Source organism: Emys orbicularis, chromosome 10 (genome assembly GCF_028017835.1).
Source record: "Emys orbicularis isolate rEmyOrb1 chromosome 10, rEmyOrb1.hap1, whole genome shotgun sequence".
NCBI classification, from domain to species: domain Eukaryota; kingdom Metazoa; phylum Chordata; order Testudines; family Emydidae; genus Emys; species Emys orbicularis.
In genome coordinates, this window is record NC_088692.1 from 12,440,698 (window position 1) to 12,581,282 (window position 140,585).

At 50.2% G+C, this 140,585-nt stretch overlaps 4 protein-coding genes across 5 annotated transcripts in view; 3 read left to right on the forward strand and 1 right to left on the reverse strand.

Moving 5' to 3' along the window:
* Positions 1 to 370: 370 nt before the first annotated feature.
* MAFK (MAF bZIP transcription factor K) lies at positions 371 to 13,195 on the reverse strand. 2 transcript variants are annotated; one of them, XM_065411733.1, is made up of 3 exons: positions 13,113 to 13,195; positions 2,127 to 2,206; positions 372 to 953 (listed from the first exon to the last, which is right to left on the reverse strand). In XM_065411733.1, exons 2-3 carry the CDS (start codon positions 2,160 to 2,162, stop codon positions 519 to 521), a joined length of 471 nt encoding a protein of 156 aa, XP_065267805.1. In that variant the 5' UTR covers positions 2,163 to 2,206; positions 13,113 to 13,195; the 3' UTR covers positions 372 to 518. The 2 variants fall into 2 exon arrangements, with proteins under 2 accessions (XP_065267803.1, XP_065267805.1); XM_065411731.1 differs by lacking the exon at positions 13,113 to 13,195 and having other exon boundaries at positions 371 to 953; positions 2,127 to 2,285.
* Positions 13,180 to 37,706, forward strand: LOC135884388 (lysosomal alpha-glucosidase-like). The gene is given in 21 exon segments (XM_065411730.1): positions 13,180 to 13,259; positions 13,261 to 13,395; positions 22,831 to 23,371; positions 23,688 to 23,833; positions 25,102 to 25,267; positions 26,693 to 26,789; positions 28,106 to 28,225; positions 28,524 to 28,642; positions 28,731 to 28,862; positions 30,017 to 30,127; positions 31,195 to 31,308; positions 31,847 to 31,931; positions 32,501 to 32,618; positions 32,968 to 33,101; positions 33,601 to 33,752; positions 34,011 to 34,159; positions 34,615 to 34,756; positions 35,669 to 35,767; positions 36,186 to 36,350; positions 36,788 to 36,934; positions 37,644 to 37,706. Coding segments are annotated over 21 exon segments (3,015 nt in total).
* Positions 37,707 to 39,976: 2,270 nt separating this feature from the next.
* Positions 39,977 to 76,632, forward strand: INTS1 (integrator complex subunit 1). Its single transcript, XM_065411894.1, has 48 exons — positions 39,977 to 40,018; positions 40,546 to 40,633; positions 41,067 to 41,357; positions 42,400 to 42,596; positions 44,146 to 44,283; positions 45,158 to 45,317; positions 45,812 to 45,917; positions 46,248 to 46,434; positions 46,582 to 46,727; positions 47,040 to 47,181; positions 47,589 to 47,765; positions 48,239 to 48,347; positions 49,018 to 49,138; positions 49,989 to 50,066; positions 50,622 to 50,776; positions 52,033 to 52,129; positions 52,838 to 52,929; positions 53,300 to 53,360; positions 53,783 to 53,980; positions 54,316 to 54,445; positions 54,759 to 54,938; positions 55,027 to 55,176; positions 56,109 to 56,288; positions 56,488 to 56,592; positions 57,670 to 57,837; positions 57,968 to 58,079; positions 60,016 to 60,174; positions 61,739 to 61,885; positions 62,287 to 62,385; positions 62,830 to 62,954; positions 63,605 to 63,859; positions 63,955 to 64,114; positions 64,910 to 65,050; positions 65,509 to 65,689; positions 65,769 to 65,892; positions 66,654 to 66,784; positions 66,919 to 67,006; positions 67,730 to 67,956; positions 68,969 to 69,092; positions 69,641 to 69,774; positions 70,267 to 70,459; positions 70,685 to 70,812; positions 71,578 to 71,690; positions 72,293 to 72,406; positions 73,541 to 73,611; positions 74,234 to 74,325; positions 74,487 to 74,596; positions 75,135 to 76,632. Exons 2-48 carry the CDS (start codon positions 40,576 to 40,578, stop codon positions 75,248 to 75,250), a joined length of 6,570 nt encoding a protein of 2,189 aa, XP_065267966.1. The 5' UTR covers positions 39,977 to 40,018; positions 40,546 to 40,575; the 3' UTR covers positions 75,251 to 76,632.
* A 34,892-nt stretch (positions 76,633 to 111,524) lies between these two features.
* Positions 111,525 to 140,585, forward strand: part of MICALL2 (MICAL like 2) — a 32,034-nt gene continuing 2,973 nt past the window's right edge. The window contains exons 1-13 of the mRNA XM_065412648.1: positions 111,525 to 111,667; positions 120,462 to 120,510; positions 125,690 to 125,831; positions 128,190 to 128,377; positions 129,496 to 129,617; positions 130,285 to 130,938; positions 131,167 to 131,393; positions 132,461 to 132,536; positions 132,891 to 133,006; positions 135,109 to 135,237; positions 139,316 to 139,380; positions 139,797 to 139,920; positions 140,568 to 140,585. The exon at positions 140,568 to 140,585 is cut by the window's right edge and continues 73 nt beyond it. Coding sequence (XP_065268720.1) covers positions 111,525 to 111,667; positions 120,462 to 120,510; positions 125,690 to 125,831; positions 128,190 to 128,377; positions 129,496 to 129,617; positions 130,285 to 130,938; positions 131,167 to 131,393; positions 132,461 to 132,536; positions 132,891 to 133,006; positions 135,109 to 135,237; positions 139,316 to 139,380; positions 139,797 to 139,920; positions 140,568 to 140,585 — 2,053 coding nt within the window. The remainder of the gene's footprint in view (positions 111,668 to 120,461; positions 120,511 to 125,689; positions 125,832 to 128,189; positions 128,378 to 129,495; positions 129,618 to 130,284; positions 130,939 to 131,166; positions 131,394 to 132,460; positions 132,537 to 132,890; positions 133,007 to 135,108; positions 135,238 to 139,315; positions 139,381 to 139,796; positions 139,921 to 140,567) is intronic.

Genomic DNA, 140,585 nt, shown 5'->3' on the forward strand with positions numbered 1-140,585 from the left:
CTCCCCACCAGTGCATGGCGGAATGGACTCTGCTTCAGAGTTTATTTCTCTGCCACTGCTATGACAGTGGAATGTGGTGGTGGGGTGAGGTAACTTCATAATGGGAGTTGGATGCCACTGAAGGAAACTTCTCTATACATTCATCTCACATGATTTCGACAGTCCATCTGTTACCTGGCTCTTGAACATTATTCACAAAGGCTCCTCCGGTATCTTCTCCCAATTGGGAAGCTGCCCACAGCCTAAAGGGGGTTGGGGAGGCAGGGGGAGGAGGAAGAGAAAGCTCATACTAGGTACAGAGCTCAAATCCCAGCCACAAGAGCTTCATGGAACCACTAAGTTCACAGAGGAGCAGCCAGTTACGTTCCCTTTGTAGATTTTTTTTTTTTTTTTTTGCACTTTTGAAAGAGAAGGAATTGTTAAAATGCCAATTCTTGAAGTGACCAAGGACTCTGGAACGGTGCATAAGAGCCCTTTCCCCATCCCTCCGAAAGGCTGTAGTTCCCCCATCTAGGGCACTAGGATGCTGCTGAAAATGGCACAGAACTGGATGAGATTTCAGCTGATTTCACAATGGTGATGACACTAGTGGTGGCGACTTTGGTTGGGGTAATAGGCCCCCGTGCAACGGTACGAGCAAAGGTCTGCAATGCCTCGTACTTGGAGCGCAGGGCGTCCAGCTCTAGCTTCATGCTGCTGTTTTCTCGGGCCAGCTTCTCCACCTCTTGCTGCAGCTCAACCCGCTGCCTCTCCAGCTCCTCCTTCTGTGTCACACGCTTGATGCGGCAGCTGGCAGCATAGCCCCGGTTCTTGAGCGTGCGCCTCCGCTGCTTCAGGCGGATGACCTCTTCTTTCGTGAGACCTCTCAGGTGCTGGTTCAGCTCCCGGACGGACATTGACACGAGTTCATCGTCACTCAGCACTGGGGCGTTCTCTCCTGACTCCTCCTTTACCTACAAGTATCAATGTCAGAGAGATAACAGTCAACAACAACAACGTGAACAGGTACTGAGTAGCCATCCTGGCTAAAGCAAGAAAGCAACTATGCTACCCTGCAGTAATGTAACTATATTCATATAGCGCCTCTCCGACAGAACGATTCCAAAGCACTTTACAGGCTATGCATGCCACAGAAATGCAGCCACCTCTGGGTGGTGCATGGCAGATATTTCGGCATAGTATCTTCAGGATACTACAAGGAGAATTTTAAGGAGACTGGAGTAAAATTGTTTGAGCTGAAACATGCCATGGGATCTTTATCGCAAGGGGTCAGGACCATAGCTTTTCATCTCATCTCCAGCAGCACAGTGCCTTGTGGGATTACGCTGAGGCATTGGTTCAGTACTGATCCAAAAGAAACACCACCACGTCCTGCATCTTGTGCATTTCTTTTCTGAAGGTCTCTCACCCATGTACTGTCCAAACCCAACACTACTTAGCTCATAAGACCACATCCTGAAGTGGTAAGGCTGCAGGCCCATTTATTGGGCCACAGTACAGGGAGGTTAGATGGGGCAGACAGAGGAACTCTCCCTCTCTCAACCTTTAAGAGGTTATTTGTTTGGTCTCTAGCCACAGTTATTTGCAGAACTTTGAAGGGGTAAAAAGAACATCTACAGAGAATGCAGGACACCTGGAGGAGAGACCCAAGACACTAGAAGGGATTTCTAACAGGCTCATCAGCAAAATGTGCCATCAAAGCCATGAGGCAAGGGTGTCTATGAAGAGTTCACTGCCTACACAGATCTATAGGTAAGACATCTGCAAATCTGTGTCTTCCTTATCTAAGTGCATATGCCCTTAGTAGCAGCAATCTCTCACACCCGCATATCTGTCAATACACCTCAACCCCCACCTGTTTAGAAGTGTCTCCTTAATACCAACAGGGATACTCTAATCTATGCACAATCCCAGAGACTCTGCTCTTCCCCCCCATTATGTCATCAGTGCCCCTCTATCCTTTCTTCACAAGTGCTTCCCAGCGGATACCAGAGAAGCATTCTGACACACTAATTTGCAAACAGAACCCCTCAGAGAATAAATGGCTTTTGGCACTACTGGTGCGGCTCCTTGACCCATCCCATTTACCCAGAATCAGATCAGTCAGGCTCCCACCACAGCCTTACCTTTAATGCCTTGTTCGGTTTGGGATTAGTCGTCATAACCTGGGCACAGTCTCCTGGACAGAACTGGTCAGAAATTGCAACTGGAAAAAACAACACAACAAGATTTTCAAAGGGAATGGGGAAGGAAACAGACCCAACATTCAAGACATAGTGACCCATTCTCTACAGCACCATGCGACGTTTTGGGGCTATGTAACCACTCACTAACAAAAACCATCAACCTTTAGGACCACCAAAAGGATTCAGAGAGGAGTGTCTTCCTTTAGCCACATATGGGAGGGTCTTTGTATTGCCAGCAAGTGCCACATGTAAATATAGCTTGTTTGGATTTTTTGAAGTTAAATGGGGCTTGTTTTAAATTCTTGATATTATTTTTGCTGAGAAAAAGTGCGAGGAAGTGGATCAATACTGGATTCCATCCTCAATTAGCAATTGTGCTGGCTACCATATACTACTGTGGCAATGTGCTATTTCACCTCTAAGGGCTAGAGGGGAGTTCAGTCTCCATGAGCCAGTCAGTTTTTCATCTGCCCTGTGGAGGATTTTGAGATATACAGATCCAGCCGGTAGGGACTGGACTAAGACTATCAACTCATTTCACAAAAGACACGGAAAAGCCACCAGACAGTAATGCTGCCGCCGCTCCCCTCCCATTTTGGTCATTACTGACCTGGACTGGCTTTGAACCAGCAGCCTGGGGAAGAAAGGTATTCCATTACTAACCCTTAGCCACAGACACCGTAAATATATCACTTTTGAAAAAGCAGGCAAAACCGATTATTAAGACACAGGGCGAGTTTCTGTGCCTCCCGGTAGATCAGGACTGTTGCTTCACGTCTCACCCTAAGGCTGCGAGAAGTCACCTGTCTGATATTCCTAGAGGAGTATCCATTGACATAAAGAATGTCCTCTGCTGGGAAGCTGCCCTTCACTCTCACCTTCGCTGCTAACTTCTCCCCTTCAATCAGCACTTTAGAGAATCCGTCCAGGGGGACCTTGTTCCAGAACCTTCACACCCACCAAGTTGGAGAGATGACATTGCCAGAGTGATTGTTCGTGATGTACCTACCACAGAAGAGGGCACTGCAGCTGTGACATCACAGCATCTGCCTATACTTTCCCCAGCATCTTGGCTACACAAGCTGGGGAGGGTGCGAGGGCTCCAGCTCTGACACAGAGTCTGTCCCTCCCAAGGAGCGGCTGTAGTGGATTTCAAAGGCTGCAGTGGTGCTGGGTGACAGAACACACAGACTGTCTGGCGGGAGTTCTGCCCCCCTCCCCATCCCATTTCCACGTCTGCATCGTGTCACACATTCTAATCATTCATGAAAAATACAGCCAAAGCATCCCAAGCATGATTCCCTTCTGATAGTTGCCATGGTGACCTTGGGAAAGTAGCCAACCCTGAGCCAGTAACCATGGAAACAGAGAAGCCCAAAAGCAATAATGACTTCAGGTCATGTCTGTGCAAAGACATCATGAGGTCGTCAGAGAGTAAACAAACTCATTCATATCTGCAAACAACCCTGGAGGTGGGAGGTCCAAGGGCATATGAAAGTGGGATGCAGGGGGTGACAGGGAGTTGTGTGGGTAAAGGAGGCTGGCTCAGTTCAGGCTGCTTTTACTTTAATTGTACCAGTCAAGATACTTCATCATGTGACATGCACACAATTGAGGTAGAGGAAAGACAAAGAACAGAATCACAAAGTAAAGGCATTTCCCTGGATTGCAGAATGTCCTCAATAATGCACCTCATCTCTTTGTCAGCCTGAGACAGAGATAGTAGCTTTCCATCTCTCCATCTGCATGTCTCGCCCCCACCCGACTGCTTCCTATCACGCAGTACACGAGCCAGACCAGCGAGAGATGCTTCATGATGAATGGGCCACTTAAAGCGACTGGTACGCAGTGTCTTTTGTGCGGCACCACACAGGGTGGTGCATTGTGTCGTATTACACCCCATCCTCACAGCAGTGCCAGCTACCCTCACCTCCTCCCCGGCAGCAGGAGCAGACTCAGCTAAGCCCACTAAAATGCCATGGACAAATGGTCATTATTCATCACAGTCTGAGTAGCACAAACCCACCTGGGAGGGCACCTCACCACTTACTGAGGGGGAAAAGGGATGGGTGTGGAGCTGGAGTCTGACCTCTCTTCTATGTGAAATACAAAACTTGCAGCACAACTAAGAAGCCTGAGACACACACAGACATCTGTCCAGACATCACTTCTCCCCCTTTGCAGTTCTCCTCTCCCTCACTTCCCAGTCACACTTGGTATTCACTAACTACGTCTAGGAGCATGCTCCTGCTCAAGTCAGAGGCACAAACACACATCATAAGCACAGACAGGAAGAAGAAAGGGCTCCTAGCCCTGGCCAAACGGTCCCAATGAGTACAAGGAGCAGCAAGTCGCCCGTGTATAAAGGAAACACACTGCACCCCCCTCCCTTCGTGTGCACACACATACACACACAGAGCCTCAGGCCTGGCAGTCAGTTGGTGCCATAGCTATGTAGTGAGTCACCAGCTGTTTACAGAGTTGGAGAGCTAGAGCTCAGATTCCCATAGACCCAGAAACCCTTCCTTCCTTCCCTCCGCATCCCCCCCATCCCCCCCCATCCCTGCAGGGAAAGGGGCACACCACAGTCCTGCTGTCGGCACCTGGCCCAGTGAAAACGGAAAAGGGAAGTCAAGAAAGGAAGGGGGGGTGGGAGGGAGAGAACATGACTCGGTCACACCCACCGATTACACAAAAAGGCTTTTGATCCTCACCCAGTGAGTCTTCAAAGCACTTTCTACACCAGTCGATGGAAAAACTGAACACTCCGCTGGCTGCTCAGAGAGGGGAAGAAATGTGGAATATTGTGGAAAGCAAGTGCTGAGGGTGGAGACTCCCTCGGGGGTTACTGTCGGGGGTAATCTGCCACCCAAAGTAACTCTGCTTATTTTTAAAAGCTTCCTGCGACTCTGTGTGATGAACCCCCCTTCTGGTCACCTGTTGCTTTGTGCTCTGATGTCTGCTGAAGGGATGTCTATTTACATTCCACACTGCTCAGAGGAAGGTCCTAGACTCCTCCATGTTTGGTACCAGACCAGGCACACAACAATTTAACAAGGGCCCAGGTTGTTACAAGTGTTATAGAAATTAGAGATGTAGGAGCTCTAACATGCCATCCTTCATAGTTGGGGGTCAGTATTAACACAGGATGCCTCCTGTTCATTAAATAAATGGCAGCTTGGCTTATAAATTGGTATATTCTAGAAGAAACCAGCATGTCCTCTGAAGTCTTTTAGGATCAGCTCCCATTATAGGGGTCCAGGCACAAAGACAGGCAGAACACCAGAGTCACTAGTGGGATTAAGATGAAGGGCTGGGGGTGGGGAGAACTCAATACACAGGTGGTGGTCACTAAATTAGCTGTAAATACTGAGCAAAATCAGCATCTGGAAGAAGACCCCATGCAGGAATTTGGTTGTTGCATAAGCATCAATTCTCAAATACTGGTTCACGCACAGACATTGGAGTCAAGGTCCACTGCTATTTGAGAACAGACTCCTACTCCAGAGTTTAATATAGTACTGTTAAAACCACCAAGATAAGATCACTCAAGTGACTGAATATCCCATGATAAATTTATTTTATGCCATGGATCATCATGTGGTGTGGTCTGAGCAAGACTTAGTACCATGAATTTGGTTGTAATCCTGACAGACAATTATGCACTCTTAGGCCTTGAGCAAGTTACTTAACTTCTGACTCAATTTCCCCATCTGTAAGGTGGGGATAAAAATACTTACACAGTTGGTGCTGTTTATGACTATCCATTTACCACCTACAAGTGGTTAAATATACTACAGTATGTGGCATTTCCTGTACACAGACTGCAAAAAAACAGAACCCCCCTAAGTAAAAAGGTACACAGTGCTGCATTCAATTTTTAATGGTGCCCAGTGCACATACCTTATAGGGGTGTCTGCAAGGCTCTATATAAATGTGTGATCTATAAACATTTTCTTTCCCTATTCCTTGTTAACTGCATTTGCAGCCTCATGTCTAAAGCTAGACTGCAAGCTTTTTGGAGCAGGGACTATGTTACTTTTATTCTGTAAGCCACATGGCACATTGCTGAGTGATAGATAAATATGTACTAAGTATTATTATGCCCCTGGTAAAGGAACAAGTGTTTCTATAAGGTTGTGTTTCCCATTTATATTTAAAACAAGTGTTTTTATTGGAAGGATACAAAGAACCCTAGTGCTAGTGTTTTTATAAGGTTATCCGACACCACTTCTGTCCAGGGCCGGATTTACACCTTACGTGCTCCTCGGCACAGCATCTTCAGCGCCCCCCGCCTACAGCTGACCTTTGTCTTGCACACAGTTTTAGAGAGGTAAGTTGCCTCCAGAATGCCTGTGCCCTTAGGCACGTGCCTACTGTGCCTAATTGGAAATCCGGCCCTGCTTCTGTCAACACCCTTGCAGTTGACCCCCAGATGGCTCCTATCTGACTTATAGCATCCTCATGAGAGCTTGAAGCACTCTGCTTATTCAGCCCAGGATCACAAGTTTGATGGTTTCAGTTTGGCAGATACAGCACTACCCACTATTTTTCTTTGGGGCTCTCCTCTTCCCCACCCACTCAGCCAAGACAACCCTTACTAGTGGGATGAGGTGGGGCAGCACTGCTGTGTGAGAAGAAAAGAGCACAGCAGAGGAGATCAGAATTTGGTTTTAGTAGCACTTTTCACACTCCAGTGCTCCCAAAGCACTTTACAGAGGACAGTGTTAGATACCAGCAGCCATGGATGCACTTGTTTGTAGTTCATACACAGCCTTGGATGTTAAAACTCATTTTACTACAAAAGGAAACATTGGCAAGGACATAAATTATCCAGTAGGAAGCACCACAGTTCTTTAGCTTCCATTCACACATGAAGCAGCATGTACAGTAACCTGAGACTATATGACCATCTCCCCAAGCAAGCCTGCAACAACTTTTCCCCTCCTAAGGAGGGGACAGAGGAGTGCAGTTTAAGCAGGAAGGAATTCTCAATTTTATCTGACTATTAATCATCAATAGTCTCAATTAAGCACAGAAGATTATGCTAGGAATACACCCTGTCCAGCCATACTAAAATCCAGCTAGATCATTTCCAATGAAATTGTTCTGTCACTTACCCAAACTTTCTGTTTATCCACAAGCTATTTTCAACTCTTGGTACCCTTTTTCCTGCTTCTGCCTGTAAGTTTCCTTTAAGATTTAAAAGGCTGGCTCCTTGAAGCTGCAGTGTGGCTGGTCACCATGAATGAGTAATCCATAGCCAACAGCCTACCCTTATGTCAGAGGCCAGACAGACTGCCCTGGCTGCTGCTGTGAGAAACGGAATAGCCACGCTATTCCTGGCCCCTGCAGAGCATTTCAATTTGACAACTGTTCTCATCCGGTGAGAAGCGCACACTTACTTACCCAATCCCTATCGTCACACCTCCACATGCCATACGTGAGACACCTGCAAGACGGTCAAGTCAGTTAACCATGCCTACAAAGCTGGCCACATGACACGTCCACCAAGGAGGACATCAGGTCTGACAGATGAGGGAACGGCAAATGCTTAAACCCTAAGCTCTGTGCCTCTGTCCCTTGGAGACACAGCATGGATTCCCAAGACACTGCAGTGTGGAATGCAGAGAATATCTTCCCTTCCATCATTCACAAGTCCTCCTCCTGCTCTAACAATCCTCACACACACTGAGAGGCAGACTGACACTTGTCATTCATCTGTAACAGAGAAGGGGGGAAGGATACCCCGATGATGTGAATCACACAGAGAGCAAGCATACGTGAGGCAATAACTTCTACGTGAATGGAGAGAAGACACAGAGGAGGGGTGAGTCACTGTGTGTACTGTTCTAGAGAGAAGCTATACACAGAACACTCACCCAGCTAGCCAGCTTTCCATTTCTCTTATGGATCAGAACCAGCATCCAGCAGCAAAGAACAGATTCAGAAACCTTCGGACTGAATCAGAATGCTGTCAGGACAGGACTCTGAGGCTCTCTCTGGGGAAGCCTGGACAGGGATCAGACAGTCTTCAGTGGTTTAGTAAACAACTGAGTCAGATGCTGCAGAGCCCTTGTGGTTACAGAGCAGAGGATTCAGGGGATCATGAGTGCATGCCTGTGTGTCACACTACAGAGACCTTGGAGTTTCAGGAAGGGGAGACTGGGAGCTACTGACGTACTGCAGACAGCTTCTGATATAAAGAGGGTACAGAGCTCTGATCTCATGTGCATTTATAAAATATAGTGATAAACAATGTTATACTAATATCAGTTAAATCTCACACCAGCTCCAGTGGCAAATAAAGATTCCATTTTACAGACACTGAAACTGAGGCCCTGCACAGTGAAGTGATTTGCGCACAGCCACACTGGGATTTAATGGCAGAACTGGGATTAGGATTTATGAATTCATAGCTCTTAGTCATCCTATGCTCCAACTATTATATCACATCTTTCTCAGCTTATATAGTTATAGTTATTAAGGAGGAAAGATAACAGTACTGTTATGCAGTGTCCCATATGTTGGGAGCCAGTGGAATTTGCCACAGATCTACCCCTTGCTTCAGAACCAAGCAGCAGGATCATTGCTTTCATTACGGAGAATTTCTAGGCTTTACAGTCACAAGAATATCGTCCAAACATGAACCAATGGAGTATTACCTGCCTGAGTCTTTAGACAGCCTGAAACAATAGCTTAGCAAAAAGTGTGAGAGGCTTGTTCATCTCAATAGGGTGCTGAGCTTGGGATTTCTTGAGAACGTAGAGAGTTAGCACTGTTCCAGTATTTCACAGCTAGATGCCTGCTAAAAGTACAGGTGTGTTTGTGGGATTAAAAACTGCACACCATGCCACCTCAGCAGCCAAAGCCCCAGGCGTCCCACCTTCAGTTCTCAAACCTCCAATATAGTTGCATGTTTTCAATAGAGCACCTGAACACTGACTGACAATGTATACTGAACCGGTCATTTACAGTTAATTCAATAAAGACATAGACATTACAAAATGTCTAAGACTTCCAATCTGTTTCAGAAACAATGGAGACTAAGGCACCGAATCTAGGGAAACTTGCAAAGTGCACGGCCTTCAGATACTAGAAACTGAGTTTGCGGATTTCTGCTTCCATATTTTTTAGACGCTGTACTTTTGCAGTGGGGTCTGAGTTAACCCTAATGTTTCAAAGAACATTTAACACAATTAAACTAAAGTGTGAGTGCAAAGCCCTGACAAATTTTGCCAAGTGTCCTGCTAATGGGATTCAGCACAGCCCCTGCACTCTGTAACCATATCCTCATCAATAATTATCCTCCACATTCTCTCTGAGAGTCTCTTAGGTACAAACAGGGTTAATTCTCCCTCCCCCTTGGTCCTGCCTATTCTATGCACTGTCATTGGATCATAAAAGTGTCCATCATGTTTAGGCAGAGACGAGAGGAGGCAGGCTTCTCTGCATTAGTTTACACACGGAAGGGGAGAGAAAGAGACCAGGCGACAAGCACGCTCCATCAGTGCGAAAGCAGCAAGGTAAATAAATTAAATACTAAACCATGGCAGCTGCATAACGGAACATACTGGCTGGGCTGGTGTTGGGAGCAGGACTGCACCTTTTCCAAAGACACAGGGCCCCAAATCCCACAAAATGGGATGCAGTTTTCCACTGTGTGGGACAGGAGCATTTGCTCACTACCTCTCTGTTCTTCTTCCCAGACCCAGCTTTGCTCTAGTGAGGAGCTACCCAGGGGGCAGACAGGTCAAGTCAGTTAATGGAGCCCTTTCCATTTTCTGCAAAGCCCCTTTGCCCAAAAGTGTTTGTTCACAATTTGAGATTTCATGGCCTGTATTCTGCTGGGATCCACAGAACAGGGCCCCTCCTCCACTGAGCAACACACAGGGGAATGGGTGTGTGTCTGGGGGGGTGGAAATAGAGAAACGGCCCTTTGCAGCAGCAACAGATCTCTCTAAAGTTGACTATGAAATGTTTTTTAAGGTTTAGAGACACCTCCATTCCCCCTCCTTTGTCTCCCCCAGCGGGGATGTTTCTCTAGCTTGTGCCATCTCCTTCCCTGTCTGAAGAAGATAGAGGAATAAGGTTTCCCCACCCTTATCTCGGTCTAAAAATCCAAAGTGATCAGTATCCTGCACAGTCACCAGGCAAATCTACCCGCAGAGCAGACGCTCTGAATGTTAAAGCCCCCTCCCCCCTCACTTTTCATCAAGGGTGTGGTCTCTGAACTGCTGGAGACCCATCTAACCATTTTCAGATGTTTCCCCCTTCCAGGTGTAGCCCCTCCTCACATGAGACTATGCACACCTCTATGTATCTAAAGAAGGATTGTGGGGTTTGTCAATAAACATCTCCTTCCCCTCAGAAGGGAAACATTTTGTCTCCTCAGAATTCCCATTCTCAGCCAGTCTAGGAAAAGAGTGGACCAGGAAACCAAACCTGCATTTCTCACATCAGCACAGAACGTTACTGTTAGTCCAGAAAAACTCTTTTCTAAGCAAACTAGTGTATTTTGTAGGGAGGATAAAGGCCACTGAGATGCAAACTGCCAGTAGTAGGGATGCCTGCTTATCAGTGTTTCCAGAACCTCAGTGCTCCACTCAGAACTGTGGACCCATACTGATTTTATCCAGAATTCTCAAGGCTCTCTTTACACTTCAAAGTCAGTCATATTTAGAACTGAGTCACAGGGCACAGGTTTGCTAGAACTGTTTTCAAGAACCATTCAAAACTAGACACAATCTGTATGCTTGTCCTATAGCACAAGCTAATGAGAACCACCACTACGATGTGGGTTCAGGGTCCCCTCCTCCACCATCTTAAGCTTTTGGCCTTCCCGGTGATAGAAAACATGCCAGTGTCTGTAGCAAGGACTGCTGGCCGTTCTGATTCAAAATGCAAGGCATCTTACGTTACCAAGACCATGTTTAAACCAGGAGGCTCTTTCAGTCTCATGGGTGGCCATGTGGAGCAGGTGATTAAGCAACATGTGCCTTACACAGGGTTTCAACACCCCAGGATGTCATATGAAGGTGTGTCCATTTGTCATGGCTAACACAATGCAAAGAATTACAAAAAAAAATCTAGGGATATGCAATTTCCTTTAATATCATAGTAGAAGGGTTTGCAGGAGCGTCTGAATTCTAGCAGTCGCCCTTCCTCAGGTACTTGCTGTGTGCCACCAACATGCATGCATACAGATTCCTCTGCATGTTATTCGAATGCTTGGTGATGGGGCTGCATGGATTCTTTAAGGGGACAGAATAAAATCATTCAGAGAGGAGCTATGCACAAATGCTAAATTCAGAAAAAGCATCACAACTTGGAGACATTACACCAGCAGCGCTATCTAAATTCAGAAGGATTTAACTGAAAAGTTGCTTTGCTGAATCATACAGCTTGCTACACTACACCTTGTTCTAGTGGATGCAATCCTTCCAGCCCAACCATTAACTCCCTTCAGGCTATCCATGTTCACTCAGGATATGTCTACACTGCGCACCTTACAATGGCGCGCTGTTGTAAGGTACACAGTGTAGCCGCTCTTTGTCGCCAGGAGAGAGCTCTCCGGAGGACAGGATAAAACCATCACCAACGAGGGGTGGTAGTGTGGTCGGCAGGCAGGAGACGTTCTCCCTCTGACAAAGCGTTTTCTCCACACTGGTGCTTTTCACACCCCTGAGCTACAAAAGTTTTAATGCCGAAAGTGCAGTGTAGACATAGCCTCACTCCCAACCACCATCCCTCTCTACTCTCCTTCATGCCTGCCCAGGCTCTCATTCCATACTGGAGAGGATAGGCAGAGGATTGGGGTCTCTGGCCTAGTTAATGCCCATACCTCCTCTCCACTCAAGCCTCCTGTCCCAATGCCCCTTTGGTAGGCACCCTCTCCTCAGTTAAAAGACCATTCCAGACTCCGCTATTCATCTTGCCTGAAACTCTGGTCCTAAGACCCTCCCAACCTTTCTGATCCATTGCATTTACCTCTCCTCTCTGCTCAGATTTCCTGCTCCAATGCACCATTGACAGAGTCCCACCAGGTGAGTGCTAATCCCATATACTTCTGCACTCTTCTCCCCAAGGGGGTTGGACTAGATGACCTCCTGAGGTCCCTTCCAACCCTGATATTCTATGATTCTAAGACCCTTATGCCATCTGCAGTGTAGGAGCCATTCCTGCCCCTCAGATCCCCAGTGCTCCTTGTACCTCTCCACGGTCACTCAGCTTAATCTCTGGCCTTCTCGTCTCACCGCCTATCCCCAAGAGATGTGGGCAGCATCCCCGACTCCTCACCAAGCCTCCTTATTAATGGCCCAGATCCCGCTTCTCTCCCTCATGCCACACTCCAGGCACCCAGCCCCTCTAGTTCCTGCTTCTCATCCCAATGCCAAGCCTGCCAGCTCCGCTTCTCGCACCCCGCCCTGAGCCCCACTGCCCTCTGATCAGAACCACCCCGGCTCCCGCCCCTCACAGCCTGCGCGCCCCATGGCAGTGCCCCACACCGCTCCCTGCCCCCGCGCGCGGGCCAGCCCCAGCGGCCCCCCCCGTCAGTCCCCTCCATCCCGAGCGGGTCCCCCGGATTTGCCATTCTCCGAGCCGCAGCGCCCCCCACCTGCTCCTCAGCCAGCCCAGCCGCCCGCCGGCGCCGAGCGCGTGGTGGGGCCCCCGTCCGGGGCAGCCACGTGTGTGAGCGCCGCCCCCCCCTCCCGGCGCGGAGCCGGCCGCGGCATCACCCCCCGGTCCGGTCCGGGAGGGGGTGGACACCACGTGTCCCACGCGATGGTGACTCAGCAAATTTCCAGCCCCTGCTACAAAGTGCCCGGCCCCTCCTTGCCCGGCTCGGGGGCTCCGCGCGGGCCGGACCCTGCCCCACCCCGCCGAGCAGGACCCAACTGCCGCACCCCGGGGGCTGCGTCTTACCTGGGCCTGTCAGGAGCGCGCGGGGGGGAGGTGGCGGTGGAGGCGGGGACGCGCGCGGCGCGGGGGAATGGTGGCGGGGACGCGCTTCTCAGCCTCCCTCCCTGTGTGTGCGAGTCCCGGGAACAACAACAAGCGCGGGCCCCCCCCGCCCCGGAGCCGACCAACCAGGGGCCGGGCCGCTTCCGGGATCGCGCATCACTCCACGCGTCACGTGGCCACGCCCTCTCGGCATAACGCGTCATCTGGTCACGCCCACCGTGTTCATTCATGGAGCGCAGACACGGTAGGGGGAGGAGGCGGGGGCGCACAGGGAAGGGGCCGGAGGATGGGGGAGGGGCCGAGGGGGCCGGGCAGGAGAATGGGGGAGTGGCCGGGGGGCCGGGCAAGAGGATGAGGGCGGGGCCGGGCAGGAGGAGGCGGAAGTGCAGTTGGTACAGGAGGGGCAGTGGAGACAGGAGAGTGGGGAGGGGCATCCATTCCTTCCCGTAGTAGTGTGGGGCATAATGAGTGTGCTGTTTGACTACCCAACATCTATCTTGTATTGCTCACCCCCATGAGCAACATCCCTGACCCTCTACACATCCCTCACTGCTGAGGTGCAGCCACCTCTGGGGTGGGGGGTAGCAGCTTTACAGGGTGGTCAGAGACAAGCAATTGCTTCAAACTCTGTCTTGTACAAAAAAAATGCCCTGGGCACCCTAACGTTCTGGCAGAACCCGGGTATACAAGGTCTTGCCTGAAAAGCCCCCACACAGTAAACTGCAGGGTGCCTGCTCTACCTAACTTCTTTCAGACTCCAGGGAGCTTGGGATATTTCAGATGCAACGTTTAGAGTGCTGATCATCATCCCCTTTGGCAGCCTAGAGGGGCTGTGTTCAAGATACCTACCTTGTCGTGCCCGTAAAGCTAAGTGGTGCCAAAGGGAGGCTACAATTTCAAGAATCTAGGATACAGCTGCACAGCAGTATTGGGCTTCTGTAAAATATTTAGGAGCACTGTTCATTTCTAAAGTAGTGGCTGATTGTCATATGTTGTGAAGCTGTTTTCACCATCTCGTTTTCCACAATACCAATAAGTGAGTTTACCTTCAGTATGGAGAAGGGGGTTCCCTTTAAATTATTCCCATCTGGGTTTTCCAATGCCTCTTGTCATCTATCTTTTAGACTGTAAGGTCCAGAAGGAACAGACTGTCTTTATTTTTGTGTTTTGTACAGCACCAAGCACCTAGTCAAATAATAATAATAATATCTTTCACCTCTTTTAGAATTAAGCAATTTTTCTTCCTTGCTTTTTAATAGAAGTTTCTCATATTATTTCTGATATCTTGTGATGTACATTATATTTATATTTTTGGCAGTGGAATAGAAAATGGCTTTCAGTTTCAATTTTTTCTCAGTCACGTGGATTTCAAAGTACTTCTTCCTTGAGTTTCAGTGTGACTTTAATGTAATGCTAAAGTCCACAAGAGGAGAATGCAAGTGTCCAATTACCATATAACACTATATTTAGGCTTGGAAGGATTATATTTTTTATCAGTTAGTGTTGGTAAACATCGATATCATGGTACAAACACTGACAAAAAAAAATTCCACAAGTAATTGAAATGTACAGATCGGCAAAGGAAGAAAAATGCTGCTTGAGAATTTAGAGTTTGATTTAAGGATATTTACTTCATATAGTTTGACATTTGATGTTGACAATTTGTGTTTTAATAGTTATAAAGCTTTAACTTTTTGAATGTCAGTGCTTACTGTCATTAGATAATTGTCTTACTCTGCCTGAATTTCTCACAACTGGGAAAATTTAAATTGATAACATTTGAAACAAAAAGCATGAAACCCACAATTTTGTGCTACTGTGAAAATTAAGCTAATAAAAAGATTTTAAAATGCTTAAAAATAAATATTGATATTATCAGTTGAAATTATATTAAAAACATTGAATTCTGTCAAGCCTAACTACGTATATATCAGAGTCTAGTCAGAGAAAATGAGATCTTAGTTTACATAGTTCTTAGAAAACTTTAAGTTCCCTCCTCTTATGAGCAACTACTGCAGCAGAGAGAGACAAGATACAATCTGGGACAGCAATAATAGAAAGGAGTGAAATTTTACAATCGATTGTTTTCTTTATTTGCTAGAGTCAAGAGACTCTGAAAAGCCGATGGTGGCCAGCAGGGTTAATCCAGTTATCCTGTAGCAATGTCATCAATATTGCCAATTCCTAGTGTTCAAAAAATTATAAATCAAGTCTCAAAAATCATGAGATTTTTAATATATAATAAATGTTGGGTTCTTTTGATTTGCCTTCTGCTTTTTGAACCGTTAGGATTCATGTTAAGTTTTTCTTTGTAACCATGAGGGCTAGAAACAGCTTTCATTTTAAAGAAGCGAGAGTCTCATGTAGTCAATGCCTTAAAGAACGAGGAATACTTGTGGCACCTTAGAGACTATTAAGCTTGAATAAAGACTGGGAGTGGATGAGTCATTACACAAACTAAAAACAGGTTTCAGAGTAGCAGCCGTGTTAGTCTGTATCCGCAAAAATAACAGGAGTACTTGTGGCACCTTAGAGACTAACAAATTTATTAGAGCATAAGCTTTCGTGGGCTACAACCCACTTCTTCGGATGCATATAGAGTGAACCATATATTGAGGAGATATATATACACACACATACAGAGAGCATGAACAGGTGGGAGTTGTCTTACCAACTCTGAGAGGCCAATTAAGTAAGAGAAAAAAAACTTTTGAAGTGATAATCAAGATGGTTCAGTACAGACAGTTTGATAAGAAGCAAGTGTGAAAATACTTACAAGGGGAGATAGATTCAATGTTTGTAATGGCTCAGCCATTTACAAAAACTAGACAAGCCATTTACAAGACAAACTTTGCCTCTCTACAAAGGAAAAAGGACACTAAACTATCTAAACTGCTACATGCCACAAGGAGCCACAACAGTAGTTCCCTTAACCCACCCAGCAATATTGTTAACCTTTCCAGCTATACTCTTAGCCCAGCAGAAGAGTCTGTCCTATCTCGGGGCCTCTCCTTTTGTCCCTCCAGACCCACGAACATGATACAGTTCTGCGGTGACCTAGAATCCTACTTTCGACGTCTCCGACTCAAAGAATATTTCCAACATACCTCTGAACAGCATACTAACCCACAGAATCCCCCCTACCAGCACTACAAACAAAAGGATTCTGCGTGGACTCCTCCGGACGGTCGAAACAACAGACTGGATTTCTACATAGATTGCTTCCGTCAACGTGCAAAGGCTGAAATTGTGGATAAGCAACATCACTTGCCCCATAACCTCAGCCATGCTGAACACAACGCCATCTACAGCCTCAGAAACAACCCTGACATCATTATCAAAAAGGCTGACAAAGGAGGTGCTGTCGTCATCATGAATAAATTGGAATATGACCAAGAGGCTGCTAGACAGCTCTCTAACACCACATTCTACAGGCCATTATCCTCTGATCCCACTGAGGATTACCTAAAGAAACTACACCATCTGCTAAAAAAACTCCCTGACAAAGCACAGGAACAAATCTGTACAGACACATGCCTAGAACCCCGACCAGGGACATTCTATTTGCTACCCAAGATCCATAAACCTGGAAATCCTGGACGCCCCATCATCTCAGGCATTGGCACCCTAACATCAGGCTTGTCTGGTTATGTGGACTCTCTCCTCAGACCCTACGCTACCAGCACTCCTAGCTATCTTCGAGATACTACTGACTTCCTGAGGAAACTAGAATCCATCGGTGATCTTCCAGAAAACACCATCCTGGCCACTATGGACGTAGAAGCCCTCTACACCAATATTCCACACACAGATGGACTACAAGCTATCAGGAACAGTATCCCCGATAATGTCACAGCTAACCTAGTGGCTGAACTCTGTGACTTTGTCCTCACCCACAACTATTTCACATTTGGGGACAATATATACCTTCAAGTCAGCGGCACTGCTATGGGTACCCGCATGGCCCCGCAGTATGCCAACATTTTTATGGCTGACTTAGAACAACGCTTCCTTAGCTCTCGTCCCCTAACGCCCCTACTCTACTTGCGCTACATTGATGACATCTTCATCATCTGGACCCATGGAAAAGAAGCCCTTGAGGAATTCCACCATGATTTCAATAATTTCCATCCCACCATCAACCTCAGCCTAGATCAATCCACACAAGCGGTCCATTTCCTGGACACTACTGTGCTAATAAGCGATGGTCACATAAATACCACCCTGTACCGGAAACCTACTGACCGCTACACTTACCTACATGCCTCCAGCTTCCATCCAGGACACACCACACGATCCATTGTCTACAGCCAAGCTCTAAGATATAACCGCATTTGCTCCAATCCCTCAGATAGAGACAAGCACCTACAAGATCTCTATCAAGCATTCTTAAAACTACAATACCCACCTGCTGAAGTGAAAAAACAGATTGACAGAGCCAGACGAGTACCCAGAAGTCACCTCCTACAAGACAGGGCCAACAAAGAAAATAACAGAACACCACTAGCTGTCACCTTCAGCCCCCAACTAAAACCTCTCCAGCGCATCATCAGAGATCTACAACCTATCCTGAAAGATGATCCTTTACTCTCACAGATCTTGGGAGACAGACCTGTCCTCGCTTACAGACAACCCCCCAACCTAAAGCAAATACTCACCAGCAACCACACATCACTGAACAAAAACACTGACCCAGGAACCTATCCTTGTAACAAAGCCCGATGCCAACTCTGTCCACATATCTATTCAAGTGACATCATCACAGGGCCTAATCACATCAGCTATACCATCAGTGGCTCGTTCACCTGCACATCTACCAATGTGATATATGCCATCATGTGCCAGCAATGCCCCTCTGCCATGTACATTGGCCAAACCGGACAGTCTCTACGCAAAAGAATTAATGGACACAAATCTGACATCAGGAATCATAATACTCAAAAACCAGTGGGAGAACACTTTAACCTGTCTGGCCATTCTTTGACAGACCTGCGGGTGGCTATCTTACAACAGAAAAACTTCAAAAACAGACTCCAACGAGAGACTGCTGAGCTGGAATTGAATGCAAACTAGACACAATCAACTCAGGGCTAAATAGGGATTGGGAATGGCTGAGCCATTACAAACATTGAATCTATCTCCCCTTGTAAGTATTTTCACACTTGCTTCTTATCAAACTGTCTGTACTGAACCATCTTGATTATCACTTCAAAAGTTTTTTTTCTCTTACTTAATTGGCCTCTCAGAGTTGGTAAGACAACTCCCACCTGTTCATGCTCTCTGTATGTGTGTGTATATATATCTCCTCAATATATGGTTCACTCTATATGCATCCGAAGAAGTGGGTTGTAGCCCACGAAAGCTTATGCTCTAATAAATTTGTTAGTCTCTAAGGTGCCACAAGTACTCCTGTTATTTTTACAAACTAAAAACGATTTCCGCATGCTAATTTTCCCCTACTGTTACTCACACCTTCTTGTCAACTGTTTGAAATGGGCCATCCTGATTATCACTACAAAAGTTTTTTTTCTCCTGCTGATAATAGCCCACCTTAATCGATTAGTTTCGTTAGAGTTGATAAGGCAACCCCCATTTTTTCATGTTCTCTCTCTCTCTCTCTCTCTCTCTCTCTGTGTGTGTGTGTGTGTGTGTGTGTGTGTGTGTATATATGTATTTTATATATATATAAAATCTTCCTACTGTATTTTCCACTGCATGCATCTGATGAAGTGGGCTTTAGCCCATGAAAGCTTATGCTCAAATAAACTTGTTAGTCTCTAAGGTGCCACAAGTACTCCTCCTTCTTTTTGCTGATACAGACTAACACGGCTACCACTCTGAAACCAGTCACCATGCAAGATCAATGACTTAAGAAGCTAGAGCTTTAAGGCTGCAGCTCAATAAAATCCTGAGATTTGGCAACACTGTGCCCTAACTGAACCTAATATCAACAATGTACTCAACCTTTGAGACCCCAATAGCAATACATCTACTTAGTTTTAGACCATGATGATGAAATACTATGGACTGTTAACTAGAACAGTGGTTCTCAACCAGGGATCTGGAGCCCCCTAGGGGGCCGCGAGCAGGTTTCAGGGGGTGCAACCAAGCAGGGCCAGAATTAGACTCACTGTGGCCCAGGGCAGAAAGCAGAAGCCCCACCACCTGGGGCTGAAGCCCAGGGCCCTCAGCCCCGTCACTCAGAGCTGAAGCCGAAGCTTGAGCGATGTAGTTTTGTGTGGGGCCCTGTGGCAAGGGGCCCCAGGCAACTGCCTTGCTTGCTATCCCTTAACACTGGCGCTGGCTTTTGAATGCAGAAAAGCAGTTGTTGTGGCACGGGTGGGCCATGGAGTTTTTATTGCATGTTGTGCGGGGCCTTAGAACAAAAAAGGCTGAGAACCCCTGAACTAGAACATAGGAAAGGCTGAGTGTTTTAAAACCAGACTTTAAATCTGTCTCTGCACTTGGTCTTGTAACTATGTTTAAAACTGTCTGTCTGTCTAAGCTAGTGATATTAATCCTTTTCAACCTGCAGGCCAAACATATTATTTCAAAAAAAGATCAAGGGGCTGCAATCAATATTTTAAGCCAGACTCTTTGCTTTGTGCCACTCCCTTTGCGCTACCCAGGCGGTGCAAAGGAGCACCTGCAAGTTTCCTGTTGGGGGATTCCTCTGGTGCAGAGCCAGCGTACCCAGCTCCTACATCTCCCCTCCTCACAGCCCTATTTTAGGGGACATATTGAGAGCAGGGTGGGGAAATGGCTGGACCACACAGTGCTCTGGCTATCCCCCTGCTAATATGTGGTCCCTATGGAACCATAGTCAGGAAGTACAAGTTACAGTATCCCTAGGCTACTCTAACCTTTGCTGAGGCAGAAAAATCAGGGAGCTGGTTCTCAGCTTCTCCTCTTCTCCTCTCCTGGGTATACCATGACTTTAAGAATCACATCCTTTTTGAACTGACTTAGCTAGGCTGGCTAAAGCTGCAGTACTACTAAAATAAAGCTACTGTCTAACAGGATCAGTGCTGCTTTCTGTCAAACCTCAGAAATTTACAAAGCGTGTTCAAAAACTGCAATAGACTAACTACCATGCTACGGACCATGGTCCAAGGGCACACATACAGCTAAAGAGGTCTAAAGAGCCAACATACAGCTCGAGATGAGGGTTCAAAGGCAGGTTTTTAGTCATCTTTGTGCTCCCACATCATGGGGCCATTGAGTGTTGGGTCATCCCCAGCCACAACATGGCCGATCTAAATTATGCTGACTTCCAGAGACCCGTGGGTAGGGTGACCAGATGTTCTGATTTTATAGGGACAGTCCTGATTTTTGGATCTTTTTCTTATATAGGTTCCTATTACCCTCCACCCCCGTCCCAATTTTTCACATTTGCTGTCTGGTCACCCTACTTGTGGGGCCATAATGACCAGCAAATTATGAGTTTTTAAATGAAACCTCACAAGGATGATTACAGTAGTGCGTGGGGTGTGGACACACACAGGTATATTCTGTCACAGTCTATATCTGTCTATCTTATTTATATAGGGGAGGCAGCAGGGTCCTATGGATAAGATGTTGGACTAGGAGTCAGGAAACCTGGATTCTATTCCTGGTATTGTCACTCACTATGTGGCCTTGGGCAAGCCACGACTTCTCTGTGAAATGCGGATAATAATTCCTAGCCATTTTTGTAATGGGCTTTGAAATCCTTTCTAGAAACTCCCACTGAACTCAGACAAGGGAAAAGCTCCTAATAAACGTTGGTATGACATAATTGATAAGAATATGGCTTTATTTCTACTGAATGCTTTTTGTTTATATTCAAAGTTCTAATAATCTAACTTTCTTAGGTACCCAAGGAATGTACAGGAAGTTAGGACTCTTGCGCTGCTAATAGACTGAAGTGGTAGAAACCATGTGCAGGGCTTATTTTAGGAGGTTTATGGTACAGCAGGCATGAAGTGCTGCAAGCTGGGAGACCTTACTGTCTTCCTGAAACCACAATGTCAAGAGGAGACAGGTGTATGTAAGCTTCTTAGCTCTCACCGGATCAGAGGCGGGGAGAGCAAAATAGCTAAGTATGTTCAGCAGAGATTTCCAGAGAGAGAAATGGTGGCCCAGTGCATTGGCAGGGGGGATTTTTAATACCAAATGTTCATAGTGATCCGTTCAAATAACAATTTGGGGTCCTGTGTTCCACCAGCCTCCACTGAGGTGGCAGGCAAAGTCTGTTTGCACCTGTGAACCCCTGCGCTTATACATGTCCAGGGGCATTTGGTGCATGGATCAGCTTACAGCATTTTAGCAACCTGTTTGTTCATGCAAATATCTGCACGTGCAGCTGCAGAGTTTTGCATTGGCATATGACTATTAACGGAGTCAATAGACAAGGTGGTCCTGAGTGTCTTGGGGAATATGCATTAAATAAAGCTGCTTAGCTTTATGGGGCAGGGACTGTCTTTTATTATACGGTTGTACAGCACCTAGCAAACTGGGGCCCGACTTGATTGAGGCATCTTGGTGCTACTGCAGTGTATATATTAAATAAAATATTTGATTGTACATCAAGAAAAGTAATTTCTCCATGCTTTTGTTTTGCCTGCAGAATGCAGATTTGGTGTGAAAAGCGTTTGAATTAGTATATATGCATATCTACGGTTTAGAGAAATAATGGCTGTAGTTTAAGGTGTTGGGAGATCTCTCCCTTTCCTGCAGTGGCAGTAGCAGCTCAGAAAAGCCCTTTGTTTGCAAGGAGGCCCCAGAGAAGATGTTTGTATGCGAGATTTCCAAAATAGTTCTTTAGTCATTTATAATGGGATGGAGCTAAGGCCCGTTCCCTGCCCCAAAGATTTTACAATGTAAAGGTCCAGTACTCCAGGTGGCTGGAGATCCTCAACGCCAATTGTTTTCAGTAAGAGCTGAGCATGCTTAGCACCTCACAAGGATCTCATGTGGCTCAGAAACCACAGCTGTGGTAGGGTGGGTGGAGCTGGGCTCAGCCCATATAACAGATCCTGGAAACATTATGGCTCCCTAAACTCAGAAATAGCCGGAATATCTCTGGAGAGCTCACATTGGAGTAACAGCTGCAACATCCTTAGAAAGGCTTGTGTGTGTGTGTGTGTGTGTGTGTGTGTATCTCCCGCCACTTCTCTGGCTTTGGTCTGTCAGCTTATGCAGGAGGCTAGCTACCTCTGCTGGTAGTGCTCAAGGTGCTCCGTGAGAATGCGGACTTAAACAGCAGCTGTTCCTTGTACAATGTGTACGGGAGAGCTCTTGGCAGATTCTCCCAACCCTGTGAACCTGTGCAGGGCCTGGCCCTATATTAGGCAGAGCACTGAGCAGCAGATCAAGTAGGGCAGGGTCCTGTTTTCCACCTTCAAACCCGTCTCCAGAGTCAAGAGTTATTCTGTATGTTCCGCACAATACAAGTATTACGGCAAAGGGACCAATGACCAGAGCTGCTGTGATTGTATGTTGCACTAACATTATTGTGAAAAACAGTGAGCAGGTAGCAAGACAAGGCAGGGAAATTCAACCTCAGGGCTATGGCATGGTCTGATATCGCTTATACTTCATGATGATTATTCTCCTGTGGAAGAATCTCCTCATCAGTAGGGTAGGATTTTCTTTGCCAGTTCCTTCATTTGGTGCTTTATTCCCTCCCTCATTTTAGCACATGGAAGATGAAGTCCTACCAAAAGCTGGCAACAGACATCCCACAGCCTACAGAATCCTATGCTGAAGAAGAGAGCATTGATGGGAAGCCGCCCTGCCTTCGGAAGTTGTCCACTTGGTGGCTGGGTGTTGGCCTGCTGATGATTGTAGCTGTCCTGCTGAGTGGAGTCACCATGTGGATGCTCAGACAGGTGTCTGGGAGCCAGCATGGACAGACGCCCCTGGAGAAATGCAGCGCTGTCCCTGAGCCTCTCCGCTTTGACTGCTACCCTGAGAGGAACGTGGTGGTGACAAAAGAGCTCTGTGAGAGCAGGGGGTGCTGCTTTATTGAACGTGACCAGCCTTTGGGGAGCAGGAGCGGAGAGCCCTGGTGCTTTTACCCCCCTGACTTCCCCAGCTACACTCTGGAGAGCCTGAACCAGACTGAGCTGGGAATGGTGGGTTTGCTGAGGAGGAAGGTGAAGGCCTATTATCCCAGAGACATTGAGAGGCTGCAGCTGAGCGTGGAGTTTGAAACAGACACTCGGTTACACATCAAGGTGAGCTGCCTTCTCTGGTCTGTGTCCCTTCCCGCCAAGGCCTCCATGCCTAGAAGGGTCCCAGGTAGGGCCTCTCAGTCCGGCTAACTAAATCCCCTGGTCTCTGCTGGCTGACACTAGCCCCTGACAAGCAGTAGAACCCATCTTATGTCTCAGTCTAGGGTCCCATCATGTCAAGCCAGACACGGCAGCCGTATCCCCCTGGCACTAGCTGTTGCTGAGCTTAGCTTGCTGTCAGGTCGCCCCTCTGAGGCAATTAAACACTCCTTTGCCTCCTGCTTTGCTGTTTTTAAGACATGTTTTCTTCCTTTTGTAGATCACAGATTCCACAAGCCCTCGATTTGAAGTCCCCCTGGAGGTTCCTCAGGCAATGAAGAAAGCAGAGAATCCCGTATACAGCCTGGAGTTCTCCAAGGAGCCTTTTGGTCTGCTGCTGAGGCGGAGAGCCTCTGGCGCTGTGCTGTAAGAGTTCACCCTCCTCTTCTCTCTCTCCAACTTCAGCAGCTGACCCCGCCCATTAGCTCCACCTGTGGGGGCACCACAGAGCTGAAGCTAGGAGGGAGGAGGGAACTGTCTCTCTCCTCTCCTAAGCCCAAGTCTCCCACCTGCTTGGTTTATTCACCTGGGTTTGGGCGGGAAGAGCATGAGCTTTGCTGTGTCAGCATGCCCTGTAGGCTGGGGGAGACAGCTGTTCTCCCTCTTCCTCCTTCCTCAAGAACTGAGGTTTCAGATACCGTGGGGATGGGCACTTCCTGGGCCTGGGTAGAAAGAATGCAGGGTTGACTCTGGGAACTTGGTCAATGTGGTCTTGATGTGGCTTGGCACAGAGAGGAGAAGAGTCTGTCCTTCTGCATTTACAATGTGCTTATTTGCGTAATGTGTTAATGACTTAGTGATTGTCTGGTGCCTTCCAAGTGCAAAGCATTGTGTAAGTGCTAAGTGGTATTGTTTTTACACTGCACACCAGATGGCATGTGGGGTGCAAGTTTGGACTGGGGCCAAATATTCTGGGGAAGAAATCAGTGTGAGGGCTGTAAATTTGGCTCTTTTCTCTCACACTCACACAGGATTTGCCGGGGGAAGGGCCAAATGCCGTCCCGGTGTAAGTATGTACAGATCCATTCAGTGGCATTGTGCCCACACCCTTAAGCATGTAGCCAGTTCTAGTAGGATGGGGTATGTAGAGAAGAGCTCAGATGCATCACCCTTTCCTTATTTTACTGTTGTTTAAAACTTTGTGCGTTTGCTAACCCGGTCCTCTTGGGAGTAGTTTGCTGGTGATTAGACAATCAGGAAATCTCACCCCTGTGTTGTTTCTGTTGCGTAGAGGGTTACATATAATCTCTGAGGAGACTTTTGTTGGCACCTTGACTTGAAACCTAACCTCTGGATCAGACTAAAGTCATGCTGACCTTTGGGCCAGGTTGTGCCCTGGCTCTGCATTTGGCTGGGATAGGAGAGTTCACTCAAATTGCTGAGCCATGGGATTTGTAACAGAATCTAGGAGTCTGTGCGCCAGGGGTGGGTGATCTCTAGTTTGTGCAGAAGTTTGAGATCCTGGAAGGAAGGTGCCGTGATTGCTATTAGCAGCAGCAGAGGAGCAGACTGACATTGTTTTAATGATATTTGTCCTCTCTTGCTCTGTCCTTCCCTTGCTCCTGCTCTGTCCCTCACCCTGCTTCTTGCCCACTTTTGTATCTTCTCTCACTCCCCTCCCGCCACCCGTCCAGGTTAAACACGACCGTGGCTCCCTTGATCTTCGCTGACCAGTTTCTCCAGATTTCGACCATCCTCCCTTCCAAATTCCTCTATGGCCTTGGGGAGCATCGGAGTAGCTTCCTGCACAGCCTGGACTGGAGCACCCTGACGCTGTGGGCCCGGGATGTCCCTCCCACGGTACCATTGTCCCCTCGGTGATGCGTGCAGGGCCAGAGTCTTGCTATTTCAACTCCACTGTTGCCCGTCAAAGGTTCCCCTTAGTGTAACAGGTCCAACCTGCACAGCTGCCTTACATACAAGAACTGCGTTTGCTTCCTTCCATAGCCCAGCTCAGAACCCGGCATCAGGTTACTTCTGAGCAGACACATGACCCCTCTGTGCTCTGGTGTAGCGAGTCCCCTCCTGTGCTGGTTTGGCAGCCCATCCTCTCCCCTCTAGAGCAGAGAATGCCCCTCTTCTGGGAATGGCTCTGTGCCACTCTGGTGCACAGAGGTTTTACCTCTTCCCAGTTCCCTTGGGAGTGTGATGGGTGGAGTCTGACTACTGGCAACTCCTTCAGCAGAGCTGGGTGAGTCTCGGAGGAAGACAGAGCTCTGATGAGTGTTTTAGACCCCGAGTAACTGAGATGTGGGCAGGCCAAGAATGTTATGGTGTCTGCTAAGTCTTTAACATGCAAAGGAAGCCCTCGGTACATGGGCTTCCCCCTGCCCCTCTCTGTGGTTAACATGAGGGGTTACAGGAAGGCCATGCTGGGATATGAAATCTTCTTTACCTTTGATCAGGTTCAAAGGCGACCTCTCCACTCAGCAGCAGAGGACTCTTGAATCCCCACAGGCTATTGAAACACCTCACCAGCTTAGTCTGGGGTCTGTGTTAACAGACACTCCCCATCTGAGCAGAGTTCCTTTCGGTGTGGGACACGGGCCGTTGGGGATGGAGCTGAGACCCAGCAAACTTGGGTTACATAGGAAGGAAACATCTCTTCCCTTTGGGTTTCTCTTGCCCTGTTTTACCTTTGTGTCCTTCACTCCCCTCTAGCTCTGTTTAAAGATGACTGTGTCCCATACATGGATTTATTTAATCTGTTGCATGGGCTCACATGGCAGCCATTTGTATCTTTGCCACTTTGAGAGAAGTATGGTAGTTGTGCCTGGCTGCCCTACTTATGCATAATTCCCTTGCTTTAAGATGCCTTCTAGAAGGCCCTTTGTAGCTCATCCTGTCCCACTCCATCACCGATCCCTTCTATTACAGTAGCTTCCGTTTTTTTTTTTTTTTTTTTTTTGCTCTTCTTTGCTGAGAATACGCCAAGCCCCTTTGGCCTTCAGATGCAAACTCTGCAATGATCCTGGCTGCCCATTGCCCCTCTCTCTCCAGGCTGATCACAACTGTCCTACATATTGGTGACCAGAACTGACATGCCTAGCCAAGATAGATCTAAATTACACTGAGCCAAGAGGGTCCAGAAGGCATCTGTCAACTGCTCCCCATGGCTCATAACTCTCCTTCCTTAGACACCTTCCTTGTTATCCATTCCGCTTTCCTTTGGGTGACCCTGACGTATTGAAAACAAGTCTCTTATCAGACAACTTCTGTTTGCAGGAGTCATACAACCTCTATGGAGCTCACCCATTTTACCTGCTGATGGAGGAAGAGGGAGCTGCTCATGGTGTTTTCCTCCTGAATAGCAATGCAATGGGTACGTGCTTTCTTATGCTACATTGGGGTGGAGCTGGTGTTCAGGGCCTGCCGAGGGAAGCCCCCTGCTTCACCAGCCTGCATGCCCTGACGGTGGCATCTCATAGATTTTGGTGCTATTCCTAATCACTAGAAAAGGGGCCTGCTGGCTTTGGGAGCTGGCCGGGTGTGGGGGACTGACCTGAAGTGGCAGTTCAGGAACTCGTGGCAAAGAGAAGCAGTAAAAGAGAAAGATGTGGTTTCGTGGCCCCTTTATTGAGCCAGACATCTGTTTCCTGGCTAAACTTAGGCTCTTTAGCAACTGTCAAGCGGTTTAACCACACAGGCAGCTGCTGAATTGTAGTCTGAAAAGCCAGCTTCTCTCATGCCCCTGGTCCAGCCCGGTTCTCCTCTGATATCTCTGCCCTTTAACTATGGAGAGTGCGACTTCTGGTGCAGCAGGGATATAAATCTGCTGGCTGCTTTTCTCACAGTTGTACCCTGCTGATGCCAGCTGTGGCTTCCATGGGGAGCTGCTATAAAGCAGCAGCCTGTTGATGCCAGCTGGGACTCCAGAACTGTGAGCATCCTCTCACTGATGGCATATTGGTACAGCCAGGACTCCAGCAGGGTGAGCTTCCTGATGGTAGTGCCAGGCCAATGTCAGCAAGGACACAGACACCGTGAGGTTCTTTACACCAGTGCCCTGTTAGTGCCATCTGGGACCCTGATGTTATGAGGCTCCTCACGCCAGTGCCATGTTCGTTCCAGCTGTGTACGTTTTATTGCAATAAAACTCCCAAGAATAACTGTGCAGGGAAGTGCTGTGAAAACGCGCCAACTGCATCGGAGGTGTGAGAACTCACACATACAATGCACCCTTTCCAGCAAAGCCCTTAGTCCAACAGAAACTCGCTCTCACGTTCAGCTCTTCATTTATCATTCAGTTCTGTGGGCTCTGGAATGGGTTCTACACTACAGAGACAGAAAGCACTATTGGGCTTAGTTCTGGAATGGAAACGGTGAGAACGCCACACTTGTCAGGTCTAGAAAACAGATTTTGTAATAATCCTTTGCACGTCTGTTGCACCTGAAATCCAGTGATATCAAATCACGCTGTAGCCTTTAAGCCTTCAGAACCCCTGTGCAATACGGAGGTGCTATTACTCCCACTTTACAGATGGGGAATTGAGGCACAGGGCTATAGACATATATTTTTGCCTATGGTCACATTTGTCTGTGGGAGAGCCATGATTTGAAGTCAGGACTTCTGACCCCGTTTCATGCTTTAGCCATTGGACCACAGTTTCATTGTCTCTATTCTGTCACTTCCCAAAGAGGTGGCTCTGCAGCCAGCTCCTGCCTTGACCTGGAGAACCATTGGAGGAGTTCTGGATTTTTACATCTTCTTGGGTCCAGATCCCAACATGGTCATCCAACAGTACCAGCAGGTGATAGGTAAATATCAGTACCCCAGCCATTCTCTGTGCATCTCACCCCTAAGACAGCCCGTTGAATAACCGTTCCTTTGTATGCTTAAACATGCCCAGCATCTCCATCCACTGCCATCACCCTCACATTTATACATTAGCACCTGTCTCACCAGATTCATTGTGATGTCCTCCGCCACCAGGGGTGTTGCCTCTTCTTCATCTCCACCAGATCCTCCCTCTCATTCAGAATTGCCCTAGTCATTACCGCCTCCATCAGGGTTGCCAAGTTCGTCATTGTCTCCATTCCAATTGTGTTGTTCCAGGTTTCCCTGCCATGCCACCTTTCTGGGGGCTGGGGTTCCATCTGTGCCGCTGGGGCTATGGGACAAGCAATGCAACCTGGCAGATTGTGAAAGCCATGAGGAATTATCAGATACCACAGGTAAAATAAATACCTGCTGTCCAGAGGAGGCTAGGCGGCTCCGCAGAAGCATTTCCACACCATGCAATTCTGCATCTCTTCTTTGCAGGATGCTCAGTGGAATGATATTGATTACATGGAAGGGTACCGGGACTTCACCTTTGATCCCGAGAAGTTTGACACCCTCCCGCAGTTGGTTGAAGACCTTCACAAGCATGGCCAGTACTACGTCATGATCCTGGTATACTGACTTCTCTGACCTTCTTCTTGAATTATATGCTAGGGCTGTTTTCGTTTCTAAAACTTCAGGCAGATGCATCCAGTCAGTATGTGAGACGTGTTCACTGTGCAAATACAAACAAGAGCAGGAGCTACTCGCTGCTCCATGAGGTGTCAGGCTCCCCACCATACGAGTTGCTTCTGTCTATTTCAGTGAGAAACATTTTGGCACAGAGCCTCAGCTGGTGCGGATGCCAACAGAGCTATGCTGATTTACACCCGCTGAGGATATAGCCCTTTGGTTTTTAGCATATGCCTTACCCTCCGAACAACTATGATGCTTGGCTTTGAGCAATAGCCTGAAAGAGCATCAGGTACTTTTGTGACCTTCTCTTTATCCCCTCCCCCACCCCCTTATCCCTCTCTGCTTTGGCCTCACAGGCCTCTGCTTGGGAGGAGTGGCTAGGACCCCTGCTGGAATCCATGAGCACGGCCTTTGGAATTTCCCCCTTTTCTGCAGGGGAGCTCTAGCGACAGGTCCAGCGTTATCCCGCTGCCTTGCTGTCTGCTCTGCGTGTAAACCTCCCCATGTCTCAATCACACAAGGAGAAACCGATGCAGTTATCTGTCAATCAGTCTGATTCATGGGTTCTCAACCTTGGGTTTGTGACCAGGTCATCGCCTCCCTGCCCCTCCTATACTGGTAAAGGGGAGGCAGGTTCCATCTAGACCCCAGCTTGATGGAAGAGGAGGTCCTGGAATGGAAAAGGTTGAGAACCCCTGGTCTAATGGAGTGATTCCACTCATTGCTGTTCCATTGGCCATATACTCAGCATTGCTGTGAGATGATGCTTCCTGTCCTTGGACTTCTGGGGCCTTCCCCCTCTTTTCCTCCCTTCCCCCCTCCCCCCACAAAAAAAATCTATCTCTAACCCAACCCTTGATCCTTGGAGAAGTGACACTTTATACAACATTCTTTCTCACAAGTGGAAATGCTGCAGCAAGTTTCTGTTCCTCTTGGTCAATTTGACAGTAACATGTGAGCTTTAGTCAACCCTAGTTTGGTGGGCCAGGGGTCCCAGGGCCAGTAAGCTGTTCTCTGAGTTACTCTGGGGTATATTGGTGAGGCTTCATGGACATGGAGGGGAGAATGTAACCTGTCCCATATGTTTCCAGGATCCTGGGATCAGCAGCACTAATCCTCCTGGTTCTTATTGGCCTTACGATGAAGGCTTGAGACGTGGCATATTCATAAATACCACTCAGGGGCAAACGCTGATTGGACAGGTAAGAGGGGGAGCAACTCGGGTGAAATCCTGACCCCACAGAAATCTGTGGGAGTTTTGCCATTGGCTTCGGTGAGACCAAGATTTCACCCCTAGAGTTGTTAAGGGGAAAATAATAAAAATAATGGTCAAGTGACCTTTCTGTCCTGTGTGCTCTGGGCCTGAGTCTCTCCTTAAGTGCACTGGGAATTTCATTTCTGAAAAGAGGGCTGAATAGGCTGTGTGGGGAAAATACTGAGCCGGATTCTGATCTCACCCCTGTGTGACTCCAGAGTGACCTCTTGGGATCAGTGGAGTCACGTGAACACAAGTGAAGTCAGAATCTGTCAGTCTGATTCTCTGAATTTCTCCCTATTTCCGGAATGATGAAAAATAGCCCCCAGTGAGCAAATCTGTGGAGTTGCTCCATTTATTACCCACAATCCACTGTGATTTCTGATCCAACTCACCCTAGGCTTCTAAATTATGGGCTCCTACGGCACACCTCTCAGTCTCTCTTCAATACTTCAAGAAAGTTTGAAAAGCACTGGGAAAAACAGATGATCGTTATGCTAAAAATTATGGGCCTGATTCCCCATGGGTGTAAAGTGCTGTGAAATCCAGACCCTTCCCTCCCTCTGAGCAGGGTGGTACTTTACACCTGGTTTGTGCTTGCTCTGCACATGTGTAAAGAATTACCCAGGGTGCAAGGCAGGGAAGAATCGGGCCCCATATTTAAAGAACCATCGGTCCCATTGTTACTACTGGCACCTTAGAATATTCAAGCTGAACTGGAAAAATCAAATGGGCTTTTCAGCAGCAGTGCTGCCCGTTCACCATCTGCATTTTAAATTCCACCTTCTGTACAGGAGAGAAGGTGGAATTTCAAAAGTGGACCAGGCTAAGTCTCCAGCTCCAGCCACCAGTGACAGATAGGAAGGTCAGTGGTGCGTTAACAGGTGGAGGGCGGCTGGACTGCCAGCTTTGCAGGTGTCCAATAGGCTGTGATTCCCTGAACGCGCTCTGTTCCTTGGTGCAGTAGGCCAATGAGAGGTTCACAGAATGTGTTATTTTCTGGCCTTTCCATAGGTGTGGCCTGGCCTCACTGCTTTCCCTGACTTCTCCAACCCAGACACTTACCAGTGGTGGCTGGAGAATCTGAACTGGTTCCATGCTCGCGTCCCCTTTGATGGGCTTTGGATCGTAAGTTCCGCCTTACCTCTGCTGGGTCTGAGCTACAAAGGCAGGGGCTCTCCAAGCTACTCCCTCATGTTCCCCCCAGCATAGTGTATATCTCACTTATCCCTGAAGCTTTTGTACCTCTCTGAGCTCCTGTTTTTCCAGTTTCCTCGTCCTTGACAAGCTCTGTGTCCCTGAAGGCACGTATACACTGGGAGACACGTGTCATGTGCGTCCAGTGTAAGCTTTCACTACGCGGGATAAAAGGGCGCTAGGCTGCACGTTGTTCCAGGTACTGAACATGCTGGAGTTTAACAGGTCAGGACCAACGATGCAGTTAGCTTCCCAAGTCCAGGGGTGGATTAGGACTCCAGCTCTGAATGGCTCAAGAAGCAAAGACAACCATGGAGCGGTCCCACTGGGTCCTTGTGGCTTTGGCCACATGGTTGGTCCCATGGGGGTGTAGGTGAGCAGCGTCTGGTCTCTGAGAAGAGATCAGCTCCCAGCTTGATAATCACCAAAACCCTATGAATGAAATTTCAACTTGACTTTCTCTGTCTAGGACATGAATGAACCATCCGACTTCAAGGACGGGTCAGTGGATGGCTGTTCCCCAGGGGAACTTGATAACCCTCCCTACGTGCCTGGTAAGAAGGGAAATAAAATATAGGCTGTGCTGGTGTAAGCAGGTGTAATTTCCTTTGGTGCCACTGGGAGCTGGGCCTACCTACACCATGGCTTCATCTGACCCATAGGTTTTAGCCTCTGTATATGTGTACAGGTGTGTAAGTGTACGTATGCGTGTGTGCTGTCTGTTCTCTGACATGCCTTTAGCACGGCATTCCCAGCACTCGGGGTTGTGCACATGGGCTCAGGTTTCAATCACAGGAACCTAACTGTGTATTCAGACACCTGCATGACCAGTTTTAGCCCTTAAGTGTTGACTAAGGAACCTAACCATTGATATACCCGCCCAGGGGGACAGCTGGCACAGGAACCATTACTAGCTCTGTCGGCTTTGTGCTAGTGCGCGGCTCCTCACTGGCTGCTGATGGCCAGAATCTAGCCCCTTTGTACCGTATGAGCAGCCTGGAGATCTGGCCCCGAGGCTACTGAATAGTGTGTGAGGCGCAGGTAACTGTGTCTGGGTGCAGGTGTTCGCTGGCTTCCGTGCTGCACAACACTTCTTCTCACAGCCTCTCTCCCTCCCCATCAGCCGTGCTGGGCGGGTCCCTCTCTGCAAAGACCGTGTGTGCCTCGGCGAAGCAGAGCGCCTCCATGCACTACAACCTCCACAACCTCTACGGGCTGATGGAAGCCAAAGCCACAGCTAGGTAATGGCCAGCGCTTGCTGGGCGCGCGTCGGCCCATCGCCTCCAGTGAGCAGGTTCAAGCCCCGCGTCAATGAACGGCTCCACAGAACTGTGTCCGAGACACCAGCGTGAGGCATCCCGCCCGCAAGGGGCTGGTCTGTCCCCAACGCAATGGCTCCAAGCTGGGGTTTGAACCCCTGATCCGGGTTCCCTCGCCTTGCCAAGCTGTGGCTGGGTCTCAGAGCTGCACTGGGTGTGGAGCAGGGGCTGGCTGCTGCCCTGAGTCACTGCACTGGCTATGCCCTTGGTTTTGAGTCTCACAGCTGCCCCCGCCTGGTCCCGGTGCCCAAGTCTCCTCCTTGTCTTCCAGCGCCTTGATCCAGATCCGAGGGAAACGCCCGCTTGTGATTTCTCGCTCCACCTTCCCCAGCCAGGGCAGGTACTCGGGACACTGGCTTGGTGACAACAGGAGCAAGTGGAAGGACATGTACTGGTCAGTCCCAGGTGAGTGGCTCTCCCAGCAACAGGCAGGCCTCTCACAGATACTAACCTTCACCCGCTGGGGACAGGATCACCCTCAGAGACTGGCCTGCGTCTTCCCTGGTCATGATGGCTCCTCCCTTCCCACGTGCTGGGCAGCGGCTCCTCCATTAAAGAGCCACGGGAAATTGCACCTTATTGCTGGCCTGTAATTGAGATGGGGCCTTTCCCTGTTACTGTCTGGGAGGGCAGCCGAGGGTCTGGAGCCTGCTCCCAGCTCCAGGACTGGCTGTGATGGGAGCCGGCTGCCAGCTCGCAGGCATCGTGGCAGCTGTTTGGTCCTGTGGTGGGTGAGATGTAGCCCCCCCCCCCTCCCAGGCATGTCCCCAGGCGTGTACGTGTCACAGTCTGTACAAGGGAACAGCACGGGGCATTGGTCTGAGTGTTGTCCCGAGGAGAATCAGGGGAGATCCTTTCCAGGTGTCCCTGGCTGCTTCTGGACTCCATGCCTCTGTGTTTGCAGGGGTGCTGAGCTTCAATCTCTTTGGGATCCCGCTGGTTGGGGCGGACATCTGTGGGTTCTCAGGCACCACCTCGGAGGAGCTATGCACCCGCTGGATGCAGCTTGGAGCCTTCTACCCCTTCTCCCGAAACCACAACACCCAGAATGAAAAGGTAACAGGGAGGCCCCTCCCAAGGGACGGCAGCACACGTGGGGGCTCCAGGGCTGATGCTGTCCCCAGAGGGCTGCATTCAAATGGGGGAAGGGCCCAGAGCAGTACGGAGAGGTCACTGCTAGGTGGAGACAGGGGGATGGTTGCCGCTGGGAGCGGGCAAGGGTTGTTCTCCGCAGCTCCCTGGGACAGACTCTTGGTAGAGCCCGTTTGTGCATCTGTCCTGCCTGTTTACACTCTGGTTGTCTGGCCTGCCCAGGCCCAGGATCCGGTGGCGTTCGGCTCGGTGGCGCGGACGGCCATGAAGGAGGTGCTGCTGACGCGCTACGCCCTGCTGCCCTTCCTCTACACGCTCTTCCACCGGGCACACCTGCAGGGCCACACCGTCGCTCGAGCCTTGTTCTTTGAGTAAGAAACTCCTCTTACAGCTATGGATAGTTTCCTGCCCCACGGGCGATCCACGGGGGGGCATGGCCCCCAGACCCCTGGTGGGCATGCCTGGCTCCCTCCCCTCCCCCAGGGGAGCACAGCCCGCCTCCCTTCCCCTGGCGGGCACCCTCTGACCCATGGGCCCCTCCACTCCTTTCTGTGCGTGGGCCTGGCCCCTGCCCTTCTGACCCACAGGCAGGATCCATGAGAGCTGATGCCATGGATCTACAAGCAGGCATGAAGTCACAGACCATGGTGCCACTAATCTACAGGCAGGTGCCACCCTGTTGGTGCTGAGGTGCAGGCAGCGAGTGGAAAGTGACTGGGCTGTGGCTTGAATGCCAGTTTGGGGGCATTGGCCCAGTTCAGACTGCAGGGCCCAGAGGTCAGTGGCATCAGCAGCTCAGCTCCGAGGTGCCCTCTTCCCATTGTAGGTTTCCACAGGACGTGATCACGTACTCGATTGACAAGCAGTTTCTGTGGGGGCAGAGCCTGTTGGTGACGCCCGTGCTGGAGCCCGGAGTGGACTCTGTGATTGGCTACTTCCCCAGAGGGGTTTGGTACGATTACTACACGGTAAGGAGCAGTGCATGCTGGGAGGCGGGACAAGGTGGATTTGTGCATTCCCCTACCCAAGGGGTATGGAGACCCCGGCTGCAAAGGGCCCCTCACCTAACAGAGCCCTGCAGCCTGTGAAAGCAACCGGGGTGCCGTCTGCGTCAGAAATCAGAGCAGGCATGGGTCCCTGTGCCAGAGGGGATGGGGTGGGCTGTGGGGAGGGAGCGGGGCAGGAGTGGCCAGTGCACCTCCGACCTGCCCTGCCTGTCGATCTGCTCTTCCCTGGGATGGGAGCTCACAATAGCCTCCTGTCCTGTCCTCTGGGCTTGGCCATTGAGGAGAGCAGGAATCAGAGGGTCAGAAAAGGTTCTTCCCAGACAGTCACCCGCAGACGAGCAGGTGGGCACCATTGCCACCATCAGAGACTGCAGGAAACGGTTATGGCCACAGCCTTGTTTCTGAGCATGCCCTCCTGCCCTGTGTGTGTCTGTGCTCCCGCCTCTGCGCTGCCTCTGCCCCGTGCGCCTCTGTGCTTCTGCCTCCACGCTTCCGCCTCTGCATTCCGGCCTCTGCGCTCTCCCAGCCCTGTGTGTGTCTGAGCCCCGGGCTGGTGCCCATGGTCTGCGCTCCCCCTGCTCTGCATGCCCGTGTCTGTGCTCCCCTGGATTGGTGCCCATGCCCTGTGCTGTCCATGCCCTGTGTGTGGTGGGTGTGGGATGCGCCAGTGCCCATGGCCTGTGCTGTGTATGAGTCCCAGGGCCTGTGGCCTGCTCTCCCCCTGCCACCTGTGTGTGGTGGATATGGACCTGGCTGGTGCCCGTGGCCTCGGGGGGAGGGGGGTGGTTCTCCAGACCCGTGGGCAGACGGCCTCTCCCTCTTGCCCACCCTGCTGCCCACACACACCCCGTGTGTCTGTCGCTGCCTCCGCAGGGCTCCTCTGTGAACAGCAGTGGGGAGAGCCTGAAGATGGCTGCTCCGCTGGACCACATCAACCTGCACGTCCGGGAGGGCGCCATTCTCCCCACCCAGGTGAGGCTGCTCTCCCTGCTGCATCTGGAGCACAGGAATAACCCTTGTCCCACACTCCAGATCCCTGCATCTGGCTGCCTGCTGCCCAGCTCTGGGGCACGTCAGGAGAGTGGCTCGACGTGCCTCCTGGGCGGGTCGAGCGGGACCGTCTGCAGCACCGGAAGGCTGCCCTGACAGGGCTGGTCTCCGTGCTGCAGCCGAGGAGGTGACGCTCCTCAGGGGTCCGGGTCAGGAGCTTTCCTGAGGCGCCTGCCTTGGCACAAACTGGTGGGAGGGCAGGGGCAGGATCTGTGCTGTCTGGGCCATTGTCTCCACTCCATGGTGTATTCACTGCCATGGCCTGCCCCATGCCCGGTCCTCTACACCTGGAGCCCTCAGCGGAGTGCCTGGTCTCAGCAGTTGCTCTCTTGAACCCCAGAAACCCGGGAGCACCAGCTGGGTGAGCAGCGGGAACCCCCTGCGCCTGATCGCGGCCCTGTCCCAGAATGCCAGCGCCTGGGGGGACCTCTTCTGGGATGACGGCGAGAGCCTGGACACCTTCGAGAAGGGTGACTACTCCTATCTGGTGTTCAACGTCACGCAGGTAGGGGGCCCCCGCCTCGGGGGTGGAATGCGCTGCCCCCTCCTCCCCCCCGAGCCACAGGCCTGCTCTGGCCCCAGACAGCTGGAGCTGCCTGGCCCATTGTGGGGGTGCAGATGGTACAGCATCCTCCTGCCTGAATGGGGCTATGGTGTGGACTCGGGTCTCTGGACCTGGCCAGCCGGGGGAGCTGGGATCGGGGCCTGTGGCCGGTGCCCTCTGCTGGAGAGTGCTGGGCTCAGTGCCCGAGGGGCTGGGGGCCAGAGCAGCCGGAATTGCACACGTGGGGGTGGGGACTATGTGATAGCCAGGCCGTGGCCAACAGGAGCAGTGGAGGGCTGGGGCTGCCCTTGGGCGTGGGGGCGGGTGCTGTAGCCGTGGCTACCGGTGCCCACGTAGTCTGGGCGACAGCAGGCCCCACCTTTCGGCATCTCGCCTAGAACGTCTTCACCTCCACTGTCCTTCACGCCAACGTGGAAGCCACCTACATCACTGTGGACGTGCTGAGTGTCTATGGGGTCCGGGAGAAGCCCAGCAGGGTCACTGTCAACGGCGAAGAGAATCCCTTCTCCTACCTGGACAACCAGGTAACCCAGCCCCCGCCAGCGCCTGGTATGCCCCTCCCCCGCCCAGCGATGACCGGCTCCTTCCCCAAGCCACACGCTCGGCTCTGGCAGGGTCACGGCTCTGTCCTGCGGTCGTGAGTTTGTTGCTCTCAGGCTCTCTGGCTGGGCCGTGCAGAAGGGCAGGCACTCCAGCCTCCTCCTCTGCCGCCCATTGGCAGCTGGCTTCGCCCCGCCCTCCGAGCCCCCAGTCTGGGAGTTACCCAGAGAGCGCCTCGTGCTGCTCCCTGCTCTGCACTGGGCCTGTGCGCCGAGCGGAGGGACCTGGGAGAGGGGAAGGGCTGTTAGTGGTTAGAGCAGGGCCGTGGGAGTCAGGACGCCTGGGTTCCATTCCCGTGCCCCAGGGGGCTAGTTGCATGGGCCCCTCTCCAGCAGAGCTGTGAGCTCAGCTCGTTGTTTGCACCGCACTTGGAGGTGCTCACTGAGTGGGCAGGTGCAGATGCTGAAGGTTGTTCTAGCCCATTGCCCTGCCCTGCCCTGCCCCTTAGCTCGGGGCTCCCCTTAGCGCCAGTCTGCTCTGCCCCCCTCCCCAGACCATCGGCTGTCACGTCATGGGGCAGCACGGAGCGTGCTCCAGCTGTGATGGGGGTGTGCGCCCAGCCCAGCCCGGCGCTGTGTGCTGCATGGGGCCCCCGCGTCCCACTTTGAGCTTGAGTTTCTCCCTCTACTGCAGGTTCTCACGGTGAGCGACCTCAACCTCAACCTCAGCCAGGGATTTTCCATCCGCTGGCTGTGACCGCCGCACGCGCCTGGGATGGCTGAGCTGGGGCTGGGCTCTGGAGGCTTCTCCATCCGTCCACGTGTGTCTGTGTGGGGCGTGGGGATAGAGGTGTGCTTCTGTGCATCTGTGTGCGTGCGCACACACATACACCAAGGCCCCGGCTGCGGGGTGCCGCTCTGGGCCACTGCTGGCTGGCTCTGTGTCCCAGCTCAGGGCTGCCTGATCGGTTTGGACATAGACTCTGGATTCCACAGCTGCTTCGTGCCCGAGCTCAGCCGGGCTGCACAGCCTGCCTTTCCTGGCTCTCCCTGTCCTGCCTTCGCCTTTCCCCACGGGACTACACCTGCAGGGCAGCGAGAGCCAAAAACTCTGCCCTGCTAATGCCCCCGAGCTCCGCTGAAGATGCTCTCTGCCTTGGCCCTTGACACAGGATTTATGTTTAAAGACTCGGCTGTCCCATGCCCAGGACTGTGGCTCTGGGGGGCTGGTGAGAGGCTCTGGTCAGCGAGTCTGTTCGCCTGTCTCCCGACCCCAGCACACCAATGTCTCCCGTGACCCGGCTTTCACAACCTGCTGGCATGGTGCATCCCAGAGGGCGTCAGCATGCTGGGGGGTGGGGGTGGTGCTGTGCTACACAACCATCAGGCTGTGTCAGCGCTGACCTTTCCCGAGCCACATGTCCCTGCATCACAGACAGTACTGCAGCACATGGGGGGTGGGGAAGGAAGCACTGCTGGCAGTGCCAGCGTACACAGTTCTCCATGGGGGTCCTGGGTCTCCACCCCTCGGCCCACCAGACCCACATGACACCATGGGAGCAGCCTCAGCGCTAGCGACAGTAGTGGGATTTTCAGAAGGAAGCTGAGAGCCACCCAGAGCCGTGGTGGTGGTGGGAGAGGTTAGGGAAAGGCCCCTGACCGCTCCTCTTGGTGCTGCTCTGTCTGAGATGAATAAAGGCAAGTGAGGTGGCTGCTGTCTGGCTGTTGTTTCTGGGGCAGGGTGAGTCTGTCCTGGCATTCACTGCGCACACTACCTGCCTGCAGTGTCCATCCCATGATGGAGACCTATTCACTTCCCTGTTCCCGTGGCCTCCCCTCCTGCCCCCTTTGGTGTGTCCCCTCTGCCTGTTGTGTGTTGTCATCATGCAGACGGTGCATTCCCTGGGGCAGGGCTGTCTCCAGTGCAGGTCCGGCTGGTGCCAGCACAATGGGGCCTGATCCTCGACGGGGGTCTTGGTAGGACCTTGATACCAATAATAATGAAACCTCCCTGAGCCAGTGGGGCTGCCCTGGCCTGAGGCTGCATGTCACAGACTCTGCCGTGTGCAACATGTGCCAGAATCAGAGCAGGGGAAATGACGGGAGAAGCAGATTCATTCAGCAGTACTGTGCAATGCACCCTAGCAAGCTCCCCTGCCAGCCCCACTGCTGCAGGGAAAGGCTGGTCCTAGGCCAGACTGCTCTCACACAATCCCTGAGTGATCCTGGGTAAGTCATTTAGGGTATGGCCGCTCTGCAGCGGAGAGGCGCAATTCCTCGTGGGAGCAGGTGTACACATGAGAGCACTGCTCCTGCTCGCCCACTAAAAGCAGCAGCAGGGCCAGGGCAGCCTGGTTAGCCACAGGAGTACGTCCCGACCGGGGATGGGATTGTAGTCGGGGAGAGCCCAAGCCCCCTCCCCTGTCACACTGCTATTTTTAGCCCGCTCCCTGGAGCAGAGCTAGCACCTGTAGGTCTACCAGAGCTGGGAATGACACCCCGGCCCACCCCATCGCTGAGCCCCTCTGTAAACTGGGGACAACAGCGCTGTCCTGCCTCCCGGTGGGGAGGGGGACTGAGGATTGAGCATCTCACAGTGGCTAATGCGTCTACTATTTCAGGGGCGGGCTCTGGCCACGGTGCCGCTGGTGCTGGGCCATGCATGGGCTCCCTGGCCCCGGCTGCTGTCCTGTCCAGGTCCTGTGGGTTGGAGCTGCCCAGCAGCAGGGGGCGGTTCCTCCTGTTGCCCACCAGGTGGCGCTGCAGAGCTGGCGGGTGGGCGCTGTCCTGGGCTCGCGGCCCGGCGAGGTGTAGGTCAGGTGGCCTCACCTACGGGCAGCCCTTGTGACGGGTGGGGGACGGTTAGTGGCTGCGGATGCAGTTCCCGCTGCTGGACGCTGGATGGCGACGCGCGGGTACCGTTCCCCCGTCACGCCACCAGGCGGCGCCCAGCCCTCCCCGGAGCCTTTGAGTCGTCGGACAGGGGCAGGCTCCGTTTTGGTTCCGGGTCAATCACAGGGCGACAGTAGCAGTTTCTGGTTCCGGTGTAAGCGGGCCCGGCTTTGAGTGGTAGGTGGGTGCGACCCGGGTCCCCCTCTCCCCCTACGGGGAGCAGCGTGGGGCTGGGGGGGCGATGAATGCCGGGGTTACCGGGGGGTTGGATGAATGGCGGGGGGAGGGGTCGGGTTACCGGGGGGGCGATGAATGCCGGGGTTACCGGGGGGCTGGGTGAGTAGCGGGGGGAGGGGCGGTGAATGCCGGGGTTACCGGGGGGTTGGATGAATGGCGGGGGGAGGGGTCGGGTTACCGGGGAGGTGGGGCGGGGGGGGGCTGGGTGAGTAGCGGGGGGAGGGGTCGGGTTACCGGGGGGGCGGTGAATGCCGGGGTTACCGGGGGGCTGGATGAGTGGCGTGGGGGTGGCGAATGGCGGGGGGGTGTGGTGGGTTAGCTGGGGGTGATTGGGTGAGTGACGAGGGGCCAGGGTTTGCGGAGGGGCGCGGGGGGGGGGGGACAGGTTAGCTGGGGGGGTGGTGAGGCTGTATCAGGCACGGCCTCGCTCCCTGCCCATCCCATGTCTCCTCTCCCGGACCCTGCAGGTGACGCTGCGGCGCGGAGACCCCGGCGGCATGAATCGCCCGAAGCCGGCCACGGTTCGCCGCCCCAGCGCGGTGGCGAAGCCCTCGGGTGAGTCCCAGCCCCTGGCAGTGGAGGGCTGCGAGAGGGGTCAGGCAGACCTTGCTCCCCCCGGGGCAGCCTGGGAAGAGCCTCGGGGTCCCAGTATAGTGGGTCCCATCAGGGCAGCCTGGGTTGAGCGGAACCACTGGCCACTAGCTTGAGAGGGAGAAGGGGAGGGTCTTATAGTGCCCTGAGCCTGGCCAGTTGGCTGGTGCTCAGTGGGGCTGTTGGTGCCCATCCCCCAGGCCACCCAGTAGGGCTGGCAGCTGCTTGTGAGCCCTGCCCCCTGGTGCCAGCCTCCAAGTGAAATCTGCCTTGGCTTTGTCTCTGCATTGTTTTGTCCTAAGGCCTGGGGTGCCCAGGGCACTGGGTGGGTTTGTGGCTCAAGGGAGGGGATGGAGACTTCTGACTTTGTGGTCTTATCTCTGTTTTCTTTTCGTAGCTCATCCTCCGCCGGGAGATTTTATTGCCTTGGGGTCGAAAGGCCAGACCAATGATTCTAAAGCTGCCGTCACACTGCTCAAGCCAGCGCCAGCTGGATTGCCCTCTGAGCGTAAACGGGAGGGGTCCGCTGCTTTATCTAGTGCATCCAGCCTGACGGGATTGACCAAACGCCCCAAACTCTGCTCCACGCCTCCCCTGAGTGCCCTGGGACGTCTGGCAGAGGCCGCAGTGGCTGAGAAACGGGCCATTTCACCCTCCATAAAGGAACCGTCTGTGATTCCAATTGAAGGTAAAGCAACATTCTGGTTTCTGCTCTGAGTTGTGTGATTGTGTGAGAGGGGGTATAGTAGCATCCAGCTCTTCTACGCAGCATTTGAGCTGAGGAGCCTTTTCTCTGGGGTCTGTATGCTGGTGCTTGGGGAATTCCGTGTGCTTCCCCAGTAATTCCACTGTTGGCATAAGGCTCATGGGGAGTGTAACACTAGCATCCTCCTGTGTTCAGTGCAAAGCAGGCACACTTTCTCCGCAGGCTTCCCACCTTGACATTGTAGTGCCAGGCGGGATTCCCTCTCCTGAACACTCTCTCATCCTTCCCCTCTCGTCCGGGCATAGTGTTTTGCTTTTGGCCCTCCTCCTTTTCCCTCTCTCTACTGCTCCATCTAGTTTTTCCCTTCAGGTGGATGTCCAATACCAGCACTTGAAAGGTCTCTTCCTTGGGAAGTCATTGTCCCCATGTTAAAGCTCTTTACCTCTTTGTTGTGTAAGTAATGTGTGGGGGTGGGGGCAACTGTGCATTTTAATGAAAGCTCTGGGGGCCTGCATGTTGCATGCCGTTTTGTAGAATGTCTTTCCGCTCCTTGGTGTTCGATATAATAATGGGATTAAATTCTAGCAGAAAGAAAGAGAGACAAAGGGTATATCTACACTACCTCCCGAATCGGCGGGCAGCGATCAATCCAGCGGGGATCAATTTATCGCGTCTAGTCTAGACGCGATAAATCGACCCCCGAGTGCTCTCCCGTCGACTCCTGTACTCCACTGCTGCCAGAGGCACTGGCAGAGTCGATGGGGGAGCGGCAGCCGTCGACTCACCGCGGTGAAGACACCACGATAACGAGATTTAAGTACGTCGACGCTGAAGTTGCGTAACTTAGATCGATCCACAGTGAGAGAGATCAAGGAATACAAGCAAAAGGGGACAGGAGTCTTCAGCAGAGCTTTCATGGGTGGGGAAAAGCAACCAGGGTGCCGTTCCACTCTGTTCAAGTCTCCCAGGGCACGTCTTTGCTGCATGGGGATCAGTATTGACAGCTGTTTGTCTGTGATTGCAGTTGTCCCCACTGTGCTGGTGGATGAGATTGAAGCAGCTGAGGCAGAGGGGAATGACGACCGCATTGAGGGGGTACTGTGTGGAGCTGCGAAGCAGCTGAAAATGAACAGAGCCAAGCCTGACCCCACGTTGTACTTGAGTCTGATGTATCTGGCAAAAATCAAGCCCAATATATTTGCCACCGAGGGGGTTATTGAGGTGAGACTGTGTTTGTTTTGATTAACAAGTGTGATGAGATGTCACCTCACTGTGCTGTCAACTTCTGAGCACCATGGGCTCCCGACACTGACATACTAGTGCTGGGATTGGCTCTGCGAGCCTCTGAGCACAGTGGCATTTGCCCTGGTGCCAGGAATTGGGCTGAATTAATACAGCTGTAACTGTGACCTTTATGGTGGGTTCCTCTGTGCCTTCCTTCTCTCAACTCTTTACTGTGACTGGGTTCTGGGGGGATGCCACCTGGAACTGAGGTACAGCTGAGCCCTCTGTCTCACCAATCTAGGTTCCCTCTTGCACTGTGACGTTGTAACAAACTGCAAAGCCCTCCAAGCGTGCACTCATACCAACCTCCACAGGCAGGGACCACACCCAGCTGTGTTCATGAATGCTCTGGCCAGCCACTCATGAACCCACAATAGAGAGGCTACAGCCAAAATACTCCCAGCTCCCCAGCCTAAGACCCCAGAGCTCTACCATCCTGCCCTGGTCAAAACCCAGCCAGTATGAATTTATAACTCAGTCTGCCACTTCTGCAAAGGAAAGTGGATGTGCACCAACTCTTGTTCCTGAGCTGAGATTTATCCTCTCTGCACTTCAAGCACCACACAGTGTTTTGGGTAAAATATATAATAGATTTAGTAACTAGAGAAGGATAGCTTTTCAGTGATTATAAATTATAAATGATAGCAAACAGATCAAAGTAGATTACCAGAAGAAATAACACAAAACGCAAACTAAGTCTGCAGTATTAGATAGGGTCTGAATCAGTAATCTCTCATCCTGACTGATGATACAAGCCATCCACCAAGTTTCTATACACAGGCTAGAAATCCCTTTAGCCTGGGACTAGCACTTCCCCCTGCAGTTCAGTCCTTTTTCCTCCGGTACTTTCAGGTGTGTTGTTGTAGGGAGAGTGAAGTGCAGTCATGAGATCATTTCCCTCTTTAATATCTTCTTCCAATTTGGTGGAAAGCTCTTTTGCTGTGACCTGGGTCAAACAGTTCCCGTTGTGTAGTGTGCTGTCTCTGAGAGGTTTCTGTGGTACACAGTTCCTGGGGTAATCCTTGTGCTTGTGTGTATTTCCTCAATAAGCCATTAACGTTGTTTGGACTTTCTGTTGTTCTACCTGAAAGGCTACTTGTGGGTGTTCTCTACCTCACAACATGTTTCAGTAGCACATACAGAGCCAAACCTCATAACTTCACATACAGTGATAGCACGTACAATCCAACGAGACATTGTCTAGTAGATCAAGACTTTTAGACTGATACCTAACAAGGCATACTTTGTACTAAACATAGCCTAGTTGTAGGACAGTGGTGAATAAGGGGGTGCCAGGGTGTTGCACCTCCCCCCTTAGTTTACTGCAGGAGTGTTAGTCACTGACTAATACAGAGGCAGTGGCCTAAGGTTCTCTTTAGGTTTTGACTATACAACTCCCAAGTGTTACCGAACATTGTAGTGTCACCCACAGGTGTTCCCTTGTCTTCATCTTTTGAGGGATTGATTCTTGTCTGACATCTTCCAGGCACTGTGCAGCCTCCTCCGGAGAGATGCCTCCATCAACTTCAAAGCCAAAGGGAACAGCCTGGTGTCCGTCTTGGCCTGTAACCTTCTTATGGCGGCTTACGAGGAGGATGAGAACTGGCCGGAGATCTTTGTCAAGGTACATGGTAGCTATGGGGAGAGCGCTCCCACTGGGTGATGCCATGGTGGGCGGGGCAAGAGGAGCTGGCCAACGTCATCGTGCTTGTCACCATGTAGGGGAGGGCAAGGTGACGTTGGAGAGGAGCAGAGGCCTTGTTGCTGCTACCCTGTGATGCTGTAGAGGGGAGAGTGGGTCATTGCTGTGGGGAGATTTGGAAAAAAGGAGGTCGCTGTCTGAGGTGGGGGCAGATATGCAACAGGACCAGTGGCTGTGTTGGAAGATTGTGGGAGATGAAGTCGCTGTTTCTCAAACGAAGGTCTGCAGCTTGGTTTTCATTCAACACTGAGATGCTGCTGCCTCCTGTGCCTCTCTCTAGCCTTCCTATTCTTCCTTCTGAGATGCGCAATCAGGAGGCAGCGTATCCTTGTGCAGTGGTGTTCCTGGATGGTTCATCTGTGGGGCTTGATCTCTGGGTCTAAAAGCATGAGATTCTGCTGCTAGAGCTACAGAGCCAGGTTTGTTAGTTCAGCAGCAGTAGCTGACTTAAATATTTTTAAGTGATCTAGCTATGAAAGGGGGGAGACCCACAGTTTTGGGGAAGAAGGATTTCCCAGTGGTTAGGATACTAGCCTGGGGTTCGGGATACCTGGATTCAGTTCCCTGCCCCCTCAGAAGTTCCCTGTGTGACCTTGAGCGAGTCTCTCTGGGCCTCAGTTCCCCATCATGCAACAGGGATAATAGCCCTGCCCTACTTTACAGGGCTGTGGGGAGGATAAATACGTGAAAGATTGTGATGTGCGCAAGTGTCTCAGTGACTGGGCCACGTAAGTACCGAAGATGGATAGATGTCAGCATTGCTCCCATTTATACTCTGCTTGTTGCCCTCCGGCAGGTTTACATTGAGGACTCGCTTGGAGAGCGCATCTGGGTGGACAGCCCTCACTGCAAGACGTTTGTGGATAACATCCAGACAGCCTTCAGTACAAAGATGCCCCCGAAGAGCATGCTGTTACATGGGGAAGTTGGCCGCAGTGGAGGTGATCTTAGTGCAGGTAAGGAGGTGCCTGGGCAATGGAGCCAAGGTGGTTGAGAAGAGGATCGGAGCCTAGAGATATTTTTAGCCTGATAGTCTAGTAACAGCTCATCAGAGGGGATCCCAGTTAGGGCTTATACGGTTTGGGAAGCACGCTCCTGTTTGGTGAGATGGGGCACCTCTCATTGCTCTCTAGTGCCCACTCCTCCCCTTGAGAGATGCAAGGACCACCGGGGAAGAAGGTCACTTTTCGGGAGGAATGGATGGGATTTGAGTGCTCCTCTAAGTACTGCAACGCCCTGAAAGGTCCACCTAGAAGATTGTGGGGGAAGCAGTGACAAGGTGTGGCTGAACACCAGTGCAGGGGCGCTGGAAAGAGGACTTCTGGGGAGGAGGCTGTTGCAGGGAGCTATGTGAAGCAGAATCCCTCGGTGCTAGTGAAGGGTCTCTTGGAAGGCGTGTTGCTGAGGAGTTGTTACATCCATTCATGATTGTGTGTTGGTCTATCTGTAGGGAGCAGCCCCCACCCCGCCATGGCAGAGGAGGAAGACAGCCAGAGTGAGCTGCTGATTGCAGAGGAGAAGATGAGTCCAGAGCAGGAGGGACAGCTTATGCCCAGGTACAGTGCCCCTTCCCTCCCCAATTACAGAGCCTTTTGGCATTGCAGCTCTCTGTGCAGACTCCTAATCCAGAAACCACTCTCGCAAAGCTTATAGCGTCCCCCAACCAGCTCTCCTATGGCACACCCTAGAGAGAGAGTCTCCCCTAGATACAGCCCAGTGACGTTGGAATGGTTTGTGCCAACTCCTGGAGACCAGAGTGGTTTGTTGTCCGTGCTGTTGAGTGGCCTGTGCTCTCCAGGGCTTGGTTATGTGTGGGAGGTGTTTCAGCAGATACTAGGTAAAAGAAGAGTTTGGACGTGAGCAAACATGGGATTACTGTGCCTCAGATATGAAGACCTCGCAGAGAGTGTGGAAGAGTATGTCTTGGACATGCTACGGGACCAGCTCAACCGGCGCCAGCCAATGGATAACGTCTCCAGGAACCTCCTTCGACTGCTGACAGCTACTTGTGGCTATAAAGAGGTCCGGCTGATGGCTGTTCAGAGGCTTGAGATGTGGTTGCAGAACCCAAAGGTAAGAGTGTTGGAGGCATTTTCTCCTGACCATCGAGGCTGTAATTGCACTGTAACTTGTCTGGAGGCCAGGCCAGTAGGACCAGGAATTTCTGACTTTGTCTGTGATAGCGGTTGGTTGTTGACTCTTCCTGGTCTTATTGTGTAGCTGACCAGACCAGCCCAGGACTTGCTAATGTCAGTCTGTATGAACTGCAACACACATGGCTCTGAGGACATGGAGGTCATTTCCAACCTGATCAAAATCCGTCTCAAACCCAAAGTCCTTCTCAACCACTACATGCTGTGTGTCAGGTAAGCAAGTTAATGGGAGCGTGTGACAGTCTGAATGCAGTGCAGTGTTTTCAAAGGGGCCCAGCTTCTGTTTAAAGAACTGGAAGGGAGGGCTGGTTGAATGCAGTCTCTCAGAATCCCCTCTTGAGGGCATGTGGAGTTCTGAGTGTCACCGAGTGATTGATTGGCAGACAGTCCTTTCTCTCTGCTGGAGGACATGGTGTCTTCCCTTCTTGTCTTTGTTACATGAGCTCAGAGACTAGAACTGTATGCCCAATAGTAAGAAATCCCTGGTCCATGGGATGCTCTGCTAACTCTGGATTCCCCTTGCAGGGAGCTGCTGAATGCTCACAGGGACAACCTGGGCACCATGGTCAAGTTTGTGATTTTCAATGAACTTTCAAATGCAAGAAACCCCAACAACATGCAGATTCTCTACACAGTGCTACAGCACAGCTCCGAGCTAGCACCCAAGGTAGGGACCGTGGCCTTGCAGGTGTTGTGTGTGTGATCAGTACATACCTGCGGGGGGGAGTGGCTGAACTCGATCTTTATTTTTATGGAGTCTCCCCAACTGCACGGGTATTTCCTTTGGTTTGGAAATCTGTGTACAGTGTTTGTCTGAAACAAACGTGCACGGGCATTGCCAGACTCCCGAACCCTTTGGGTATGTGCCTTTGTAATCGGTGGTGCTGTCGTCTTCAGGAGAACCCCCCCCCCCCCCCCCCCCCGACTGTGGCTCTCCCATTAGAGCTCCCCAGTGAATTCATTCAGGCCTCGGTGTGGCGATAACGCCAGCAGGGACTCGGTGTGTCTAGTCTCTGTCCATGGATGTTGGTGCTGAATATTGGGCGCTAAAGGGCTTCTCTTTTGTGGCCTCAGTTCCTGGCCATGGTGTTCCAGGATCTGCTGACTAATAAGGATGATTATCTGCGGGCCTCACGGGCGCTGCTGCGAGAGATCATCAAACAGACAAAACATGAGATCAACTTCCAGGCTTTCTGTTTGGGGCTCATGCAGGAGCGGAAGGAGGCCCAATATACAGACATGGAATTCAAGGTACCACCTCATCTTGCCGTACCACCTCTGCTTCTCATCCCAGCACTCCAACTGGTATCCTGAGGGACTCTGTGGCATTCTGCCTTCTCTGATGGCTTGACCCCTCCATGCAGTGCTCTCTTGCTCTCCCTTCTATTCTATGTGGCTTACCTGCTCTCTTTTCTTGCTTATTTCCTCCATGACATTGCTCAGGGGGACATGCTTCATCCCCTTTCCTCCTTGTCTGTATGGCTTGGCTATTGCTCCTTGCAGTTTAGTGGCCATGTTCCAGTCCCTCTTCCCTGTCCACACTGTTTGGACTTATGAGCCCTCCTGCCTGTCTCCTGTCCCAATACCCCCTCACTGGCACCCCTGCGTTACCTCTGCACCCTGCATGATTTTACAGGCATCTCTGGCAGCGGGTGCACCTTTGGATGATGGGCACTCCTCCTCCAGATGCAGCTGGGATATCAACTGTAGTGATCTTTTTTTAGGAGCGGTTTGTCATCCACATAACTGACCTGCTGGCTGTCTCCATGATGCTCGGCATCACGGCTCAGGTGAAGGAGGCTGGGATTGCATGGGACAAAGGAGAGAAAAAGAGTAAGCCTCCTAACCTGGATTCCTTTGAACATCGGACATGTAGGGTAGAGAACATCGGGGGAACATTGCAGCTGGGAGTAGTGAGGCTGAGTCTCGGAGAGGATCCCTAGAATCCTGTCTGGTGGTGTTGGGGTGTGATGGGCCACATCTTAATAAATCTACCAGCTGGATGCACAGTCAACATTGAGAATCACTCAGAGCAGAGGTGCTTGTAATAGCCATAGAAAACAGTGGCTGGGAGACCTGTACTAGGAGGGGGAAACGGGGACTGAGTTGGGATGTGGGGGACAGTTCAGAAACTTGGCTTTTGTATGGTGGAGCAGCTGTGAGAATTATAAAATACCTGAGAGCCAAGTATTTGGACTAATAGGAAAGCTGCTGCCTGTGTGTGTCCTTGTCTCAGCTTTGCATTTCCGCTAAAATGTCCCAGGGTTTATTCTAGTTCCCAAGGGTGGTGCCAGAAAGCCCCCTCTGCTACCAAATGTGTGTGCTGTTCGTAGCGGTGGGTGTGGATGGTTAGCTGGTCTAGTGTGCTGGGCCTCTCTTCAGGTTAGTCACTGCTGACTCCCTGGAGTCATCTGCTTGTGAGATGGCTGTTCATAACAGCCACCTTCCCAGGGGGCTGTGAAATATGTGCAGAGTTCCTGACCTGAGTGTATGTCTGTTTCAGACTTGGAGGTGCTGCGTTCCTTCCAGAACCAGATTGCCGCCATCCAGCGCGATGCTGTCTGGTGGCTCCACACGGTGGTTCCATCTATCAGCAAACTGGCTCCGAAGGACTACGTGCACTGGTATGAGGTTCAGTTGAATGGAGTTGTTCCTAGCAAACCTGCTCTGGAAACCCCCCCACCCCTCCCAGTCACATCACTGACTCTACTAAACATGCTACGTAGAGACAGTGCGTGTGCTCTTGAGAGCAACTGGAGTGTCTCCCCTCCCAACAGCCAAGCAGCAGGAACGCTCTGCCCTAGCGGTAGGGAGGTGGTTTTGCTTTCCCTTCGGGATTTCACATGCACTTCTGTACAAACTTTAATGCCAAAGGCTTTAGATAGTATTTCCACAGTATTCACATCCCAATTATGCTGTCAAGGAAACAGCCCCTTTGGACCTGTGTTTTGATCTGATCTGATAATGGAGGGAAAGGTCCCTAGATAGGGAAGTTCTTGTACAGAGTGGAGACCAGATAGAGCTCTGTCTCCGAGACTTTCTGCCCTTGGAGGCAAGAGTATACTACAGGGGATTAGATGGTTTGAGGCATTGGTAATGGGACCAAAAGGTCAGTCAGATCAACCGAGGTCGGTAATAACTGAAATCTGTTCCCACCTGATGGCTATTGGGGTCTCCTTGGAAGTACTGAAGACGGCGGGCATATCGCACCACCCATCGCCATTGCAATTGGTACTAGCTGTTCCCCTGGTTAGTCTTGGCAGAACTTTCCTCTTGCCTGAGGAGGGAGTCCTTCTGGGTCAGGGTTGGGGCATGTTAGCAGTGTGGGGAGGCTCACCTGGCTGCTGCCTGTATCGTATATTCTTCTGTGGATTGTATTGCGCTCCAGTCTCCGGGGCTCTCAGTTCACACACCGGGGAAAGATGCACTGGGTTTCAATGAGAGTTAAGAGTTTAGTATTGTTTCTCTCTGCAGTCTCCACAAGGTGCTGTTCACAGAGCAGCCAGAGACCTACTACAAATGGGACAACTGGCCCCCTGAGAGCGACCGCAAGTAAGTGCATGCACCTCGCTTGCCATTGGGTTTCCATGGGCAGAGCTGTGGCAGAAGGAGAGGAGAAGTCAGACATTTCTGGTGCTTAACTAAGCTCCCCATAAGGGTGTTTTATACCTCTGTGTTGGAGACATCTGCTCTGCTGAGGTTTTCATTGTCCCTGTCGGTTCTCCCAGAAGATTGGGTTTCTCCAGTCTTCACCTGCCCCTCTTCCTCCTCCCCCCATCCCCACACCGGTTGGTGCTGTGGCTGCAGGGAGAATGGGCCTGCATTGTGTGTGGTGCTGGGGAGCTGAAGCCTGCCTGTCTGAGTCTGTAAAATTCAATTGCAGGGGTCGAACTAACCCATGTTCTGGAAGGGGGCTTGTTCTTGTATGTGACTAAGCTGGGGGATGCGAGCATTTTCCTTGGCTTTAACGTGGGCTCTCCTGGCTCTCCTCTGCTCGCACTGGTTCCATGTCCAAGCAACACGAGCCCAGCCCCAGGCTGCAATCCGGAAAGGTTCCCCTTCCTTTGGGCAGTGGGTCACGGCCTTCTCTCTCTTTCCTATTCCCAGCTTCTTCCTGCGCCTCTGCTCGGAGGTGCCTATCCTTGAAGACACGCTCATGCGGATCCTTGTCATTGGTTTGTCACGGTCACCCCTTGGCCCTGCCGACGCCATGGAGCTTGCTGACCACTTGGTGAAGCGGGCGGCGGCTGTGCAAGCAGACGGTAGGAATGCTGCGCAGGGCTGCGTGAAAATGATTTGGCGACGTAGCAATTCCTGCCCTGTTGAGAGCGGGTAGCCTGTCGCACTCCTGTCTCTCCTCCACGCGGCTCCGAGAGAGTCTCCAGTGCATGTGTACCACTGCTCCCCCGATATACCTCAGAATGGTTGGAGCAGTTAGTAAGTCCATCTGCATTAGACTGGGGAAGAGCGTTTTGATCTAGTTGTTGAAGCACACGACTAGGAGCCAGGAACTTTCTGCCACTGGCTCTCTCTCTGTCTTTGGGCAAGTCACTCATCTCCCTGCCACCGCGAAATTGAGCTAAATACACCTGCACAGTGGGTTATTATTTGCTAATTACTGGCTGTATAAGGGCTAAGTAGTGCGATCATTATTACCCAGAGAAAACTAATGTTTTTACAGTCAGTAATTTAACACTTACGTAGAGCATAAAAGTCAATTAAAAATATTCTACGCCCTAAAAAAAATGAGTTAAGGTGATTGACTAAAGTATTCTTTTGGCCTTACAGCTTATATTCAATATTGACTTGTGACAGATCACCTTCACAAATCACCTGGCCAACCAGGTGTAGTTATGAACTCTGTCAGTGTGGCTGTCACTCAGACGAATATAACCATGTGATTTGAGCTGTATGTGTTGATTGTTTATAAGTGTGTCTGGGGCAGAGTTCAGGGTGGTGTTAAAGCATGTCTCTAAAGCACATAGCATACTCTGGGCATTGAGCAGTAAACACACAAATCTAAAAAGTGAAAAAACTAGACTCTGTTGTTAGATACACCAGTGAAAATGTGGTATTAATGCTCTAAATGCTGCATTATTTCAAGTGTTGAAATAGTTTGTAAGTTATAGGGGCCCAGAAGGGTTAGACAGTAGACCTGGACTGAAAAAGGGCATTTTTCACGTCTCTGAAACTCCTAAACTACTGAATGGATTTACTGCTAATTTTCTTCTAAACCTGTTCCCTAGAAGTAAATAGTGTAGTGCTTGTTAGGTTTGAAAAATGTTTTCCCTAATCAAAGAACTTTAAAACTCATCTTTAGCTGAAAAACTCAATATATATTTAATTATAGAGCTGTTCCTGATCCTGATTTCTCCATAAACATTATGATTGTTCCCAAAGCCTGTGATAGTAGAATCATTTGAGGTTAGCCTTTCAGTACAGCTTATTAGCATGTTTCCTTAAGAACTATCAGCCAAGTACCCATGTCTATAACCTGTTTGTTCTCTTCCCACTTTAGATGTAGAGGTCCTGAGGGTGGAGAGAATCCAACTGATTGATGCAGTCTTAAATCTGTGTACTTATCATCATCCGGAGAACATCCAGCTTCCCCCAGGGTAAGGCTTGTAGATGCAAAACTCTTAGTTGCAAAGTTCTAGCCCCTGCTCACCTTGTTTCCGAGAGTACTGGAACCCTTCCCTAGAGTAAGCTTGTAATAATGTCTTGATCTGGTGGGAATTTCTGGGGAGCAGAGGGTGGGATCTGTACCCTGGAGCTGATTCCCAGTGACTGGGCTTGGTAGGGACTTTCTTCTGGTCTGTGTGGGTATTTGCGGCTGATCCTTCCAGGTCTCTGTGCACACTCACTTGAGAAGGGTATTCACCTGATATATCTGCAGGACTCTGACAATGCTGAATGCAAACAACGAAAAACTAAGCAGAGAAGCAGTGTGTCCAGTGCAGCGGTTCTCAACCCTCATGCGGCCCAATTAGCACATAACTGTGGCCCAGCTCAGCTGTGTGCTAAAGGCCCACCAGGGGTCCTCCAGGTTCCTGGTTGCCCCGCCTCCCGGCAGGGTCAGTGTCAGGGCAGTCGGCCCACCACGCCGGTTCTGGGGTCAGGGCTGCTGGCTGGCCAGCCCCACGGGGTCCAGGGTCGGGATCCGGGCTGCCGCTTCCCTGCCACCTGGCCCCTGCTGCCCAGGTAACACATTGTGAGCCACATATGCGGCCCACAATGTGTAATAAGTTGAGAACCACTGGTCTAGTGGTTAGAACAGGCAACTCTGAATACAAATAACTTGGTTCTGCCAATGGCTTTTTCAGGTATCAGCCTCCAAATCTAGCCATCTCTACCCTCTACTGGAAGGCTTGGCCTCTCCTCCTGGTAGTGGCCGCATTCAACCCGGAAAACATTGGTGAGTTATGAGCACTTCTCAGAGCACCAGCGCAGCTGAAGTGTGTCACAAGAGGGGGCTCTGCTGTCTCAGCTGAAGATGCACATGAGGCTGGCTAGATTTTGTTGTTGCATGACTCCACGCTGATGCATATGCGCTACGTAAGCAGAGCTCTGCAGGTTGGGGGTGTGTCTAGAAGGAATTTGGATCAGGTGGAGCATAGTGTGAGCAGGGGGACTAGTTGTGAGTGCCCCTGTTCTGTTTGTGTGTGTGAGGGAACGAGTCTGAGGGGGATGGGGAGGGAGTGTGGTATGCTCCGTGCACACACATCTAGGCAAATATCCTGACTGGGTGTCTAATCCTCTGACTGCCCTTTTCTCCTGGGTTGCAGGGTTGGCTGCCTGGGAGGAGTATCCCACGCTAAAGATGCTCATGGAAATGGTCATGACTAAGTGAGTGTTGTTCAGCTCTTTCCGTTTCATCCCACTCCTGAAGAGAACGGATTTCTGAACCGAGTTTGCACCTGATGGCTTCTTCCTTTCTCTGTCTGAGGGGTGGGGAGAGATGAGGTTTGGCACAAAGCTTACGGAAGTGAAACTAGCTGGCCAGCAGCTGTGGCTGAGCCTAGAAAGAACGAGGCCACCTCCCTCCGCTGTCACTGATGGGCAGTAAAGCCAGGCTCTGTAAGAGCAAGGGATGCATGGGACATGGTTTGTTGGAAAGGGCCTGGCTTTTCATCCACATTCAGAAGGTCCATTAGTATTTTCATGCTGTCTGGCTGAACCAAGAAATGCCGTCTGGCATTTTGACTCTTTGCTGAGTGCAGAATTTATAGCACCGAAGGTCAAATAATTGTTGTGCCTCTTCTTCGCAGTAATTACTCCTATCCCCCCTGCACTCTGACGGATGAGGAGACCCGCACAGAGATGATTAATCGTGAGCTCCAAATATCCCAGCGGGAAAAGCAGGAGATTCTTGCATTTGAGGGTCATCTGGCTGCTGCATCTACAAAGCAGACTATTACAGAGAGCAGCAGCCTCTTGCTGTCCCAGCTCACCAGTCTGGACCCCCAGTGAGTAGTCTTCTCCACTCTGGTACAATCAGGGAGTTCCCACCCTTGTATGGGCATCCTCAGACAGGAAGAAACAAGGCTGAAGATCTCACTTGGCGGAAGAGAGCCCCAGGCAGAGGCCTTCAGGTGGGCGAAGGTAGGGTAGTGGTGACTGGCCGAGGTGAGAGAGGATTCAGTGGCCTTGTAACACAAATGAGATGTGCCCTCTCCATTTGGACCACTTCCTACCCCTTCGGTCACACGTGTGGCTTTTATGCACTGTTGAGTCAGTGCATGTCTGTATCTTTGTGAGGGTGGGATTAGCTGTGTGTAAAGCCTCCTTGTTTCTCTGGCAGGGGCCCCCCACGCAGACCTCCGCCACATGTCCTGGAGCAGGTGAAAAGCCTAAATCAGTCCCTCCGCTTAGGACACCTCCTATGCCGCAGCCGCCACCCAGACTTTCTACTCAACATCATTCAGAGGCAGGTGGGTTTCCTGAGGATGTGGGAGACTGGAATTGGCCTCTCTGTAGCTTGGAGGGAGCATGGGAGCTTCTGCAGGGAGGTATCCCAGTAATGCAGGGGCCTGAAGCCTGGGTTTATGGGACCTGTGGGGGCAGAAAGCAGGAGATGAATCAGATACAAGGAAAAGTGGCTTATTTCTCTCCCCCGGAGGGGCAGGGGGGGTTGCCTTCTGCTGCTTGAGAACTAATGGGAGACCCTCACCAGTCAGTGCAATGGTAAACGTGCAGGAGATCCTGGATTTTCCAGCCCTTCATTGTATCTGTCCTGTTCCCTAGGCCTCGTCCCAATCAATGCCATGGCTAGCAGACCTGGTTCAGTCCAGTGAGGGCTCCTTGGATGTTCTTCCGGTGCAATGTCTTTGTGAGTTCCTGCTGCATGATGCTGCTGATGAATCTGCCTCAGGCGAGGAAGAGGAGGAGGGAGAAAGTAAAGAGCAGCGTGCCAAGAAACGCCAGGTAAGTGGCCTCCTGGGTTGGTTGCTTCAGGTATTTGAGTGGCCTGGTTCTGATATGATCTCATTGGACGGATACCTTCTCTTTCCAGAGACAGCAGAAGCAGAGGCAGCTGCTTGGGCGCCTGCAGGACTTGCTCTTGGGCCCCGGAGCTGATGAGCAGACCACATGTGAGGTGCTGGACTACTTCCTGCGGCGCCTCAGTTCCTCTCAGGTGGCCTCCCGAGTGCTGGCCATGAAGGTAAGAAGAACAGATAGTAACTGGTTTGGGTTTTCCAGGAATGATGGGCAGAGTCTCTCACTTACATGGCTTCAGACAGCCCTTGGACTTGGAGGGGCTTTTGAATGTGGCTGCTGTTCCTCATTTTCTGCTTTAGCTAAAGGCAAGAACCTTGCTCCATCCTCGTTTGTCCATTTGAACTCTTCCCTCCTGTTTCCTGGTCCTCACAAATGACACTGGCGCTTTGCTATCACCTTTGCTCAGGCAGGGCTGCAGAGTCCTGTCCTTCCAAGTGAGCAGATTGTCCAGGTGCAATACAGTAAAATGTATATTGGAGGCCACCCTTGCTGGGTAGCCTACCTCAAGGTCTCCCTAAATGTACCAACTTGATCGTCGCTCTTTGCTGTTAAAACACCACCTCTGTTCGGAAGCTGGTTTTTCTTTTTATGTCCTTTTGAGTATGTTCACTTAAGCTGGGATTAAGGTGCAGATCCTATGCATGCAGAATCCAGACTGCAGATCCTGGGGCTCTTGGGGAAATCATCAGTTGTTGTCCTTGGGGTACTCCCAATAGAATGTAAATGGGGAAACTGCTATTGACTGCAGACTTCTCTGAACATACATGGTACCACGAGGACACTAGAGAGGTGCTCTCCTCGCCTGTGTTCCATTTTGATTGTTATGACGCTGTACAGTAGTCTGAAACCTCTCCCGGGGTAATTGTTAAGTAGAGAGTTCTTTTGGTTGCTGCTAAAACACAAATGGCCAGTCCCAGTGACCCGGAGTCCATGTTTCTTTCTGTGATGCAGACACATCACCTTCAGGTTGTTAGTGGATGGAATTTGAAGCTCTGTTTCCATTTTGGGGTTCTTGGTTTATGGTTCAGTATGAAAATGCTGACCCAGCTGTTGCTTTATATACATGGGCTTTGTCCATTGTACATCTCCCTGCAGGGTCTGTCCTTGGTGCTGTCGGAAGGGGGATTGCGTGATAGAGAGGAAAAAGAGCACCCTATGGAGGAAGATTCTGGTGACTCTGAACTCCTGCAGGGATACCAGTGGCTGCTAAGAGACCTGCCGAGGCTGCCGTTGTTTGACAGTGTTAGGGCAACTACATCTATTGCCTTGCAACAGGTAAAGTTGACTAGGAGCAACTGGAGGTATTGGGGAGGTGGGGCAGGGATAGGAATGGCCTGCTCTGAAGGCAGAGTGTTCTCTGCCCTATTGATGCTAAACTGAACCAAATGGATGTGTGTATATATTGGGATAAGGGATGTTCCCTAACTTGTTGCTATCGTCTAATGATCACTAACCGGAAAACCTCTCGTTCCAGGCCATCCACATGGAGACCGATCCTCAGACCATCAGTGCTTATTTGGTGTACCTATCCCAGCACGCCCCCATAGAGGATCAGGGGCAGCACAATGACCTCTCTCTGGTAAGAGAAGGGATTGAGGGATCACATGGAAACACTGTAGCTCACACCTCCCTGCACTGTAACGACCACAGGCTCATAACTTAGAGATCTGTTATAACTGAGCCAGAGGCTTGCTGTACAAACTAGCCACCTGTTAATGAGTTTACAAGCCACACGCGGGGGTGTCTTGTTTCTTTCATGTGTCTCACATTGGAAGTCAGACTGCACATGACTTTCGGAGGTGGGTAGCCATCCGCAATAGGATGGTGAATTTGAGAATATAGATTGGTTTAAAAAAAAAAACAATCCCCACCCTGATAGAGTGTGCAGTCTCTGGACCCAGCTGGAGAGTGTTTGCCATTAATACCTAGGTATATGATAAACGTTGGGAAATTGGGAGTGAGGCATAACAGCATGACAAGTCGGGCACATTTTGTAGTAATCAAAGAGGAGTTCTGAATTTTTTAAAATATCCTTTGGGCCATCTTGGGTACTTGACATCTTCCATTGTTCACAGATGTTAAAGGGTGCCTTGCCAGCACTTTCTTGCATTTCGTGGGGGTTCTATTCTGCCTTGGTGATTGCCCAGTGATGGGGCGTGGGTCTCATGGAGAATCTATTGAATCGTTCTTTGCCTCCTGGGAGTCACGTGGCCTGGTCTCCAGGCTCTGTGCGCGCGCGTGCTCAGGTGTCTTAAGTTACGATTGTTGTTAAAATATAACAAACATCATGGGATCGCTGAGTCCTCTAACAACCATGACCAATCTTCCACCTGACTTAAACCCGGTGACACTTCCTGTGCTATAGGTGTATGGAAATTGGGATATGCCATAGCAGAGGGGGCATTGTCAGTTGTAAGGAAGGAAGATGGTTTGTGCTACACCTGCTCCAGTGTTGCGCACCTATCCAAAGATTGCAGTTCCATCCATAACATCCTCGTGGCCCTTATGTGGCAAGATGGACAGTGGACTGATCCAGGGCAGGGCCCGGTGGGCAAATAGCTTTTCCAGCAATCAAAGCTGGAGGGGGCTAGGGAGTGAAGCAGGAGTGCCAGTGTGAGCCCGTGTGAAGATTTTCACAGGTCTCTTCTCCCTGCAGGACGTGGCCAGGCTCATAGTGGAACGCTCCACCATCATGTCTCATCTCTTCTCGAAACTCTCGTACTCTGCTGAGTCAGAGGCAGTGCTGGTTGCTCTGCTCTCCATCTTCTCTTGCTACGTTAAGCGCATGCGCCAGAGCAAGGAAGGGGAGGAGGTGTACAGCTGGGTAAGCATCTCCCTCTATCTTCTTTGGGTCCTTCTCTTCCCTCCGGCTGTCTGCGTCTCTCTAGCTCTCCTAGCATTCATATTTCTGTGCTTTCTTTCATGGTTACTTATTTTGCTTTCCCCTCCTGTAGTCTGAGTCCCAGGATCAGGTGTTCCTTCGCTGGACTAGTGGGGAAACAGCCACTATGCACATTCTTGTGGTCCATGCGATGGTCATTCTGCTGACGCTGGGACCACCTCAAGGTTAGTAATGTGCATTGAAACCGCTGCTCTGAGTCATGGATGTAACTTCCTCCAGCCTCCACCATCCTGGAGAAGGAGGCAGTTGGGTCCTCACCCTGCACTGCTCAGGAAGCCAGGACACTTAGACTCGTAGACTTTAAAGTCAGAACCATCGTGATCATCTAGTGTGACTTCCCACACTTTGCAGGCCACAGAATCTTACTCACTCCTGAAATAGACCCCTCACCTGTGGCTGAGTTACTGAAATCCTCAAATCATGGTTTAAAGTCTTCAAGTTACAGAGAATCCACCATTTACACTAGTTTAAACCTGCAAGCGACCTGTGCCCCATGCTTGAGGAATTCCCTTCTTGTGAGGCATCTCTGATATTGATTGGTACCCCCTGCAGAGTCCTCAGCTGTCTGTATCAAAGCCGATAACAAAACCCACCTCTCTTCAAAATTCTGCATACTGCTTTTACATCTTTACTAGACGCTCCAAATACCTGGCTATGTGGCATATGTGTGGAAGTAACTTGCATCCAACCCTGGTTCATTGCCTCTCGGTCATGTCTAGCTCACTGCTTGCTGTGAAACCAAGGAGAATGGACTAAGAAGTGTGACGTAGAGTTTAACATAAGAATATAAGAACAGCCATACTGGGTCAGACCAAAGGTCCATCAAGCCCAGTATCCTGTCTCTGACAGTGGCCAATGCCAGATGCCCCAAAGGGAATGAACAGACAGGTTATCATCAAGTGTTCCATGCCCTGTCACCCAATACCAGCTTCTGGCAAACAGAGGCTAGGGACACCATTCCTGCCCATCCTGGCTAATAGCCATTGATGGACCTATCTTCCATGAATCTATCTAGCTCCCTTTTGAACCCTGTTATAGTATTGGCCTTCACAACAACCTCTGGCAAGGAGTTCCAGAGGTTGACAGTGGATTGCGTGCAAAAATACTTCCTTGTGTTTGTTTTAAACCTGCTACCTATTAATTTCATGTGGTGGCTCCTTGTTCTTGTATTATGAGAAGGAATAAATAACACTTACTTGTTTACTTTCTCTATACCACTCATGATTTTATAGTTTGCCTCTCTTCTTGTTTTTTTCCACTTCCCCTCCACTCTGCCAGCCATGATGATCTATTTGTTGTCCTCTCTTCCTCCCATCTGGGTTCTTTTAGCCACTCCAAATGCTGTGGGAAGTTTCAAAGAGGGAGGGAGGTGCCCATTGACTAGCTCTCCCTTTGGGCCTTTGAAAGTTATCCGGGCTCAAATCCCAGTGTGTCCCACCTTTCTCCATTCCTGTCTCTTTGCCTGTAAGCACTTTTGGGGCCAGGAATGTCTGTATTCTTCTCTGCTGCTGTTTGTTATAACTGGAGTGCCCAGCAGTGTACAAGATACCTCGCAAACAAGGCATGTATCTCCCCCAAAGAGCTTGCATTCTAAATACTAGACTAGACAACAATTCAGTGCAGCAACCAGAGGAGATTTACGGGGCAGGGAGTGCAGGGCTTACAAATACATGTTTTTCTGGACATGTTGCGAGCCTGTTAAGATTACAAAGAAATGTATGTTACTTTTTTCTCTATTTGATTTAAGCACCTTGTCTCTGCTCAGCAAGTAACACAAAATATCCTAGGAGCTGTTGGGCACATTTCAAATCCATTGTTCAGTTCAGCGGGTTATGTTTGAACATTGTTTTTATTGGCAGCATCCAATTTTAAAGATTCTGATGGGAACTCTCTTCCCCAGTGTAGCGTGAGAGCCAGGCCATTTGGCATATGGCTCACATTCCTCTTACCAAATTTAAGCTTGTCTTTCGTTGCTGAAACAGAATGGTTGTTTGTGGCCTCTCAGCAAGGAAGTGACCTGGTTTATGCTGAGAAGGGTGGGGTATATCAGCAAGTATAATATGCATGTGGAATAACTTTTGTAACTGTTCTGCTATGCAGGGGAAGGTGACTTTTGCGCCTTGCTGGACATTTGGTTCCCAGAGAAGAAGCCCCTCCCCACTGCCTTTCTTGTTGACACTTCAGAGGAGGCCCTGCTGCTTCCTGACTGGCTGAAGCTGCGCATGATCCGCTCGGAGGTCCCTCGCCTAGTGGATGCAGGTGAGTGGGGCCCAAGGGATACGTGCTGGGGGTTGGGTTGCCAAAGCCATTGAAAGATTTGGAAATGCTGCATTGAAAAATTAGCCCAGCTCCTTTGAGAGCTCAGCAGTCTTCATCCCATAGGTGCTGTAGATACCTCTGTTGGGGGCTCAAGAGATGAGTGGAGGGATAGAGGGGTGTGTCTGTTGTTAGGAGATTTGAATTTTTCTTTTCAGCAGAGAGGCTCCAAGCACAGGCCTCTTGCCTTTGTTCACTAGGCTGTTTGCTAAAGGGCTTCCACTGCCCTCCAACAGAGACTTACGGACTTTGGGCCAGTCCAAGTGGGGACATGTGTGTAGACCAGTGGTTCTCAGGCCGCGGGGGGCCCAATCGTCACACAGCTGCGGCCCATGTGATATCCTCAGGGCCGTACAGGTAGTATATATATTGTGTTGGATGCAGCCCACATAACACAGAGAGAACTGCATTATGCGGCCCACAATGGTAAATAGGTTGAGAACCACTGGTGTAAACTCTTCACTTACCCCTTATATGCTAGTCTGTGTTGTCTACCTACAATCTCTTTCTCTTCCGGGGGAGGGGTGCACTGGTACCTGGAGATTAGTATAAAGCATTTAAGGACTGGGGCCAACTAGTGTCAAGCTCCTGCAATTCAATCCAAGTGGAAGGTGAATAAACAGCAGCATTCAATCGAGGGGGATGGGGGGAGCCTTCTCTAGGCAGCTCTCCACTCCGTCATCAAGGGTCCTGGCACAATGCAGGCTGTTCTTTCTGCTTACCTCTGAGCTCTGTCCAGGCCTGTCTTGCACTGACTGTGGTTTTGGCATTTGCACCAGGCCGGGGAACTGTTCGGCCTCTAAAGTCTTCTTAGGATTGTACTGCCAGCTTGACTATTGAGCCCTACCATTTATTTTAAAGGGGGCAAGGGATGTGGAATTAGAGGACCTTCCTTTTACTTAAACCAAATCCATTTCTAGTCCTTCGACTGAATTAAGCTGCTGAAAACATACCTCTGACCACTCGGGCGAGTGCATATCACAGCTTGCATAGCACATGATAACGCCTACAATGTCAGTAGCAGTGCCTGAATAATATAACGGATAGCTGCATCTTTTAGCATCAGGTGGCTCTTCGTTGCCGTCTGTGCTTTGCATTCAGAGGTTTTGTCCCTTCCTTACTAATTAAATGACAGCTCTCACTCACCAGTGATTGAATTATTCAATAATTCCTGCCTGCGGCCATCAACAGAGAGGGTGGCAGTTATTTTTAATACAAATGATTTGGTTCCTGAGGTTTTGATCAAATTAAATGGAGGATCAAATTAACCCTGGAGTGAATTAACTGGAGAATGCAATAAGAAGGAAAATATGTGCAGAGTCTGTATAGGGCAAAGAGAAACCCATAAGCAGCTGTCAGTGTTGGCTTGAGGTCCTGTGCAGCCCTGTTAGTAAAGGTGTCACTGGTGGCATGTCCAAAACCCCATGGACCTGCTAACGAACATGTCGTCCTATATGTGAGTGACTCAGAAACCTGAGGATTCTGATTGGCCATGTGTGTGTTTCAGCGTTGCAGGATCTGGAACCGCAGCAACTGCTTCTCTTTGTTCAGTCCTTTGGGATCCCAGTCTCCAGTATGAGTAAACTCCTGCAGTACCTGGATCAGGCAGTGTCCCACGACCCACAAACGCTGGAGCAGAACATCATGGACAAGAGTAAGATCTTAAGATTAGTCTGTCTAGGAATCTGTCTCTTTGTAGACCTGCTGTTTAAAAACTCCTTTGTTAGCTTGAATCATTTTGCAGCTTCCTTGTAGGATCCAAGATAGCTCAGCCTGACCTCTGTCAAGGCCACCTTAGCAGCCATTGCTGTCCATGGGGACCTGTCTGAGTAGGCTTGGAATGTGTTTCTCAAGGGTGTAGCATTTTCTAGCTTGGCTCGTGAGAGATTGGGGATTGTTTGGGGGTGATTTCTGGTTGTCCTGGAAACAGGGTTTGTTCTTGCTGGGGTTTCTCTGCTTACTCGGAATGCAGAGGGGTGTGTAAATTCCCTGCAGAATGGGAGCTGTCCACATGGCAGCATCTTGTATCTAGCTTCATATTTTGTTCTTTTTCAGATTACATGGCTCATCTCGTAGAGGTTCAGCATGAGAGAGGAGCTACGGGGGGGCAGACCTTCCACTCCCTGCTCACCACCTCCCTGCCAACACGTCGAGGTATTGCACAACATACACTAATCACTCTCACAACAAAGAACTGACCAATCCTCCACCTCAGCCTGTGTCAGACCCAGACCCAGTCTGTCTTTCCGAAGTGTGGGTTGCTTTGTTGTCCTTCAGGCTGCTCCCAGGCTGAAAGAGGAGATCAGTCCCCTTCCTACAAACTGCTCCACCAATGGACACGAGCCCCAGCTAGAACTTCCTTATCTCCACTCCTGGGCTAGGCGAGGAATTCTGGTTTCTCTGGAGGATTTTATTACAACAAATTCTACCCTTGGATTTTTCTCCATGTTGTTTAGCTCCTCATGTTTGCTCTAAGGAGAAAAGGCTGCTGTTTACCTTTCTACTGGTTTGGGGTCTGTAAAACTGGGACAAATCTCTTCATTTGGGCCCCAATTGGTAACACTTCCCTATAACAGTGTTCCTTTAATCTCTCTGCAGACAGTGCTGACACTCCAAAGCCCAAAACTAGTCCTGAGACCCCACAAGGACAGAGCAGGATCCGGGCCTTGACTCAGATCCGGGTTCTAGGTCCTGAGGATGACCTGGCGGGCATGTTTCTTCAGGTATTGCTACTGCATCTGTTATTTAGAGAATAGGTTTGTCTGCAGCTGCTCCCCTTCTGTATCCCTGGGCCCAACAGCTGCAGTGCCTTTTCCAGACCCAACACCTACATTCTAAGCCTGGTTTAATGAACTCTGACCACTTGCTTTCACAGTGCTTGGGGGGAGGGAGTTATAAGTCTTTGGTGGTGGGGGCCATGCTGTTTTAAAGATAATGGAATTACTGATGGAAAGATCTTCTGGTTAGAGCATGAGGTTGAGACCTAGTTCTTCCACTAGTAGTTTTGTGGGGAAGTCACTTAACTGCTCTGTGCCTCAGTTTCCCTATCTGTGTGGCTCTACAGGCTTAATTTGGTAATATTTATGAAGTGCTTGTGGATCCTTGGACAATAGTTGCTGTGTAAATGCAGGGTATTAGTACCAGTAGTCTTATTTGATCTATGTAGACACTGCTTTGCCTGTTCCTCCCTAGGTCTCTAAAATATTTGGAAAGAAGGGACCGTTTGGTGTACACGGTCAGAGCCAAGTGTGATTTCTCCATTTCAGGGAACAACCCTATGTAACCAGTCCCCTGAGGCAGTGGCTGTTGTTGTGCAGATGGTCCTTTTGTTTTTGTTCTCATACAAGCCTGCTGTCTTTCAATATTCTGTCAGCTGTTCCCACTGAACCCGGATCCCCGGTGGCAGAATTCGAACCCGCGCCCGATCTCCCTGGCGTTACAGCAGGCACTGGGTCAGGAATTGGCTCGCATCCGCCAAGGGAACACACAGTTGACAGGGATTTCAGTGCGTCTTCTCCAGGCAGTGGCAGCCTTGATGAACTCTCCACATAGCGGGGCTCTCGTGATGGCCATGCACCGAAACCACTTTATCTCCTGCCCGCTGATGCGTCAGCTGTGCCAGTACCAGGTGAGTCATCTTCGTACAAACACTCCCCACCACCAGGACTCCCAGCTGCACCTTCCTTAGCTTTAGAACTGTAACTTTTGGTGTTCTCTCCCCAGCGCTGCGTACCCCAGGACACCGCCTTCTCCTCGCTCTTCTTTAAAGTCCTCATGCAGATGCTGCAGTGGCTGGAGAATCCTGCTGTGGAAGATGGACCTCTGCGTGCTCAGCTCAAGTCCTTTGCTGTGCAGTACTCTTCAAGGCATAGGATCAGTGATGGTAAGAGGCATTAAGCAGAGTGTGCATCCCGGAGTGGACAAAGTGGGACAGAGAAGGGTCAAAATCAGAACCTGATCCTGAGTCCAATGTGGCTGTTTTTCCACCCCCTTTCTGAGAATGAAATGGCGTGGATTGTCATTGTTTCAGCATGTGGTGAGCAATATAGAAACTCCCCAGACTGAAAAAGAAAGGGGGAGATTAGGTTGTGCTCGTGTCCACGTGTTGTTCGAGCGGCATTAATAGGGACAGGACACAGCCAAAACGATTCATCATTAGGATGATTTGCGATGAAGGCCCATCAGCTGATGGCTTCTTAGAGCATAGGCCAGTGGGATTGGAGGGAATCTCAGGACTGTGGAAATCAGAGTTGCTGATGTGTAAGTAGTTGTCCTTGATTGAACACTGGCAAGAGACTGCAAGGTGACACAGTTCCACCCCATTGTTTGTTTTGCTGTCCATCATCTGGCCAGAGTTCCAAGGCTGGGGGATCTGGAGAGCACAATAGAAAGTACAAGCTTGAGGTTTGGACTTAGCTGCCTTTGGGTTGACCATAGGGTCTCCTAGACATATATGCTTGTGACGCTGGCACCAGCACTCTCAGTGGAGGGGGTGGAGGGGGGGGGGGGGGGGTTGATGGGCTGAAAGTGCTAGTGTGTGCAGGTTTCAGATGTTAAGCTCTTAGAAAGAGGAGTCATGTGAAGTGTTTGTATGAAAGAAGCCACGGCAAGGCTGGCTGACTGATTAAAGGAGGACCCTGGTGTGGCTTAGTGGTACTGATGCTGTGATTCCCTGCAGTTCGAGGTGGGTTCCTGCACCTGGCAGAAGCACTGGCATTCCGTCGTGATCCTGATGTGATCAGCTCCACTGTACGAGCCATCATTGCAACCCTGAAATCTGGAGAGAAGTGTAATGTGGAGCCAGAACTCATCAGCAAAGGTATGGCTACCCTTCCGCCCTGCCTTCTGGAACTGCCATCGGTCTTGGGGACAGAACAGAGATGTGCATGCTTGCTCCACTGCTTGGTGGGAGTGCAGAGCTGGGGAGACTGCCTTTGCTCTCCTGGATCAAGGGTTCTGACCTACTGGAAGGTTGCTCCTGTCTCATTTTACCTCCTTTTGTTGCATTCTGTCATACTGGTTTATAAGCTGCTTGGGACAGGGACAGGAACTGAGGAACACCACATACTGCTGGGTGCTGCTTCCATAGTGAATAGTAGAGTATCCATAACTTCTGTAGAAAGAAGGCAGTTCCAAGACTGCCTTGTCTCCCACTGAGATTCACTCTAAGGGAGTGCAATACTAACTGGGTTCATGAAAGGTACAATCATCTGGCTCACCAACTCCCTGCTGCCTCCCAAAGCCTCTGAGAGAAGTCTCTCTTTCTCCCTCTGTTAGTCCTTCAGGGTCTGATTGAAACACGCTCTCCTTATCTGGAGGAGCTTCTGACTGTCCTCTTCTCGGTTACGATTGAGACCACAGCCAGGTTCCCTGCCATGAGACCAATTGCTGTGGTGAGCTCTCTGCTGCTCCAGGAGAAAGAGGAGACACCTGTGAAGAAGGAGTTGGATAGCAGCAGGTAAGTCTTGGGGTGGTTGGTATTGGTCACTCTGTCTGGTTTTGTGGCACCTTTCCTGATATTTGTACTGTGCTCTTAGTGCTGAAGCTGCTCGTCTAGGGCCCTCCTCAGGCCTTCTCAATGACTGGCTGGAGATGCTGGACCCTGAAGTAATCAGCAGCTGCCCAGACCTCCAGCAAAAGTTGCTGTTCTCCTGGAACAAGGTAAGAATCTCTCGGCCAGGAATTAATCTTAAACAGAAGCCCCTTTCTTGAGTCGCAGCCTTCAAGTCTCTTCCACTGGACTAGCTAGTGGGAGAAATGGTCTGTTCTGCTCCACTGATAAGAGCACTCCGTACACCAGTGGTCACCTGGTTAATCACGATCGAATGGTCGATCCTAGAGGATCTCCCTAGTGGGAGGGCCCTCGGGGAAGGGGCGGGATAGATCCTGGGTTGCCCTTAAATTCAAAAAGTGATCTTGGGCATAAAAAGGTTGGAGCCCACTGCTATACACAGTGATGCCAATTCCAGAGCAGGACAGTCTGTCTCTGAGGGCCTGTAGTGAATTCTTCTCTGGGTGGGATTTTGCACTCCATATCACTGCCATCCTGGAATCTTGGCATTTCTGTAGCCCCCTTCTGCCAGGCTCTCACAGCACTGTACAGATATCAGTTACTTAACTTAGCCACAGGTCTGTTGTGGACTTTCTCACCATTTTACAGATGGGCAAACAGGTTTGGAGAGGATTACTTGCCCAGGAACATGCAGGGCCAGAGTCAAGACTGGAACCCATCAGTCGTGGCTTCTGATCACTTGCTCTAACTGTTAGGCTTCACTGCCTCTCTAGTCCTCATTTTCCATGTTCCATGCACAGTCTGTATCCTCTGTTCTAAGTGTATCTGAGCCCTCCTGTGCTACTCCTACCCCCTCTACCTAAGTGTCCTAAAATAGATTCATATTTCCATCTCTCCCTGTTCTCTCCAGACTAAAGGTTATTCTGGGTCTCAGGTGCCCTCTTTTCGCCCATATCTGTTGGCTCTCCTCACTCACCAGTCCAGCTGGACAACACTGCACCAGTGCATCAGGATTCTGCTTTGCAAAAACCGGGAGCAAAGGTGAGTCTTTCAGGTACCAATATTGTATTCTTCCAAAGCACTAGTGATTTGTAGAATCTATCGACTCAGGGCTATAGTGTCTCTAATCTCAAACTTGCTCTTGTACCCATTGACATTTTTCTGTCTTTTGGCAGGTTTGACCCGACTGCATCCTTAGATTTCTTGTGGGCCTGTATTCACATCCCTCGGATCTGGCAGGGAAGGGACCAGAGAACTCCTCAGGTAGTGGTTTAAATCCTGCACAGTCCCTCTCAGGATGGGCGAAGGGAAGGTGCTTTTCATACTGCCTGATTTTTCCATGGTGTTTTGGGGGACCCAGGTGTATAATAGCAGATTTGCTGCCTGCTCCCCAGCACATTTGTAATCTGCTGTGCTACAGTTACATATGGAGATGGTGATTCACAGTTTTGGTTCAGAACTGATGCAAATAAATGTAACTTTGCCCAGAGGTAAAACTTTCACTGCAGCAAAACAAGTGTCTGGTTGTAGCTCTTGCAGAGACTGTTAGAAGTTTAGTGAAAATGTAGCCACATAGCTATACCTTTGCAGAACTAACTGCCCGGCAGGCAAGTACAGATGGAGTGAAAGAATAATTCCCCCTTTGGGTTGAGGAGTGCAAGCCACCCCCAATGGGGAGCTCTTTGTCCCAGTTTGGGTAGTGGATGAATTGTCAGTTCTTTCCTAGCCAGATGCCAAGGGATGGAAGTAGATGCATTGTGAAAAATTGGGGTACGGAAGGGAGGTGCAAAGCCCCTCATTTTTTGGGGTGGGTGAGGGATTATATTTTGCCTGGTTTCCCAGCCCTGGGCATGGTGCAATTTTTAAGGTACAAAGGGAGTTTTTGTCATGTAAAAGATTATCTTCCTGTTTGAGAGCATGTGACTAAAGTTATTAGCCAGCCCTTGCCCCGGGACTCACCTTGAGAGTGTCTGTGCTGTGTTACAGAAACGTCGAGAGGAGTTTGTGCTTCAGTTAAAGGCGTCAGAGTTGATCAGTTTGGTTGAGCTGATCTTGGCTGAGTCGGAAACCAGAAGCCAGAATACAGAGGAAGCCTCCTGCACGCTCATCCAATCACGGCTACCCCTGTTGCTCAGCTGTTGTCATGGAGACCTAGAGAGTATTAAAAAAGTAACAGAGTATCTGACAGGCTGTATCCAGCAGTGGGGCAGCAGGTGAGGATGCAAAAATGAATGGCAGCTTGGCAGTTATTTAGGTGGCTATTTGGGCAGCCAGGTGACCCAAATGAGACTTGCCAAGGCTGCTTTGCTAGGATTGCTGCATTTCGGATTGCATCTAGAAACTGCCTGATATGTTACCTTCGTGTCAGCTTGGAAACCTTTTGACTCTGAATGTGACACTATGGGCATCTGTATTTCTCTCTTCTATAATTCAAGATCAGATTGCTCCATTTTACAAATCAAAAAGTGTGTTTCTAGCTGCCAGCCCTACAAGTCAAGTGATGTTCTCTCTACCTGGTACATTGTCACTGGTAATCCGTTCTGCAGCTGGAACTGAGCTGACTGTTTTGATGATTGTGCTGAAGGCAGAATGGAGCCCAGCCTGCTCTCTGTAGCTATATGGCCTCTGCAGTGCTAACAGGAAGAGAGCACATATACGTCAGTAAATCTAGCCGATCTAAATCCTGGACTCCTCTATGGTAGAGCTGGGAAAGACTTTTCCAGGTTATCTGGTCTGTCCCCCTGCTGATGCAGAATGCGACTCAGCCACGTGGAGAGCAGGTGTGCTGAGTCAGAATGGGCCATTTTGTATAATGACTTTTGACTACAATTACTTTTTAAATGAGGGATTCACTCTTTGATGGTAGGATTTGCATTTTTAACACTGATGTTGTGCGGAAACTCTGCTTTCTGGGATTTTAAGAGGGACTTACTGGTTGCCATATGCCCAGTGGCAGCTTTACAATTGCAGTGCTTTCTGCTAGAGAATCGGAGGCAGTCTTACTGAAAAGCTCCATGGAATTGCTCTGAAAAGCAGGCAGCTCTAAGAAGGCTATCGAAGAGTGCAGTGCTATTAAGACAGCAGCACGGTGGTGGTTGTCGTTATTTGCCAGTATGTGCAGCTGGGGAGGAGCTGAGTGTGGATATTAAGGCCTCTGATACGCGTCAGACACTCTCTCCTGGGCCTAGGGATGTAACCGTGTATTGTCATCTCTTTCTCTTTCAGCTCAGTGGGAAAACGCTGCCAGGACCTTCTCCTGCAGATCTACCTACAGCTGCCAGAGCTCCTCGTGCCCATGCCTGAGACACTGCTGGCCAGGGAAGGGGCTGCAGACAGCAGTACCTGCAAAGTAAGGAGTAAAGGGACATAGAGGCAACAGAGTATGCTTCTCCGTTCTTTAAGTCTATGTGACGAGCATGGGAGCTGAGTTGATAGGCAGGTGGCAAAAAGAACGAACACACTGCCTTGGACTGTAGCCGCCTTCACCGTGATCCCATGTGGAGCTCCCACCTTCCGCTTGCCTCAACTCCAGAACACACTGGACTTTTAACATTTTGTCCTTGTCTAAACCCCGGCAATATAAAGACTGCAGGTTTTTTCCTGTGTGTGAAAGGCTTAATTAACATGCCTGCATTCTCCCAGATTATGTTAGGCACCTTGTTATCTGAGAAGGAGAAATGTGCAGCCTTCAGTCCCTGCTTTCATGCCGTTGGGGACTTGGGACCGTAGATCCCTTGCTGGTTGGAAGGTTGATGGCTTATCCCAAGTTTTACCTGAAAATCAAATTTAATTTGTTTTAACCCTCTCCCTACTTAAAAGGAGACTTGGAACCCCACCAATAGGCTGAAGACTTGCTCCTCCACTGAACTTTGTTTTCTTAACTGTGATTCTTTCTAGCTTGATGCCCTGGTTCACAGATTTATCACCCTCCTCGCAGAAACCAGCGATTCCAAGTCCGCTGAGAGCCGTGTGTGGGATGCCAACATGGCCTGCAGGAAGCTAGCTGTGGCTCACCCCATCCTTCTGCTTAGGTACTGCCCTTCTGGCCCTTCTCTTCACCAGACCTGTGGCTGGAGCCTTTTCAGCTGTGTCAGTATTAGCAATCACTCCAGAACGAGAATGACATTCCCACTGCAAACCTGTTTATAGCCCTGGAGCATGCTCCTGTGTATAGGAGAAATGATATGGGCAGCAGACCCACTCAAGCCATTTGCTGGCTCTCTCTCCTGATGAGGTGATGCCTCTGCTAGTAAAGGAGTCCCTTGGAGGTGGGCAGCAGAGAAGAGAAATGTAGTGGGAAGTGGGATTTGTCTGGTCGTGGACATAGGGATCAGAGCATGAAATCTTGCAGAGGAGAGAAATGTAGTGGGAAGGGGGATTTGTCTGGTCGTGGACGTAGGGATCAGAGCATGAAATCTTGCAGAGGGTGAGGAGAGGGATGAGCTGAATATCTTACGGTTGATTCTGTTACCCAGTTGCTCTGGGAGGGCTTTGGAATTTAATGCTTTACTTTTGCATTTCAGACACTTGCCAATGATCGCAGCTCTGCTTCATGGGCGGGTACATCTCAATTTCCAGGAGTTTCGACAACAGAACCACCTGACTTTCTTCATCCATGTCCTGGGGATCCTGGAGCTGCTTCAGCCACAGGTGTTCCAGAGTGAGCACCAGGGGGCGCTATGGGATTGTCTTCTCTCCTTCATTCGCCTGCTGCTGGTAGGAGAACATTGCCTTTTACAGACTACATACAGCCAGCCAACCACTAGGGAGAGAAGTTGGTATCTGACCATCTCAGAGTGCTGTGTCAGTTTACATGTGTGTGCCTGTACAAATACATGGCAGTGTGCATGAACGGGGAGGGGAAGGACAGCGCATGGACTTTCAGGCTTCCCGTGGGTGTTAGTGCTTTTGGTTAAGTGTGGTTTCCCTCCATCCCTCCAGAATTACAGGAAGTCCTCACGTCATCTGGCTGCCTTCATCACCAAGTTCGTCCAGTTCATTCACAAGTACATCACGTGCAATGCCCAGGCAGCTGTGTCTTTCCTGCAGAAACATTCTGACCCGCTCCAGTAAGTGTTCTGTTCTGACCTTACTCCCATTGCGCTGGTGCCTCCCAGCTGGGCCTGCCCAGCTACCTGGCATTAATTGTCTGCCAGCAAATTCAGTCATTTTTGCTGATGCACAGGCAAAGGGCCATCTGTTGGGATTGCTGTCCACCTTAACAATAAATAAATTGCTGGAGTCACAGTCTCCTAACCAGATAGGAAACAACACGCGCAAAGTTACTATTTAGCTTTTATTGCAGTGCTTTTCCCCTGGAGATTTCCATGTGCTTTTAAAAGGTACATGAGCAATAGTGTCCCTTTTACAGATGGGGAAAAATGAGGGACAGGACAGTTAAGAGACTGGCTGCAGCTCACACAGACTCCAGGAATAGCACCTAGGTTTCCTAACTCTCACACCTAGGACACTGCATGTTTCCAGGCAGGCAGCAGCAGAGTTCTCCCTCAGACTAGTGGATACAGGGTCCCATCTGCAAGTACACGGGACAATATATTTTAGCCCCCCTTGGAGTGAGGGAACTGGAGTTGCCATAGCTGCTTCAGCAGTTCTGGCTACTGTCTGTTTTCTGTCTCGTCGGCTGACACCTCTTTGTCCACTGCTTGATTCTGTCTTCTCTACCCTTTATTCTCCTTCCCCCACAGTTACTTTGCTCCTCTTCCCCACGCGTTCACATTCATACATGTACCCTCAGCTTGTTCCTTCTCCTCACACCCGGATGTTGAGCTGATTGTTGCTGTTTTATGCCAGAGATGCCTTTTCTTTCACCTTAGTGACCTGTCATCAGATAACAGTGACCTAGTCATGCTGAAATCGCTCTTGGCTGGACTGAGCTTGCCCAGTAAGAGTGGGGTCTTGGACAGAGGCTCTGAAGAAGAAAAGGATGGTGAGTGTGTGTAACTCTTTGGGCTAGATCAGTGAGTCCTACCCCTGTGCTATGCTTTGGAGCTCTGTTGCTTCTATGTGGACTTAATCCTGAGCTCTGCACTCCCAGCCCTAATAGAACAGTGAAGGGGGAAGGAAAGGAACTGAGAGTGAAGGTTGTGTCCTCATAGACATTCTTGTGAGGAACTGGTCAGCAGTAGTAAAACCAGTTCCTGGGAAGGGGTAAATGCTGACTTCTCACTTGTCATAACTCTCGGAGCTTCCCAATGCAGTGGAATAGCAGCACCAAAGGTATAAATAGCTAGGGAGTCTGCTCTCCTCTGCATGTCTTTAGGCTAGTCCTTCAGGAAGATCTCCTAAGGATACATCTGCTCCTTCCCTGCTCATAGATGACATCCCGACTTCAGATAGGATTGTCCCTTAGGAAATTCTGTGGATGTTACAGGTGCTAAGGATAGTTATCTCTCCCTTCCCTCTCTGAGCAGATGCCATGGTAAGGGGACAGTAGGCAGTGATGTAATCCATTGGCTGGGAATGCCAGATTCGCCTTCATTTTAAATGTGCTGAGAATGACTGGGAGATAACTATTTCTCTCTCTCCCAGATGAAGCAGCCACCGGCTCTCTGCCCCTGGTCAGTGTGTCCCTCTTCACTCCCCTCACTCCAGCGGAAATGGCCCCATACATGAAGAGACTCTCCAGGGGCCAGGCTGTGGAGGGTAAGTGGGGGCCGCTTTCCCAGAGCACCTCATGACTTTACAGACAGGAATCACTCTACTCACCTCCCCTTGGCTGGAACATGGTAGCTGCTCCCAGCCACACTTCCTGAGAATGTTAGACCAGAACTACAGGGAGCATATAGACAAAAATCACCTGAACTGGTATTTGGCTGGGACAGGAGAAGCTGGCTTGCAGCCATGAGCCCTGTGCAGGGTAGCCGCCCACAGCCAGACAAGTTCATCTAGAATTGAAACCATAGCCTATGGTTTTCGAAACCATGTGGTCCCTGTAAGAGAAGCTGCAAGTCTCCTAAAGCCACTATGATGAAACGTGATCTTGTTGCATCTCATGAGCTAAACAAGGTTGAATCTGTTCTGTGTTTGGATGGGAGACCTCCCAGGACAATTTAAGTGCTCTGGGAAGTGATGTGGTTGATTCACTGGGTGGTACTTTGCTACGGGTCAGTACTGAACCAGTGTGCCAACACTGCATTTGGGGTGCGGTGTTGCTGGAAGTACCATCTTTTGGGTGAGATGTAAAACTTTAAGTTCCAGCTCCCCCATTTTTGGTTATCAAAAATCCCCTTGTGCTCTCCACAGAAGTTCAGGGTGTTAGCATAGTATCCTAGGGAGCTACAGTTTGCTTCTCTAAGGTTCTTTTAATATCATTTACATCCAGTATTCTCACTATCCTGATCTGTGACATTACTGTGTGGGGTTAGCCCACTGCTGGCCAACTTGGAAATAGGGGAAGTGAACCTTGCGTGTGCATGGTTTGCAGATTCGCTTGTCAAGATGTTGGGGTATGAGGCCTTATATAAAGATCACTCACTGTTACAATAGAAATTGATCCAGAACTGAAACTTGCTACAGACAGCAATGCTAGCAGCTAATGTGGCCTCTGCTGGGGCAGTTCTGGAGGTGTTGATCCATAGTACAGAGCATCCTTCTAAGATCCTCTTTGAAGCATCATCTCTGTCTTTTAGCTTTGTATGCCAGGTTGAAAGACTTTATAGCTCAGCAGAGGACTCTTGTGTTTGAGACAGATGTTCCTTTGGGGCTTTGCTGACTCCACTGTGTTGGTTGGATCAGTGAAGGAAGGTTACCCTTTTCCATCTGTGGCTTTCCCCCCAGATATCCTGGAGGTGCTGAGTGACATTGATGAGATGTCCAGACGGAGACCAGAAATTCTCTCCTTTTTTGCTGTGAGTATATGTAGCCCAGAAGTTGCATTGGAAGTTCACTTGCTGTGATGGGGGATTCCTTGCAGCAGAGTCTACCTTGCACAGTTTATTCAGGTGTTACCTTCTCTCTGCTTTATCAGGTCATTATCATGGTGTCTCTGGATAGGCCAGTTCTGAGGAATTACCTTCTCAATTAGTTTAGGCCTTCAACTGCCACATGAGTGTGTGCACTAAGCATTTTACACACGTGTGTGCTCACACACATACATGAACACACACACACACACACGCTTCCCCTCTCCTTCTCTTCATTACGCTGGGTCCCTGTCACCCCATAATATCAGTCTAGAGAGAAAGGGGAACAGTTCTGCAAGAAAAACTTAGTGAGGGACCAGGGAAATGGATGTAGATCCAATTGCCCTGTGTAGAGTAAGAGAAAAAACACTCTGGATGCTTAAAGCATTCACAACTGACTGATCTTACAGATAGAAATCCACTGCATGTGACCCTGGCTCAGCATTAACCTGCAAGATAGATGGGTAGCGGGCTGGAGCAATGCCGCACGGGTGGTAATGTGAGGCTGAAGGGCTTGTTCTCAGTGTCACCATGGGATCTCTTTCTGATCAGCCTTGTCTCTTCTCAGACTAACCTGCAAAAGTTGATGAGCTCTTCAGAAGAGTCCTGCCGGAATCTGGCCTTCAGCCTGGCTCTGCGCTCAATTCAGAACAATCCCAGGTGAGAAATGGAGGTATCCATGAATGCCAGGCTTCTCCTGAGTCACTTCCTCCTCTGTCAGCCATGTGCCCTACGGTGTCCTGTGTACGGCTCTGACTTTTTCTTGCGCCCTTGATGCTAAGAGTGGGGATTGTAGTGACGGTGCTATGTTTTGTTCCCAGCATTGCTGCTGACTTCCTCCCCACTTTCATGTACTGCCTTGGCAGCCGAGACTTTGAGGTGGTGCAGACAGCGCTGAGAAACCTGCCTGAATACACCCTTCTCTGCCAAGGTAGGTCTAGGCTTCTGCGTTTACTGCTGCACGCTCAGCTGTGAGAGGCTGGAAACTGATTTCCCAGAGGATCTCCTTCAACTGCTTTCAGTGTCAGATTTATTTTTGTCTGTGTTGGAAACTGGAATTTCCTGGGAAGTTCTCGCTAGACATTGGTGCTTGGTTCGGTGCTATTTGCTAGCCTGCCCAGTGGCAGCTTTGCTCTGAACGCCACGGAAGGGATTTATTGCAGGGAGTCCTCGTGTTGCCAGCATTGGCTTCTCTCTCAAATAGTTCTGATCATGTAGCAATTTTCCTCTTTGAGTTAAGGTGCTTTGTATCCATCAGATACTTGTCTGGAGTGTTAATTGTATGCCTGGGGGTGATGGCGTGTAGTTCCTGCCTTTCCCCATCTGGAGAGTTTAAAACTTAGTTTCACTGCACTGATGTTTCTCTTGCTGGGACTAGTCCTAGCACTTCCTCTGTGCCGTATGATTGTTACTGGTAAATCAGGGCTGGTTAGACCAGTTCTCTTACCCTTCTCTTTTCCCCTTCGCAGAGCATGCAGCAGTATTATTGCACAGGGCCTTTCTGGTTGGGATGTATGGACAGATAGACACCAGCTCGCAGATTTCAGAGGCCTTGAAGGTTCTGCATATGGAAGCCATGATGTGAACATCGATGCCCTGGGAACTGATTTGTCCGGTTGACTTGAATCGCTGTGAGGAAGCACTTGTATTCCAGCCCGCGGGCTGGGGGGACAAGAGAGAGAGTGACCATGGAAGGCCAGCCTAAGCAGAAGAAGGAGAGCGCATGCCCGGGGTCTGATTGAAGGAATACAGGGATAGATCCTACTTAGGACATCACTTCGGTGGGAGCAAAAAGGCTTCTATGCACAGCGTATTACAGGGGACCACGTCCTTCTTGGAATCTCTGATGGCATTTAGCACTTCCTGTTGGGCAGTGGCTATGACTTCAATCACCACCTCACATCCAGGAGGCCATAGCATTTGGCATAGGGGAAGGGAGAGTTGCCATGGGGCTCTCTAAGCTTGGACCTCTGGATTGTCCTTTGCATGTTGGAGGGAACACAGAAATCTGTACAGAGCAAGAGACTCATTGTTACTGTTTGTGATTCCTTTTTAAATTAAAACTCTTCTAATTCCCATTAGGCTCCCTTTCTCTGCTCCCTGCTGGCATTACTGCTTCTCGGCGTTAGGCTCGGTCCTTCTCTGAGTCCTTCTCTAGGCTCTCTCACTGTCTTTCCTTTGGACGGCTGTTCCGCAAGACAGGACTTTTACAGAAAACCTACTTGCAGCCCTCTACAGCCAAAGCGGACTCTTCCTCTTTGCCAGAAGGATTTGTTTGCTCCTTGTTCCTTCTGCTGCACAAACAGAAAACTGTTCTGGAGGATATGGAGGTGGGCCCAGCATCTGCTGGATCGGTCTTCCGTGCTTGGGCCGTGGCAGCCAGAGCTACCACATTAGGGATTACTGTTTATTATTATTTTTGTATGTCAACAAAGGGTGCCTTGCTGCACCCACAGAAACACCTCCATGGCAGCAGAGTATACACAGAAAGCATCTTTGATGACCCAACAACCATTTCCCCTTGGACTCTGCCATTTACTCAGTGCACCAGTACCCCTGCAGACAGACTCCTTATCTCCAGGTGGGAGGACAGGCCATGTGGCTTGGTCCTTCAGTGTGGATACCTGTGACAGCAGGAGTGTGGGAGAAGCAGAGACTAGTAGGTTCCCCCCTCCCCTTTCAATTAAACACATCTCCTTAGTCTCTGCTTAATAGGCCGGCTGTCCTATTTCCTTCCCCTGGTCTCTTGCTGTACCCCAGGAATGGTGTTAGTGCAGTTTGGCTTAATGCAGTGTAATCAATAAATCAGTAATGACTAAAGTATGCCTCCTTTCACCTCTAGGTCTGCAGGTTGTAGAGACGGTCATTGCGCCCTGGTTGCTGTTGGGCAGTGAAATGCGCTGGTGGGAGAAGTATGTTCCTCATTGACAAGGATGCACATCACAATTGGCTCATTTGTTAGTATTCTCAGCAGAGAAGCCAAGACCTGAGGGTATGTCTACACTGCAGAAAAAAAGTGTGTTCTTAACCCAAGTGAGCTAACCAGAGTTAAGAACACTTTTTTGCAGTGTAGACAGCGTCTAAACTACTCTCCCTCTGTCAGGGCTGAGGCAGCAGTGGGGAAGCCTGTACTGCCACTGCCTTTTCTCTACCTGTTCTGAGGATAAGTAGAAGACTTCGCTCTCCACTGCTGTTAGTCTGGCATCTTTTCATGTGCCCTGGGAAAAAATGTGAGGCACCTTTGGTGTCTTTCCCCCAACTCTCTTCACTGGTTGGAGTTCACAGGGAAGGGGAACCCACTAAGAGAAGGATAAAGGGGGAGTATCTAAAACCCCAAACAACTCTAACCACAGCCCATCATTCTCTTACCTGGCCTTTTAAATAAAGAGATTAGAGCCATCAAATAATGATGCAATGCACTCCTGTCTTCCAGAGCATCTGCTTTACAACCAATGAACAGGCTGTAATGGTTAGCTAGAAATAAATTAAGTGAAGAAACAGCTGAAGAAGATCAAGTCAATAAAGTAGTTTGTTTTTTTCCGGAGGGTCTCAGTGACAGTGGGATTAATGCCCTGAGTTCGCATCTGAAAGGTTACAGATGAAATCTGTTGGCTATTCTGAATTTAGTCCTTTTATTGAGCATCATTGAAACCTCTACACAGTTCATCACACTAAGCAGGTGTCTCCCCCAGTGGTATAGGTCAGGAATAGACAGGAGGCTGCAGGGCAGGATTTGAGCAGCCGTTGCAGAGTGGTTTGTGTCAGGTGGAGTGGGAATGTCTGGGGACGGTGACAGCAAGAGGGAGAGGAGGTGAGTATGAAGTGCACTGGCCGAGCTCTGGGGCAGCTTGTACCCTGCTCCTGAACCCCCCCGCAGAAAGGAAATTTCACTGGAAATCCCAGATGCAGGGTTGGATCTCCAAGTCTTTGTTCAAATGCATTAAACATTGAAATGGGCGAAACCAACCATGTTGTTGGTCGCGTTTGCTAGTTTGCTTCTGTTCAAGAAACAAGGTGTCTCCCAGGTGTGTTTGGTAAACAGCCATGTTGCAGGCGTCCCAGTCTGGAATAGCAGAAGGTGTTTCCTGGCCACACTCTGGGTTCATTGGCAGAGATGGGTGCGTGGACTTGGTGCTGTGGACAAGCAAGATTGCTGGTAGAGTGCAGTGGGGGCAGCTGCGCTGCATGTGCCTGGCTTTGAACCATTCCCTTTCGAGACCGGCAAGTTAGTTCAGAGGTGGAGGGAGTGTGAGAGGAGACGTGGGTGGCCAGGATGTGAATGGTGCAGTCACTTGATCTGGCAGGACAGTGGCAGCCCCTGTAGCCTAGCTGGAGTTGGTTTTATCTCACTGAATAAGAGGCATCACTTACGACTTGCTGCCTTCTGTGCATTCCATTGAATCAACCCCTCCCGTGCCTCGATCCTACGGTGATGGACACATTATAAATACTTGGAGCCTACTAGAATTACTGAGTTAGATGTTCCAGCTGCGCTCCGTCGTTGAGGCTGGGAATGCAGCGCGGCTGCTGCGGCAGAGACTAATAGGATCACTAATGCATGCCAGTATTAATTTTCAGGTTGAGTTCCCGGTGCTTTTAATTTGGGAGCTTTTGTGTGAGAGGTTTGAAGGCGAGGCACCTTGAAGTGCCGAGACAGCTCGAGGCGGAGAGTATGTTGCCGCTGGAGTGGAATGCAGGGATGATGGGCCTGGAGCCCAACCCCTCTTATCTGGGATGGGAGAAGTGACAGTTCTAAAACGGTTAGCGGTGGCGTTACTGATGGAATGACACTGGCCCGCCTTTTAATCAGTGCTTGTTTATAACTGTGTTTCATCTCCGTCCGGCTGAGCTGGTTCTCTCCTCCCCTCCTCCAAGAGGGAGTAGCACAGCTGAGCTAAACTGACAGCGCTATCCACTGCAGGCCTTGTAAACCCCTCCTCTGCTTTGGAGGAGAGTGAGCGAAAAGCTCCCTTGGTAGAGAAGTGAGGGGAGAGGTTTATAAATGGTTTCATTTGTTGGGAATGGGGTAGATAGGTGGTTACTGGAGGAGCCCAGGGTGGCCACAGTGGAATCACGACCATGGTTCATCTGCCTTGGGCTGCGGGTCTCTTCTGAGCAAAAATGCTAGAGAGGCATAGGTGCCAGCATCCTTGAGCCTTTGCTCTGTGGCACTGAGCTTGTACGGAGGCACTGCCACAGGATTGGATGGCTCCCATGAGAGTCCATTGGTGCTCTGTGGCATAGACAATCTTGTCCCAAGAGCTGAGTTTGCTGCCTCCTGAGTGTTGCCCGCCTGGAGAGAGGTGTCTGAGCTACAGAAGGGAACTCTCCCACGTGGGGCAGCCACTAGACACGCAGGGCTAGAGAGAGATGCTCAATGTCTTACAGACCGCTAGCATTTTACCTGGTATATCCCAGCTCTGTACACATTAACGCTTCACTAGAAACTGCATCTGAACCATACGTTTGTTCAGTAGATAAATCCTTCCGAGCCCGTCCTGTGAGAGGCAATCCAAGCTGGATTGCTTTCCCCGGGAAAGCAGGGGTGTTTGGTGTCTGCCCATGTCTGTTATGTCCAGCCCGTCGCTGGGTGCTATGGTACCAGTGACGTGTAAACTGCTGGTTAACAGGTGACTAGGAGGCTTTTAACTGGCCCAGTTGCTTAACGGGTGATTCTGAGCAAACCAGCTGCCTCCTGACAGGGGAGAAGTTGCTGGGTATTGTGTGTGTCCTTCTGCACACCTGCCTGCTTTGTCTCATGCTGCCTTAGCTCTGCTCCATCAGGGGTGAGCTGCTCTGGTGCTGCTGGAGGTGAGCTCCCCTTGCTGGCTGTGTTTCCTGCTTTGAAGTCTGATGCCTGAGTGATTTGGGCTCCCTCCTCCCAGTCGGTTTTTGAAGGGATGTTTCAACTTTACTCTGCAAATGATCCGGGACTGAATGCAGACAATCCGGTGGAGGGGGATCCAGTTACAGACAGTCTGAGAACACACAACTGGGAGTGCTTCCCTGTCTCCAAGAGCTATGACTATCTGTTACCCAGGGACCCGTCGAGAAGAGCCCCACGCTGGATCTGATATGGAAGTGGATAAGGATCTTTCCTAGGGCTCCCTGCTGCAGTGAATTAATGCATTAAACTTCCATCCGATCTGGGGTCTGGGTTTAACTGTGGAACTGTTGTAAAAGCCTAAGGAGGGTGATGGTCTTGTTTTAGTCTCTGCCATTGCAAATGCTTTGCAGAACTGGCAGTGTCCTAAGGAGAGCCCCCGGACTGGAATAGCAGGGGCTGAAGCAGATCAGGCGTGAGGAGCAGCAGTAGGGCTGGGGGTCCAGACTGGCAGAGCTGGGGTGCTTCAGGCCAGGACTGAGGTGCATTGGTGGCAGGGAGGGGGATACCAGTCTCGGGGGCCAACAGGACTATTGCCCAAAGGGGAAGGGCCAAGAAACACCTCAGCCTCCCCCCGACTGCTTCCCCGAGGATCTCAGCAGGGACTGGAACCAAGGTGCAGGTCTCCAGTCTCCTCCCACACCACCAAAAGGTAGAGGAAGAGGAAAGAGCTTCACTCTCCTGCCTCTAAGCACTGGGGAGAGCTGCTGCTGCTCAGTTCCTGCTCTGCCTTGGGGCTGGAGCTCAATTCTTGCGTTAGCCCCAAGTGCCCTGGGGAAACACTCAGTTCCCACTCCCTCACTGACACACAAGCACGGCCCTCCAGGGTTCAGGGCTCCCGGGGACAGGATTCGCCCACTCACCAGCCTGAGTAGCTAGGATTGCATGTGCCCAGAGGATTTCCAGATGGATTGGGAGGACGTGGTCAGTCAGGACCAACGGGCAATGGTGGGAAAAGAGGATGCAGGTCCAGACGTTCCGTGTGCCTTTCCTGTCTGAGGAGCGAGACTCTGTGTTGAGAGAGCCCTCTCCCGTCTTCCCTGCAGGTCTCCCACTGCACATCCTCCCCCAGCCCCCTTTCCAGCCTGGGGTTTCTGGTCCTTGCATCCATGCCTGTGATTTCAGGACACCAGCCCCGTCCTTCATGCTGTCGCTCTGGGCTGAGCAGCCTGCACCTCTCTTGGGCAGCGCTCCAGTTTACTCGTGTACCTAGGCTTGGTTGTGTGTCTGCTCCAGGACAAGGGTCTCGGTGTGTGGTCCTGTAACCTCCTTGTTTGCAGTTGGCAGAAATCCCATAAAAGCCTGCAGGCCTTTTTGCTTTCGCAGGTTAGTGGGAAGAGACAGTCTAGTGTACCCATTAAGCAGGGAGGGTGAGCGCTTTCTCATTGTCCTCTAGGACACACACCAGCCTGGCTTCCGTGCCAGCTGCTTTCCCTCGGGGGATAGGTAATGTTACAGAAATCTGCCCCATCGTTGTTCTGCCTATACCCCTTTGATAGGGGCAAGGACAGCCCGTAGCTATCGTTACACCTCGTTATACAGATGCTCTTGGCCATTTACTAAGATCAGGTGGAGTCAAGCTGGTCTACACGGAAAACTTACATTGGCAAAGCTCCGATGTAAAATATCCACACCCCGCAGAGCTGTAGCTCTGCTGACCTAACCCCCCCATGTAGACAGTGCTAGGTTGACGGAATTCTTCCATTGACCCAGCGACAGCAGTGGGAGACGCCCTCTCGTCACTGTAGTGTCTGCACTGAAGCGCTGATGTACTGCTGTAGACATAGCCTTAGAAGGAGGATGTGAGAGAAACTGACCTGGAAACAGCAGCAGGTTTGATGATAGACTCTGAGGCAGGCACAGCCGGGGTTGGGTCTTGTCCCTCTCCTCTCTCTTTTAAAGCCTCTTAGAGCTGTGGTGTGAGGGGCTGCAGCCAGGGTGGTAGGGAAAGTCAGGTGCAAATTCTCTGCCCCTCAACTCTTCCTCTAGTCCTGTTCCGTGCCTAGCACATCAAGTTCTGCCCCAGCTCTGCTCATCCACCTCAGTCCTGTCCTGCAGCACCCTCCCCCGCCCCAGCCCTGCCCCTCTTGTGCATTTAGTGGGCTGGTTTCAGATACAGGCTGGGGCCTAGGTGGGGTGTCCAAAGCTCACTGTGGTGTGGTGCTCCAGAGTGGAAAAGCTCATGTAGGAAGCCTGCTCTCCCTCCCTGTTCTGTGGCATGTGGAGGGCAGAGGGGGGTTGAAAGAGCAGCAGGTTTGAGATGCATCCCCTCACGCATTCTCACAGGTCCATTGAAGCCTGGTGCTTGGCCCTGAGAGGCAGTGGGAGAGGCCAGGGCCCCTGCCAGAGGAGAAGAGGCAGGATCACTGCTGGCAGATGTCCTACTGTACTTCTGTAGTAGCCACACGAACAACAAACCAGACCTATGCCATGGCACTCGGCTCTGCCATAGCAGAGATTTCATGCGGAGGCTGGCAGTGCCTCTATTAGAGACACTCTCTCCACAGGGACTCACTTCCCCCCCATGGCCTCCCAGTCAATAGGACACAGGCTGCTAAGAGAAGTGCGAGGCCCACAGGCCAGTGCCAGTCCATGCACACTCCCCGCAGTCTCTCTCACACACACACACTCACTCACTCTCTCCTTCCTCTGCTCCTTTTCTCTCCTCTTCCCCACCCATTTCTCCTAGCTCTGTCCTTTCCAGTCTGCCATGGCCTCCTTCTTGCTGTATCCCCCCCTTCCGCCCGACTGTCTTGCCCTCTGTTCCCCCCATTCCTGCTCCCTTTGTCTAGTGTTTCTAAAGCCTCACCAATTAGCAGGACTCCCTGTTGCCCAGCTCAGCTTTCAGCCTGTGTCCTTTCAAAGAAAGGCAAATTCCTCCTCCAGGAGACCAGGTATCGCTCCTTCACCGTTGGAGCAATGACGGGGTTACAAATCCTCCTCCAAACAGCAGGCGGCTTCAGCAAAGGCTTCCCATGACAGTGATTATTTCTCTCTCGAGAAAACTAACAGTAGTTTTTATTAGATTGTTCACTCCCACTGCAGCTTCAGAGTGAGATGTTAGTGCCCATAATAGGATCCAAACAAAATCCAGGGCTAATCATTCAGGCATTGCCCTGGACAGTGTTACTTCAGACTGTGCTGGTGACTGAGCATCCGTACAAGCCTGTGCCCCAGTTACTGCCCTCCAACCGGTTCCAAAGCCCAATGGGTGGAGTGTGATCCCTCAAGCTATAAAGATTTACTGGCTTCAAAGCAGAGCTTTCTCTGCACCTTCCCTGCGCTTTCAGCTGACTGAAAGCACCCATGTGGAGTTAGGGTGTCGCAGTATGGTGCATGCTCAGCACTTACATCCATTGCAGTGTGGTTGTAGCCATGGTGGTCCCAGGACATGAGAGGAGACCAGCTGGGTGAAGTTATATCTTCTGTTGGCCCAACTTCTGGTGGTGGAAGAGACCAAAGCTCAAAAGCTTGTCTCTTCCACCCACTTGTGTCCATGTCATTCAGGGCCACCGCTTTGGGAGGCAGTTACTTTCTGCTCTTTGGTGTTCTCTCACACCTATCTCGCCTTTGCTTTGCCTTCTGCATTCAGGGTTTGTTTCTGCTAGAGCTGGGATCCCTTCCTGCTTGAAGAAGGCACCTGTCCTAGCAGAGAGAAGGCTCATGAGGGGGAACAAGGAGCTAAACTGCAATCAGTCCAGTGGCCTGACCTAGTGGCTGCAGAGAATATAGTATGTATTCCCCGCATTGGAGCGCTGTTACAGCTCCTCCCTTCTCCAGGCTGCACTGGCTTCTGGGATTTGCCCATAGAAGGGAAGAAGAAATCATCCATTGTTCTGATTTTATCAGTGAAATCTCAAAGTTCTCCATCTCCTAGCCATGGGAAATGGCAACAATCCACTAGGTCACCTGGCCCCTCCTCCTCCTGCTGCTGCAGGATCCTTTGCTACAGAACATACCCAAGTTCATTCTCTAACTGCTTGGAAACCTCCCAGATGAGGAAGCTCCCAATGCTTCCCTTGGGAGACTATTCTATGGGCTAATTAGTCCAGGAATGGTATCCAACCTTCACTCCCCTCCCCAATCCTGTATGTGGTACAACATTAATCACCCCATGGCCAGAAGTGGATTGTTTAGACCTACTGGGAGGCTGATAGCACAACTATGTGCCTATGGTGTCCGGGAAAACAGATGTTGCTCTGAATACAGTGGAAGATGTGGGGGAGCTAAGTGGGGTGAACAACCGGGGGAATAGGCCAAGAGATGGGGAGGGGAGATCTCTGTAGTCAAGAGCTCTTGCATTAACAACCTGGCGTGTGCCAACGTCTCAGGCCACCACACACATTTCCTCTAGTCGGATGGGGTGGATCAATTGTTCCCTGGCTGTTTAGCACCTAGCATGTTTGAAGCCCTGCAGCTGTGCTCAGAGTGGGCAAGTGACCAGCTTCCTTTGGTCAGCTGAGAGCTGTCATTCGTTCCTTGGCAACTGGACTGGAATGGGGGGAGGAGGAAGGTGCTCTAAGCAGGTACTGTCTTGTACTGCTCTGAGATGGCCTGGAGTTAGCAAGACAGAGAAAGGCCATCCGTCTGTCAGCAGTGGGGTGTCCATGCTGGGGAGGGGGAGGGGAGGCAGCAATTTGGTAAATGGAAGTAATTGAATTAGTTGCTCTCAGCTGTGTGCCGCTTGGGATGCGGTTACAGTTCAAACTCCGCCCCAGCGCGAGGGCACTCTCTGAGCTCCAGGGAAGTGACCCAAGCACATTCAAAGGCTGGCAGGAAGGGACCCTGAAGGGAGGTGGGGTGGCGTGGGAGTTCAGAAAGGGACAGCTACAAGAGACAGACAGACCCTTGTGCTTCCCCGTGACTAGGGGACTCTCTGGGGAAAGGCTCCCAAGCTGCTTGCTGGCTCTGAGGCCCGTGTTCAGTTCTGGAGAGACTCTCTAGCTCAGCGGAGCCAGCTGAGAGAGATAAGCCTGAGTCACCGCAGAGCCTCATCTTTCCCTGAGAACAGCCCTTGCCATAAAAGGAAGGGGCAATTCTTTGTATGATAATCAATCAAACCTGAACTGCCGGCCCCTGGACCCAGCCCTCTCTAGAACGCTGGGAGCCCCAGAAGTCCAGGTAGCTATGGCACGTCGTCATAGCAGCGTGAAGATTGATACCAGACAGCCCCCAAGGCTCTCCTGTGCTCCCTAAGGTGCAAAGACCTAGTTCCTCAGGCTCAAGACACTGTATTCCTTAGCTATAGCCATCCCAGCATTTTGAAGTGTTTCCACAGGCTTTGTTTTCCTGGTCACATTCCCATTCCTTTGTCTCCAGATGTGTCTGCCCCATAGATTTGGGCTGCATCTGGGTCTTAGGCCCTAGCCAGCCTAAACCACATTCTCTACTGCTTGCTGCTTTTTGGTCTCCCATCTCTAGTCACAAACACCTCGGGGGCTGTAGCTGCACCCACGCCCTGGCCTCTAACTGCTCCCAGGCCTTTGCCTCTGTAATCCAGTGACCTCTGTTCTCAGCTTCTGGTTCCTCTAGCCAACCATGCTCTCGGTCCTCTATTCCAATGAGCTCTGGTCTCCGCTGTCTCTTGTCTTCATTTCTAGTCACTAATAGTTCTTTCTTGTTGGACACACTGTTAGTTGCTTTTTTAATTCTTCCTGCAAATCCACAAGAGCAAAATTAATACCGTAGCTGTTGGAGAAGCTGAGCAAAATCCAACTGGAAATAAACAGTAGGAGAAATGCCCAGTAATTTTAGGCATGGGATAATTCTGGAAGGCAGAATATCCTGGCTTTGTGGGATTTCATTCCCTTGCTCCATGTTCCCAACAGAGAAATTTAGAGTAATCTGTGCAAAAGGAGGGACAGCGATGGAGACAGGAGAGCAGCAGGAGAATCTGTTCATGACTGGAAAGCTTGGGGCTCTCCCTCCATAGTGAACATGATACCATGTAAAGTGGAGGTAGCTTCAGATGTCTCATTTGGCTCAGCTGGAATCTTGGTGGCAGTTCTTCCTGTCTCCTGTTTAGAGAGAGCTCTGTGAACTCCTCTTGCAGGTGAGACAGCTTTTCCGGGTCACTGCTAGGGAGCCATTAGTGGGAATATTTACTTGGAAATTCAATCCCGGCTCACGCTCCCCTCTAATTGATTGAAGAGTTTCTTTGAAGTGAAGAAGTTAATTTAGTGTCTGAATGGGGGAGGGGAAAGGAGGGCCTTGGAAAAGAGGCTTCAGGTAAGAAGTTTCTTTATTTCACACCTGCTGGAGACAAGTGGGTGATCAGAGACTCTGTCTGCAGTTCGCCTCCTACATGGACACACCTGGGAAAGTCCAGACCAGCTCTAGGTTTCACTGGACGCGTCTGGGTCAGCAGAGACCCCTCCCTGACCACCACAGTAATTTAATTGGAATCTCACATTAGTTTTTGGTGCGGGAAAGAGGGCAGTGCGAGGACCAGTCTCCACTTTGTTCCTGGACATACCTGGATTAACAGAGACCGCTCAAATCCTCCAGTACACCTGAACTCACCTGTCCAAGACTCAGCCATCTCTGCAGATCTCTGAATCACTCCGTGCAGGTAAGATGGGAAGGATTTCAGTGGGGAAAAGGTGCTCCGAGAATGGGGGTGATGCTGGGGTGGGGGGGAGAGGGAGCATTCCCAGTGTTCACAATGTTCTGCCCATTGAAATGCATCTTCCTCTACAGCTTCTGTGACTTCGGACCCGTCTGGAGCAGAGTCTGGTACAAATTGTGTCAAGATTGCCATGTTCCTAATGGTTGTTCCCTCCTTTGGGGCTGATGTAGCCTCTTAAAAAGGGGGTTTTCTGTGCAGTGCTAAGGGGAGAGGGAAACCTATTGGTTCTGAAGTGGGACTTGACTCTCCTCAGCATAGTAAATGTTCAGGACTATCAATGTACTCTTAATGCTGAGGAGTGAAGGGGTGAAATTAGCTTTGGGGAGGGGCATTTCCTTTCCCCGTCTGTGCAGACGAACTCATTTGTCTCTTTCTCTTCCCCCCTCCATCTTCTCAGCTGGTAACTTATCCTCCCTGAATTCCATGTCTTTGGGGTTGCTGGAGGGTGGAGTTTGGGCTCCTTTGTGGTCACAGTGTAAACTATTGAGTGACTATTTGTAGTCACCTAGCCCACTGTAGGAGCTATGTAAGTAACAAACAAAAATTGGCATGGTTTTCTTTAGGGATGGGCAAGGTGGTTTGGAGAGAGAACCGGCCTGTCTGTCTCTCCCTCCTAGAAATCTTGAATTGACCCCAGAAGTGCTCTGATGTTGAAGAGATCTCTCTTCCGCTTTAATATTCCATGTGTACTGGCTTTGGCTGGGCCCTGAATACTGCAGTATCATGAGTCTATTTTGACGTCTCCTCCGAGCCAACAAACAAGCAGGGTGTAGTGCAGCCATGATTCTCTGGCAACCGTGAGCTGAACAGGATTACGCTTCCTCCACAGGAGTTTCAGGTGAGCAAGGTCTGGATCATTGTGGCTGCATCTGACCATCAGCCTTTGAAGTCTGGTTGTCCCAACTATCAAGAGCCAGCTATGGCTTCCCCAGCAGAGCCAGCCAGCTCACCAGGACGTCAGTATGAGCCATATGCTGCAATCTCAATCCTTCATTCAAGTCCTGGGTGCTGTAATCCTGCTCAGCCCGCCGGCCCTGCTGAAGGTGGCTGGTGCTCTTGCTTGGGGGAGTGGGAAATCAGACAGCAGGCTCTGAAGTCTCCTTCAGGAGCAAGAAAGCCTGTGGTCTTCAGGCTTCTAAGCCAGCTCTCCCCATTATCCAACCCCCCCCAACAAAAGACAACCCCCCCCTCCTGCTTCAGAGCACGACCCACCTCTAGCTGATGGAGGTCAGGGAGATACTTGCCCATGGGGAATGTCATTCCAGAGTGTCTTTGTTTGGGGCTTCTCACTCCTTTCTCTGCAGCATCTGGCTACTGGAACAGTGTCTCCCTGGTTAATCTGGACTGCAGCTCTTTCACATTTCCCTTCCCCGCTGCTGGATGAGTGGGATTCTCATGGGCCAGAAGGTCAGGAATCCTCCACCTGTCTCCTTTCCACCCAGGTGCAGCAGCTCTGCTCGTGTCCCTAGTGGAGGATGTTCGGCTCAGAATACATGCTGTCCTCGCTCCCGGCTGCGTCTCACTTCTACAGCCCTGCTTTCTCGGCCCAGCTCGCATCCGCTCCTGTCTGCAGCCTCTTCCTCCCAGCTCCCCTTTTCAGCTACCAGCTCTTCCAGCCCTGCAGCCCTCCGGAGCCCTGCAAACAAGCATTGCTGCTGGCGAGCCAAGGCGCAGGTTTGGGGGAGCTGGGGGACTTCTCAGGTAAGCTAGACAAAGGGACCCCAGGGGATAGGGGTAAATTCCCCAGTTTCCAGCAGGATGCACAGTCCTTGCTTTGAGCCCCTGGAAGGTCCCGAGATACCAGAATTTAAAATCATTGTGATGCGATTGTGTAGGAGAAGGGTTCAGTTTAGAAACTTCTAAAATGTATTGGTTTGTTATCCCCTCCCTCTAGACCTTACCCAGCTCGACCCCGGGTACTGTGGCAAGTGGAAGGATACAAAAAATAGTCCTAATAAACCCCACCCTGTCTTAAAAGATTTCTTCACTATGTATCGTATGCAAAGCACATGATGGAGCGGGATGGGGTGAAGATGTAACTGGCCCCAGGAACCTTCTGTGCTCACTGGTGGTGTTAGGTGCCCATCTGTCCCTGGGCCAGCCCTTCTGCCCAGCCCCAGAGCACACGCTGCCATGCCCAGGCTTTTCAAGGGGGGTTATTTCCTTAACAGAGGTTAGCGAACAACCAGAAAACAGCCTTTTAACTCATTTTAGCCTCAGGCTGTCTTGCTCCTGGCAGTTTCCCAGTCTCAGTCAGTTTTGCTGGAGCAACAGCCCCAGGGCCGCTTCCATGAGCCCCTGGCTCTGGGGACCCACCACAGGAGTTAGCTCCACTCTGGTGTGGATTTCCTTCCCCAAGGCGCAGCCTGTCTTGGTCCATCTTCCCCAGCTACCACTAGCAGCCCTTGATAGGCCCAGGCGTAGTTTAGCCTCTTTAATTGGCTGGATTGGGCGCATCTGTTCTGGCCAGGGGAACTGGGTTCAGTGTATCCATGGGAACCAGCTACCCTGTGACACCCGCCCAAGTGCAAGCAGGCCGTCTTTTTGTTCTGTGTTTGTGCAGCCCTTAGCACGGTGGGGTCTTGGTCCCTGGCTGGGGTTCCAGGGCACTACCTCAATGCCACCCATCCCATCCTAAATGCGTTCGAGATCGTGAAGCACTCAGACGCTACCATGAAATGGCCCAGACGAAATCAGCTGAATGAAATCTAGATACTGAAGAGTGAAGGCTTTTTAGACTTAAAATAAAATGAACAGCAAGTCTCTTGAGGGATCTCCTCTCCTCATGTGGTTGACTGAAAGGTCTCGGTCTCGATGATGAGAGACAAAGGCCCTGGTAAGGGGACAGGCTGTGCATGGGAGGGCGGTGAAGATAGGGGTGGACAGTGCCCAGTGGAGTGTGCTGCCCACTCTTTGTGCCCCTAAGCTGGTCTGGTGAGTGGTACAAGCTCATTTGGGGTCACTGTGGCTTTTCTCCAGAGGAAGCTCGCCCGCAGAAGCAGAGACGAGCCCGAGCCAATTACAGCAGCTGGCAGCTGGAGGAGCTGGAATCAGCCTTTGAGACCACGCACTACCCTGACGTCTTCATGAGGGAGGCCCTAGCCCTCCGGCTAGACCTGATAGAGGCCAGGGTTCAGGTACCGGACGCTCAGGCTAGTGTTTGGCAATAGCTCCTTCCCCTGGTCTGCAGAGCTTACAATGAACTCCTCTCCCCGACCCCCTGGCCGGGAGGGCAGCTCATTGTACCCAGCCTCTGAGGCTGCTGTCTAGGGGGCTAGCACTCTGCAGGAGGCTCTGTCACCTCCTGTTTGCTCTGATTGTCGCTGTGCTTATTCCCAGCCCTGTCAATGTTTCAGCCCCATTGGCACTGGTGCCCGAGGAACCCGCCTCGGGCCGGGGAAGGTAAGAGGCAGGAGGGAACCTTTAGATGGTGGGCTCAGCTCTGCCTGCCTGTTGGCTCTGGAGGCAGTAACTCTGCAGCCACAGGTCATGGGGGAGAGCTGGAGTAAGGATCAGCCTCCTCTCAGGGTTGGGAAATGGCTGAAGTGGGGAGGTCGCCCAGCTGCATGGTGGGGCAAGTGCGAGTTTGTGGGATCTACCCAGCATGGCCCCCACTCTCTATCCTGTTTTTCCCCTCTCCTCATCTCTGACACCTTTGACAGCTGCCCCGCTCTGAGCTGGGCTGCTGTTTGCCAGGTCTCCGGAGAACAAGGGTGGTGGATCCCTCCCATTTCTGGTGGGCCTGGGGTGGGGACATGAGGCTTGAGACCCATTGTCAGGCTCAGAGTGAGAGAGCTGCTCTTGTCCCCCTGTTTCTCTGCAGCCCCAGCTCACGAGGGAGGGAGTGGTGTGCTGGGAGCCCATGTGAAAGTGTCCGGTTCCCCGGTGGAGGGTATAAAAGGGATTAGGATTCTCCCTCTAGAACTGGCTGAGGGAGGGTGTGTGTGTGTGTGTGTGTGTGTGTGTGTGTGTGAGAGAGAGTGAGAGTGAGAGACATCCTTCCTTCCTTCTGCAATGAGATTTTCCCCCATTACATGACCTGACCTGAAATGTCTCTTGTGGTGTAAAACCTTCACTTGTGTAACCATCTTTCTGGATTCCTGGAGCTACAGCTCCCCCAGAGGAGCCTGGGGAGACAGATGCAGGACGGATGCTTTATAAACCCCCATGCTTTCCAGTTTGCCAGCAGCACGTGAGAGTGCAGGCAGGCAAAAGGATGGTTTGTTAATGCCTGTTTTCCTTTGGGTTTCCCTAGGTTTGGTTCCAGAACCGCAGAGCGAAGCTGAGGAGACAACTGAAACTGCAGGGTCGAGCTCTGGACCGAGCCCTCACTAGGGACTCGTCTGCCTCAGGACACAAGAAGCCCCAAGCCCCCCAGGAAATCGAAGGTTCAAGTAAGAGCTCTAGAGTTGGAACACTGGAAGGAGACCCGGAACACTGGTCAAGCACTGGCCCCAAAGGACAGTCTCCTCCTGGACCTCCCCTGTATAGGGGAGCTGAGGCCACCGGGGGAGCCAAGGCCAGAGGAAATTTAGTCCTACAGGACCCCCAGCTTGTGGGTCAAGGCACAAGAGCATGAGGCTGAAATTGACCTCCCCCCCCCACCCCCCTGAAGTTCAGGAGCAGCCTGACTCAGAACCAGACCCAGCAGGGCTCTGGGCACACACAGATAGATAGTGCCTGAAACTGATCCTGACATCAGTCCCCCCTTCCCGTACCTCTCCAGCCTCTGGGCCTTGGACCTTCGCTCCCAAACAAAGACTGTAACCATTTCTTCAGGGGGCTATAGTCACCGTGAATGGAGCAGGGAACATCAGAGGCATTATAGGGGTGTCCCAAGCCCACTGAAGGCTGTTGTCCAGCCTTGTCCATCTCTGAGCACCCTTGGTGCCTCCCTGTTTAGTAGCTGTTGCCTGAATTCCTTTTCTCTGATTGGCGTCTGCATTACACTTCCAAGCACCTGCACTCAACGAGGACAACAGCCTGTCAGAGACTTTGGATCTAAGATACCCTGGTTAAAATCCTTCCATATTTGAGCAGGGACAGACCCATCCCCGGCTCCAGGCTTATTTCTCAGGATCCCTTCACTAGAACACATGCATGAGCGCATCCTTAGCAGGGGGATGTCACCGCTCTACTCTGGGTTGTCTTCTTCAAATTAGGCTATTTTTGTCATAGGCTCTGGTCCAATGAGCCTGTGTTTGGGATGGTTGCCAATTTTGATTGGACGTATTCTTGGAGGTTTCATCACATGACATAATCTTTAATTAAAGATTAATTCCAGGGGACTCCAGGGCAATCCTGGATGATTGGCTTAGCTGGGGCCTTGGAGCCCCTAGGCAATAGAACTGGGCCCCTGAGCTGTGTGACAGTGCAGAAGTATGAAGCAGGCAGACTCCTGATCTTCACACTATAGCATGGCTTTTGGGACTGTGGGGAGTTCTCACCCGCTATCCAGAGCCAGGGAGGGTAACCAGATATCCTCATATTATCAGGCCTGTCCCATTATTAGGGGCTTTGTCTTGTATACGCAACCATACCTCCCCCTGAAAAAAGGTGTCCCGATTTTTCACACTTGCTATCTGGTCACCCTAGAGCTAGGGATCCTTCTCCATTGTTCAACTCCGTGCTTTGTGGCTTCCTGGCTATTCCCTCCACTCTATACCTCCCATGACCACTAGAGGGCCTTGAGGTTCTGCAGGTGTTACAGCTCCTTAGAAGGTGCCTGGGCTGTGTGTGCTGGAGGAGGCCACGATTCCTAAATTCACCTGCGGCTGGACATTTGTTTCTAGTCAAACCCTGTGAGGTGCTGGGTCAAACCCAATCAGCCCACTGTCTGCAAAGGGTTGGGGGGAGTATCTGAAGCATCTTCTGAGGGTGAGGAAGGGAAACAAAAGTCTAACTTCTCTGCGGTCTGGCTGAGCCAATGTCATTGGTCCTAGCATAGGGCTAGCGGGTGGGGGGAAGGTGAGCCCCTTTGTTCCCATCAATTCTTTCCCATCAGTCTGGTCAAAATGCTCCACGTAGCCACAGACAGAGGAGACAGACTGTATTGTGAGGGCCAATTCTGCATTGGCTGTGAGGACCAGGTGACCGTTCCACCCCCTAGAAGCCTTTGCATCTCTAATACTCACGATCCTGTGATGAATGGAAAGGGGCAGGGGAAGTAAAGTAAGATGAAAGAGGAAGCACAATGCATGCTCAACCAGACTCAATGAGCTGGCACTCTTCCCTCTACCACCAGCTTTCTGGTGTCAGATGCGGAGCAGAAGTATTGGATTATTAGAGATACTGCTGCATTTAAAGTGATTTGCTTTTTCTTCCTGTTGGATGACGATCAGATAAGTCCTAGAAAAGAAACTAGTTCATAGAACTGTTCTAGAGTCACAGGGTGTATTGTGGAAACTCCCTCTCTGTCCCCCACTGATCAGAGAGCAAAGACACTAAGCCAGGAATATGAGTCAGACGTGGGCTAAGAATCATGTGTTCCCATCTCAAGTTGCCCAGCGCGCAGAAGTGAAGAAATGCGTTTCCAAAGGCAGAGTTGGTGGGAGAAAGGAAAGTTTTGAGCTGAGCAATGACAACAGAGCAGCCAGTAACACTAGTTGCAGGATACACATGCTGATTTTACACATGCTGTATATGAGTGGCATTCAGTGCCTGCAGTCCAAGAGCCAGGTGGCTGAATGATAACCGAGCTCATTATCTGTGCACATGTAAATGCCTGTGTGTGCATGTATAGGGGAGTGTCTGTCAGCATGCATGTACTCGTATGTTTGCAGGCAGGCACACACATGTAAGCATATGAGCATGCTTCTCCTTTCAGGGCCTGAAAGTATGGGGGAAATCTGTGTGCTGGGGAAAAGATCCACACCAGGTTTTACTGCTATTATGGCCCGGCCTGTATGAATCTCTTCCCAGTGCTTAGATTCCCAGTCCAAAGGCTGCTGTTGGACAATCGGCCGGGCGGGGACTGTCTCTTGGTTGTGTGTTTGTACAGTGCCTAGCACAGTGGAGTCCGGGGGGGGGGGCACTATCTCCATACAGCTAATAAATAATAGGAACCACTGCTTCAGCTTCAGTCCTTTTCTTTCATCTCCTATCTCTCTTTCCCCCATCTCTTCCTGCCCTTGGATTACCAGTGCTACTATGTAGCTGTTCTGGTGTATTTGCTTCTTCGCACTCAGGCCAGCTACGTTTGCTGCTGTAAAACTGCAGGGGAGATCCCATCAGCTCCATTGTCTCTGGACCGACCGTTTGAAGGGTGTTTCCGTCTGATTAGTTGTCCATTGGCCAAATATTCAAATTCTGACCTCCCTTTGTGCCCAGGCAGTCACTTGCATGTGTGAGGGCAAGGGCAGGCAAATCCCACTTGTGCATACTCATCCGGCGCAGATGGGTTTTACAAATGGAAATTCTGCTGATTGTGTGTGTGAGAGCGAATACACAACCAAAATGTTCACGTTGGTGATGATGTGCAAAAGTAGAGACTGGGCTGAGGCTCCCTTGAAAGCTGTGCTCGGAGTCATTCTCTTTCCCATACAAGCTTGTTCCATAGAAAGCTCTATAGGCACAGGAGAAGAGTATATACTACTGGGGGGGGGGGTGTTACATTTTGTAGTGTTGCCAACTCTCATGATTTTATTGCAAATCTCATGATATTTGCTGTTTTTCCTAAAGCTCCAGCTCCTAGGCTCATGGGATTACATGAGAAGTGTTGCCAGCTCCTGTGATTTGATTGCAAGTTGTGTGATACTTGATACTTTTCTTAAAGCCCCATCTCCTGGAGTCATGTTATTACATGAGATTCTCAGCTTTTCTTTTTTTAAAAATTAAGTGTCTAGCCTGTGGAGAAAAGCTTGAAAACACGACCCCGAAAGGCTCAAACACCAAGAGATAAGCACAACAAACCTCAAATTTATTTATTTATTTATTTAAAAATTCTCTCTTTTTTGGGAGGGGGGGACTTGACTCTCAGTTTTTTAACCCTTGGGGTTGGCAATACTGATATTGTATATTTTGTAGAGTATACGTGTTGTGTGCTGTGTCATTCTCAGCATTGTGTATGTTGGGGTGACTCTTGCGTGTGATGTTTGTGCGTCTCTCTTCGCATGTGTATCTGGCAAGGGGTGTCTCTTGTGCTCACTCTCTGAGGTGTGTATTTGGGGTTTGTCTCTTCACAGCAAGTGGATTTTAGCCTAGGATTGGCAGCTTAGGGGACTAGTTTCCAAAACTTGTTGCTGCACAAGCAAGTGGACTTTAGCCTAGGAGGGGCTCCAGATAATGAGCTGTAGGGGAACCGTGGATGGGGAATGAGTAACTCATGAGCTGTGTCTGTGTCTTTGTGATTCAGAGCGCAGCTGTCTCTGAAGCATACGTTCTGATAGGGGAACTAGAACACAGTGCTATCAGTGATACAGGCTACAGATGTAATGCGATGAAGTGGAAAGTAAAGGCTGCTCTCGGAACCTGGTACTGGTAACCGTCAGCAACCTGGGATTTCATGTTTAAAGGCACCAACATTTTCATTCTAACCCTAAGGAAGAAAAAAAGAGACTTGTGTGCATGGAAAGGGGATGAGAGACCCCTCTCTTTCATTTCCTATCTGCCCCATATATATATATTCTCACGGGTCTGTTCACCGCCTGCCATAGCCTAGTGTGATGATATCAAAGCTCAAGGCAGCTTGGCTGGCACAGTGAATCACATCTATTCACTGTGGGCTACCACTGTAAATACTTTTGCCAGTATTGGGCACATGAACCAGCCCAAGTCCCTCCTTAACATATTTTCCACCTGCGTCACCTGACAGCAACGTTTTCCTAGGATGACGCCCTTTGAAAGTGAAAACAGGAAGATGGATTTTAGGGGATGGGAAAGAGTTAAGTTGATCCTAAAGCAGCTAAGTCCAAAGGTTTCATTTTCTCCCTTTTTATAAGAACTCCCTTCTGCCTCGGCACAGTAGCCGCTCTCGTCTCCCCTTTATCCTCGCCTTGGTCATGTGAACAGCGTCTCTAATGGAAAAAGAGATTGGACAAAAGAACCTCGGGACCCCCAGCAACAATTAAGAGTTTCATTAAAATACAATAGGCCAGTTATTGCTGGCTCATTATTAAGCTATAATAATTGCTAATTGTCTTATTAGCATTTAACAATTATGCAAATAATGAAAAACATTTCATAAAAGTAATAAAATTGCCCTTTTTTACATCAATAGTTTTAAAAGCTAAAGTGATGATGATTTTGCTCTCCGGGGTTTATTGGAAATGCCTTTAAAGGGGAGATAAACCTCTAATGATGCCATCCACAGAGCAGGGTTGAGATTGTGTAGGGCACACAGAGGTCTGGTCTACACTACAGACCTATATCGGTATAACTCAGGGGTGTGAAAAATCCATCCCCCGAGTGACATCGTTATACCGACCTAACCGCCTGCATAGGTGGAAAAGCTCTTGGGGTGGTGGATTAACTATGCTGATGGGGAAAGCGCTCTCCCGTCGGCTTAGAGCGTCTTCATTAAGTGCTACAGCGGCGCAGCTGCAGCCGTACAGCGGTGCTGATGCAGCGTTTGAAGTATAGACGTGTCCTGAGCTATGTGAATTTCCGCTCTCAGTGCAAGGACTCAGACTGTTTCCCTTTCACTTGCAAAGGAGCTGTCTGCACATGTTGGTAAAATGTCATTTTTCCTTTTTGGAGACCAAGAGAGAGGATATGGGCACTAGCCTAGGACTTGGGGCAATGGCATTCAGGCTACTGCTCCACCACAGGCTTCCCCCCGTGTGACACTGGGCCTTCTCTAAGCTGAGGTGAGCGCTTAGTGAAGACCAGGAGGTTGGTAGTTTCCACATGAGTTAGCTGGTTGATGTAAAGGCTGGGGGCCTGATTTTAAAAGGTATTTAGGTGCCTAAGTATCCAGGATTTTACCGTGGGTTATGAACACGCCTTTCTTTCATAGTGAAGACAAGGTCTGAGTAGGGTTGCCAACTTTGCAATATTTAAAAACCAGACATTCCAGCAGGAGTACCAGAACTTCTCCTTCCCACCTAGGGTGACTAGCTGTCCCAATTTTATAGGGACAGTACCGATATTCCGGGCTTTGTCTTATATAGGTGCCTATTACCCCCCATCCCTTGTCCTGGTTTTTCACACTTGCTGTCTGGTCACCCTATTCTCACCCCTGCCCTGCCCCTTCCCCTGAGGCCCTGTCCCCGTTCGCTTCTCTTTTCCCCTCCCCTCATTGCTTGCTGCTCTTCCCCTCTCTTCCCCCACCTCTGTCTGGGTTGGGAGGGACTTGCCTGCGAAGCCGGAGCTGGAAGATGCATCTACCCGACGCAGGTAGGAGGTGGCCCTGGCTGAGTAGGGGCTGGCGAGGGTGATGACTTGGTGCCTCCCTGCCCGCAGTAACCGGACTTCGGGTGTCTGGTCAGTAGATCTGACTGGACACCATCAGGTCCCCTTTTGACCAGACTCCTGACTACCCTAGGCCTGAGGCTCAGATCCTTAGGTGTATAGCTCCCATAACTAATGGGAGAAAGGATAGACAGCATACAGTAAGATGTTTATACACCAATGCGAGAAGCCTAGGTAACAAAATGGAGGAATTGGAGCTCCTGGTCCAAAAAATGAAACCTGATATCGTAGGAATAACCGAAACGTGGTGGAACGGTAGTCATGACTGGAGTACAGGTATGGAAGGGTATGTGCTGTTTAGGAATGACCGGAAAAAAGGTAAAGGTGGGGGAGTGGCATTGTATGTCAATAATGAGCTAAAATGTAAAGAAATAATAAGTGATGGAATGGATAAGACGGAGTCTGTATGGGCAATAATTACACTGGGTAAAAGAACTACTAGAGCCTCCCCTGAGATAGTGCTTGGGGTGTGCTATAGACCGCCAGGATCTAGCCTGGATGCGGACAGAGAACTATTTAATGTTTTTAGGGAAGTAAAAACTGATAAGAACTGTGTAATCATGGGGGACTTTAACTTCCCAGATATAGATTGGGGAACAAATGCTAGTAACAATAATAGGGCTCAGATGTTCCTAGACGTGCTAGCAGATGAATTCCTTCATCAAGTAGTACCTGAACCGACGAGGGGGGATGCCATTTTAGATTTGGTGCTGGTGAGTAGTGAGGACCTCATTGAGGAAATGGTTGTAGGGGACAACCTTGGCTCGAGTGACCATGAGCTAATTCACTTTAAACTAAATGGAAGGATTAACAGAAATAAAACTGTGACTAAGGTTTACAATTTCAAAAAGGCCAACTTTAATAAATTAAGGCAACTACTTAGGGAAGTGGATTGGGCTAACATACTTAGGGATCTAAAGGCAGATGACGCCTGGGATTATTTCAAGCTGAAGTTGCACGAGCTGTCCGAGGCCTGTATCCCAAGAAAGGGAAAACGGTTACTAGGCAGGAGATTTAGACCTAGCTGGATGAGCGGGCATCTCAAAGGGGCGATTAAGAAAAAACAGAAAGCGTACAAAGAATGGAAAAGGGGAGGGATCAGCAAGGAAACCTACCTTATTGAGGTCAGAGCATGTAGGGATGCAGTGAGAAAGGCCAAAAGCCGTGTAGAGTTGGACCTCGCGAGGGGAATTAAATCCAATAGTAAGAGGTTTTATAGCCATATAAATAGGAAGAAAACAAAGAGAGAGGAAGTGGGACCGCTGAAGAATGTAGATGGAGTGGAGATTAAGGATAATCTAGGCATGGCACAATATCTAAATGAATATTTTGCATCGGTCTTTAATAAGGCTAATGAAGGGCTTAGGAATAGAGGGAGCAGGACAGAGGGGAATAAAGGAGGGGGGATTGACATTACAGTATCAGAGGTGGAAGCCAAACTTGACCAGCTAAACGGGACTAAATCGGGCGGACCGGATGATCTTCATCCTAGAATATTGAAGGAACTGGCGCAAGAAATTGCAAGCCCCTTAGCAATAATTTTTAATGAATCTGTAAACTCGGGGGTGGTACCGTTGGACTGGAAAATAGCGAATGTGGTTCCTATTTTCAAGAAGGGGAAAAAAAGTGACCCGGGTAACTACAGGCCTGTTAGTTTAACTTCTGTAGTATGCAAGGTCTTGGAAAAAATTTTGAAGGAGAAAGTAGTTAAGGACCTTGAGGTGAATGGCAATTGGGACAAATTACAACATGGGTTTACGAAAGGCAGATAGTGCCAAACCAACCTGATCTCCTTCTTTGAGAAAGTAACAGACCTTCTAGATAAAGGAAATGCGGTGGATCTAATATACCTCGATTTTAGTAAAGCGTTTGATACTGTACCGCATGAGGAATTATTGGTTAAATTGGAAAAAATGGGGATCGATATGAAAATCCAGAGGTGGATAAAGAACTGGTTAAAGGGGAGACTGCAGCGGGTAGTACTGAAAGGTGAACTGTCAGGTTGGAGGGAGGTCACCAGTGGGTTCCTCAAGGTTCGGTTTTGGGTCCGATTTTATTTAATCTATTCATTACTGACCTCGGAACCGAATGTAGGAGTGGGCTGATAAAGTTTGCGGATGACACAAAGTTGGGAGGTATTGCCAATTCGGAGAAGGATCGGGATATTCTGCAGGGAGACTTGGATGACCTTGTAAATTGGAGTAATAATAATAGGATGAGATTTAATAGTGAGAAGTGTAAGGTGATGCATTTAGGGATGACTAACAAGAATTTTAGTTATAAGCTGGGGACGCATCGGTTGGAAGTGACGGAGGAGGAGAAGGACCTCGGAGTCCTGGTTGATCGCAGGATGACTATGAGTCGGCAATGTGACGTGGCTGTAAAAAAAGCTAATGCGATCTTGGGATGCGTTAGGCGAGGTATTTCTAGTAGGGACAAGGAGGTGCTGCTTCCGTTATACAAGGCGCTGGTGAGACCTCATTTGGAGTACTGTGTGCAGTTCTGGTCTCCTATGTTTAAAAAGGATGAACTCAAACTGGAACGGGTACAGAGAAGGGCCACTAGGATGATCCGAGGAATGGAAAACCTTTCCTATGAAAGGAGACTCGAGGAGCTCGGTTTGTTTAGCCTAACCAAAAGAAGGCTGAGGGGGGATATGATTGCTCTCTTTAAATATATCAAAGGGATAAATACCAGGGAGGGAGAGGAATTATTTCAGCTCAGTACTAATGTGGACACGAGAACAAATGGATATAAACTGGCCGTGGGGAAGTTTAGGCTTGAAATTAGACGAAGGTTTCTAACCGTCAGAGGGGTGAAATTTTGGAACAGCCTTCCGAGGGAAACGGTGGGGGCAAAAGACCTCTCTGGCTTCAAGATTAGGCTAGATAAGTTTATGGAGGGAATGGTTTGATGGGATAACGTGATTTTAGTCAATTAGGCAATAACGTGCCATCGCTGGTAAAATGAGGGTCCGGCTGGAGAATCTTGCCTGTATGCTCGGGGTTCTACTGATAGCCATATTTGGGGTCGGGAAGGAATTTTCCTCCAGGGTAGATTGGCAGAGGCCCTGGAGGTTTTTCACCTTCCTCCGCAGCATAGGGCAGGGGTCGTAAGCTGGAGGATTCTCTGCAACTTGAAGTCTTTAAATCACGATCTGGAGACTTCAACAGCTGAGTTAAGGGAAAGTGGGTGGGTCAGCTTTTGTGGCCTGCATCATGCGGGAGGTCAGACTTGATGACCATATTGGTCCCTTCTGACCTTAAAGTCTATGAGTCTATGAGCTCCCATTTAGGTGCCCTAGATACCATTGAGGATCTGGGCCTAAGTGCATCTGTGCCTCTGATCTCCATCTGTACAATGGAGATAATAGCATTTCCCCACCTCACCAGGGGATCCTGAGGATAAATACCTTACAGGGTGCTCAGAGATAACGGGGCCAGATAAATTGATAGATGTCCCTTGGGTTTTTCCCTGCCAGGAAAGACAGGACTTCCCTAGAAAGTTCTGGAAATGTAACAGCCCTAGCTCTAAACTACAAGGTACTGGCTCTGATCTCTTGCTAGTTGTGTGTGTTGGGGATTTATCCATCTATTAAATGCAATAGACTGAAAGAGGTCAATAGAAAAAGTCTTATTGAGCAGACCTCAACTCCAGGGCTTTCTGTTATACTTGTCTTTCTAAATGATAGACTGTAGCTTGACAGAGTTATGGGCTGGATGCAGGAACCACTTGGTGACATCTTATGACCTGGCAGGAGGTCAGACTGGAGGATTGTAACGGGCCCTTCTGGTCTTAAACATTCATGAATCTATGATTTGTCATCATTGCATTGTGATTCTGTGGTCTGGCTATTTTTGGCTTGGATTTGCTGATGTTCTGATGTGATATATTTTTCCATTAATCATCTAGATGACGCCTGGATATTTAAATCTGAATAAAAATGTCAAAATCATGCTTGTTTGCAATGTTGTTGTAGCCGGGTTGGTCCCAGGATAGGGAGAGAAAAGGTGGGGGAGGTGAAATCTTTTATTGGACCAAACTTCTGTTGGTGGAAGAGACAAGCTTTCGAGCTCCAGGGAGCTGAAGAAGTCCAGAAAAAGAGCTCTGTGAATCTCAAAAGCTTCTCTCTTTCACCAACAGGAGCTGGTCCAATAAAAAATAATACCTCACCCACCTTGTCTTTCTAAAATCATGCTTTGCATTGGACAGGACCCAAGATAACGGCAGTTCCTGCCTTGAAGTGTTGACAATCGAATATCCAGTAAATGAAATTTAACTTGAATATCTCTGCACTTGGCTCATTTTCCTTCCCCGGTCTATTTCCACAACGCAGAGTTCCCAGCTGGAAAAGCAAAATGGATAATTCATTCTAAAGCTGGTGTCAATGCTGCTAGATTAATGCATCAGGGGCACGTGGCATTTGTAAAGAGGTAAGTTTTGCTAGTTCTTCTAGAGGTTGTCAGTCTGCTCTTCCTGGCACCTGTGCTACTGGCACAGTGCTAGGTTTAGAAATAATTCGTTTCATACTTTGGCTTCCAACTTGGAGGTTTGTAGAGAAAAGAATGTGGAAAAAATAGCTAAAGCTGGTATTGTGCCGACTACATGATGGTCTCCTAAGCAGCCGCAGACTGGAGACCAAGAAATCCTGATTTCTAACTCTGCTGCTGACGTGCTGGGAGAGAGACAAGGTGTGGGAGGTGATATCTTTTATTGGACCAACTTCTGTTGGTGAGCGAGACAAGCTTTTGAGCCACACAGAGCTTTTCTGGGAAAGGTACTGCTACCGTCACAGCTAAATGCAGGGTGAAACAGATTGTTTAGCATAAGTAGTTAGCACATATCTAAGGGACCATTCACGATCGAGTCGCCTGTTAATACCTCTGCAGTCATAGGACATAAAGAGGGGGTTGGCGGATTATAGGTTGTTGTAATAAGCCATAACCTGAAATTCTGTGTCAGTTAACTTCTGCCTCAGGCTAACATTTATGTCGGTATAACTTATGTCGCTCAGGGGTGTGAATAAGCCACCCTCCGGAGCGACATAAGTTACACTGACCTAAGCGCTGGTGTGGACAGCACTATGTCTGCAGGAGGGCTTGTCCTGCTGAGATAGCTGCTGCTGCTGCTCGGTGGGGGACGGATTAATTAATTGGCTTAGAGCAGCTACACTAGAGGTCTTACAGTGGCACAACTGTGCTGCTGTAAGCTCTCTAGTGTAGCCATAGTTAGTTTTTCCAGTATGTAAATCAAGGATAACACCCATTTACCCACATGGCCTGGGCTTGTGAGGGTTAATTTGTTAATGTCTGTAGTATGGCTTGAAGAGGGAAAGTGCTATCTAATCACTGACAAACATGATCAGCTCAGTTCACCAGACTTTAATCTCTGCTCCACTGATAACAGGTGAAAAAATCAAAGGATGGCAATGGCAAACAAGTTTGAAGGAAAGAGTAAAACTGGGAGGGGCGTGTTCCCATGGTGATCCATGATAAGGAGAGGGTACCGCACCCAACCTAGCATGTTCTGGTTTGAAAACCCAAGCTTCATTTTCGGTTTCAGTGATGCGCAGTGGTAAGATCTCTGAATGATCATGTAACTGGAGTGTTATTTCTGTTTATGGCGGTGCAAAGATCACTGTCTGTTTGAAAACCCAAGCTTCATTTTCGGTTTCAGTGATACGCAGTGGTAAGATCTCTGAATGATCATGTAACTGGAGTGTTATTTCTGTTTATGACGGTGCAAAGATCACTGTTTAAGTCTGATCCGTCGGTGAGGGACCTTAATGCCTTTGGTCTGGGCTTGTCACCTTCTAAAATAAATTGTCCTGTGTGTCAAACTTGTTGCATTGAGTCATGACCCAGCATAATCCTGTGGCAGCCCCACCATATATTTCTGGATCCTTTTAATGTCCTGCTTACCTCATTTGCAGGACACCTGATACTTTAGGACTCTCCTATCCTAGAGAATTGGAATAGGTGACTGTCTCGTCTGCAACAGTTGAAGTTTCTTGACTCCATGTGTGGGAAAAGAGGCAATGGTATTAGAGGAGTGGAGACAGACCCATTCACCATGAGGGGCAGAGACCCGCCCCCACATATGAGATCCTTTTATTTATTTATTTTGATGGGAAATCACTCTATGTACCAGGATAACTGGATGTCACTTGCTCCTGATGCTCAAGATTCCTTACTCCAAGGTTGGGGGATGGATTTCCTCTTGAGAAGCGTCCCCAATGCACCCAGCGTAGGGATTTGCAGGTTGACACAAGTGCATCCTGTGGCTGTAGCTTATTTCACTTTCAGCTTCCTTAAATGTGAAGTCATGTTTGAACTTGAATTTTATATTTTTCTCCAGGCACTTTACAGGTAAAACCACAAACTGGCCTCAATCATGGGTGATTGGTGTAGTTTGAAAGCATTTTTGAGTGGCATGTGGAGCTATGAAATTGTTCTTTGTTTTCTCTGACCTGGGCCTTTTAAATATCTGAGGAATCAGCCTGGCTGCCTTTTGGTACGGCACAGATGATTCAGCATGTTACAGAGGAAAGAGACACACACGCTCTGATCTCTCATGGATACTTCCTTCCTGTTTTGAGTCCTTAATCTAAACTAAGTCATTAATTTTGAAAGCATAAGAAAAACATGCCCCACTAGTGTTGGGAGAAATAACAGCCATATATATAAACCAACGGAGAGAAGACAGTTTTGTTAAATGCCAAGTAATTTCACAACATGGGTAGGATAAGATTTTCCTGTCCTTGAGATAGCTTCCTCTTACCCATGTCAGCAAATTGTAATCTTCACCCTGGCTCCAAAGGTCTTGAAATATTTTGAGATATCGGTATTGCTAACCCTGAGTGTTCAAAAATAAGGAATCAGGACCCTCATGGAATCATGAGATGGGCATAAAAATCATGATTTTTTTAAAAAAATGGGGTTCTTTTTAGTAGCCTTGTGTTTTAGTGCCTTTAGGATGCACTCAGGTCACATTTCCAAGGTTTCATCCACAACAAAGAGGACTAGAAACGTATGTTTTGTGATGAAAGCTGAGGTTCTCAGGTAATCACAGGATTCCAGACCTAGGGCTTTTAAAAAAGCACCAAATATTGCAAGACTAATGATAAAATCAGGAGAGTAAAGTGTATGGAAACTGGGATGAGTTTAAGAAGTGACAGCAGACAGTAGTGCCTGGAGCTGATGTCAGTAACAGCGGGGTACAGTCAGGGTATGCTTGGCACATGCTCACCAGATCATGCTGTTATTTAGAACTAAGGAGATGATGAGTTAAAAGTGAAGCATTTTTGGTCAATAATGACAGCAGATATATAGCTTTGTGCTTGTGGCTGGCTGCTGTTGATCAGCCAGCCAGCCAGCAATGTTTCCAAGTCTTCCAAACTGTGTATGGGCATGTGGTAGGAAAGAATCTCGGCAGGTGTTTATTGTGCTTGTGGAATGAACTCCATCGCATTCGAGAAGTCAGGCACCACTGGACTTTCAGAGCAGGGACAAATGAAATTTACAAAGGTCTGGCATTAAATCCAGGAAAACGGAACTTAGACCGAAAGAGCACATGGAGAAAAATAAGACCCAGAGCAAAGTAGTTGTTGCTTGTATTTTGAAATGTTACACAATATTATTGAGTCGTTAGTAAGCTCATACCATATTATTACTATCTCTCATATGTCATTACCATCACCTTTTACCATGTAATGGGAACCAAATGCCTATAGTGTACCAATGAGTGTCTCCCACCTGAATTTTGCTCAGTGCACACAGCCTAGAACCAACTACCAAGGGAAGTGGTGGATTTTCCATCTCTTGAAATCTTCAGATCAGGACTGAATGACTTTACAGAAGATTATATGCTTTAGTCAAACACAAATTATTGGGCTCAGCACTGGGGTAACTGGGTGAGATTTAAGGGCCTGTGTGATAGAGGAGGTTAGACCAGGTGATGAAGGAGATGTCTACACTGCAGTTAAACACCTGCAGCTGACCTGCGTCAGCTGACTTGAGCTGTGGGGCTATATAATTGCAGGGTAGATGTTTGGGCTCGACTGGTCCTGGGGTCGCAGGGCTAAATTCAGAGCCGCTATCATTTTCACATTCCCAATGCTGCAATAGTTGTACAGCAAACACTGCAGGGGAATGCTTACCTCCACAAAACCCTGTTTTCACTGAATTAAAAAAAAGAAATCCCACAAGTGAATTTTTTAAATCTGTCGCCTCCCTCCTCCTCATTTCGGCAGAACCTGCACTTCCTAAACTCCCTGAAGAGGACTGAGTATGATGCCCTAATGTCCACAGTAATGAGACCATTGCCTTTTGCAGATTTGCAAGAAAATGGAGGTTAAGAATTGGTTTGGGTAATCTAGTTTTGACTGGGCCAGAATTCTCTGCCGTGGAAGTTTCTGTTAACATTTGCCCAGAAACTGCACCTTCGTTTGCCACACACCTGTCCAATGGGGTGAAACAATTCGGGTTTTATGCTGCATTTCTTCTGACTGACCTCATCGAGGGTTGATTCATTTCTAGCATAACCTGAGCAGAAACAGATGTTTGCCTTCTGCTCCTTTGCTGAAGCCACACAGCACTAGAAAGCTGGCTCAGAGGGTGCAATATTTCCTATCAGCACCAACTTTCTATTGATTGTTTTTGTTGTAGAGCAACATATGCTAAGGCCTTATTACAAGGGATTCCTATAAATGGCACACAGGATTAATAATGTATTTATAACACAACTTTGTTTTAGTATAAAATGATCTATAAACGTGTAATAAATGTTTTATAATGTTTTTGTAGCCTGTTATAAATGATAAATGGGAGACTATAGATGCCACATCAAATATTGATGCTGTATTGTGTGCATCTTTGTGCTGTTACTGTTCAGGAAGCCATTAATAATAAAGTGAATGGAGATGTAAAAGTTGCTGACATGCCCAGCAAGCCATTTATAATGAAATGTATAATCCTTCCGATAAAGTAAATACATTGGCTGGTGATTGTTGATGAAATGGAAACACACTGTGAATTATTTGTAAGGTATTTATATATTAATGTATATTATCCATATCATGTCATAGAAATGCCATTAATATATTATATTGGATGTATTAATTCTTTATACCTAATTTATAGGCAGCTCTTAGAAGAAAGCATTATTTTGTGTCCTTTGCTGCTTTGTCAACTATACCAATACGTTTCTGGTGAGTTCCTTGCTTTTCCAGCTGTTTCTTTTAAGTTGATAATGTTAATTGAGGCTAACGGTCATGATCCCTTCCTCCTGCCTACCCCTGGTGTAACTCACTGGGGTAGAGGCTCAGCTGAAGATGTGCCCTTCTGCGTCTGACCAAGGCCCAGATTCACAAAGGGACTTCGGTATTGCAAGGCCGAGCGGTGTGGTGCCTAACTTTTACACATGTAGAAAATCACAGGACCGCCACGGCGCTCCTAAAAACCTGAATTAGGTGCCTAGGCATCTCTACAATGAAGTAGGAGAGAGAGGTGCCTGAGAATGTGCTCCACCAAAGCCAGCATGCTATGCAGGGCGATGCCTAAACTAGCCAACGGGAGAGGCCAAGGTAGTGGAATGTACTAAGCCCTGTCCTCTCACCGAGGCGCCTAAGTCTGGACTGCAGCGAAGTGCCTCTCTCTGCTTGAAGATCCACAAACAGGAACTTGTCTGCTGGAGTCAAGCTCCTAGGGCATTTCTTGTGGGAATGATTTAGGCACCTGCCTCATGCCCCATAAAATGGACGGAGTAGGAAGTGGTCGTTATAACTTTTAGCCCGTTGGTTATAGAACACGTTCCTGGGATTTGAGAGACCTGGATTCAATTCCCCCCTTAGCCAGAGGAGGAGAAAGGATTGGAACAGGGACCTGCCCTGTCTCAGGAGGGTGCTCTAACCACGGAGCCAGGGGATATTCTAATGTAGGAGGGTCCCTCAGTCTCTCCTGTTGAAGTTGTTCCCCATGGATATATAATGAAATAGGGATTGGAGCAGGGGGACCAGACCAGAACCAGGATTGCCCACCTTCCAGGGGTGTGTCCCAACATTGGGCTGTAGAGCCGTTCTGTCTCTCTGGCCCAGTATTTATCTTCAGGGGAAGAGGCACTGAGAAAATGGCTCTGTAGTCCAGTGGTTGGGGCTAACAGCTATAGGGTGGCACCACCACTTCTTCCTCCTCTGACCAGTATTTGAATGGGACCCAATCAGGTAGGTGGCCTCTGAGCACATCCAGCCAGTTGGGTCCCACATGTGACCAGGGCCGGCTCCAGCTCTTTTGCCGCCCCAAGCGGCAAAGTGAAAAAAAGATAAAGCCCCGATCGGCGGCAGCTCAGCCACACCCCTTCATTCTTCGGCGGCAGGTCCTTCGCTCCGAGAGGGACTGAGGGACCCGCTGCCGAAGACCCGGACGTGCCACCCCTTTCCATTGGCCGCCCCAAGCACCTCCTTCCTTCACTGGTGCCTGCAGCCGGTCCTGGCTGCCACTCAGGTCCAGGTTTTCAAGTCTGAACTCCAGAGGGGGACGCTAACTAAGCAATGGATCACTTGGAGAGGGATGCTGATCATTTGATGAGGCTGATTAGAGGATCACTGAACAAAGGGGACAGGAGGTTATAAAAGAGAGGGTCTTTCACCATTTTGAGAGCACGAGTGGAAGGGCATTGACTATAGGGTCAGAGTGAGAGACTCCGTCATTCAGAGGAGAAGCAATGAACTGGGGGAAAAGGATCCTAGACACCCGCCAGGACTCTGACCTAAGCCCAAAGAGTGCTCACAGGAAGAGTGGTGAGGAAACTGAGGCTGGGAAATGCATGTAGGCATCTCTTATTTTTGTCTGGATCTGTTTATTTATTTATTTTTGTACTATCTAAAGTAAAGAGTAATTGTGTTCAGAACCTCTGCAAAGCCCACGTGTGGGCCTGTTTGCTTTACCTCTCATGGGCCCCTGAAGAGTTAATTGCAAAGTGCCCATACAGTTGGAGCCTGAGGAGAGGGTGTGCTCAAGCTACTGGGGAATCTAAGGGGTCAGCACTGGTCCTGGGGCAGGGCTGATGAGAGGGGGAGAAATAGGGGACAACTGTAGTGAGGCCCCAGTTCAGGCCCCCACCATGTCTATAATGTCTGTGTAAATACAGTGAAATGGGAGGGGAGGCCCTGTGAACATGAGGTACTACGGTCTCAGATTTCTCTCAATAGGCCTGCCTGGGAGCCTAGAACAGCTGGGCTGTGGATCCCAATTTCCTTGAAGGGGTAACAGACAGAAAGCCTGTGCCTATGTGCCAGAGAAGCCAGGGTAAAGATAGTGCTGCAGTCTAAGGGAAGGTTAGGAGCGTGCCGGACTAGCGTATGGGACCCGAACAACAGCCTGGTGAGTGTCCACAAAGGGAGCTCTGCTAAGGCTGTGCATGCCAGTGGTCAAGCCATGCCAACAAGTTTAGTAGCTTTCACAGCCTCTGAAAACGTGGAGTACTATGTGACATAGGCAGCCAAATGCTTGTCTTCCCCCAGTTTGTGAATCGCTCTGAGGCTGAAGCAGGAGTTAGGCATCTGGACGCCTAGAGTGAGGCAGTAGGGTGCGTGCCCAAAGGCAGAAACATAGGCAGCTAGAGAACTTTTACCCTGAAAACTTAGGTGCCAAGAGCATTTAGATACTGATGGGGATGAAAGGAGTTTTGTGGATAATAGTGGAGCCAAAACTGGGACTTTGGGATCTCAGTACCTTTGGGGAAGGGGGCTCAAGTCACTAACTGCTGACTGAGTGTAAACAATGGCCTAAATTCAGATGCAACGACCCCTTGTCAAATTCTCTTTCAGGCGCTAGCCTTTACGTTCTGGATCCAAGATTCCTGGGAATTGCTTCCTCCAGCAGCTCCTCCTCTTCTGTGCTCCGATTCGCTGTCAGCTGCGCTTGTGTGCAGCTGTGTCTGGGAAGCAGCAAACCCACTTTGTCCCCACACCCTCCTTTCATTCGAGCTCCCTATGCCTGATCTAGGCTCTGTGTTAGCAGAGAAGGCTCTGCTCATTCAGTTGTGGGGAAGCATGAGAGAGACATACCATGTTCCCGAAGATGGGGCTGGAGCTGCTGTCTTGCATATGCCTCATTCTCCATTTGGATGGCTGGTTTGAGACCTCCAGGCCCGGTTTGCTGAGCCTTGTGTACTCATTTATTTACACCAATGCAAAGGAGATAGAAGAAGTCACTTTACATCCACTCTGCACTGGCGGAAATGACAACACAAAGGGCAGGGTAACAATGAAGGGACCCTAGAGCTGTTTATCATGGCATGTTTTTACAGCATTCCATCAGCTCCCCTGCTATCTATTCTAGACCCTACCCCCTAAATCCAATTGTATGGTGCAGTGGAAGCAGTAGCTTCCCAGCTCTAATATAAATTGCTTCTGTTTGCTACATCCTCTTCCCTAAATTTCCTGCCCTGATCCTGCATCACCCAGTACCACCAGCAGCTTCCATTTTACTAGAGTTTTGTAGGATGAACAAACCCAGAGAGCAAGGACGTGCACGTAGTGTTTGGAAGAGAGTGTTTGCTCTTCAACTAGACATGCAGGCTGCCTCTACCTGCTGAACTAGCAACGCCACCCTGGTAACTCAGCAAACATGTACATGAATTTCAGCATGCTAAGGAAATGATACACATACACCCTAGAGAGGGGCTGGAGAAAAATTTAGTTTGAGCCAAACATTTCTAAAGGGAGGAAGTGTTCAGATTTGCAGCTTTGGTTGAGGCTCCTTTCTGATGCACACCAGTCAGGTTTCTGCAGTGGGGCTGTTCAGGGTGTGCATGCTTATATGGAACTGTGACATGCCTTTTCATTGGAAACATGCATGGAGTGAACAGGTGTCAGTCTGCTGAAAAATCAGGAGGTGGGGGATACATAAATGTATGGGCAGATGGGTTATTGTATGAACAGGGGACAGATGAGGAAAATGGCTTCAAGATGTTTCTTCACTCAGCTAACTTGTCTTGCCACCTTTAAACCCCTAACATTGTCATCCAAACAGACGAGGATTCAATTATGGCAAACGAGTAGATAATAACCCTGTAGTCTATGTGCTCCAGCTCCCACTAGTCGATCTGCTGCCTACCACCCGGTGCACATCAGCTGTAGACTATATGGCATTGCCTTCATCAACTCTGCCCCAGAGTTGGAGACAGGATAATCAAGTGGGGCTACATCACTGGCCCAAATGCCTGTGACTGTGGAAGAAAGCTTCAAAATATGGGTGCATCTCCCGTGATGCCAGCTGCTTAAGCATCAATTTTCTGGCAATCACATGTGCAGGGAGGTGGTGGGAAGCAGCATGAGGACAGGACAAGGAGAAGACTCAATGATTCTGAACCATCATCTGAATGATTCCCCACATCTGTCTAGATGCACAATTGCCCCTAGCAGCTTTGAAGCAGAGATGTCCTCTGCACTCACATATGAGGGGAGAGAGGAGGGATACATGGGTGGAAATCTCCCTGAGTCCTGTTATCTCCACCCCAGAGGATGTTCTACACTTGACCCAAACCAGGCTAGAAAAAGCCCAGCTCAGCGGGTGTGCTAGCTCCAGGATCGGCTGAGCTATCTCCCTGACCTTTCCACACCCAGGGTTATGAGCCAGAGGAAAGCACCTTCTCTTGGCTAGGTCGGTTCACCTGGCTCCCCAGGGGCTGGTTCTGCAGCTCCATCGTCTCCACCTGGCTTGGGCAAGGGCCCGCACCCAGCGCTCTCTGGGTGTCTCCCAAGGCAGCAAAGGAGCAGAGCCAGAGCCCCTAGGCAGCGCCTCCCCCAGCAGGGCTTGGCCTGCACAGATGGATTAAGGTTTCCTGGGGCCCTGGGCCAGAGCAAGTGGGGCCCGTGGGGGACCCTTCCCCACCCTTGTTTGCGGTCCTGCCCCCGTTCAGCTCCTTTCAGACCCTTACTGGGGCACTGCCCCTGTTTGGCCCCCTCCCCCTCACTGCAGCCACTTCTGCGGGGGGCCAGGGTCAGGGCACTGGGGCTTCTCCCGCCCCGCCCGCAAGGCGCTTCTGCTGGAGAGCGGGATCGGGGAGCTGGCGGCTTCTGCCGGCCACACGGTCTAGGGCGCTGGGCTGGAGCTTCCCCCCGGCGCGGGTACGTGCCCCGGGACCCTGCTCACCCGCGCCGGGGCGGAGCGGGGCCGGATCCCTGCCCCAGGGAAGGGGCCTCTCTCCCGGTGGGGGGCGCCCGGTTCCCTGATCCCTCCTCCCGCCCCTCCCCTGCGCTCTCCCCGCCTCTTCCCCACAGATCCGGCCGCGGCGCGGCTCCTGACCGCACACCCAGCAGGCTGCAGCCGGGACCCGCTGGCGGGGGAGGGCAGCGAGCCGCGGGCACCCGAGCGGGGCTGCAGGACGAGCTGCGCCTTGGGCGGCGAGCGGGACTCGGCGGCGGCGGCTCCCCGCGTCCGGGGCTGGGAGTCGGGACGCCCCTGATACCCTCTGGGGCTGCTGCGGGCTCCCTCCGCTAGACACAGCCGGGCTGGGGCCAGCTTCGTCGGCACCCCCCAGCAGTGAAGGGGGGAGGGAGTTTTGTACCAGCATCGCCTGCATCCCCCTCCAGCAGTGACCGGGGGGTCTTGCACCAGTATCACCTGCACCCCCTAGCAGTGACTGGGGGAAGGTCTTGCACCAGCATCGCCAGCAGTGGCGGGGGCTGGTTGCAGCCTTCCTTTTCTTGCCTGCAGAAGCGGCCTGGGAGGTTGGTAGCAAAAGCACTTTGCAGCAGGTGGAGGATCTGGGTCTATAAGGGAACCAAGCTGGTGGAGTTTGGGGCTCTTCAGTTCCTGGCATTGCCAAGTGCTGCTCTGGATGTCAGATTTTCCACTGGGATCATCGCTGCAGGGATCTGCCTTGCTTCTTCTGTACTTGCCTAACCCCTGTCTCTGACTGCTCCCCCTACGCAGAATGGCAGCCATCAAAAACTTGCAGCTGTGGTGCAAGCAGCAGTGTGAAGGCTACCGGGATGTCAGCATCACCAACATGACCACCTCTTTCCGGGACGGCCTGGCATTCTGTGCCATCCTTCATCGGCACAAACCAGACCTCATGTGAGTAACCGGGAGCTTCAGGTGCTCCTGCTCCTGTGTGTTGGTTCCTTCTAGTATCTTACATTATGAGTTCTCCTGCATTAGATCCAAATTCTGTCTCCCATGTAAATCTGGTGGCCTGCTTGTAAATTATTTAGGCCAGAAACACTGAGGAGTCATGGAACTGAGGTTATAGAAATTGTTGCTCATTTTAAAGCAACTAAGAGTCATTTAAAACTTGACTGGAAAAAAACACCACAGAAAATCCTGGCAGGACCATGCACTGAATGACTTAATAGCCGCTTCAGGCTTCCCATGAACAATTATGTTTCTGAACACTCAGTACTGGATCTCTCTTCTGTTGCACAGGGGGTTTGGTTGGCTGGACTGTTGGACAGGGAGCGGCAGGGAAGTATTTCTGTGCTAGGTATCATGGCCTTTCATGTGGAACTTCAGTGCATAGTACCCACCTGAGTGCCACCTGGGCTGTTGGAAGAAATCAGGCTGTGAGTTAATTCTCTGTCCTGCCCTATTGCACGGGGGCAAGGGAGACTGGGTTGGCATGTGAGTCTGGGTCCCGAGGACCATGGCAACGGGGGAAGAGTCAGAGTGTAGTGTCCCGAAGCATTAACTGTGACTTAGGCTGCGCGTGAGTATTGTGGCCTTTACAGGGTGGGAGCACTGTCCTGAATGCCATCTCTTTCAGCTCCTTGAGGTGCTCTCTGGTGCTAGCAGCTATTTTAGCTCAGTCCAGGTGTGTGATAAACTAAATGCCAAGTTTTGCCTAGCGCGGGAGATTCAGTGTGTAGTTAATGGCAGCGCCTGGTCTTGTCCAGTTGGGCCTGCTGCCTCATGTTCGGGGGGGCCTGTGTGGCTGGGGGCTTGCTGCATTAGAGTAATAGAATGCTCAAGCTGTATGCCCTGTTGGTCCCAGGCTATGAGGGAGACAAGGTGGGGGAGGTGAAATTTTCTGTTGGTGAGGGAGACAAGCTTTCGAGCTTACAGAGAGCTCGTCTTCAGACGTGAAGCTGGTCTCTCTCACCAACAGAAGTTGGTCCAATAAAAGAGATCACCTCCCCCACCTTGTCTGTCTATAATGCTCAAGTGTAATGGATGGCACTGGGTCTCCACTCCCTTCCCGCCCTGGTTAGATGGCAGTCCTTTCACTGAATTAGTTGTGCTGTCCTGCAAGCAGAAAAGCTCCAAGCCAATGGCTTGTTTCTCCCCATACACACTCCTTTCTTTTCCTCCGCCCGCGGTGAAAGTCTGGGGCTGGGCTGTAAACAGTTAAAATATGTCCGTTCTGTTGCTAAACACGTTGAAACACCAGTTGGGAAATGTTTCCTTCTTTGCAGTGAATGTTTGTTTAGGCTCCACTTTCCATGCTGTGCCAAATGGCAATTTCATCAATTATTAGCTGGCCACTAAATGCTAGTTAAATAACAACAACAACAACAAAAACCCGGGAATTTCCAGGCAGGATTCCATGCTGGGGAGCTTAAAGGAGCCACGCTGGAAGGAAACTACTCGTTCCATTGACTGCCTCTTCTCCCTCCCCCGTCCCACTGCCTCTTCCATGGAAACACAGACTGAGTGGCTGCTTTTAGAAGAGCTCTTTGTCAACCCACAGACAGCGCTCAGTAGCTGCCTGCTTGTCACCAATTGCTGGTTTGCCGTTTAGAGCCCAATGGTGTGAGGGAATGGGAGCCCTCAACTCCTAGTGACCTCATTATGCACCAAGGGCATCTCCAGGAGGCCAGGCTGCTCAGCCTGTCCCATAGGATTTAGGTCTTGCCTTGCCCTGCTGCTGGTGGTGTCTGACTCAACAGCTGCGTTCTGAATGGAAGTGCTGAATGCTGCCCCTGAAGTTGCGTTCTGGGTTCTTTTCACTGTGTAACTTTAGCTTGAAGGCTAGTAACACAAGAAGTGTGAGAACAAAGCAGGGGGGCAGGGAGAGAATTTCTCTGTCCGGTTGATTGGAGTACTTGGGTCCTCTGTGGTAGGACATGTCAGTCTGGCAAGGAATTAGGTTGTCTCTTCTATTCTGGGGCTCCTCTCCAATTCCTTGGACTGTGCCCTCCTGCCTAGGCTGTCCTGTGTGGTCTGTTCAGTTTTCTGTGGGGCAGCCTCTCTTACAGAAAGCAACAGAGGGTCCTGTGACACCTCTCTTACAGGTGTCTCACTTCTTGCTTAAACCTAAGAAAGTGGCCGTCTATCCCCTCTCACCTCTGGCTGTGGGTTTCCTTGAACTTAGCCTCTTTAAAGCACGGAAGCAGTCACCCGCGAATGAATGGCGTGTTTGATCGGCAGGAGCAGCCACCCAGTCCAGGGCAGTCTTTCTGAAACTCGTTTCTCCTCCCTTATTTGATCAGGTGCCATTGCCTTGCTCTGTTTGCTTCTTGCCACGTCACCATGTTTACTTTCTTGGAGGTTCTCTGCAGGACTCTAAATGTTCCCCTGCTTGCCTTTAACCCAGAGTCAGTAACACAGTAAATGCCTGGGGCAGCGTGTTGTGTGGCCCTGGCTGGCCTTGTATTGAATGTGTGTCACGCCGTATCAAACATGGACGCTTGGGCAGGGGCTTGGCTACCTGAGCTCCAGGGAAATGTCCCTGTTGGCCAGTCCAGTGGGTGGGTATAATGCTTAGGCTGCATGTCTAGAGCAGGGGATAGACACACTTTTTAAATAAATCTCTCTCTTCGCTAGAGCTGCAAACACTTGTTGTGATTTCTCTCTTTTTGTTGTTGTTGAATTCTGCCCCAGATCCTTTCAGGTGCAGCCGTGCTCAGACAGACACATGCAGGTGAAATTATGACAAGGCCTTTGGGTCTGGTCTCCCAGTTCATGTTAACAATAGCAGAGTCCCACAACAAAGCAGCTAGTGTACGATTGGCAGGTTGAGGTGCTGCTGGGTGGAGATGATACCTTTACACGCTTGCTGTTGGAAGTTGCAGGAGGCCATGGGAAGTTCCAGTAGCTTGGATTTTCTTTTAAATTCCTGCGAATCTGTGAGCTCGGTACCCTTGCAACAGAGCTAATTTGTGTCTATAAATCAGGGATTGAGTGTTGATCTGGAAATCTGCAGGGATTGTTTTGCAACATTCTTCTCTTGGCTTAGGCAGATGACATTTTAGCTCTGGGGGCATGCTATGGAGAGGGTGTTTCTTGCTCCGGGAGGCATGGGGAGTAGCAGGAGACTTCAGGCAGTCAGCAAACTGCAATGTTGTTAAAGGTTTTCTATTCTGGGGTTTGCAGTCCATAGGTCAGGGGGGAGGCTGGTATCATGTCTTTTCCCTCTTCCTTTTTCCGGCCAGAAAACATGTGAAGGGAAGGATAACTTCTTCCAAATTTAGCTGAGGTCAGGCAGCAGTGGCAAGAGGTTCTATGCGCCCTGTGCACAGGGCAGCCTGCATACAACTAGAACTGCATTCCCCACGTGCTCTCGGAGGCTAGGGCACGTTGGACTCTGTTAGGGAAGAAACCCAGGACTGAATGAATTTGGAATTAAATTCCCCTTTCACTCCAATAGATTAAGATTTCTTAACGTCCCGCATCCATAGTGCATACACCGCTCCAGGAAGCTTTGTGTCCATGGTGGGTGGGGAACGAATACAGAGCATTAATTTATTCTTCTCAGAAGAAGGTGACGCTTCCCAGCAGGGGGATCCGAGATGTGAACTCTGCAGTGTTCTCACCTTGGCATCAGCTTGGGGTGTGTGTGTGTGCTGTTGCTAGCCCTGTTAGTGGGTTTTGAGTCTGTACCGATCAGTGAGTCTGGAAAAGCAGAGAAACTGTGCTCTGTCGTTCGCTCTCTCTGGTATTAGTTCCAGATGTTTTAGGGACGTTTTGGTGGAAAGGTTTTGATTAAGCTCTGTCTTCTTTCCTTCCCTCTTCCCCGCTGCCCATGGGTGATATTCTTTCCTAGGTTGCTGACTGTTAATAGGTCAGCATATAGGAATTTAGAGGGGGTATGAAATCCCCTGGCAGGCTGGGTAGAGGTGGATGGCTGGAACTGGTGAGCTGTGAACAGTAGCTGTCTGCTCTTATTCTCTAGGAGACCTTAGCATGGTTGTTATCAGCTAGCTGGAATGAGAGCAGCCAGGCAAGATTGCTCTGTAGGGGACAGCAAGGCTTGGAGGCAGACAGGAATGGAGTGGGTAGGGCAAGGAGAGCCCAATCAGACTGCAGCAGCGAATTTGCATATAAATGCAGAGTCATAAAATTTGCTTGCTTTGTCTTCCTTGTTACCTGGAAAATCAACAAACCAGAGCAGTGGTCCCCAACCTTTTTTGTCTGGTAGGCGCCAGACGACGAGCTACTGTGGACTGTGGCCGGCGGACGAACATCCGCCGAAATGCCGCCGAGAAGCGACAACGTCAATAGGTGTCGCCGCCGAAATGCCACCGACAAGCGGTGTCATCCAGAGGCGTCGCCGCCGAAATGCCACCGTAAATCGGTGGCATTTCGGCGGTGACGCCTCTGGATGACGCTGCTTGTTGGCGGTATTTCGGCGGATGCTCGTCCGCCGGCCAGTACGCAGGCGCACATAGATGCCCCGGTGGGCACCATGGCGCCCGCGGGCACCGCATTGGGGACCACTGAACCAGAGCATTCTTGGAGCCACTACACTAGAGAGGCTAACCGCCTCTGTCCTCGCAGAAGCAGTTTCACTGGGCTGCGCCAATAGAAGATATTACCTCACCCACACTTGTCTCTCTATACATAGCAAACTAGAGGATGGGCATGGATTGCACTTCAGCACCGTTCAGGTTGCGCTTTGTTGGTTAGTTGCATTTTAGGTGCTGCTGCTTAGGGCTGACCCAAGGCCGCACCGAGCTCTAGGCAAAGTAAGACTTGTTGGGCTGCACCCATGTCTTTTTATCTGTAACCGATTCTCCATGACCATATCCATGGCCTTTGAGCTGGTCTGCCAGTAGCTTGGTGGTTGATCGGTCCAGTGTGTGTGTGTGAGTGCGTGCATGGGCATAAACCTAGGGCTCCACTGCCCTCGCTGTAGCCAGGACAAGCATGTCATATGTGGAAGAGCTGGCTGCAAAGAGATGGTCCCATTTGTGCAGGGACAGGTCAGGTTTCTCCTATGCGAGGTCTGTGCTGTCATAGGGCCTTTACTACCTTTGCACTGGGAAGGTTTCACTGTTCCTAGGGAACCCCATGTAGAGACATACAGCCAGACAACGCCCCCTTCTCCACAGGCAGCCTTTGGATTGCTTCCTGGTCTCAGTCACAGGGTGAGCAGCTGCGGAATCCCATTGTGCTGTTGCATCCTATGGCTGGCTTGCAGGAGCAGACAGGATCTTCCCTGTGGAAACACCTGTGACAAACGCTGCAGCTCTGTGCAGATGGTAGGGCTGGAGTAGCGGCGTGCTGTCGAGCTCCTTGGGAACGGGCCATCTCAGCCAGCTGAATGAAAACTTGGTTTAGGGGCTCAAAACAGCACTTTCCTGAGCGAACAAAGTCCATTCTTCCCCACTGCCCCAAGCCTTCCACCAGGGTCTGGTAAATGCATCTCTTCACTTCCCAATGAACTGAGTTCCCCTTTGCCTTCTCAGTGGAGAAATCTTGGGCTCTGATTTAGTTCTCCCTTTGTATTAATGTTGTTCCTGTAGGATTATAGATAAATTGATCCAGAGAGCAACTGATACTACAGACTAGAAAGAGCATTAACAAGATCAACTCCCTAGGGAAAAAATTCGATGTAATCTTGTTAATAAGACTAGCCATTAAGATGACTAGCCAATGAGGGAAACGGCATTTGGGGTACATGGCACGAAGAGGATCTCTAGGTGGAACAATCGCCAAACAGCCTGGCTGTGTACATTCGCTTCAGAGAGAACTGCAAGCAGATTTCTCAATTATCCTTCAGCAGAGAGAAACCCAAATTCTTCCCTCTAGGCACCATCCCACATAGCCTTGATGTTGTCTCCACTTTCACTGGTGTAAATGGAATTCAGAAATGCAGCCTCGTGAGATGGAGGTGATGGGGAATGTGACTGATGCCAAATCAATGGGTCCGGCGTTATTTTAAACCTCTGGCACTGATATTTTTTTTTGCATTTCCCACATCTGTGCTTTGGCAGGTTGAAAGCTACAGAGCAAAGCCTGGGCTTGGCCTGGCTCTGTGGTGCCTTTCCGTTGCTCAGTGCAGTCTTATTGGACTTGCTGTGAGAGGGCACGTTCCTTGAGCTGCTGCTCTCTCTCTCCTCAGCACTATGTCAAGCTTCCTTGAAATCAGAGAAGCTGGAGATGTAAAACAATTGCTAGGTTATCTTGTCCAACTCCTGCCTGTGCTGGGGTTTTTCTCTACAGTATATTCTTAAGTGCTTTGTCCAGCCTGGCTTTAAATGACTCAAGTGATGCGTCCCTTTGGCAGATCATTCCACAGTCTAACAGATTTGGACGTTCATCTTACATTTATCTTTGCAGTTCGTGGGGGTGTGAGCAGCAAACAGCCTGCAGTGAGGGGAGAGTTGGCTGTGCATGGCACAGAGCTGCCTGTTGTTTTCATAGGCATTTTGCATGTTAGTTGTACCGACTGGCGTGATCCAAGCTCTCGCTTGGGATGTGAGTGAGAGAAGGGCTTGTAACTGACTGGCTCCCTGGGCTGGGGGTAGGAGGGACCCATATGGTTTGTCTGAGGTGAAGCAGGATGATTTTAATTGTTGTCTCGATGATGCAGTCAGCTTCCTTAATAATGCAGAATAATAAATAAAATACTCCTTTTAAGCCACTATCGTAAGGCAGGAAAATCCCCACCCAGGAGCCCACTGGGACAAAGAATGAATGGGATGGTTTGGCAAGTCTTTCTCCATTCTCCAGACTGGCGGGTGGAGGATTCTGGGTTGCTCCTTGACTTTATGCACTTCTTGGGGGCGTTCAGAAGTGGGATTTCGCCATCAAGTCCCAGCGCATTCTCCATCTGCCGAGCTCACCAGTTTCCATGGGTGAACTCTCAGTTCTGCATGGAAGGTGGGACTCTGGATCCAGATGGGAGAAATAGAGAAGAGGTGGCAGTTTGTGCCTTGGATGAAAGGAAATTACTTAAAAGACAACACACTCTGATCTGTTTGAAATCTGAAATCAGCAACTGGCATTTGTAAAACCCCTCTGTTAGTGAAGGACAAATCTCACTGTAAGTTTGGAGCAGGGTGATTGTCCTTCACGTATTTTAATGTTCGTGTCTTGTATTAAGTACACCTCTACCCCGATATAACGCTGTCCTCGGGAGCCAAAAAATCTTACCTCGTTATAGGTGAAACCGCGTTATATTGAACTTGCTTTGATCTGCCAGAGTGCGCAGCCCTGCCTCCCCGGAGCGCTGCTTTACCACATTATATCCAAATTCGTGTTATATTGGGTCGCTTTATGTTGGGGTAGAGGTGTATATAAAGGACACACTTTGTCCCATATTTTCAGTAGCAGTCATGCAAACGATCCTGTGTGTGATATAAACTCATGCATTTTTGCTATGAATAGAACTGTGTGTGACAGCTTTATCCTGGATTTTTCATATAATTGTCCTTTATTCCCTTTAAATAGAAATGTTTGGCTGAGTTTGGGGGTTGAATTGGTGTATATTAAGGGGGGGCTGTTTAAGAACATAAGAAAACCCAAGTTTTTGGCCCACATTTTTGCAAAACGTCATGTGAATAATTCTTTATCTTGTAATTAATGAGAAGTTCCCCTTCATGCTATAAACATTCTACTGCAGTTTCCAACCCCAAAACTGTAGCATGGTGATAACTGGAGAGAAACTGACTAGCAATAAAAATGGCACTGGCTAGTTTGGTGCCACTGTCCAGGTTGAGAAGAGCAACAGCATCATTGGTAGAAAGCGAACTCGATTTCTAAAATGATTTCTGCTTGCTTGATCTGCGTGTTGTACATCAGGTGAAAATATTTCTTGCTCAGGCCCGAGTCTGGTACAGCATGTAACAGCAGAGAAGGGGTGGGAGTGGGGAGCAGGATTTGAATCCAGAACTTGGACCTGCTGCTCCCTGAGATCACAGGAGGTGGATGTCTCCTAGAAGTGCATGATAGTCACAGCTTTCCAGGAGGAGGGGATGACTCTTGCTGCCAAGGCTGCTGGAGGAAGAGAGCACCGGAGCCAAGGTTCTTCTGATGTTGGAAGTGTGCTCTGTCTGACAACAGCGATCCCTGGGGGTGTGGGGAAGGAGCAAGGATTTCATGAAGGCAGGAGGTAAAAGCCTTCACCTCTCCCGCACTGCAGAAGCCATGAATCTGTGCAGTATGTTTAGCAGATGTGGCATAGCCCACTCTGAGGGTGAGGAGGCCAGCACTGGAAGATGGGGAGCTGAAACGGTGCTCCAGTCTCAGATGGCAGGAAAGTCCCAGCTGTGCTGGTGAAGTCTCCTATGCTGAGCTCATACCTTTGTCCCCAGAGGTACGGCAGTGCCTTTACCGACAGGAGTCTCAGGGCTTGTCTTTAGTGCAGATGCTACCCCCGTCGGCATAGGTGGATTATATCAATGGGGGACGCCATCCTGTCAGCATAGCGCTGTCTACGCTGGGGGTTAGGTTGGTATAACTACGTCGCTCAGGGGTGTGGATTTTTCACACCCATGAGCAATGTGGCGACCCTGATATAAGTCTGTAGTGTGGACCTGGCCTCCAAGGGAATTTCTGGTGTATGTTTGGTGGCAGTCAAAGTGGGAAGGAAGCTGCCACTCTCCTCCCAAAGAGCCAGGCTGCGAGGGTCTCGGGGAGCTGGAATGGAAGCAGCGTGCTCTGGATTACCAACGCCAAGCTAAACTCTTTCTCATCTTCTGTGTTTCAGAGACTTCAACGTCCTGAGTAAGGAAAACATTTATGAGAACAACGCTTTGGTAAGTGGGATTTGCAGTTCTGCTTTCTGCTGTTAATCATGGTGTGCTGTGCCCGGGGCAGCCCCAGTTCCCCTGTGGTGTGGTGTGCTCTGCATGGTGCACGACTTGTCCATGCCTGGAGCGGATCACAGTTAACCAGTGGTAACTCACTGAATGGAGCATGTTTATACAGCACGCTCAAACCCGCTGGCGTATTCTGGTGACTCTAGCAATAGTTTTCCAGCTTCCCCTGCTATCGTAAAGCACCGTAAGGCCGTTCAGCTTTCTTAACTGGCTGTGCACTGTCACCTCTGTTCAGACGGGGGTCCCCAGACAGGGGCTTTGTCATCTTCTGTGTCTTGTACAGCACGGAGCGCTCTGCCAGCTCGCAATGAAAAGCGGGGCAGCTTGTGCAATGGAACAGCCTATGGATTGCTCCATCCTCACTGGCTTCTCAGTGAAGGGGGTTTCTTTTATGGAGCCAGCAGAGCCGAAAGGCACTTTGGAAAGGCCGTGTGGTGGTCAGCTCTCCGCATTTGAAGTGCTCATAGATACTATTGCAAGGAGTAGAGAAGGCAGACGCTTGAATGCTAGAGAGAGAGAGAGAGGCCTGGCTGGTGGTGGAATGGCAGCATGTGTTCCTGCTCCCCAAGTCAGCACGTTTTAAGGATGTGCTCTGTGCCTTGGGCAGCCAGGGCTGGGAGCGTCTCTCCTGTAACCCAGCCAGTGCTCAAGCTTCAAGTGGAGACTAGCCATGCCACAGTGGGGCCTTTGGAGGAGGCGGTGCAGGAGGTACTCTGCCGTGGGGAGTGGGCTGGGGTATGGGAACAGAGAACTAAGAGCTCCCCTCTGCCACAGGCTCTTCAATAAAGGTACTGGTAGGAGGGCTCCTGTTCCTGTCCTCTCTGGGAGCTCCCCCCACATCCGTCTCGGACAGGCTGGGGGGTTGATGTGTGCTCTGTGTAACGAAGGAGCGAGCCCACGTTTCCCCATTGCCCCTGGTGTGTCTATGGGGCGGGTGTGGATGTGGACTCCCTTACTGGGAGTCAGAAAGTCCCCCTTGCCCTCTGCCTGCCCGAGCGGGGACACCACAGAGGCTGGGGGGGTCGAAGGAGGGAGAAACCCCCAGGAAGGAGATGCATTAATGTACTGGCCGTGTGCTGCTTTCAAGAGATCAGAGGGGGACTTGGCAAGTAGCTTGAGGCAAGTGAGGGTAAGGGGGTCCCCCCGCCCTTCCCCCTGCAGAGTTAAGTGCTGAGAGAAAGTGGGGCAGTTCTAGAGCCTTTGTCCCTGCTGGATTTGCTGCTCCAGCTTGGGACCAGGTCAGGCTGGGGCTGCGGTTTCCCTCCTTCCTCCAGGAAGGGGTAGAGCTCAGCTCACCCACCCACTCCCTGCGCTAGCTCCACAAGCCAAGCGTGGGATGAGCCCTTGAAGAAAGGAATTCTTTCCTGCCTTCCTCCATAAAAGATGGGCTGCGGATACAGCTGCTGTTCGCTTCAGAGCTGGCACTGGCCCATGCTCGCTTCACTGCTGCTTGGAGTGAGTCTGGGATGTGAACAAACACATCTCTTGTTCTCTTCTGAGTCCAAACAGCTACCTCCTTTTCGGGTGATGCCTGGCCCTGCAGCCAGGACAGCAGAGGTGTTGGTCAGTGGCCCCCCATAGTGTATAGTTGATCCTACTCCCCTGGGAATTGTCTCCTGATGTCCTTGGCCACCTTTACTCCAGGTTTCTCCGACATCCAGGTGTGATATGAGCTGCTGGGTTGGGGACAAGCACTGTGTGTGTGTGTGTGTGAGACACACTCAGGATCATGAGGGAGCGTGGCGGCATGGGGCGAAGGTTTCCATGGGGCGGAGGAATTAGTAAGGGTGTTTAAATTATGATTTAGCAGCAGCATTGTGCCTGTGATGAGGGGGCCTCTCCTTAAAACTCGGGGCTCACGTGGGGTTGGAAGTCATGTCTGAGTCTTTCGATTCCACCATCTCAACCCTTCACACCCTGTATCTCCCTCCATCAAACCATCACCCTCTGTTCCTCTCTGTCTCCACTCCTGTACGTTAGGATGTGTCCCGCAGGGGAGGTCAGGTAATTCTCTTGTTTCTGTGAGGGTGCTGTGCAGTACCTTCGCAGGGTTTCCTGGGCACCAGCCGCTGGCTTATAGCGGTGCCAGGCTGACGAAGTCGCTCCTCCCATTTAGTATTCGCATCAAGCTGCGTTTACAGATGGGGCTGAGCAAGGATGCTCTGAAGTTCTGGAGGGCTGTTCGCTTCCTGTGCATGGCTGATGGCTTCCCTTCCACAGAGCAACTTGGCTGTTTTCTGTCTGTCTTTCTGTGAAATGAACTGTTCAGGCTGCCTCAGCTGGTTTTATTAATGAAAATGTCTGTATGCTCACTGGGTCCATATTGTCTCTTCTCCCCCTTGTCTGTCTCCCCCTCTGTGTCTTTCTTCATGTCCTTTATTTTTCAGTCTCTCCTCCCTCCTTCCCCTGCTGCTATAAGGTACCCTGTCCCTGTGCTAATAGGACACTGAGGGGGTGGGCAGCCCATGCCCCTCTCCACCACCAGACTGGCTCTCTTTGAGCTTGTGACTGTCTTGGGACACGTATGGGACTAACTTCTCCCACAGCTGTTGACTCTGCTATTGTTCAGATCTTGCTGCTGCCTCGCTGCTCACAGGCTTCTTTTCAGGGGCTTTATTACAAAACTGAAAAAATCTGTTCCAGGCTGAAACTCTCCATACAAGGTCTTGAGGCAAGGAAGAATGTGGCTTTCACCAGATGCCAAAAATGATCTGTTGGGCTGTTTTTGTTACTAGAAGTGAAGTATATAAATAAGGGGAAGATGTTTGTTCATTTTCCTTCACTACTACTGGGAGGCAGTGCGGCCTAGTGGGGAGTGAGCGCGCACTAGACTGGGACTCAGGAGACCTATTCCTGGCTCTGCCACTGGCCTGCTGGGTGACCTTGGGCAAGTCACGTCACCTCTCTGGGCCTCAGTTTCCCCATCTCTAAAATGATACTTCTCTCCTCTCTAAAGCACTTTGAGATCTACTGGTGAAAAGTGCTATATAAATATTATTAAACCCCTCATTTTCCAGGCAGTTAGTTGGAATAGTGGCAACTCACCTTGGGTTGTGATCTTGTTCGATCTCAGTATTAGGAAGGGAGAGGGCCAAGGAACCGCCCCCCGTGCTGCAGGCAGTGATGACACAGCAGAAGGCCCTTCTTCTTCAATCCCCCCGCATTAGGGATCTTCAATGGGTTCCAATGGAATGAGCTGGGACCAGCCTGTCTGGCTGGATTTTGGGCTGTCAGCCTGAATTTCCCAATCTTGTGGCTGGAAGTCATGACTGTCAGAGTTCCTGTAACAGCTGTAAGATATAGGAGCTGAATTAGCCCAGCTGTTCCCTGGGGAGCAAGAACCCCCTTCTTCAATCCCCCCTCTTAGGCCCCATCTCCACGAAGTACAGCTGTCTTTGTGTATCTCTTTGTAACGCTCTGAGCTGATCTAGTTCCAACAAACACTGCTGTGTCCCCACAGCATCTTTTTGTTTCCCGGCACGAGCGTGCACCAGCAGTGTTGACGCACCTATCGCACGGCCTATCTGTATCAGTGTGTCCTTGGACAAGCTAGGCAATTACCCCAAACAGCCCCAGCAGGAGGACAGTGTGTCTAGAGGACCTCCTCAGGCATGTCCTGCTGCACCAAGATGTGGAGTAAGTAGGATTGGCCAAACCAGTTACACAGACAGGGCTAGTGGAGGCCAGGCCAAACAGCATATTAACTGTATTCCTACCTGGTTACAGGAAGACAACCATGTACCAGGCTGGGCTGCTAGCCAGGGTGACGCTGCCACAGCTACTTGGCTGTAAGCATGTGTTATGTCCACCCAGTTACAGATTTTTGGAAAGACCCAATGAAAAAAGGGCAGTTGGCTCGTTAAAAAGTCGATTGTCTCTCCTAAACAGGAACAGTTGGCTTGTAGGTCAGATCCATTATATTATTGTGCCAGACAGGAAGGGCTCTTGTAGAGTTAGACTCTGTGTTTAAGACTTTCATCCTTTGTTTCTGCTGTAGCCCTGTGTCTGGCGCTTTGAAGTGCTGATATCTCATTGGGTTGTTGGCATTATGAAGGGGATGTTCCAACAGAGAGGGTCCGTGAGCTCTCTCTGTAAGCCAGGCAGAAGGAGGGATGGAGAAGGTCCTTGGCAAAAGCTCTGTGGGGAAGCAGAGACAGACAGTAGCTGCAGGGATATCGCTCTTTTCCTTGGGCCAATTAAGTCTCTTGTTCGGTGTTGGAAGAAAGTCGCTCAGTATTTCTTTACCTTACTTCTGTCCCCGTAGCACCAGTACACAGGGCAGCACTGGAGAGCAAATGTTTGCCCTGAGTACCTGGTATGTTAGGCAGCACCGAAGTAGTTAATCTGAATTAGAAATGCATGATTTGAGCAGCGGCTTGGGAGCCAGGAAGTCTTTGATTATAATTTTGCCTCTGATCCCTCTGCGGCCTTGGCTTCATTTTACTGCCGTAGCTTGCCTGTCGGTCAGATAGGGAACGATGTTCACCTTGCGGGGGGATTGTGAAGCTTAATGTTTGTAAAGGTTTTGGAGTGAGAAGCGGTGTATAAACACCAAGGGCTTGTTGATGTGGCAAGTTAGTGCGCGGCAAACCAGGGTGTGAATCTCCAACACGCCAGCTTGCTGTGCGCTAACTTGCAATGTAGACAAGACCCAAGTATCACTACCTACCAAAACCCCACTAACGGGAGCATTAAGAGTGGGACTGAAACCTGCAAGCCAGGCCTGTAGGTCCGGACCATAACATCCGGCTCAGCGGGGCCGCAACCCCTCTATCTACAAATGGGCACATGCACATATACAGAGAATGAAACAGTCCCAAGGAAGAGCAGGGAAACCTAGCTGAGTTCCAATGGAATGAGCTGGGACCAGCCTGTCTGGCTGGATTTTGGGCTGTCAGCCTGAATTTCCCAATCTTGTGGCTGGAAGTCATGACTGTCAGAGTTCCTGTAACAGCTGTAAGATCTAGGAGCTGAATTAGCCCAGCTGTTCCCTGGGGAGCAAGAGGGGCCTGTGTGCTGCATTGCTTCCTTACCTTAAGTCTGTTTCTCCTAATGGATGGCTGCCCGCTTCGGTCACTGGGCTAGCACAGACCTTTCCCTTCTGTTCCCGCTGCAGGCATTTCGAGTGGCTGAAGAACAGCTGGGCATTCCTGCCTTGCTGGATGCTGAGGATATGGTGGCGCTGAGGGTGCCAGACAGGCTAAGCATCCTCACCTACGTCTCCCAGTATTATAACTATTTCCATGGACGGTCACCAAGTAAGTAGCCCATGGAATTCCACCTGGTCCTCCATTCTGCAGTGGGGAAGCCGTCAACCTTTAAGCAAATCAGATCGCTGTTACAATCTCCTGTGTGCATGCACCCCACCGTCCCCAGGCACACAGGAAACTGGCTTATATTAAACGTGGAGACTGAAATTTAGTGTTGACACTCCTAGGCAAAAAGCTCCTGCGGGAGCCGAGTGTATAGGCTATACCCATGTAAGCACAGTTATACCGGCATCATTGCATCTACACTAGGGCGTTTGCCAATTTAGCTATGTCAGTAAAAAATCACACCCCTGGCTCACACAGTTCCACAGTAAAACTTTTAAGCGTAGACTCGGCCCAAGGGCTTCAGAGAATATTCTACTCGCGTAACTGAGTGTGTATGAAATACCATCCATCAGGATTTACATGCACATTATGATAGATCTGGTTTGTATCTGGCTTTAAACTATTACAAATGAAAGAATACAACAAGCCAAACTCATGGGTTGTCCAAAGGACGTTTTGGAGAGGTGACATTTGGGGCGTGAATAGCTAGGCAGGTAGAGTTCCAGCTGGAGAATGTGGATCCGGATTATAAAACCAGGCTTGTTTGTTTTTTCAAATAGCTGAAAGTTCTCTCGCCCCTTTTCCTCTCCGCCCTCCACTTCGTTCTTTGTCTTGTGTTTTTAAATCCATGTCAAAAAGTGAACGACAGCCAGATTCCGGTGGGCTTTGTGCCAGGTTGGGGGTCTCTCCTCCCAGCCCCAGAGGAACTCGCCTACCACATCTTTAAACACACCACATTTTTGTACCCTCCAGCGTCCTACAAAATGTTTCAGTTGCGCTGAGAACACTGGGGTAAGTGTGTGTGTCCAAACCCACAGGCCTGCGAGGAATGTGCCCTCTGACATGCAGCAGACTCTGAAGTCCAGCGGCAGTGACCTCTTGACTTCTACGTCTTGTTTATTGCATATTCCTTACTGACGCCAGTCATTCTTTGCAGTCCCAAGACCAAGGAATGGCTGATATGTACTGAGGTTGCGCACTGACATTAGAGCAGGACTGAAGTTCCCTTTGCTTGCACTGGGTTCTGGGAGTGGGAAGTTTGAATCTAGACTTTCGCTGTGGCCCTGCTGGTCCCTGCGGTGAAATAGCACTTGCTATTTGTTTGGATAGCTTGCCGGAGTCTCCTCTGCAGGAGGCCGCTTTCATACTGCTCCATGAATCGCTCTCCCTCTTTCTTGCCCCGTTCTTTCTTGTGGCGTATTTACAGCTCACTCAGGAATCTTTTTTTTTAGAGGGCTGTTCCTTCACGTGGGTATTAAAACCAAAATTGCAGCTAGAATAATTCTTTGCTGAGTTCTACATGCAGAACTCTATGGTTCGAAAAGGGGTGGGGGTGTGGAGGGAAAAGAACACACTCGCAGGATGGACTAAATGGCTGAGCAGCCGTACCACTTGGAGTCAGGCTCTGTCATAACCATGCTGGAAAGCTAATTTAGGGAGATTCTTTCCCTGCCCTTCCCGGGGGCTGTCATGCAGTTGTTCCCTGTTCCTGATTGGCGTTCTGGGGGCATTTGGCTGTTCTCTTTTCTCCTCCCTGCTTATTGCAACCTTAGGAAGTCCTTCCCACCCCCAAACAAGGAAGAGAGGAAATTGCGCTCATATCTATCGAAGGCGTCCCAAGTCTTTGAGTATTAAATCCTGTTTGTTTCTGCTTAGGGGCTCCCATGGTGCCTCCCAGTTCTGTTCACACTCTCATGGAAAAGCCTGTTGACTTTATGAGGAAGGCTGGGCTAATGATTAGGGGCCTACCCTAGGACTTGTGAGACCCCGGTTCAAGTCTCAGCTCTGCCACAGGCTTCCTGTGTGACCATGGGCAGGTGACTCAGCCTCTCTGGGCCTCAGTTCCCCATCTGTACAATGGGGATAACAGCACTGCCCTATCTCACAGGGGAAATGCATTAAAGATCGTGAGGCACTCAGATATTTTGGTAACAGGGGTTCTATGAGTACCCAAGATAGATATGCTGAAGGCCACTAACTTCCCCAGCCTGGGGGAGAGGTGTTTTTTATATTCCTTCCATTAAATTTCCCAAGAGAAATGGCCCCTTAAGAAAGTCCCAGCCTCTTCCAAGAAGGAGAGGATCAGCAGCTACCACGGCCGGACGCACCTCCTTCTCCTCTGTTCACTCACTCGTTGCATCTTGCCCCGAATTCAGGTGCAAGCTTGTGGAGAAGCCCAGGTTTCCTTGTGTGTTTGTATAGTACCTAGTGTGGCCTGCTGGGGACCTTCAGACATTACTGTAATACAGATCACTTCCAGGCCTGTGTTTCTGGCTTATGCTCCCTTGTCCTTTCTTCCAGTTGGAGGCCTGTCTGGAATCAAGCGTCCCACTTCGGAATCGAGCGAGGCGCCACCTGGGAAAAAGGCCATTTCGGAACCTATCAAGCCGACCCCTGTAAGTTCAGCAGCACACCCACCAGCTGCAGCCAAGATAAACCCAGCACGTCCAGGGCAGGATCTGCCAAAGGAAAATTCTCCAGTGACATCGGTAAGGAAACAGGATTCCCTTACTCTGAACCATCTGGTAGGAGTTGGAGACACTCATGAGTCTGTGAGGCCTCAGTCAGCTGGGGATTGAATCCTGACCCACTGTTTATGATCCACCAACTCTCCCATTATGGGATTAAACCCAGAGGCCCTACTTACCGCTGGCGAGAGAGCGTCTGTATGGTTACCAACAAGCTCACATTCAATCAGATGGCAATTGGACTTGGGTCTCTCCTTGCTTGTCTAGGGGCTATGCCACCCAACTGATAGAGCCAGGCTCTGTGCCCTGAGTTAGATGCTCTTTGTGCTGATGACTCTCTCCCCATTCGGGATCAACACCAGACTTAGTTGACCTGGATTAGCCCAAGGAGGTCTGTGTGCTGCCTGGTGGCAAGAAAGGGGAGCATAAAATATCTTAACACTGATGTGTTTCTGCCCTTAGGGTAATGCTATATGTCCTAATACATTAATTTGTACCGAGAGTCCGTGGTAGTGACAAATGCTACAGTCTATACAAGAGCAAACTTGGGGGGATACTAGAGGCTTGCCAAAATGATGCCAAGCACTAGAATGTGGTGGTATAGACCCCAATCATGCTAACATTGCATGCAGCATTGCAACAGGTGTGCTAGAGACACAGAGATTTATTACACTGGAGAGAGAGAGAGAATTCGCCTCCTCTTATCTTTTAACAGAAGAAGCAAAACATGCAATAACCAAGTTCCCCAGGGTGCACCCGGTCCTTGGTGTTGCTGGTGAGATTGTCAGCAAGGATCCTGATTAGTCCTGGTTGTGGCGGTGGGTTTGTTAAATGGCATTAGCACCTCTAGGAACATAATTGAGACCACTTACATCGTTTTATATTTGCCACCAAACAGTGTTCAGATGGCAGTGGCTTCTGGCTGCTGTCAATCTGGGCTGGATTTGTTCCAGGGACCTGGTGCTAAAAGGCTCCTTGTCCCATTGCCTGAACCGTCCAGTGCCCCCCCAATAGATCATTTTTGTCCAATTTGGTTGCTGCTGTTGAATGTTCCGGTTTCGACAAGACTGTCTGGTATGTTTTCGGCTTCGTACTGGGCTGAGGGCTGTCACTGCTGCTGTTGTTTTCTCTCCCCCCAGAAAAGGGTCCTGACAGACAGTGGTAATCTTCGGAGCAGTAGCTGTGCCATCTGTGGGAGTCACGTGCACTTGGTTCAGCGACACTTGGTCGATGGGAAGCTCTACCATAGGAACTGTTTCAGGTAGAGTTCCAAGGGAGGGGAGGCAGGGGTTCATGCCCACTAGAGGGTCAGCCGAGCCTCTTTCTGGACAGAAGAGCCTTGAACAGCTGCTGTGTAGTTTTTCCCTTTGCCCAGCTGCCTGTTAACCTCGGTGACTTGCTGTGTTTCACCTACAGTGAACTTCTGGAGACTAGGATGGCTGCTTCTTGGACAATAAAAAGGCTCTTCAGAGCCGGCTTGGTGGGGTATGCCTGACTTGCAGCATTAGGGAACGTACACTGCTCCTTGTTCAGATGTTACTGGCAGCCTCCTCTTGGGGCCTAGGTTATGACACTGACGTGGTAAAACCATCCATGTCTAGGGGAAGCCCATTGCACTGGCTCACTGTCATCAGCACCTCTCAGACAGGCGGTGATCGGAGTGGGTCACTCTTATTGGTGTTTATGGGTGTGTATTTCAGCGTGGCACCCGGGGGCAGCCTGGCATGCACACTGCTCCCTTCGGCAGCAGTCTGGTTTTTACGTGGAGCTCCTTGCACTGATGGCCCTTCCCAATACTGTGTGTCCATGTCTCCCCTGTGTTGGCTGTAATGTTGTCCCTGCAGTTGACTGCTGAGTTCATCTCGGTGGCACCCAACTCTCTGGAGAACGTTTTCTAATAGTTTGGGTTTTTTTGCGACTGTCCATAGGTGCAAACAGTGTTCCAACACTCTACTGTCTGGGGCCTACAAAACCGGGACCGAACCTGGTACTTACATCTGTACCAGCCACCAACAGCCAGCCAGTCTCTGGAATTCCGGACCGCGTAGCATAGAGAACAAACCTACCAGTACCTCCACGACCTCAGGAGATCCCCAGAAGGTGTTGGTGAAATCAAGTCAGTTAAACAAAGGCACCAATTCCACCTCCGATCCCCCCAGTTCCACCATGCCATCCAGGTCACCTGCTGGCAGCAATTCCAGCTCTGGTCCCAAAAGCCCAAATGCTCCATGGTCATCATCAGCTGGGAATAAATCAGATTACCGTGAAGGTACCACTTCACCTTCTTGGACAGCATCAGGAGCAAAAACGCAGCAAGCCCGAAAGAAGTTCTTCGAGTCCAGTGAGGGTACTTCAGGGGCTTTGACTGACAAATCACCGGCTACTAAAGATCAAGTCCTTCCTTCTCTTCCCTCTCAGGCAGCTAGTAATAACACCTCTGGCATACGCTTTTCTGGGGCAAACTCGGGTGGCACTGAGAAGGATAAAGCACGTCAACATCTCACGCAGGCTCTTCCTGCATCAAATGCCACTACAAACAGACCAGGAGGGGTCAGTTCCAGTAGCTCCCCGCTGCCCAGCAGGTAAGAACCTCTGTCTTTCAATCATCTGTTCTTGTGAAGGAGGGGAGGCTGGGAGAAGCAATGGGAGTAGCTAGAGCAGGTCTCTTTCCATCGTCCTTTCCATCGACTGTGCGGGGCACATAGGAGACAGTCTGTTATTAGGACCTTCAGAGGATCTTTGGAATGGAGGCCAGTAAAGCTGACTTTCTCTGTAAAGGCTCACGAGACTCTTCCTGTTTGCTTTGGCAGCTTTTCTTCCACCATCTCCCCCAGGGACAGTCCTGATCACAAAACACAGGCCAACAAACCAGGCCATGCAAAAAAAACAGAGCATGCTGCATGGAGACCGGTATCTTCACCCAAAAGTCCAGGAAAAAAGTTAGGCGTTTGGGCTGCCACACAGAATGGAGAGAAGGACCCGGCCACCCTCAGACCTGCTGACACAGGGCGTAAGCCTGACTGGAAGGACACCAGGGGTGAGAGCGACTTGTTACGCGGTTGTGGGGGCTAGGTTATGTGTTACACACACGTTGTGAATTTCACCTCGTACCAGAAATGTGGCTCCAGGGCTCTGCTCTCTGAGATCTAGACAATAAATGGACCATCAAGCCTGGCGCTTTCATCTGTACCAGTCACCAACACACACTCAAGTGTCTGAGCTCTGGGACAGCTAGTACAACATGGATCCATCTGTCCCGGGAGAACAGTAGCTGTGATGTCCCTCCAAGGCAGGCCTGTGGAGAAGTCTCTCTCATTGAGGAGTCGTGTCTTGGGGTGTGAAGTGTCCCAGCTATCCTACTAAACAGGCTTGTGATTTTGTCAGATCTCACAAGTTAGTTGGGCACAGGAGACCTCCCAGGAACCCCTGTGATGATTTTGGGGTCTAGAAGGTGGCACTTGGTCCTCCGAGTCAGTATTGAACCAGCAACTCAGCATGGTGTCTTAAGCCCAGTTCTGCTGCAGGTGTCATCCTCTGGATGAAACATAAAATCGATATCCTGACCCCTTATGATTGCATGTCTCTCTTTGGAAGTGTTACCTGTATTTTGACCCTCTCCCTGAGTAATTATATGCCACCTACATATAGTTTCCCCTGAAGTTTCAAGTGGGATACCATATTTTTCACATCCTGCTTTAAGTGGTTGGTGTTGCATTACTGTAGACTGTTAAACGGCTGCCCAGTTAATCTCCTGTGTAGCTGCATTTCTGCATGGATGAAGAGGTTTCTGTATAGGTTTTGAAGTGCTTTGGGATCAAAGGTGCTATATGCTTTACGGGTTATTTCTCACCTGTGGGGCCCAGGCAGCTGGCGTAAACGGAGTAGGAACAAGAGCACCAAGTTAATCTCCAACTATGTGGTCTTGTCCTGGGCTCATCTCATCACAGCAGCCAGCTCAGGGTTATAATGTCCTAAGATCCACAAGGAGCTTGGAATTCCCTTATTCTGGGTCTGCCAAGGGAGGGATCTGGATTGTAAATTTGTAGCAGATCAGCTGGTTGGGTCAATTGAAGGTTTCTTTACTTGCTGTTTCTCTTCCAACAGGAGGAGTGAACACCACTGAAGATAAGTCTGAGAACCCAGCAGGCTGGCGATCCAAATTAAAGCCAGTGGCCAACAAGTGAGTGTCCCAGAGCCATCATTTTTCAGTGGTGAGCGTATGAGGGTGTGTGAACGTCTTAGCTCCGCTGAACTCTGACGTTAAACTCTTCTGGATTTAAATCCTTACTGGGACAGAGTGAGGGAATCAGTGGGAAGAGCTGCTTGGCTTTTGCTTCTACGGGCAGGACTGAGGGGAAGGAGAGCTTCTTCCAACTCACTGCACCTGGAATGGGTGAATCTTTCGTTTTACTGCTTTGAGGGACCCGAGCCCTGATTCTGTTGGAAGGTGACTGACAATGGAGTCAGGAGGTTTGCTGAGGATCGAATCCCAGCAGATATACGACTTTCTAAGTTGTATCTTTCTCCCTTGCAGAGACTCCAACCAGGGTGGTCTTAAGAAACCGATGGACAGCTCCAAGGTGACGAGCCCAGCACGGGGGGAGGAGAAGTCGGCTTCATCCATTGCCACGCCAGCAAATAAGGACACTGGTAAGATGGGTTATAAACCTAGTACGGAGGGAGCTTTGACCACCATTTCTCCAGCCGTCCAGGGCAGTGCCATGATGGGTTGGAGACACAGCCAGAGTGTGGGATACCAGAAATACAAAGGAAGAATTCAGTCCTGGGTTTTCCCTCCTCCACCCCAGGCTGGGTGGGTCCCAATCTTCACTTGGCAGGACCAGCCTCAACTGAGGAAGAGGAGCCAGTCTTCATGTAATCTCTCTCGCTCCTAGCTGGGTAGGAGGCAAGGTTTTGGCTACTGTCTAGTTGTATAATTGTATGCGTGGGATGATGAGGCCACTTGACCACTGTCGTCCTCCCTTCATGGTCCCATGGCTTCTCTGGTGTGTCTTTGCTGTGGGTGGTGGGTTTTAATCTGTTTTCGTGGGGGTTATGCCCTTTGCTTTGGAGTCACGTTCACGTTGGCCCTAGCGTCCGGGGTTGTAATGCCCTGACTATCTGCAGCCGTGGTGCTAGTGAGAGACGATAGTGCGCGGAGCTGGGGCATGGCAGGAGTTTACTGTAAACCCTCTCGTGCTCTGAAGAAGACTCTCTGGGACTCTGCTGGGATGTACCCTTCATTCCTCAAGAGCCAGGTTCCATCACTTTCTTTTCCCTGCTGCACTGTTACTTTTTTCTCCCCTTCCCCATCTTGCTGTCCCTGGGATTGGAAAAATGGAGGGATGCATGGAACACATGAGACCAGGAGGCACGGACTCCTTAGAAACGCGTGTGCTGCTAAAAAACCACCCGTGGAGAGAAGACAGCTACCAAAACACCCGCCCGTCTGTAGGGAATTGAATGGCAGGCACCGTTCTGTGGCTGGTGGGTGAGACTAGCTCTCCTAGCTATCGTCACAGTCAGCATAATGGAGTAGGAAAGGGTGCCCCGTACTGCTGGGAGCTCACGTCGTACGCTGATAGCTTGCTAGCCCATTCCCTACACCATCGGCACGGACGGTTTTGACTTGCCATGTCTCCCTCTGCATGTTCCAGGAACGGGCGTTAGTCATCTGAATTGGTTTGTGATTGATTAGTTGCCATCTCCGCCCCCACCCTTTGCACGTGCCAAGGGATCTGGCTTCTTAGTTGGGGGCGGGTGTTCAAATGTTGACAAATGTGTCCTGTTGTTTTGAAGTGTGCACTGGGGTGGGGTAGAAGAAGGAACGCTTGCTGCCAGTGACCCTGTGGGTTTGTCTTGATTGCAATTGAAGACGTGATTGCACCCACACTAGCTTTCATCTAGCTAGCATGGCTTAAACGTAGCAGCGCAGACAAGGTGGTACAGGCTTCAGCGCAGGCTGTACAAGCCTGTCCAGAGCTTTTTCGTAAAATAAATAAATACATAAATTGCAAAGCACTGTAAGTAATTGGCAGGGCCTGGGGCATAGAAAATGTCAGATTTTGAATTTTTTGAACATGGGTCTAACTCCCAGACTGGGTTCTTTCCTTGGCCTTGCCAGGATCAGAGTTCAGTATTGGGGTTGAAGTGAATGAAGGCTGAGGTTTCAAGTGGGTTTTTATGGCTCAACATTTTGGGGGATGGGAACTGGTGGTGAGATTAGGCATTGGGGTTTAATAGAATCTCTTGCTATTTTCAAGCAAGAACCCTACAGTACCAGGTTCAAATACCTGAGTGGGTCTGGCATTTCTGACCTTGCAATGAGCTACGTTTGTCTGGTGGTTTTGTTGACGTGCCCGGCAGTGCAGCATCTGGGTCTGGGACATTATTACATCTACCGTTATTCCGAAGCAAACACTGGGTGTGCATAGCATAGGAGCCCAACGCTGACACCGCCTTGTGGGGATCCAGCTATTGGGGAGAAAAGTTCAATTGCAGAACCGGATCTATCATGGAAACTAGATGGAGGGTCGTTCAGGAGTCTGTAGCTCTTCAGATTGTGAGGAGTGTATCCAGTATTGCTGTTGATCTGGGATGGCATTAGAGCTAAGAGCGGAGGAGGGGGTTACCGGTAGGGTTTAGTTGGAGGTTAGAGGTGGGGATTGATGGTGACTGGCTCATTTTGCTGGGTGAGGGTTGAAGCCTGGTGCATTTCACACCCAGAACCGGGTTTGTGCTTTTTAATGTAGCTCCATCTGCTGTGCTGCCTCAGAAGAAGAAACTGATCCCTGACAAGGATCTTCGCAGTGACTGGCTAAAACGGGGAGAGCCTGCCAAGGAGAAAGAGTCAGGCCAGTCAAAGCAGGTGTCTTCTCCAGGTAAGAGCCCTTCTCAAGAAAGCCATTTTCTCCTCTAACCATGCTCAGGGCGGCCTGTCGGCAGCGCTTGTGGGTGCGATACTGATTCCCTGCTGTATCCAGAGATCTCTGCTGTCAAGCCTGCCTCCCTAGCCTTGTCTTCGCTACGAAAAAAGCTGTGTCTCTAATGCGTTAGGGAACACAAGCCAGCTAACGTGTTCGAATCCTTTAGCATGCGGTAGCTGGTTGCGGGAAACCCCGGCTCCAGGGTTGACCTCGCTGGCTATCCTGCATTAAAACTACAACTGCCCTGTCTTCATTAGGATTTTAACATATATCCGCTAGCACCTGTTTAACATACTGTTCTTGTTCAGTGTAGACGGGCTCATCTGTTTAAGCTTTCATGTCCAGACACACCTTGGTGGCCACTACTCCCACTTTCCAAACCCATTCCTCCCACTTGCCTACACGGTGATTTCCGACGCAGAGCTTAAAGCCAGAAAGGACCAGATCATCTAGTCTGACCTGCGCATCACAGGCCACTAAAGCCCTCCCATTGAGCCCAATAACCTGAGCTGGCCATGCTTCTTACAGAGGCTCCGATGATGAATAGCTGCCTTTCAATAGCTCACTGACCCGTCTCGGAGATATGCCAGTCTACAGGCCTCTGCTCCGGCCACTTTCTGTTTTGTCCTTTCAAAAAGGCAGCTGGCATTTTCCTGTACCACCACCTGCCACGCTTCTTTTCCATTGTCCTGAGCTATGAATTAGGGAAGAGGTTTAAACCTCCTTTCTAGAGGCTAGATAAAGAGTCCCTTTAGAACTTCCAAATCGCTCAATTCAAAGAGAGCTGACTGGTCTCAAATGCTAACTTTATTACCTCTTCATTAATCTTGTCTGTCTAGCCCAGTATTCTAGGTATCCATTCTGTGGTTGATACTAGAGAAGACTAGCTCCTTTGTTGTAGGTAATGTTTTCTCTAATGATTAGAACACGGGGCTACGAGTCAGAATTCCTGGGTTCTGTTTCCAGCATTGCCACTAACTCTCTATGGGCAGTCATTTAACTTTCCTCTGCCTCAGTCTCCCTGTCTGTAACATGGACATAAACCTTGCATCACAGTCAGATTGTGACCCTGAATGAATGTGCTTTGGGATCCTGGGATGGAAGTTTTGCCTCAAGCGTGTACAGTACTATTAGCTAGCCAAGCTAACCGGATGCTGTGTCTTCCTGCGACCTGCTGCAATGCACTGGCTTGGGCTCCAAGCACCTTGTGCCGCCTGTAGGCAGAGGTGATTTTGTGGGGCTCTCCCCCTAACAGGAGGTGCTGCAGAGGCTGCACAAAGGGGGCTGCTTGGGAGATGTTTTTCTCGCTAAGCTAGGTCACCTCATTTGTGGAGCGCCCCTGTCAGGCTGCCCAGGGCAGGACATTCCCCACAGGAGGAACTTTCATAAAGGGGTGAGGGCCAGGCAGTGCACGGGGCCAGGCCAGCCAGGCCCAGAAGGGAAGACCGCCTGATGTGAGGCCGTGTCAGAATGCTGCTCCAGGGTGAGCAGTGGTGCAGAGACAGCAGAGGGTCAGTTACCGCCTCCTTCCACCCTGACTCCGAAGAAGCAGTAGAACCAGGAAACCCACGACACTGAGGGTCAGGCTGGGCTGAGAGCTGCCGTTGAGCTCCTCCCTAGCTTGTGGTCTCAGGCCTGTGTGTTTGGGGCTCCAGTAATGGGCTCTGTGGCTGCTCCTGGGGGGGGCTCCCCTAGGCTATTTTATTGTGTCTCTTCCGTCAGTCTCCTTGTGCATTTGCCAATCTCGCACTCCTCCCCCGCTTGTGGGCATCTTTTTATAGGTCACTCTGTCTTTGCATGCGCTGTCTGGTTAGGTATTTAGATGTTCCCCAGCACCATGGCATGTGAGGGTGGAGACGGCAACTAATCAATCACAAACAAGTTAGGATGACTAATGCCCTTTCCTGGAACATGCAAGGGGAGACATGGCAAGTCAAAACTGGGCTAGCAAGCTATCGGCGTATGACGTGAGCTCCCAGCAGTACGGGGCACCCTTTCCTACTCCATTGTGCTGACTGTGACCATAGCAATTTCCTACAGACAGGCGGGTGTTTTGGTAGCTGTCTTCTCTCCACGGGTGGATTTTTAGCAGCACAGCACAGGGCCCAAGTCTGTAGATCCAGGCTTTGAGCCTTGCTGCTGCAGGTGTCTTGCTGTGTAAACACACCCAAATGACTTGTCCGAGGTCATGCAACGTATGGAACCCAGGTCTCCTGACGACCAGATTAATACCACTGGGCCATCTGTCCCGTCCTGGTCTCTGCTGCACCCTCCTTGTGCGTGCACTGATCTGAGCTTGGCTTTCTTTGTTAAACGCCAGTAAGATGGCTACAGTGAATCCTAGAATCTTAGAATATCAGGGTTGGAAGGGACCTCAGGAGGTCATCTAGTCCAACCCCCTGCTCAAAGCAGGACCAATTCCCAACTAAATCATCCCAGCCAGGGCTTTGTCAAGCCTGACCTTAAAAACCTCTAAGGAAGGAGATTCCACCACCTCCCTAGGTAACCCATTCCAGTGCTTCACCACCCTCCTAGTGAAAAAGTTTTTCCTAATATCCAACCTAAACCTCCCCAACTGCAACTTGAGACCATTACTCCTTGTTCTGTCATCAGGTACCACTGAGAACAGTCTAGATCCATCCTCTTTGGAACCCCCTTTCAGGTAGTTGAAAGCAGCTATCAAATCCCCCCTCATTCTTCTCTTCTGCAGACTAAACAATCCCAGTTCCCTCAGCCTCTCCTCATAAGTCATGTGCTCCAGCCCCCTAATCATTTTTGTTGCCCTCCGCTGGACTCTTTCCAATTTTTCCACATCCTTCTTGTAGAGTGGGGCCCAAAACTGGACACAGTACTCCAGATGAGGCCTCACCAATGTCGAATAGAGGGGAACGATCACGTCCCTCGATCTGCTGGCAGTGCCCCTACTTATACAGCCCAGAATGCCGTTAGCCTTCTTGGCAACAAGGGCACACTGTTGACTCATATCCAGCTTCTCGTCCACTGTAACCCCTAGGTCCTTTTCTGCAGAACTGCTTCCTAGCCATTCGGTCCCTAGTCTGTAACAGTGCATGGTATTCTTCCGTCCTAAGTGCAGGACTCTGCACTTGTCCTTGTTGAACCTCATCAGGTTTCTTTTGGCCCAATCCTCTCATTTGTCTAGGTCCTTCTGTATCCTGTCCCTACCCTCCAGCGTCTCTACCACTCCTCCCAGTTTAGTGTCATCTGCAAACTTGCTGAGAGTGCAGTCCACGCCATCCTCCAGATCATTAATGAAGATATTGAACAGGACCAACCCCTGGAGCACTCCACTTGAAACCAGCTGCCAACTAGACATGGAGCCGTTGAGCACTACCCAGTGGCACGTGCATGGCTGAGATCCCCCGTGGCAAGAGTCCAATATTTCTGACCAGCCCTTTGATAATTCTTTGTCACTATAAATATTCTGGCGACTCCAAGGCTGAGGGAAAATTTGTTTTGGTTTTGCTTAGAACTGAGCTTGGCACTCATTCCAGAGCAGCGCTTTTATAAAGTCCCGGGCCAGGGCTGTCCTGGGCCCCTTTAGAACCACGTCAGGTTTAGCTCCAGATGACTGGGTGTCTACTGGCTACCGAGGGAGCGTGCTGCAGTGTAGGATGAGTTGACGGACTGAGAGAAGGGAATTAATAGGGGGCTCGTGGATTCCAGTGTAGAGAAACGGATGACCCCAGTAGGGGATGGACAATAGCAAGAAGCAGCTTGTTGCACTGTCCTGGCTGAAGTGTGTGTGTCGTCGCTGCCCTCTGTTGGATGGAATTGGATCTGCTCCCGTCTCTGATCGTCTATAGCTGTTTGCAGCATTGCTGTAGCTGTGTTGGTCCCAGGATAAGAGCGAGAAGGTAGCAGAGTTAATATCTTTTATTGGACAGACACAAGTGAGTCCAATAAAAGGTATTATCTCACCTACCTTGTCTCTCTCTCTCTCTCTCTCTAATCACCTAGTGGCTCCTCTACAGAGATGATATCATGTGTGTGTTTGTTTGTTTTTAATTTCTAGTTAAACCGCCAGCTCCAAAAATCTTCCAGAGCCTTGTGAGCGATGAAGTGGCATCCCTGACCAAGGTATGGTTTGAGTGGCAAAACAAGGCTATCATAATGATCCTTTCCCAGAGACCGCCCTTATGGTTCTGTTCAGTCTGGGGCATCCTCCTCCTCACTGCTGATCTTATGGCTGAGATCGTCTCGCATCGGCCGGGTTACAGATGAGTGGGAGGGGCTGCACCACGACTGGTAGATGCTGCCGCTGGTGATGGCTGTGCCATGCCAATCTATGTGACTTCCTAGTGTGGCCCATTGTGTTGCGAATTACCAGCGCCACATCTTCTCTGACTTTGGTGCCTCCAGGATGTGGTCCCAGGGGGAGATGGTCCATTCCAGCCCGTCTCTTTTTGTTGTTTCCCAGCTCCACCCAGGCTAATGGGTGGCATGCGGGAAGCAGGTAGTATTCGTTTCTAGCCTCCTGTGACTTTGTCCCTCAGCTCCAAGAAGACTACATCCCTGAGGAAGAAATCCAGGAGAAGGTGCGAGAGATCGAAAAGCAGCTGGATGAGCTGGAGCTCAAGGGAGTTGATATGGAGAAGCATCTGCGTGACTGTGAGGAAGGTAAGGGAGGCCACAGGGACCATCTCAACTAGAGTCAGGAGGCATGAGTCTAGAGGCCCATGGTCAGTGTCCCGTCTACAGACGCATTTGGGCTGGTAGCTTTGATCCTAGGAGTTCACACAGTGTGTAGGACCCTTGAGATGGCTTAGATGTGAGACCAGATAAAATCCTGGGATGAAGAACTTCCAAATGGCTCTATCCATTTCCTGGCACACTGTTCCAGGAACTCGCTGCTCTATTGCCAAGTGATCGAGGGTCAGTGAAGTTCAGGAACTGAAAGGCTGCTCCTGACCTGTCTTAGGGAATCCAGACTGGACTGTCTGTCTTGGACTTTGCCCAGGACCATCCCTGTTGTCCGAATACTTGATAAGCTTGTTCAGGTTGGCACAGAGGGGCAGATTGCATGGAAGGTGAAGTGGGCAGCCTATGAGGAGAGTCCTTGGCCAGTTTACCTGCATCTGCCCATGATGCTCGCTGTCCATAGCCTGAGTAACCGGAGCAATCTGTGATGGAAACAATACATAGCCAACTATCTGAGGCTACTTTTGACTAGTGTGGGTTATCTGGAGCTGTCCTATGTGGACAGTCACTGACGGCTCTTGTAGTCAGTGCATTGTGAGTGGTCGTATTGTTTGTCTTGTCTGCAGATGATTCAGAGGATGCTC

What these genes read in the sequence shown, in the direction of transcription:
- MAFK (XM_065411731.1), bottom strand. Translation starts at nt 2,285, where the DNA reads ATGGGTCACTATGTCTTGAATGTTGGGTCTGTTTCCTTCCCCATTCCC. An exon ending in AACCGAACAAGGCATTAAAG is followed by an intron (nt 954 to 2,126) that starts GTAAGGCTGTGG and finishes TGATACTTGTAG; the next exon opens with GTAAAGGAGGAGTCAGGAGA.
- INTS1 (XM_065411894.1), top strand. Translation starts at nt 40,576, where the DNA reads ATGAATCGCCCGAAGCCGGCCACGGTTCGCCGCCCCAGCGCGGTGGCG. An exon ending in AGCGTGCCAAGAAACGCCAG is followed by an intron (nt 54,939 to 55,026) that starts GTAAGTGGCCTC and finishes TTCTCTTTCCAG; the next exon opens with AGACAGCAGAAGCAGAGGCA. An exon ending in CTCCCTGCCAACACGTCGAG is followed by an intron (nt 62,386 to 62,829) that starts GTATTGCACAAC and finishes ATCTCTCTGCAG; the next exon opens with ACAGTGCTGACACTCCAAAG.